This window comes from Camelus dromedarius, chromosome 17 (assembly GCF_036321535.1).
Source record: "Camelus dromedarius isolate mCamDro1 chromosome 17, mCamDro1.pat, whole genome shotgun sequence".
NCBI classification, from domain to species: domain Eukaryota; kingdom Metazoa; phylum Chordata; class Mammalia; order Artiodactyla; family Camelidae; genus Camelus; species Camelus dromedarius.
Window position 1 is genome coordinate 2,486,758 of NC_087452.1, and position 138,997 is coordinate 2,625,754.

The 138,997-nt window shown below is 58.4% G+C and overlaps 1 protein-coding gene and 1 long non-coding RNA gene across 5 annotated transcripts in view; both read left to right on the forward strand.

Annotated features, from left to right (window-relative positions):
- Positions 1–908: 908 nt before the first annotated feature.
- FBLN2 (fibulin 2) lies at positions 909–68,418 on the forward strand. Of its 3 annotated transcripts, none has more exons than XM_064496198.1 (18): positions 910–989; positions 24,050–25,369; positions 47,489–47,600; positions 49,044–49,173; positions 51,210–51,390; positions 52,037–52,246; positions 52,836–52,946; positions 53,487–53,588; positions 55,451–55,591; positions 59,597–59,731; positions 61,409–61,546; positions 62,015–62,158; positions 62,268–62,396; positions 62,791–62,916; positions 63,480–63,596; positions 64,329–64,457; positions 65,305–65,428; positions 67,595–68,418. In XM_064496198.1, exons 2-18 carry the CDS (start codon positions 24,085–24,087, stop codon positions 67,950–67,952), a joined length of 3,672 nt encoding a protein of 1,223 aa, XP_064352268.1. In that variant the 5' UTR covers positions 910–989; positions 24,050–24,084; the 3' UTR covers positions 67,953–68,418. The 3 variants fall into 3 exon arrangements, with proteins under 3 accessions (XP_064352270.1, XP_064352268.1, XP_064352269.1); XM_064496199.1 differs by lacking the exon at positions 910–989 and adding an exon at positions 22,857–22,932; XM_064496200.1 differs by lacking the exon at positions 55,451–55,591 and having other exon boundaries at positions 909–989.
- A 41,590-nt stretch (positions 68,419–110,008) lies between these two features.
- The window catches only part of LOC116158303 (uncharacterized), a 43,376-nt gene continuing 14,387 nt past the window's right edge, over positions 110,009–138,997 (forward strand). Inside the window, exon 1 of one of the 2 annotated variants that reach the window (XR_004142626.2) lies at positions 110,009–110,222. This is a non-coding gene — a long non-coding RNA (uncharacterized LOC116158303). Of the gene's footprint in view, positions 110,223–110,325; positions 110,406–138,997 lie in introns of those variants that run through there. The other variant, XR_010384752.1, reaches the window with a different exon arrangement.

The window sequence follows — 138,997 nt, forward strand, 5'->3', positions numbered from 1 at the left end:
GCTCTGGTGCTTGACACGTGCCCTACTCTGGCAGTACCAGATTTCGCTTGTGTGGGTTTTGAGCCCTAGGCCAGGAGGAAGGCCCTGGGAGGCCCTGGGAAGGCAGCCTGTGCCCCATAGGGCCTCTTACCAGGCACAGGCTCCAAGGCTGCCAACCCCGGGAGGGGACACCGGTGGATGCCCCATCCTGCCTCCGCGGTGGGGTCAGTCACAGTACTGACAACTTGTTGGGTTTGCTGTCTGTGGGGCCCTGTGCTGAGGACATAACACAGGGTTCTCCGTGGCACCCCACCCACGGCCCTGGGTTAACCTTCTCAAGAGATGAGGAGGCTGGGCTCAGAGAGGTCAAGGGCCTTGGCTGAGGTCACACAGTGGCTACAGGCAGCTCTGTGGGCGCAGGAAAAGGACCAATGTGGGCCAGGGGCTGGGGCCCTGATGCCACCTGGCCAGGTGGCCTGTGGGAGCCCCGGGAGCAGGCAGAAAGGGGATGAGAGGTGACCCGGGCTGGGCCTGCCTCTCGTCACTATTACTCGCAAGCCCCTGAGGCCCTCCCAGCTTCCCCAGGCCCATCTTCCCGGTGGGGACATTGAGGCCTAGGCGGGCTGAGGCGGCCGGGCCAAAGCCCCCAGCGGGCAGCAGGGCGGGCTCGAGGACTCGCGGTCAGACGGGCGGCGAGGGGGCGCGGGGCGCGGGGCGCACGCGCGCGGCGGCCACGTCCGGTCCGGCCCGGCCGCACGGCTGGGCGAGGAGCCGCGGCGCCGGCTCGGCCCCCTCCTCGGCCGCGGCCGAGACCCCGCCCCGGAGGCGGAGGGGGGCGGCGTGGGGTGGGGAGGCGGGCAGGGGGCCCGGCGCCGGCTCGGCCCGCCCCGCCGCCCGCCCCGCCCCGCCCCGCGCCGCCGCCGGGCTCCCGAGCTCTCGACGCGCCGACGACGGGCCGGGCAGGAGGACTGACGGACGGCTCGGCTGCCGGGCGAGCGCAGCGCAGCGCGGTGAGTGCACGCGGGCCCCCGCCCGCGCCGCGCGGTCCGCGCCCCGGGGCCGCTCGCGGGGACGGCGCCCCGGGGCCCGGGGGGCGCGGAGGGCCCCCACCCACCAGGGCTCCCCCCACCTCCCCGGGTCCCGCCGCCTCCCCCACGCCCACCCCAAGTCCGCGGGAGGGAGGCCTGGGCCGGGAGCTGCGCGCTCATCCCCCTCCCCCTCCCCCCCCCGGCCCCCACCGCCGCCGCAGAAGTTCCGCACGCTCCGCGGGGCGCACCTCCGTGCCCGCTCAGAGCCCCCTTCCTCTCACGCATGCCCGGCCCCTCACACTCAGCTCTCACTCGTCCCTTTTGCGCACGCATGCTTCCCACACACGTGCCTTGCACACGGGCGTCTCCCGGACACGCATGCCGCTATCAGACGGCTGTGCCTGTGAAGCCCTGTGTGGCTCTAACACGCACGCACACGTGTGTGTCACACACATCCCTCTCACATGTGTCACACACGTGCCTCTCACATATGGGGGGGTCACACACAAGCCCCAGTCACCGTGAATCTTGCACACAGAGTCACCTTAACACTGCACTCTGGCACTCCCCCGGGTGGGGACCGTCCCATGCTGTCCGGAGTCGGGTGGGGCCCAGAGTCCGACTGGGGAGCCTCTGGGCTGAGGCTCCCTTACAGGGGGGCCTGGGTGCCTGGGGGGAGCGCAGGGAAGGGGCTCTTCAGTCAGGGGTGGGCCTGACTCCCCACCGCTCATCTCCCCGCTTTGCCCTGCATTCTCTCCCCTGCCCGCTCTCCCTCCTGCTGTCGCAAGGTCTTGTCCCAGCTCAGTTTGTGACTGCCACTTGGGCTGCTCCAAAGCTGGTCTGAGCCAGCAGGTGTCGCCTGAGAGGCCAGAAAAAGAAAAAAATTGGGTGCTGGTCATCTCCCAGGGTCCCTCAAATAAGGGTGCCAGTCCAGGGCCCACGGAGAGCAAGCCTGGATGCCCAGGCCTCCCATGTGTTTGTGGCCGAATGACTGGGGCTCTGAGCCTCCCCTTCCCCACATGCAAATGTGGGTGAAGGTCCGCACCAGGAGGAAGGAGGGACCGGGAACCACTGCCCCTCGACTTCCCAGCCTCCCGTCCTGCATCCAGGGCTGTAATGGGGAGTAAGGCTGGGGACCACTGAAGTCAAAGGCTCTTACTCTGGAGGTGCAAACTTGCCAGCCCCTACTGAGGCTGGCCCTGCATGTTTTGTTTGGCTCTTATCATGCTATTATTATTTTTAAAATTTTAATTAGCTGCCAGCATTTACAAATCGGCAGATTTCACACAGAAGTCCGGATTTCCGTCTTCTGAAAAATTACAGGTTCTGGAGGCTCCAGACCACACCCCCGCGTGGTGCCATCGGCTAGTGCTGCTCGCCTGCTGCCCCGGGTGGGGCAGGAGGCTGCTTGGCCACAGTTCCCACCAAAACCGCCTCACGTTCTGGGCTCCTGCCGGGCCTGTGTAGACCTCTGCGTTGGCTGCACCTGCTGGGTAAACTGGGCCGTTTTTACTGCGTTGCCCGCACCACACCTAGGCTGGTCCCCCTCACCCGTGGCTGGGGAACCCTTGGGTGAGCCTTGTACTGCTCAGGTGTACCTTAGAGGTGTCAGTGAGAAGGGGTGTGCCAGGGGCCTGGACCATGGGGCGTCGTGTTGGTGGCAGGCACCGTCTGCTGGACTTTGGGGGTCAGGAGCCTGGGGGCCCTATTGGAGGAAGGCAGTGATCTCAGAGCCAGGCCCCATCCTTTCTTTCCTCCCCAGATCCTGTCCACAGTCCTACAAGGTCACAGTTTTACGCCTATTGGAAAGATGGGGAAACTGAGGCTTAGAAAGAGTGTCCCAGCAAGCAAAGGGCGGAGCTGGGATTTCAATGCAGGGTTTTCTGACCCTAAAGCCAAGTTCTTTGCCCACCTCTCAACGAGTCCATGAGAGGAGGGACTGGGTCTCGTTAATCCTGGGCAAATTCCCCAAACTAGGTTCACACCTGACATGCAGTAGGTGTTTAATACATGCTTGTAGACCAGCTCCTGAGTAAGTGAAGGGGCCTTCTCGGCGGGGGTCAAGGTGGAGCTCAGTTCAGGGCGCGGGGGGGGGGGGAGGATCTCACGTGACCGAGGGCTGCTGCCGTTCCTCTGGCGCCTGGCACACTTTCCAGCTCTGGTCCTGCCGTGGCTGGGACCCTTTGGTCTCCCGGGTGAAGGCCCCGTGTCCCTCGAGTCTGCGGGGCCTCAGGAGGGTCGTGCTGTGTCCTGTCGGGCATCAGAATTCCGTGTGTGCCTTGCATTAGGGGGCCGCGAGTGGGAGCATTGTTCCCTTAACCCCTGGCCGGCATTGGCGGATGAGACGCTCTCCCAGGAGGGACTCAGGCAGCGGGGACAGGCGGCCCCCACCTCCCAGGAGGCTCAGGCTCCCTGGCGGCCTCTCGGTGGGTGGCATGGGGTGGGGAGTTGCTTCATTACTTTAAGTCCTAGTGCCTGTGACCCTGCTCTCTCTCTCTGCCTCATGTATGCTGCTGAATTCGTGTAAGCTGGATGTCTCCGTGCCGTGTGGCCTTCTGGACGTTTGTTGACTGACTGAATGAGGACCAACCCTACCGGTGGTGCAGGGGACTTGGAGATGGTGGGCAGCCCCTGGCCTCTTCTTTATACCTCCTGTAGGTTTTCGTTCCTGCTGGGGAGGACAGTGCTGGGCCTGGCTGTTTGGGTGGTGCAGAGGGCCTGTCCCTCCCTTCTGTGAGCCTCAGTCTTCCCTTCTGGAAAGTGGGTGCTGTCTGATGGCTTTCCAGGGCTTGTGGACCTGAAGTGGGGCGTGAGGGATGGAATCTTGGGGTCTGCTACCAGGAGGTGATTGGGTGTATCCCCCTCTCTGGCTTCTTGAACCCCAGGGGGCTCCCCAGTTGAAGACCTTGCCCTGGGATGCAGTTCCAGCCTGGACAGGATTCTGGGCTCCATGCTTTACCCATCCCAAGACCTTCATTAGCACCTGCAGGGCTGATTCTGTAGCAGGAGCCTGGCTGTCCTGGGCAGAGTGTGGGAGTCACATCCTGAGCCAGGCACGATCTGGACAGGGATCCCATGGTGGGCACCCCAGACACAGCCTTTGCCCCCACGCAGCAAATATTCTAGTTGGAGGGTGAGGTGGGGTGAGTCAGGCAACAGAGAAATGAATTCAGTTGATTTCAGATACGTGTAGATTTATAAAGGCACTTTGGCCAACAGGGCAACCAAAACTGGGTGGGAGGACAGGGCCGTTGGGGGAGGGGATTTCTGAGCCGAGAAGGGAGTGTGCGGGGAGGGTGCAGGCAGTGGGCACAGCTGGTGCAAAGGGCCTGAGGTGGGGCCAGGCTTGGGGTGTGTGAGGGTCTGAAAGGGAGGAGGCTGGAGCAGGTGGCAGCAGGGCAGGGGAGGAGGAGAGGGACTGGGGCAGGGAGTTTGAAAGCTACTGGAAAGTTTCAGTCCAGGGAGCAGTGAGATCTGAGTTTTGTTTTAAGACACTCTCTGTAGCTCTTTTGTGCCTCCGCAGAGAGGCTGTTGACAGAAGGGTTGAGACCCTGTGTCAGGTCCTGTGCTGGAAGGCAGGTCTCACACTGGAGATGCTACAGGTAGGTAAGGGGGACAGACCTGTTGACAGACACATGAGATCCAGGGTGATGTGTGCTAGTCAAATAGATGTTGGTGCAGCCTCACAGTAGAATATTATGCAGCCTCGAAAAACAAGGAGGCGCTAATCTTCAAGATCTCTTGAGAGAGGAAAACAAGGTGCTGAATGATGCTGCCTTTTGTGTCAAAGAAGGGGTGTAAACCCATGTTTGCTTGTCTGCTCACAGGCAAACCCTGGGAGGCAGCGCTGTGGTGAGTTGCAGTGGTACTTGTGGTACCTGTGGTTCCCTGGAGGGGGCGTGCAGGTGGGGATAAGGGTGCATGGTGAGTGACACTCCGCTGTGTGCTTTCTTGTATTTTCTGGATTTTGACCATGCCCCTGTATTGCCTGTTCAGACATCAAATTAAATTCAGAAGCAGTTGGGCGGTTGGTGGGTGACTGTTCATTTGTGAGTTTCTAGTTCAGTGTTCAAGGATGGTTTCTAGGTTCCCTGCTTTACTGGCCCTGTTGTAGAACAGACTGACTTCTTCCTGCCGTGGTACACAAAGGTTTCCACTGCGATTAAAATCAGATGCTAACAAAGTCACTCTTTGTGAAGTTTGGCGGTTGGACAAAAGGCAAAAATGCCCCCTTCCTCTCTTCCCCGTCCCTGTGGGTGTTTCCTCCTGCTGCTCTGCCTGCTGGCTTTTTGTGGGGCGTGCACCACAGCACTCAGCCTTCCACTCCCAGCCTGTTGCCGCTGTCCCCCCTGCTGGCCGGACTGGAGCTGAGGGGACAGCGGGGCCCAGGGAAGTCCCCGCTTTGGTGCCCTGCAAGGCTCAGATCCCAGCTCTGCCGCTTCCAGGCCCTGCTCCCTTTGGGTCAGTGACTCCCTCTGAGCCTCAGTTTCCTCATCTGTCGAATGAGCATCATAACCCCTTTCCTAGGGTTGTTGGAAGGAGGACAGGAGATCACTGGCTCCTTCGCCTAGCACCTCCTGCGTACTGGTCACCGTTGCGGGGATAAGGCAGTTCCGAGATGACCTCCTCCGCCCCCGCAGAGCTGGCTCCCTGGAGGGGGGGCAGACGGATGCTTAGCCAGCATGCTGAGCTGGCTGGGGCTCGGATGGGGTTGGGGGCACTGCTTTAAGTCGGGCGTCGGAGGAGGCCAGGGGCGTGGACGCCCAGGTGGAGTTCGGACGCTCAGGCAGGAGGCACAGCAGGGGCAGATGCCCTGGGGCCGCTGGAGGATGGGACACTCCTGAGCAGGGAGGGCGGCCTGGCTGCGGGTACAGTGGGCTTTCAGTTTTGTGTGTGATGAGGATGTGATGAGGGTTCAGTCTGGGGAGGGGTGAGGTCTGACTGGGATTTTAAGCCACCGTCCCCATCTGCTGGGAGGGGAGCCGGCTGGAGCGTGGCAGCAGCCTGGGGCTCAGGGCTGGGCCTCGTGGGGCGGGGGGAGACGTGGAGTGACAGCCTCCCTCCGGGACGGTCGGGAGCCCTGGCCAGGCGTTGTGTGGGAGCAGCTAGGAGAGGCTGGCTGGACTTGGGTTCCTTTCTTGTCAGGGCCGTGTGCCCAGGGCCTCGGGTCCTCTCCTGGTACACAGCGCTCGCAGCAGCTTCCGGCGTGGGCCGGCCCCTGGTCCCTCTCGTGGCCATCCCGAGGGCCGCGGGGACCATGGAGGTAGGTCTGAAGTGCTTCTGTCAGGGCTGTCCTGGAAGAGAGCACAGAGGCGCTGGGAGCCTGGGCGTGGTAGGGAGGGCTTCCTGGAGGGAGTGATACCGACACCGACGTGAAGGTGAGGGGCAGACAGGAGAAAACCTGGCTTCACTCAGACAGGTGGGTTGGAGGGGGCTGGCCTCCTGCATGGGACCCTGACACGTAGGACCTCGAGTCCTGGTCTGAGGGTGGATGACGGGCAGCCTTGGGGCCCTTCTGAGCAAGGGAGGGGCAGGGCCAGTGCGTCGGAGGGGCCCTCTGGCAGCCCAGGTGTGGGGTGGGCCTGGAGGGCCAAGCTGGCAGGCGGGGGGCCTGAAAGGGTGACAGGGCAGGGATACAGCTCCGAGAGGCAGGCCTGGCTGTGGCCACACTGCAAGTGAGGTGGAGGGGCTGGGCGGGAGCCAGGTCTGTCCACCTCCGGGTCTGGCCCCGGAGTACTGGGTACCATGGCACGCACGCACCGCTAATTCCCCTCCTTCGGGCTGGTCCCTTCCTGGGGCCCCTCTGGGGTCAAGCCATGCGTCATTTTGCACCATTGTCCTCTGGTTGTTGGAATTTGGAAACGTTGCAAAAATGCCTCTGTCTTCTCATATATGGAGATTATTGCAAAGAAAGTGCGGGTCCAGGGAAAGGTTATTTCCTTCCTCGAGGGTGGGGAACCTGGCTTTTCTGTGGGGTGGGAGTGGTGCTGCTGTGATGTGGGTGGTCAGAGCGACCCCACCCGGGTCAGTGTCGGTGAGGAAGTGGACCTGCCTGCCCGTCTGCCCGGGGCTGGGGGTTGGGGGGCGTTTAGAGACCCGGTCTGGCCAAGAGTGTGGGAGCCAGATCACTCATGTGCCCAGAAGGCCTTTGCCTTTAAGCAGACCTTGCTGGCCTAGGCCATCTCCTCTCCTAGGGCCTTGGTTTCCCCATCTGTGGATTGGGGACAGTTCTCCTGACTCTGCTGTGGTTTGGTGCCCTGGAAGGGCCTGAAGGGTGGGAGGAGGGTTCTGAGGTGCTGGGTGATGGTGGGGAGAGGACCAGGGCAGGCCAGGGAAGCTGGGAGGGTGCCCATGCACCTGCCGGGGCCTGAGTCACGTGACCCTGGATAGTGAGGGCGGCCTCAGCTTCTCCATCTGTAAAATGGGCCTGTTGGTGGCATCTGCCCTAGGGGGTCGGTGTGAGGGCTGAGGGTGTGTGGAAAGCCCTGAGAGTGGCTTTTGGCCAGTGTGCCATGCTTAGTGGACACAAGTGAGCTGGGTTCTACTGAGTGTTGCGACCCCCTCTCCTCTGATCACTGAGATGCCATCGTCTGGGTCGGGGCTGGACACGGCCCTGGGCCCACCGTTTCCTGATAAACCGCCCCGAGTTCCTTCTGCCTCAGCCTGAGTCTCTCCTCCAGCCGTGTCTGTGGTCACTGAGTGAGCTTTTGGTGCTCCGGACAATTCTGTCCTTCTTAGAGTCTCCTCACGGTGAAAACGGTGGCCCTGACATGTGCACAACCACACGGTGCCTTCCCTGGCCCCCGACACACGCAGGCGCGTGTGAACACACACACACACACGTTTGTCCTCAAGACCACCACGCTTTGCTCAGGTTTTCACATCAGCTTTCCGAGCCCTCGGGGCTGAGAGATGAGCCCTTCCAGGGGGCTGGTGCCAGCCTGGCGGCTGGGTTCCTCTTCAGATCCCCTGCGTCTCCTTGGAGCAGACCGATTCGTACGCGGTCTGGCTGTGGGCACCGTGTGCGGGTCTGGTGCCCTGTCTTGGGGACAAAGCCAGCACACGTTTGCTTCCTGTCCTGATGAAGTGGCCGTTAGCATCCTGCCGTGCCGTCTTGTCTGCTGGGTTCCCCGGCCTCCTGTGCCTTTACTTCACATGTAACAGATTTTTAATACGTATACTTACTCTGAAAGGAGACCATTTATCACAAGATGGAAGTCAGGACCGCGTGCCCTGAGTCAGCAGGACCCCCGACGCTTAAGACAGCCCCAGAGCAGGACTGAAGCCCCGCCCTGCCCTTCCCGCCTTGGGCGGGTGTCGGGGAGATGTCTGCAGCACCCCAGTGCTCCGTGCCGGGAGAGACAGGTGCTTCTCGCCACCGGGCCTCTGGCGCTTCCTCTTTGTCCCTGAGATCTGGCCTCACCCTGAAAGGTCATCTCCAGCCCCACTGGCCATCGCTCACTTGGAACCTCCTGGGGACCCCTTCCCACTCTCTGGGCCCCCCTTGACATGTTTTCTGCTGGGCAGAGTCTTCTTCAAGACCAGGTCCCTGGTTTTCTGGTGGTAGCTGGTCTCTGTTCTCACATGGGAGCTGGGGGTGTCCCCTGCACCCCCAGTGGTGTGCACAGCCCTGCTGCCTGGGCAGGGCCCTGCGGCCTGGAGGCAGCCTGGCCTGGGGCGGCCTGGGGCTGGGGTCCGTGCTGTTGAGGCACAGGCCGGGACTCAGGCCAGGGCTGAGGGCGGGGCCGTGGAGCCTGGTGAGGGGCGGTGGGGGTGTAGGCCTGGCCAGAATGGGAAAGTAAGCTGTAAAGTGCCTTGTAAACTGTAAAGTGCGGCCGCCAGGTGAGCAGAGTCGTTAGTGTTGCTTCTGGTGGGTGTCACCCCTGACACCGCAGTCATGGCTGGTGAGGCCCTCATTAGCTACGTCCTCTTACCACCCTCCTCCAAATGTGTTTTCTCAAATCGAGTGCCCGACATTATGCTCCCATGCATGAGAGAGACTCGTTTAAGGGACGGCTGGGGATGGAAAGGATGTGGTGACATCAGCCGCCTGACCCCAAGGCAGGATGTGCCTGCCCCGCAGAATGGCTGGGGCTTCCCGTGCATGGCTGGGGGGAGTGACCTTCCTCCACCCGAGACCTCGGGATCCCGCGGGGATGATGGGGCCCACCCCGACCCGGCTCGCCCTTCACGCTGCTTCCCCTTGCTCCCACGTCAGGAGGGGCCTGCCCGTCACTGTGGGGAGAGGCTCCCTCATGGGGTCTTGTCGGTGTCGGAGGGGGTCCCTGCATTGTCAGTGAAGGGCTGGGGGCCCTGATGCCACTGAGACTGCCTCCCTGGGCCGATCAGTCGGCTGTGGCCCAGGGTGGGGTCCCCTAGTCCTGACAGTGACATGGCTCCAGCCTTAGTCCCTGTGGATGGGCACTGAGTGAAGCCAGCTGCTGCCCAAGGAGGTGTCCCCTGCGGGACACAGTCTAGTGACCCCAAGACCCAGATCTCCTGGGTGTCAAGTCAGCAGCAGATACAGCACAGTTGCCACTCTTGCTCCCTCATCATGACTGTCAGGATTGTTTTGGTTGCAGCAAAAATGTTGTGGAACTGAAATGTGCAGGGGCTGGCTTCAGGCTCGGCTGTATCCAGGGCCTCTGATGATGCTATGAGGGCTGTGTCTCCCTTCTCCATGGTTTTCTCAGCCAGGATCTGCCATGTGCACTCGGGTGGCCCACAGCTCCAGCTCCCTCCCTTCAGCCCAGGGGCGTCAGCGTGGGCCTACGAGACTGGGTTGTGTGACCATCCCTGACCAGTCACTCTCACTGGGGGAAGAGGCCTCTAATTGGCCCTCTTGGGTTCCACGTAGCCCAGGAGTGGGAAAATTGGGGTTCTTCCCCAGGTGGAGGGGGCAGAGAGCCCCACACTGTGGCCACCGCTCTCCCCACAGGTGGACCGCGTGTTTCTTCCCCAGGCCCCCTCTCGCACGGTGGACCCACCCCAAGGAAACGTGAGGATGTTCTAGGGGAAGTAAGCAGCTCTTCACCGTCCGGGGGCATTCTGGTGCAGATGGGGAAGTAGAGACTGGGCGTGGGGCCGTGGGGTCCTGACCTCCCATCCAGTCACTCCTACCCCAGGTGGTCAGGATGTGGGCACGTCTGTTACTCCCCAAGGCTTTGCTCTCGGCCTCTTGTTTTTACATCCTTCTCTTCTGTGAACTCTGAAGACTTAGGGACTCCACGTACAGAGTGCAGGGAGGTCAAAAAAGGCAGCCATAAACTCTGGGGAAAGGTTTCCTGGAAGAGGGGATACTGAGCTGGGTCTTTAGGGATGAATAGGAGTTTGCTAAGGGGCAGAAGGGTGTGCATGGCAGAGGGAACAAGGGAATGGGCTGTGACTTGAGTAGCTGTGAAGGATTTAGAGGAGCTGGGGTAGGTCATTTTTTGTCTGTAGGCTGTGTATTGAATGCCTGTTGTTTACCTGGTGCTGGGGTCACTACATCTCCTGAGTCCTCTCAGTGTAGCTGGGAGGCCACTGTGGTTGGGTCCATGAGCAGACGGGAGCCTGACCTCCAGTCCAACCACCCTGCCCCACGTCCTGTGTCTGCCCTGAGCTGGGGCTGTGCAGATTGATCAATCAGTCCACCCACCAAGTGCGGGGCCGGCTACACTGAGGCCGGGTGGGACACGTGGTGCCATTGGAGCTGTGAACGAGGTGGAGCAGGGGTGCGGCGGGAGCAGGAAGCAAGTCCTTAGGGTTCCAGGAGGCAGCATGGTCTGGGTAGAGGGGACGGTCAGGGGCTTCGGGGAGCAAGGACTCCCTGCCCCGTGCTGGTACCCACCAGGGAAGGGCGGCCCAGCACGCATGTTCGTGCACACACAGGCTCACTCGGGCACACGCAGCCACACACGTGCTCACGCGTGCTTAGACAGGCCTCATGCGCACACCCCACACACAGACTTCACAAGCACGGGGATGCACTCACAGCCCCCGCCCCCGCTCACTCATGCTCACACGTCCTCGCGGGCACTCGCATCTCTCATGGAGGGACCCTCCGTCTCTCAGCATCCCTTGAAAACACATCCTGTATCAAACAGGGAAGAGAAAGCAGGAGACTGTGTGCTTGAGCCCAGAGGTAGGGTGAGAAGGGGGCCCCTGGCCTGGCTCCGGGGGCTCCCCTCACCTCCCCGGAGCCGTCTCTCAGTGTGGGTGGACCCCACCCTGGACCCAGGTGCAGGGGTGGAGCAGGGGTGAGAAGGGGCGGAGCCACAGTTTAGGAGGCTCTGGACAAGGGGTGGACCCCAAATGGGGTTTATCTCCCACCTTTGTGTTCCTCTCAGGGGAGGAATTAAATCCCCCAAAGGGCAGTGTACCCTGCGGAGGGGCCTGCTGCGGGGAGCCCTCCCCTGGGGGCCTGGTCCATGACCCCCTTTGCCAGGAGAAGCCTCCTTTACGCAGAGCTCGTAATTGCAAAATGCTGAAGTTTATTGACGACTTTTTCCTAGGATCTCCCGAGACGATCACGTAGGGTTTTTTCTTCTAATGAATGGCATTGATTTTTCAGTATTGCACTAGCCTTGCATTCCTGAGGGAGTCTGGGCACAAAATATTGTTACCCCTGTAATGGGCTGCTGGGTTCAATTGTCTGATGTTTTGTTCAGGGCCTGGCAGCTGGACTCCTAGGTAGAACTGCCTGTCTGGCCCCCTTCTCGCTATAGCTGCGCCTGCTTTTGGTATCAGGACTTCCCTAGTCTCATGAAACGGGAGAGGATGCAGCTTTCTTCTAGGCCGTGGGACAGTTTTTTAATAGGGTGGGACTGTTGTCAGCTCTGGCTGTACCGTGTCTTGGGCTGGCCTCTGTGGGCACTTTTTAATTTCACCCTGGTTGAACACACAGGGAAAGGGAGGCGCCGAGAGCCAGAGCCCCGCGCCAGGGTCGGACGGCAGGAGGCAGCTCGGCCGGGCTGCGGACACAGGCCTGTCTGACCCGGGGTCGCGCTTTTAGGCTGTTCATCTCTGTTTACAGGAGAGCTGTTGGCCTTGTTCCGGGTTTTCAGGACGGGTAGGGAGAGCAGTGGCCGAGCGTCAGGAGAACGTTCCCCCCGCTCATCACCCCCGCCTCCACTTGTCCACTGACCCTTACCTGCCCAGTCGTCCAGCCGCCCTTCAGCTGTCTGTCCTCAAGCGGGTGCTCCCACCATCAACCCGTCTTCCCATCCTCACCTCCTCTGTCTCCGTGCCCATCTTTCCACCCACCCACCTGCCCGACCATCAGACATTTATCCACACGCTAGTTACTCGTCCATCCGCTGTCCGCCACCTGCCGTCACTCACTCACTTACTTATCCATGATCTGACCATCGTCTGTCACCCATCCATCTCTTTCCAACTGTCCATCCACAAACCAGTTCACGTACCCATCTGCTAGTCCACCTTCTCATCCATCCGTATTCCATCCGGTACCCGCCGACCCATCCGTCCACTCATCCATGCGTCCATCTGTGCATCTGCTCATCCACCACCCAGCCATCCATCTACTCATCGACCCATCATCCACCCGTCCATCCTTTCATCCATCCATCCATCGCATCGAGTCACCCATCCGTCCACCCACCCACCCACCCCTGGGGCTTGGCCTTAATGGAGGGGGCATGATTTGGGTGTGGAGAGATTCAGGAAGGAGGGCACCCTGGTTTGGGATAAGGATTCGAGTCAAGATGAGGACCTGGGAACCAGAGTCTTCCAGTTTAGCAGGAATTGGGTGTGTGGAGGGCAGCAGGGGGAGATGGGTTAGAAAAGACAGGTGGGAGCTAGATGGTGGAGGACTTTGAGTGCCATCCTTGGAGTCTTCACTTTGTCCTGGGGCCAGGGGCCTTCAACCCAGAGTCCATGAATGAGTTCCACAGGGCCTGTAAGACCCCTATCCCATGTATCTGTTGAGACTCTTGGTTGCAAGTGACAGAACACCTGGTCCAAGTTAGTTTAAGCAAAATGGCTTCAGCTTTTCAGGGAGCTTCAGGCATGGCTAGATCCAGGTGCTTAGCAACTATCATTGTGACTCTGTTTCTCTTTTTTTCTGTCTCTTGGTGTTTCCTTTTTTGTTTTTTGAGTTGGCTCCAGCCTCAGATGGTTTCCACTTGACAACAGGATGGCTACAGGGACTGTTGGGAGTTAAACCATCTCATGCCTACTACAGCAGGAAAGAGGGAGGCCTTTGCCCGATGAATCACCTGAATTGGCGTCCATCACTGAGTTAGGCATTGTTGCAGGAGGAGTGAGAAGCACTGACTGGGGTGACAGTGGAGTGGTGTGGACCCCAGAATGAAATTCAAGGGGCTGTTCGTGGAAGGAGAGTGAATATATGACGAGTGACCAGAAGCCACCTCAGGTCCAGGTCCTCGGTGGGCAGGACCGCGGGCAGGCCGGACACCTGTCTGTCTGTAGCCAGTGGAGGGCTCAGGGACACCTGATGGGAAGAGCAGTGAGCTCAGCCTTGGCCGTGGGGGCGCCGTTTCTCATCGCTCCGCCGGACGCGTGTTTCCTCTCTCCAGAGCTGTGCCTTGTGGGGAAGGAAAATCTCAGTTCCCTCCTGGTGCCAAAAGCAACATTTTCTTTTCTCAGAGGTTGATTGTAAGTCACAGACATTCATCTTTGTAATTTTTCACCTGCTTATGTCTCTAATGAGATTAGGGGTTATGTAGGCAGGGCCAGTGCTCACCCGTAGCTTAAGGAGCTTTTTATTCATTTGACTTTTTTTTTTTTTTTTCTTAATTAGCAAAGAGAGGGCAGGGAGGGGGGAAAAATCCTGGCTGTTGTGCTGGAAGGAGGATTTTCCCAGTGTTTTCATGAGCTCACCCGCTGGAGGTCCCCGGGGGCCACGAGCCTGTGAGGACGTGGGGCCCCCAGCACCCTCCACGGGTCCCACCCTGTGTCCCCTCCTCTTTGGGGGGTCTCAGGCCACCCCTGTGCCCACAGCCTTGCCTGCTCTCCTGTCTTGGGCTTTTACAAACAATGGCATCAATAATGAGATTTTTGCCCACGAGGAAATGAAGGAAAATGGGACTTTAAAGGTGGAATCCAAGCTTGATTGCTTTTCTTTTGGTAATTTGTGGCTGTTTCTCGTATTCCACCCCTCCTTTCCGTTGCTCCTGCCAGCGCGCACTCTGGCCTTGTTTCCTTTCTCTGGACCACTCTCATCCGCCCTTTTCTTTTAAAAGTCTCTTATTGTGAGAAAACATGCATAGAAAAAGTAGGTGAAAGTCAGAACACAATTGACTAACGGCTCATGTAACCACACCTCTGAACCCAAAGGACACCCCCCCCCAACTCCCTTGGTCCTTCCCTCCTCTCCCGCCTGACACACCAGGCACCGGCCACCAGACCCTCAGGGTGCCCACTGGGCGTGGCTTCCTAGCTCTGCCTCCAGCATCTGCATTCCCTCCGAGATGCTGTTAAGGTTTTACCGGCTTTGGGCTTCCTGGGACTGGATACTCCCTCTGCCTCCCTGACCCGGGGTGGCCCCACCACCCAGTTGGGACAGTGTTCACCAAGTGTACTGACCCTTTGCCACGTTCCTGGGGGTCCGGTCTCCTCTTCTTAACTTCCCTCCTTCCTTGACTCTCATGTCCCCCTGCCCCCCACCCCTTTTCTCCTCTGGCTGCTCTTTGCACCTCCTCCCGCTTCCTTCCGTGTCCCCTGCATGCCAGCCATAGTGAATCAAGCAGGTTCCTGCCTCAGGGCCATTGCACGTGCTGTTAGTGCTGCCTGCTGACATTACCCAGCTCTTTGCATAGCCACCACATTTGTGCCAGGCAAGTCCGAGCTGAGTGTCACCTCCTAAGTGAGGCCTGCTCTGACCACTCTTGGCAGGGGGGACACCAGGCCCTGTCCTTCACAACCCCCTTGGCCACTGGCGGGGCCCTCACCTTCGTACTTGTTTGCTATTTGTCTGTTCCCTTTGTTAGGGTGTTGGCCACATGAGGGTGGGGCCTCTGCGTCCTGCTCACGGCCTCATCCCGGTGCCTGACGAGGGGGCCGGCAGGCGCAGGTGTGCAGTGAGAATCTGCAAACTGAAGGGCTCCAGCTGGGCCCCCTGGCCGGGCCGACCCGGCTGCAAACCCCTGCACTGCCTTTTACTGCTGCTGTGGCCATGGGCAGTTCTTTCATCCTGTCTGGGCCTGAGTTCTTATCTGTAGAGCATAAATAATGTTAAATAAAATAAACATCCCCTCGGCCCCCAGCCCAGTGCTGGGTGTTGTGTCGGCTCTGAGGAAATGATAGTTAATATCATTTAGCTGATCAACAGCTAAAATCCCTCTGACGTTTTGTGCCAAGAACGAGTTTATTTTTCCCAGTGAATTAGATGACTTCCTCTTATCACAGGAGGAGCACCAGGTCATCCTCTAATTTCCCTTTTGGCCTTGGCTGCCAGGAAGCTTACTACTAAGGGGAGGTCTCGGGGGCAGCCCTTGTTTCCTGGTGGGTCTTCTTTGATTATTCACTTTTGGCTCCATAATGCACATGTTTTGTTATTTTTCACTGCAGTAAAATACATGTGAAACAGACCGTCTTAGCCATTTTTGAGTGTGAAGGTCAGTGGCATTAAGTACATTCACGTTATTGTGCAGCCATCGCCACCCTCCATCTCCAGAACCTTTCCTTCTTCCCAAATTGAAACCCTGTCCTCATCAACCACTAAGCCCGCTCTTCTCCGCCAGCCCCTCGTACCCACCCACGACCCTGCTTTCTGTCCCTGTGAATCTGACTCCTCTAGGGACCTCAGGTAGGTGGGGTCGCCCAGTACTTGTCCTTTTGTGTCTGGCTTATTTCACTGAGCACAGTGTCCTCAAGGTTCATTCATGTTGTCACATGTATCAGAACTTCCTTTAAAGAATTTTTTTTTCCTGAGGTAATTAGGTTTATTTATTTTTTATTTAATGGAGGTCCTGGGGATTGAACCCAGGACCTCGTGCCTGCTAATGAGCACACGCTCTACCTACCCCCAAGCCAGACCCTCCCCCCAGAACTTCCTTGTTAAGGCTGAATGCTGTTCCGTCGTGTGTGTAGACCACGCTTGGTTCATCCGTTCACCTGTTGATGGACGCCTGGGTTACTCCTGCCTCTTGGCTGCTGCGAATCGTGCCACGGTGAACATAGGGGCGCAAACACAGCTGTTGTACATTGCTTCCTTGCCTCGCTGGGCCTGGGGTCCTCCCAGCTGGAATTGGAAGCTAAAGGTAGGTCTGGGGGCAGTTTCTCGGACCAGACTGTCTGACCTGCTCTTGCACGGCTGTGTGTCTGTGTGTGAGTGTCCGTGTGTGAGTGTGTGCCAGAGCCCATGGGCACTGCTGGTGCCCCCTGCTTCCTCCCCTGGTGCCCTGTCCCCCAGCTGCTGCTGGCTCTCCCTGCACCCTTCTCCAGATGCTTGCCCTTCGCCGACAGCTGTTGCCTCCCCTCATTGGCCCGGGAGGTGAAGCTCCCCGCTTCATCCCATCCGCGGCCGATGACGCACCGGTGTCCCTGACTGGGATGAGCCCTGGGCTGCCAGTCTCGCTGCAGGGCTCCCAGTGGGTTCAGGCTGCTGTCAGACGCCAGCTGAGACCACATCTTTGCCGTCCCGTTTCCCGCTCCCTTCTCTCAAGAGTTCTCCCAGGAAACCACGTGCACAGCACCCCAGCTCAGGGCCTGCTTCCGGGAGGTCCCAGCTGAAGACAGCGTGCAACTCTGCATTCCCTCCCGTGGTTGGATGTCTTGCATGGCCGTGGGGATGCGTGGATTCTGATACAATTGTTCTGCCAGGCCACCTGGGTGGGAGCGGGCTCCTTGGAGGGGACAAATTCCCAGTGTCTGCCACTTGGAGGAGAGACAGCTCCTAACTCAGAGCACTGGGCTGTTCAGGCGGTGGCCCTGGCCCGCGGTCGGGGGAGCAGGGACTCCTGCCTCCCCCGGGCCTCTCCCATTCGTGTGTGGACTGGGGAGGTCCAGGAGGGCTCAGGAGGATAGAGAGGAGCGAGGGAGCCCAGTGATGGTGATGGAGAGTGCGCCTGGTCCCTCCGTGGACTACTGAGTTCAGCCCCGCCATGGACCCACCTTCTGATTTTCCTAGAAGGGATGGGAATCGAGCTTTGGTGTAAAATGTTCTGATTTTAATGTTAAATTCATGATAAATTAATAACATTGCCATGTTATAATATCAGCAGCTAGTTTCAAGAACACCATAGAATGTGGGTCCCCAGACATGGTCCATGGATAGATGGCTCGGTGGCTGGTTTGTGACCACCCTCTGGCTGGACTTGGGGACAGCGGGCAGCCATCTGGGCGGGCTTCTGGGAGAAGCTGGGGCCGCGCTGTCCCAGGAGGTGCTGGCCAGCGGCCCAGGTGGCCCTGATGACTTGCGTGCTTGTAGCCGGCCTGCCTGCAAGGGTCTGGAGTATTCACTTCCCCTCTGCCGTCCGCAGCTGCGTGGACCCTCAGCACTGTGCTGTGGTTGCCTCTTGGTTAGATGGGAGGTCCCTGCAAACACTTCCAAAGTTTCGTAGCCACACCACAGCAGCCTGAGACGTTCTTCTGACCTGAGGCTGCCTGGTAGAGATGTGGATGCCAGTTAACTTGGGACTTCAGATAAATGGTGGGGACGTGTCGCCCCGATATTGCACAGGACACTCTTTCTACTAAACAGTGATGCACTGCTGTGTGAAATTCCTCTATAACTGCTGCCTTGTGTCTTTATTTGCTCACTCTGGCAAGCCTGTTCTTGTCAGAATCAGGAGGCTCAGAGAACTGGAAAAAAAGGAGGAATTTCCTTACCTCATGGTTCAGTGTCACGTGAGGCCAGACTTCACTTTTGGTGGCGCTGGCGCTGGTGATGAAGCAATGCCCTGGGGCCGTGCGGGGGGCCCCGGGTGGCCTTGCCAGCTCAAGGAGTTTGCGTCTGGGGCCGTCTGTGGACGGATGCTGTGGCTCACTTTTCAGGGGTGGGTCATCTTACTTAGGGATGTGGTCTGTGTTTGGGAGTGGGTGGCAGTGAGGGGGGCAGAGACAGGAGGTCACAGCCAGGGCACATGAGGGCAGCTGAAGTATGGTCACTCTGATATGCTGGCCCCCCGTCCCCCTGCCCACCCCCAGCTACCCTGTGGTGGTGGTGGGGGAAGCATGGGACAGTGGGACCGTGTTCGTGTCTCCCACAGTGCCCTCAGCCACCTGCCTCCACAGACAGCCTGGGAAGAGACCCTCCTTGAGTGTGCCCCTGCCCGATCCAGTCCTACCCTGCCCGTGTTCCCATTGTGAGAGCGGCCCCCATCCCCAGCATTAGTCTGATCATCAAAGCTCCCCTACCTCCTCCTGCCTGAGCCACCTGCCCCCCACAGCTGGACACGCTCCCAGGCACTGGTGTTGGTGGCTCCGTCTTCCTTCCCATCTGAAGGTTGGGAAGAGTGAAGCCGGAGGGGGTGCTCAGACACCCATCGCCGGAGTTCTTCTCTGGGAACAGCTGGCCGCATGGCCTTTGTTTGAGCTGAAGTGTGTTACACACATCGTAGGCTTGGTGGTACTTAGAGGGTCAGCCATGCAGAAACGCCGGCGTCCGCAGCTGTCACAGCCCACAGGGTGACGGCCGTTCCTTCACGTCGCCTGGCCCTTGGTCCATCCCCCAGCCCCACCCCAAGCCTGGCGTGGCCTCTGCCGTCATTGTCTCCGGGTCCTGGTGGGATCCCGCCTGCGGCGGTTGTCACGTCTCAGGTCTGCGTGAACCCAGCATGGCATCTGCTGTGTCCTGAGTGCATGGGGCTTTTTGTCCTGTGGGAGGTCGCCCCTCTGGACTGTCTTCTGGGGGCTGGCTGGGTCCAGTGCTCTGGACCGAGGCGCTGGGTGACCTGGGCAGTGGTGGTTTTGCCCAGGAGTTCAGACAGGCGTGGCCGGCCCTTTCCTCAGCTCCGAGAGGCATTGGTTGGGGACGTCGGGTATTCTCCTGGCCTCCGGGCGTCTGGGATGGCCTCACCTGCATGCCCAGCGCTGTGACCGGGAGGAGTGGACAGCTGGGCTTATGGGGCCCCCCTGTCAGGGTAGTCCCACCTCTCCCCGGTGGCTTGGTGCCCTGAGACCAAGGTGGAAGCTGCCAGGCGTCCTACAGAGGTCAGCGTCCCTCTGGGCCCCCTGTGAGAGCAGTCACAGTTCTGAGTCTCCCAGGCCCACCCTCCACCCGCCGCAGCAAAGTGGGGGTGAGCGTGTGGGTTGGCCGGGTGTGTGCGTGCTCCCACCTGAACGCTGCCTGTGGCCGAGGTGGGTTCCTGCTTGCAGAGGGCCTGGACCGGACGCGGGCTCTGCGTTTTCAGCCAGACCTCGGGAGCCCAGAGTTGAGTCAGTTGTCCTCCTCAGCTGGTAACACGCTGCTGTCTTGTTCTCGGCAAGGGCCTGCTCTGATGTTATTGGTTGGTTTCCTCCCCTTGTCTTGGCTCCCTGGCTGTGGGCGCTGCCCAGTTCTGTTCCGGGGTAGCTGTTTGTTTGCAAACAGTATTTGACCTTGGGGGAGCGGGGGTGGGTGTGCGGTCTTGTTCTGTTTCTTGTCCACTCAGTGCTGTGTTTGTGGTGTCCATCCTCACTGCTCTCTGCATCCCGAGTCATTGGCTTTGAGTTCTGTGGGGTCCTTGAGGGGATGTGTCTGTCAGGGTCCCAGCAGGACACTCGCAGGGTTTACTGGAGGAGGGGCTGGTTAGTGGAGAGACCTAGAGCAGAGCTGCAGGTGGGGTGGAGTGAACCTGTGGGGTGGGGCAGCTCGCAGGATCCCGCAGGGTCACCTGGTGGGAGCTGTGGCCCTGGGGTAGGGGGGGCAGCCCCACCAGACCCTCTGATCTCCCATCGTAGGTGGTTGCCATTGGAGGATGTGGGAGCCGGGCTGTGGCTGGCGGAGGTCCACCTGCCTGTGCAGGGCTGGGTGGAGGAGGGCGGGGCGGGCAGGAGCCAGTGCAGTCGCTGCACCTGCTGTGTCCCCTGCGCCTCCAGAAGAATACCCGGGGGCCACGTGTTGCACATTTCTCTGGGAGGTGCCCTGGGCGTCAGAGCTTGGCACTCATCCCTCTCGCATGTGTGGCCCCAGTCACGTGTGTGCCACACTCCCGAGCGTCCGTCCCGGGTCACTCAGTCCAGCTGGCACTGTAACCATCAGAGTCTCGTTGTTACTGACGTGGCCTGTGGGATCTTGCTGTGCATCTCCCTGGTCCCCGACGCCCCTCCCTCCAAGTGTGTGCCCCCGTCCCAGCCACAGGCGCTGGGCAGCCTGGCTGCCAGGTCTTTGTCACCACAGTCTGGCTGCCCCGCCTCACCCCTGCGGGGAGGTCAGGCCCCCTTTCTCAGCCCCTCCCCTCGTGATTCCTCTTTTCAGATAGGAGGGGGGCCCGTCTGGGCAGAAGCCAGACGTGCAGGGGGCCACTTCCTGCGGGGCCCGTGGGAATACGCAGTAGGAGCCCCCGGGAGGGAAGCATTTCGGACCCGAGAAGCAGTGATGTAGCTGTCGTGTCCTGCCTCTCACTTGTATGAGGGTTCCCAGCCCTGGCTTGCTTATCCCCAGGGACGGGGAGCTCCCCGTCCCTGCAGCTGCCGGGCCTGTCTCTCACCTGAGACGGCTTTCCCCACGTGGAGCTGAGAGCTGTCGCCCCGCCCTGCAGACACACCTGCAGGGCCTTCATCTAGCCAGAGCAGCTGTGGAGGAGGGGTCCCCCCAGGGGGCCTGGCCCCCTCCCCACTGGATGCATCCCAGCCAGCCTCGGCCCCCTCCCAGTGGGCACACCATCTTCAGACAGCACTGGGCTCTGAGCCACACGCAGAGGCCTCAGACTTCCCTTCTCCCAGCTGGAGACCACAGTGAGCATGGGGTTCCCAGTTCAGAGGGGGGCCTGGGGGACCCCAAGTTCAAGTACTGCCAGCCACGTGAATGAGCAGAGAGGCCACGGTGTAGGCCTCATGGGGAACGGGGGACACACCCTTGTGACATCTTAGGATGGCCAGGGCTCATGAGTTTTCTAAGAGGAGTCAGAAACCTGAGTTTTCCTGTGAACATTTACAATTTGTAAGCGCAGGTAACTAATTTAGATCTAAAAACCCACTGTGACAAACAAAATATAGTCTGTGGGCTAGGTAGTGCCCACAGGCCCCCAGCTATGACCGAAGGTGTGGTGGAGTCTCTCCACTGGGTACAGATGCAGAGCCGAGGCTCAGAGAGGGCAAGGGCCTTGCTCAGGGTTGCACAGCAAATGAGAACACCAGGCGGGGACCTGACGTCCTTTCTCTTTCCTCTGGGCCTGGGGCGGGGGCAGTGGGTGGATCTACGATCTGGGTTCACCCGGGTGTGGGCAGAACTGGGCCGCAGTGGGGGCTGGGAGTGGGCTGCGGTGGGTCCGGCTGGGAACAGTTCCTGTGGGAGAAGCCTGCCCCCTGGGGCAGGGGTGCTGCCCCTGGGATGCCCGGTCCCTGTGAGGGTGTGACTGGGGGAGGCAGGTGGTGTGGGGGGAAGCTTCTGCCTGAAATGACACCGTGGAGAACGGACTCGAGGGAGGCCCTGGGACCCCCATCTCCATGTAGGGGGCATCTGTTTTGTCCTGAGGATCAGGGGCCCCCGTTCTACAGAGCCCCCATCCTCTTAAGATGGCCGCTCAGCCCGGGGGGACATGCGTGCCGGCCCTCGGAGTCCAGAGACTCCCCGGCCTCTGGGCTGCCATCCCCAGTGGCATCTGTACCACCCTCACTTGGGTGGCCTCTGGGCATCTCAAATTCGGCATGGCCCGAACTGGGCTGTGCCTTTCCCCTGCGGGTCTGTGGCCCCTCCCACAGCTTCCCTGCCTCGGGAAGCCCAGCCCTACCCTGCCAGGCGCTCAGGCCGAAATCTCCATGCATCCTGGACTCCTCTCCGCAGACCCCATCCAGCCCATCAGCAAATCTTGCTGGTTCTGCCTTCATAACAACTCCCCTCCCACCATCCTCTCCCACAGCATGCAGCTCCCTATTCTCAACACAGCGGCAGACCAGCCGCTTTACGTAGAGCGTTCCATCAGGTTGCCCCAGGCTCTCAGGAGAGCTGGAAGCCCAGCTCATGTGGCTGTTACAGCCTCACCGCTGCTCTTTCGGCTCCACTGTGGTGGCCCCTGCTGTGACCCACCTCCCTCCCGCTGCACCTGCCTCAGGCCCTTTGCACGGGCTGTTCCTGCCCCCTGACATGCTCCACTCCCCGATGCTCACATGGTGTGGCCGTTGATTGGCTCAGGTCTCAGCTCAAATGCTGCTTCCTTGGAGAAGCCTTGCTCAAGCACCTTGTATAAAACAGGCTCTCCCACAGCCCGGGCCACTTCCTGTTCCATTTCCTTGCTTTCATTCATTGGGGTCTCATTATGCTCTTGGCTGCCTGGCATTCAGTGATCTGCTGAGTGGCTGTGGGTCCCATACCTGCCTCCCTGCACGAGAGCACCAGGCTGGCGGGGTGGCCATGGGGCGGCCTTACTGGCTGATCCAGCCCAGTCCCGGAGGCGCTGGCAGGAGGGCCTGTTCAGTCGGTCCCGGGTGACCGGCTGCAGGGACAGACCTCCTTTCCGGCGGTGTGGGCGCTAAGTTGCGCTGTCACTGCTCTGCTGGACCAGGCCCTTGCCCTGCGGACGCACTCTCCCCGGCTCAGCCAGGAGGTGGGTGGCAGCGGGCTGTTTCCTTCCTCCTCTTTGTTAAAAACGTTTAAGACGTTTGCACTGTATTTTCCAGGTTTGAAAATGACAAGTTTAAAATACTAGGGGTGTGGCTTTGTCTTTTTTTTTTCTTTCTGAATCACACAACTTTAGCAGTGACTGCAGATGACACACAGCTTCGGGGCCGGAGTGGGTGGAGAGGCAGCCCTTGTCTGTGACCGGGGGGTGCCGCCCGGCCCCCAGTCCGGCCGCGTCCCGGCTGCGGACCAGTGACTTCTGTGAGGATGAGGGTGGGGAGGAGAGAGGAGCGGTCAGAAGGGGATATTTGAGGGCTTGTAGAGGACGAGGAGTGTCACGTGAGGGCCCCTGGAGGGAGGGCCTTTCAGGGTGTCTCCCCCTGGGAGTCTAGAATGTTCCTTGCTGGCCGAGAGGCTGGGAAGCCTGCTGTTGGATTACACTGGCTTTGCAGGGAAAGGCTGGAGAGGATTGGGGTGGGAGGGAGGGGCGGGCTTGTTCCCTGGCGGGTGGGAGGTGTGGCTGGAGCCGGGCAGGGCCGCTGCCGGGAGGGGAGCGGGCAGAGAGCACCGGGAGCTGTTCGCGCGGGGAGAGTAGACAGGACTTGGGGTGTGTGTGCACGCGGGACTTCAGTGTCCAGGATAGTTCTGGGAATGGTTTGCTGAGAAGGTTGGCACCAGCCACCCCTGTGGCTAAACTTGCAGCCCAAAGGGGTCCGCTGTAGGGTGTTCCTGAGCCCTGGGGTCTGAGAGCTGCAGCGGGGGGCCTGGCTGGTGTGCCAAGGCCTGGGAGGGCCTCGTTCCAGCCCAGCGTCCACCTGACCGTGTCCTTTGGCCGGCAGCCATGGGCCTCTGGGCGGATGACTAGGGAGCAGGCAGGGTTTTCAGGGGAGATAGTTGTTTGGGTGTCGGTGTGTGCATGTGTGTCGGACTGTGTGTGTCCTGGCACGTGGGTGAGGCTGTGGGTGAGACGGTGCAGGTCAGTGTGCGTGGAGGACTGTGGCCGGGCCACTGTGGTGCCCATTGTTGAAGGTGAGAGATCCCAGGTGCACCAGAGGTGCTGGACATGTGTCGGGTGAGTGCTGTGGGTGTGAGAGACTGGGCAGAGGGTCCCCCTGAGGGGCACATATCAGAAGGTGGGTGAGGGTGGGGGTCAGCTGACTTAGTGGGGCTGTGCTTGCGATGGCGTGTCCACAGCAGGGTGATGATGGTGCTGTCGGTGCACCCAGCAGACATGAGTGGGCGCGTGTGCACGTGCATGGGTGATGGTGGCTGAGGCTGTGCCCCCGTGTGCACGTGCTGGCGTGTGTGCCGGGCATGCACACGTGGCCATGTGCAGCCCCCGTGGGGCACTGACTGCTGTCCTCTCTGATTCCCCCAGGGCCTTGCACAAGAGGGACTGTTCATCTGGCGGGCATGGCGCTGCTCAGGGGGCCTGCAGGAGCCTGGCTGGCCCTGGTGCTGGCACTGGCCCTGGCCCTGAGCCCGGGCGCGGCGGCCCCGGGGCAGGACTGCACGGGCGTCGAGTGCCCGCCGCTAGAGAACTGCATCGAGGAGGCGCTGGAGCCAGGCGCCTGCTGCGCCACGTGCGTGCAGCGGGGCTGTGCCTGCGAGGGCTACCAGTACTACGACTGCCTGCAGGGCGGCTTCGTGCGCGGCCGCGTGCCCGCCGGCCAGTCCTACTTCGTGGACTTCGGCAGCACCGAGTGCTCCTGCCCGCCCGGCGGCGGCAAGATCAGCTGCCAGTTCATGCTGTGCCCAGAGCTGCCGCCCAACTGCATTGAGGCCATGGTGGTGGCTGACAGCTGCCCGCAGTGTGGCCAGGTGGGCTGCATCCACAATGGCCGCAAGTACGCCGCCGGCCACACCGTCCACCTGTCGCCCTGTCAGGCCTGCCACTGCCCCGACGCCGGCGGTGAGCTCATCTGCTACCAGCTTCCCGGTTGCGACGGAGACGCCGAGGCTGTACCGGCCGCCGCCGGAAACTTCTCGGATGCTGAGGACAGTGATCCTGAACGTCACTACGAGGACCCCTACAGCTATGACCAGGAGGTGGTGGAGGCAGAAGCTGCTGCAGCACTGCCGGACGAGCTCCAAGGAGGCACCAGGGCCCTGGCCGCTCTGGGAGGCGGGAACCAGCCACCTTCAGCCATCCAGGCCACCCGCTGGCCGGCCGCTCTCCCCAGGCCCACGGCAGCCACTGCCCTGGGTCCCCCGGCCCCCGTGCAGGCCAAGGCCAGGAGGGTGACAGAGGACAGGCAGGAGGAGAGGGAGGAATTGACTGTCCAGGAGCGGCCAGCAGCAGGTGGCCCCAGGGGCCTGGATGGGCTGCCCACGGCAGGTCCGGCCGGGCCTGGTCTCCCTGTCCAAGCAGAACGGGCGGAGGCCAGGGCAGGGCCCGAAGAGAACCTCATCCCGGATGCCCAGGCCACGCCCCGCAGCGCCGGGCAGGAGGGAGCCCGGCCTGTTCCAGCATCAAGCACAGCCAGTGTCCCCCAGTCACAAGCCACACCGAACTCTCCTCCTGCAGTCCCGACAGAGCCCAGCCCCCACATCACCCTGACCACCTCTCGCCACGAGACAGCCCGGGTCCCACCCACCCAGGAAGAGCTCAAGCAGCCACTGGTTCTGCCCCGTTCTCGGCCTGAAAAAGACACAGACCCCAACTCTGTCCATTCTGTCCCTAGAGGTGATGCTGAAGGTGAGACTCTTTCCTGGTTCCTCCAGGGGCGCTCAGCTGGTGGATGCCCTGGGTCTGGAGCAGGGGAAGCCAGGTCTGCGGGGCCAGGCCCAGGCCAGCCCCCAGAGCTCGGGGCGGGAGGCTCTGAGACAGGGCTTCCTCCCAGCTCAGCTCCTGGGGATGGCGTGGTGGGTGGGGTGGGGTCCCTGTCACGGGAGGTATTGGGCTGCCTGGTAGGGCTGTGGCTGAGGGCCTCTCGGGTGAACCTCGTTGGGGTGGGGGTCCTGGAGGAGTGGTCTAGCTCAGGCTCAGGTTGGGCCCAGCAGAGTCTGTGGGTCCCGGAAGTGGGAGCTCACAGATGCGATGTAGCTGCCTGCCTACACCCTCTCTGACAGTAGCCTCTGGGCATGGCTGCACTCTTGGTCCCCAAGGGGGCAGCAGAAGGGGTGCAACCTCTTGTGGGGGCTCCTGGTGAGAGCCCACTACCTGGTCTGCTGCCCCTTCCAGCCAGGGGTCCTATTAACACACACGTGGTCTTCGTCCCTTCTCTGTTCTGCATTCTGCTGTGGCTCCCACCTGCTCAGAGAAGACACTAAAGTCCTCTCCGGGGCCAGAGGCCCTGCACAGCCTGCCCCTGGGACCTCCTGGACCTTCCCTCATCACCTTGTCCGTTCTGGCTGCTGTAACGGGAATACATAGACAGGGTGGCGGAACAACAGATTATTTCCCGTAGCTCTGGAGGCTGGGAGGCCTAAGATGGAGGTGGTCTGGTGAGACCTTGCTTCCTGGTTTGCACACTGCCTGCTCGGCGTGTCCTCACCTGGTGGAGCAGGTGAGGCTGCATCTCATCTGAGATAGATCAGAGGAGGAGCTCGCACTGGCAGCTCTTTTTATATGGTCTCTAATCCCAGTGTGAGGCTTTCATTCTCGAGACCTGATTACCTCCCCAAGCTCCATCTCCAAGGCTCCTACCATCCTGTCAGGCATTAGGATTTTAATGTGTGAATTTGGAGGTAGGGGCATTAACACTTAGTTCCTAGGAACCCTTTCCCTCTCCCTGACTCTGCTTAGCCCCATTGGCCTCCTAGCCCCTTCTGGGCACCTCTCAGCCCCAGGGCCTTTGCACTTGCCACTGCCTCTCCCTGAAATGCTCTTCCAGGTGTCCATGTGGCTTGCTTCTTCCCTCCACTTGCTCTCTGTTCAAGGTCGCCTCCCTAGGGAGGCCTTCCCTGACCACCCAGCATAAAGACGGTGGTCCCACCCCACCTTCCTCATATACTGCTTTTGTTTCTCCTGGTAACACCTGACCTGAGCTTGTAGCACATAATTTCCTGTCGAATGCTGTCTCTCCTACTGGAATATTAGTGCCATGAGCAGAGGGACCTCATGTGTCATCTTCTTTGCTGTGCCCACGGGCCTCCAGCAGGGCCTGGCACACAGTTGGTGCTCTGTAAACGTTGGGTGATTAATGAGTGAACCAGGGGGCTTGCTGGTCACCCCTTTATCAGTCATCCTTCCTCATGCTAGTTCCCTGTGTCCCATGAGCATCCTACACTCTCACCTCCCCTCTGTTCCACCCATTTGCTCACACTCTTCCCTGCGAACTCAGGCAGCATCTCTTCCAGGATGCTAACCCTAACCCTAACCCTGAATCTCTGTGTGTTGTCTGACCCTTCCCTGAGCCCCCTCTGCTTTCCTGCCTCCCCTGCAGGAGCCCTGGGGAGTGTCTGGTTTTCTGGAGCTTTCTCTCCACAGCTGGGAGTCCGTTTCTCTTTCAATCCTGTATTGCTCACTCTGTAAACTTTCATTAGGCATCAGTTGTGAGCGGGCCCTAGTGGGCCCTGGGGAGGCAGGAGCTGGCCCATGCGGCCCTGGTCTCCAGGAGGGGGCTGTGAGTGAGGGATGCCTGGGTGTCTAGGAGGGTTTCCTGGGGGAGGGGCTCTGGGATTTCTGCAGACTTCCCACGCACCCACCCTGCCGCTGCCTGGCTGCCCCGCTTTTCTGCTCTGCCCAGAGCTATGGCCCTCGCTGGGCATTGCTGTGTGCAAAGGCTGAGTCTGTGGGCTCCCCCAGCCCTTAGGACCCCGGGCCCATAGGCCGCGGTGCGGCCTGCTCACGGTGGACCCCCCTCGCTGAGCACCTACTAGGTGCCAGGCTCTGGTTGTGACCTGATCCTCCCCGCAAGCTGGGAGGGTGACCAGGTCAAGGTTGGAGCGGTGTGGCTAGTGACGGCAGGCCACAGGGGGAGGTGGTAGACTGGGACCAGGGCAGTGGGTTTCTGGGGGCTCCTCCCCACCCCGCCCTGAGCCTGCAGGGGGCGGGGCACGTGCGTGGGTTGGGGCGGGGCTGTAATGAAGTGCACGTGTGCCCGGGTGGGCTCGCAGGCCTGGCTCCGGATCCCAGCCTCCAGGGTTTCCAAAATGGACGCAGCCCCCCGCCCCCTGCCTGCTGCGCTCGCTGCTGGAGGCCTCTCTGTGGTTGTGGGCCTTGGAATCCTGGAAAACTGCTTTGTTCTCAGGAGCCCCAGGTTGCTTCCCTCTGTCCTGGGCTTTCTCAAATGGATTTTGGGGTGTGGCCTTTGATGAAGGCTGCTTGTGGGTAGGGGCCGGATTGGGTGCCCCGATCCCCTCCGAGGGCGGCCCCGGCAGAGGCCCTGCACGTGCCGAGCCGGGAGCAGGGCGTGGACGGGCTGCGTTTCGGGGGCGCGGGGAAGGAAGGTGTGGGAAGTTGGGGGCGGGGGCGGGGAGGGGGTGGATGTCAGCGGGTCCCAGGAGTTGGCCCTGGCCGCATGAACCAGGGCTGCTGCCACCCGCCACCCCTTTCCACCTGCCTTCCGCTCACCCCGGGTCCCCATCACCCACCACCGTGTAACTCAGAAGAGGGGCTCCCCATGTTGGGGCCTCGTTTTCTCCATCTGTGAGCGGCAGAGAAGGCCCTGCTTCGCGGGGGTATTTTGAGGATTAAATGAGCTAATTCATTCAAGCTCAGCACGCGGCTTAGCACTGCTGAGTAATTAAAAATGTTTCCCATTACTGTTCACCATCTGCTCTTCAGTCCACCCCCTTAACTTCTTCAGCAGATCCGTGTGGCGCGCCCTCTCTGCACGCGGGGTTGTCCCGGTGAACCAGGCGGGCACGGCCTCTCCCCTTTGGGGTCTGCCGGGGGTGGGGGGATTTAGGGAATAAGCAGCCACAGATTTATTCGTGGTCACAGCCAAGTGCATGCAGCGTGGGAGGCCTGGTGGGTGGGTGCGCGGCCTGATGGCGCATCCTTGGGGGAGGGAGGGCCCGAGAGCCTCTGGCTGCCATTGTTGGGGGAGCCCTGGGGGGCCCCGAGGGATGGAGGAACCTCCGGGGGGAGAACTGGAGAGGTGGTAGCTGGTCCTGCTTGCCCGTGGGGCCCGCTGAGAGGCGGGCAGTGGGGCCGGAAGTGACCCCCGGCCACATTGCCATGGCAGCCCTGGGGCCTGGAGAAGGAGGTTTCCAGCCGCTGCCCCAGGCCCTGCTGAGGCGGGGGTCCTGTCTTTGAGCCGGAGCTTTGCCAGGGAGCCAGGCGGCCTCTGAGTGTGTCCAGATGCAACCTAATGGAAGCCACATGCCCGGCTCCCTGCCGGGGAGAGGGGGTCTGACATCTGTTGTCACCCGGGGCTTGTGTGAGGGCGCCTTCTACCGCGGAGCTGGCATGGCAGGGGGACCCGGGGACCACCCCCTCTGCCCTCCTGGGCCACAAGGGAGGGAGGCCAGGGGCTCCTGGAGCAGCTGGAGGCAGCCCCCATCCTGGAAAAAGACTCCAGCAGAACCTCTGCGGGCCACGGGTCCCTGAAGCAGGAGAGGGGCCCCTTCCTCGGGGTGTCCTGTCACCAGGTGCTGCAGGGCAGGGGTCTGAGAAAGGTTTGACATTCCGATTAGTGGAGAAACTTTAAAACTCAAGTAACTGTGTATTAATTGCAGACACCAGATCATGCTTGTGACTTCTGCCTGCACCGCCATAAGCACTGAGATAATTAGCACCTGTAATCTTCACAGCCGCCCCCGGTGCACAGCCGAGGGGTCAGGCCACCTGCCCACAGACACATGTGCAGGAAGCGGGAGATCCAGGTTCCCCTCGGGTTTCTTCACGTCGTCATCCCTGACAGTCATTTCTGTGTACCCGGAGCGTGCGTGGGCTGTGACAGATGCCAAACATACAGGGCTAAGCGAAACCCAGTGTCGCCATTGGCCTGGGGACCTTAGGGTTTAGTGGGGGAGGAAACCCCGTAGTCACAGGGGTGTGAAGTTCTGAGCTGTGACGAGGGCCACGGAATGGCGCAGGTGTGTTCTGTGAGTCCTTCTGGGAAATTTGCTCCTCTGGGGATCAGGGAGGGCATCCTAGAGGAAGTGATACTTGAGCACGAGGGGTTGTTGACCGGCAGGTGGGGAGCAGAGGGAAGAGAGTGTGTCAGGCAGAGGACACAGCACGTGCAAAGGCCCTGCAGCTGGAGGGAGTGAACTGGATTGAGAGAAGGCTGTGTGTCTGGTGTGAGAAGAGGCCAGGGCAGGGGCAGGGGCCAGGTCAATGGTGTTTATGTTCAGGATGAAGATTTGGGCCTTTTACCAAGGGCCGTGGGGAGCCACAGAGGGTGTCAGGCAGCAGCTTGTACGATCTTACTTGCGTCATGCAGCACTTCCTCTGGGTTCAGGGAGCAGACCGCAGGGGCAGGGCCAGCGCTGGACATTCAGTGTCTGTGGGCCTCTGAGGCCCCCAGAATCAGGTCATGGCTCCAGGGAGCAGGGAGACCTGCCTGTCCTCCCCCTGTTCCCCAGAGGATTCCTGCAGCCCCTCCCCTCCCGCCTCCAGGCTTGGCTTGTGGGAAATTAAACTGGCGTGGGTTCTGAGTTGTCCGTGAGCCAGGACCTGGGGACCTGAGGGAGCCAGACTGGGATTCTGGACACCGGAGCCCATATGCTGTGTGACAGAATCACTTCCTACGAGAGCTCCTGGCTTCCGCCGCAGGATGGGGAGGGGGCGCCCTGCCAGGAGAGGCACTTCCCCTCCTCACCCCCAGCCCACGGGCCTCGACCTGGGCTGTCTGACCCTGCCAGGGCTCATAGGGTCTGCAGAGAGCAGCAGGACTGGCAGGCCCAGGGCCTGGGCTCCCCCAGCCCCTGCGCATCTGTGGTGAGTCCTGGGCTGAAGCTCGCCCTCGCTCGCTGTGTCACCTGGGGCCTGGGATGCCACCCCTCCGAGCCCCAGTGTCCTCACTGACAAATGGCGGGGAGAGTGGGGCCTGCACGGAGGGAGGGCACAGCCGGGCGCAGCCCCACCTCCACCTGCTGTCCTGCTAACAGTGCACGCGCCTGTCACTTGTCACCCTCTTTCTGCAAAGCATCTTTGGAAGCACTAGAATTTTGCTGCAAACATTTAGAAATCGGAAGACTTCATATAAATCCCAGCTTTCCGGCTTCTGTTGACAGTTGGCAGTTGCAGGACCACTATGCCCACGTGTCCGGGCCAGCCACTGGGGGAGCTGAGAAGGGACGGCCTGCCCGTCAGACTGGGCAGGTGCCCTGCGCTTTGCGGGGCCAGTGCCCCTTGGTTTCCTCACTGGCCCGGCCCCGGCTGGCAGCTGGGATGGGTCTCTGGTGGGGGCACGTGTGGCAACCTTGAGAGAGTTATTGTGTTTTATGGAAGAGAAACTGGCATCCTGAGAGGGGAGGGGGCTTTTCTGGAGGTCACAGTAGAGCTGGGTGGGGCCCAGTCTCCCCATGGAGGGGGTGGGCTCATGGCTCCCATGGGGGCCCTGGGACAGGAGTGGGTCTCAGCGGCCTGGAGCTGGGCGCTCCCTGTGTTGGGCTGCCCCAGAGCTCACGGTGCTTGGAGGAAGCAGGTGCACTTCCCAGCACCTCCCGTAGTGAGGGTCTGGGGCCAAGGCTAGGCCCGGGATGGGTTTCTTTATTTTAGTCCATTATTAGTTTTAATGGAGGTGTGGGGACCTTGGGCGTGCTAAGCAGGTGCTCGTCCACCTCCCCCTACCCCGGTTTCTTTATGTTAATTTTGAAAAACTATGCTTGCTTGCTTGCTTCCAAAACAGCTTTACTGAGATGTTCTTGTACTGTAAGTCTCTCCCGTTTAAAGCGTACAGTTCAGCAGTTTTCGTCAGGGCTGTGAACATCGTCAGAACTTAATTTGAGAACGCGTCCATCGCCCTGAGAGAAAACCCGACACGCAGTGGCAGCCACTTCCCCTCCCCCGGCCCGGCCCCCAGTCTGCTCCCCGTCTCTGTGGACTTGCACATTCTGGACACAGAATTGTGCAGGGCGTGGTCTTCAAGGACTGTCTCCGGTTATGTGGCGTGGTGCTTTCAAGGCTTCTCTGCGTGGTCGCCGGAATCAGCGCGTCCGTCCTTCTGCGAACGTCCCAGAGCGTGGACGGACCACGCTGTTTATTCTTCATGCACCAGGTGACGGGCGCTGGGCTTCCACCTTGCAGCTGCGGCGAACGCTGCTGCTGCTACTGTTTATTACGTGGTTTGTGTGGACGGATGTCTGCGTTTCTCTTGGGGATGTACCCGGGAGTAGGATTGCTGGGGCGCAGGGCGCTCTGTGTGTGCCCATCGGGGGAACCGCCCGGCTGTTTTCCGCTGTGGCTGCACCATTTGACATTCCCCCCGTGGTGCACGAGGGTTCCGGGGTCTCCATGTCTTCGCCAGCCCTGGTTACTGTCTGTCTCTGAGTACAGCTGTCCTAGAGAGCCAGCTGTGCGGTTTTGATTTGCGTTTCCCCTGTGGCGAGTGAGGTTGAGCAGCTTTTTCTGAGCTTCCTTTAGAAAATTCTAGACAACAGGATGGACAAGTGCACACTCTGCTAGCTACCAGAGTGGTGCATTGTTACCGTGTCATAGTTTCTGGAAGACTCCACTGTGTTCTCACGGGAGAAAGAGCGTGAAGGAGACCAGTGCTGCAGTGTTGTTCTGCAAGCGACACTGACCCCGTGGGTCCTTGCCCAGGTCTCGGGGACCCTCCAGGGCCTGGGACCCACTTCGGAGCCACTGGTCCATACAGCGACAGGCGTGGAGGCGTGTGTGCTATTTTGCACAAATACAGCATTTTGTGCACACCTTGCTGTCCTGTGCTTTTCTCCACTCGCACCACACATTGGGGCTGCCCTGGCCAGCACGTGGGCAGTTGCCGTCCCCACCAGCGCCGCACTGTCTGCACGTCCCAGCTGCCAGTGATTGTCCTGCTGACGGGTGCTCTGTTGTTTCCATCGCTGATTAAAAGCAATGCCGCAGCGAACGTCTTTCTGCCGTGGACCCGCCGGGGCAGAACACACGTGCGTGTCTTCATTTTCTCTTTGTAAGATGTTTATTGAAGCATAACCAGGAGAACCTGGCAGAAGCGTACAGCTCAGTAACATGTTTCACAAATGAGCACGCTGTGTGACCAGCACTCAGAGCGGGAAACAGCCCGAGACAACCCAGGCCCCCTCCTCCGTGCCCGTCCCGGGGAACCGCTGCCCTGATGCCAGCAGCTCTCGGACCTTTGTAGATGGGGCCACGTGGTCTGCTTTCTTGTGCTCAGCACAGGGTTCCTAAGTCCCCAAGTTGTGGGCGCTGTGCTTGGTCCTTTTCGTGGCTGAGAGCTGCTCCGCGGTGCGGTCAGACCCCAGTTTGGTGGTTCACTCTCCTGCCGAGGGCTGTGGGGCTGCTCCCAAACACCAACCTGATGATGGTCATCCTAACGCTTTTCTCTGGGGGGCGCTGGCCCCTGGGGGCTCCGCGGCGGGGGACACAGGACTCGCATGTGTAACCCGGGAACTTGCCTGCTTGCCCTCCGCAGATGGGGGGCCAGATTTTGCTGACACCTGCCACGTAGGGGAATGCCTGATTCCCCAGTTTATTTATTCAACAAGTATTTAGCATGTGCCTACTGCACAGTTCTAGGGGCTGGGGTACAGCTGTGACCAAAACGGATGCAGCTCTCGCCCCTGGGGGGCTTCTGTTCCGCGGGACGGCAGGGGCTCACGAGTCGTTTTACTATGAGCGTGTGTAGTCTGCGTTAGATGGTGAACAGCACCCAGGAGAGAACCGCGCAGGGGCCGTGGCATGTCCCCAGCTTGGCCAGTGGGAGGAACCTTGCAGTGGTGTTAGTTTGTACGTGCGTTTTGTCCCCTGTCCCCGGCCTCGGCCCAGGGCTCCCCAGCGAGTCTGGCCACACCCCACCAGCAGCACGTGGGCTGCGGGGTGCTCTTTCCGTCACGCTCACCAAACCTGTGCCAGTCCTTCCTGCTGGGTTGTACCTTCGTCATGGCACGAATGGTCTGTTGCCACAGTAGTGTGAGTGGCAGGCAACCACGGAACCTCTGTGGCGCACAGTAGGCACTTCTTGTTGATCCCAAGTCCACCGGTCAGCGGGCTCCCTGCCCCAGGCCGGCGCGGCCACCGTCGGCCAGGCTCTCGCTTGTGAGTGTTGTGTCCGGCTGGCGGCTGCCCGGGGCTGGGCGGGGCTGGGATGGTCTCCGCCGGGCTGGCTGCCTCTGCTCCCCGTGCTCGGTCCTGTCCCGGAAACAGGCTCCGTGTGAAAGATGAGATGCGCACAGGACTCCAGGCCTGGGCTCAGAGCTGTGTTCTGCTGCCAGCCCGTGGCGAGGCCGGCCGGGGTTCAAGGGCTCCTCTCAGTGGGCAAAGGGCGGGTGAGAGGCAGGGAGGAGGATTAGGGGTGAGTGCAGTGAATCTACTCAGGCCTCGTGCCTCATCTCAGTCCCTGAAGGACCTGACGGTGGGTCCCTTCCCACGGGGGGAGCCTGGGCCCACGGCCCCGCGGCGAGTAAGTGGTGGGCCCTGCTCCAAACCCAGATTCTCCGATACTTCAGGCATCTCTGGCCTGGTACAAGGCTCCCCCAGGGGTGAGGCTGCTCTGCCCCTCGCTAGCTGTGTGACCTTAGGCAAACTGCTTCACTGCCCTGGGCCTCAGTTTTCTCATCTGTGAAGTGGGCTCACCCAGCATGTCCTCAGTTGGAAGAAAGCGAGTGTTGGGCACCAGGGGCTGGGGTCTGCCACGTGGTAGGCAGGGCTTCACTCACACTGGTGTTCTCGGTGCTGTGACTCCATCCCTGCTGGGAGGGTAATGGGCCCCTGCGCTCTCGGCTGCTTCCCATTCACACGTCCAGCCCGAGGCAGCCGCTGCAGCCGTCCTGAGGCTGAGCCAAGCGTCTTTGGCCTCCTGCGCACTGCGCCCCCCGGAGTCCTGGGTGCTGCTGGGGACTGGCGCTCAGAGGTCTGGGCTGTGGCTTGCTTGGACACGGTGTTGGCATCATCTGTTTGCCAGCGCCCGCTCCAAGCCGGGCCAGGGTTGCGTGGCCTGGGGGTCCTTTGTCCTGCACCGGGGGCTGCCAGGAGGAGGCTTCTCTCTGGCCGAGGTCAGCATCGCGTGGGCTGGGTCTGCTGGACCCTCCTTGTCTACTCCACGGTCCCCATACTGGGCAAGTGGGCTCGGGGCCGAGTCGTGCTGGGGATAAGTCCGTTGAGTCCTCAGGGACTGAATCCCTGGGCATGAACCCTGCCTCTGCTGCCCTTCTGTGTGGCCTCAGGCAGTGCGCTCACCCTCTCTGAGCGTCAGTGCTTCCGTCTGGGAGATGGGAGCGTAATCCCTCTGCTCCCAGGGTTGTTGAGAGGTGCAGGGAGAGGGTGTCGGCCAGCCCAGAGCGGCTGCTGTGACCGCAGGTCCTCCCCTGTCCTCGCCCGAGGGCTGCTGCTCCCTGGGCGGTGGGCTTTGGGTTTGTTTTTGCTTAAGCGAACAGATGTAGGTCTTTTCTGGTGGCCAGGAGTTGTCCCTCTGGGGAAGAGGCAAAGGGGCCGGGCTGTGGGTTGGGCGGGGGTGTTTAGCTGCTCACATCCTGCTCCCACCCCGCCTGTCACTGCAGCTGCCTCCAGATGTGCAGGGACCGCCCCATCTGGCTGTTCCCTCCCCGCCCTGCACTTTTGTTTCAGCGCCTGCCAGCTGAGTCAGCAAATGCCAGGTCCTGAGATCTCTCGTCAGGGGCACAGCCTGGCTTGGGGGCTGACGTCCCAGGGACTGGGAGGGTCTCCTCCTTCACCCTCACACGGGGGAGCATTTATTCAGTGGCAGACCCTGTGGTCGTCCCTGGACATGTATTGCTGCGTTAAAGCCTCGTGACACCCTGTGATTTGGGGGGGGGGGCTCTGGCGTTACGCCCATTTTAGAGACGAGGTAACTAAGGCACAAGGTGGTTAAGTGAATTGTCCAGGGTCACTGAGGCGGGGAAGCAGGTGTTGGCTGACTACTGACCCTCGGCCTCTGCCCCACCACCTCCTAGGGTTTGCCCGGTTGCCTGCCATGAGTAAGAATTTCCCCGTTGTCTACAGATCGAGGCTCCGGGACTGCCCCGTGTCCCTGGCCCATGAGGGGCAAAGCGGGGCCCAGGGCAGGCCCTAAGCCCTGCGCTCCTTCCCAGCCCTAGGCTCCCTCCCTGGCGCAGAGCCTGGGATTCTGGGGTTCTCTGGGGTCCATGTGGCGGAGGGCAGAGGAGGCTGAAAGAACAGAATCTGGCTGCAGGGGGCCTGCGGGGGCGGGGGGGAGGGTAGGACGGGGGGGCGCCATCTTGGCTCCCTTCCCGCCCCCCCCCCCGCCCCACTCACCCGCTTCGTGATAGTTCACAGGCCCCACGCTCTGGACCAGACTGTCAGGTGCTGGGGACCCGGTGGGATCCAGAAAGGTGGAGAGCCCCCCTTCCCGCCACAGGTGGACATCCCTGCTGTGACCTGTGGCCGCACACGACGGGAAGCAAAGCCAGGTGCCCGGGGTGGGGGGCCGCGGGCCGTGGGGCCGTAGGGACCAGGACACGGCTTCAGCGTCCCCCCGGCCCCACGTGTTGCCCTGGAGCAGGGGAGGCCCGCCGTGGCCCATAACTTTGGATTTTCCAAAAGAAGCCAGGATCTGGAATTTTATATAAAATCTTCCAATTTGTAAGTGTTGGCAACCAGTTCACACGTATTAAAGCCCCAGTAAAGCATGCAGCGGGCACCAGCTGGCTGCCACAGTTCAGACTCTCAGGGCACCAGCTCCCCCGAATGACCCCTCTGGGATGCAGAGGCCCAGAGGCAGCTGAGGGGCTGGCCAGAGACTCAGAGCGAGCTCAGAGGATGGGGTCCTCGAAGTTCTGACTCCCAGGCCAGTGTGCCCCACTCCAGACCCCCTGCCCGGTGGTTGAAACCCAGGAAACAGGTGGTGCACACTCACGGCCACAGCAGTGTCACAGAGAGGCCCCCGCGGGGTGAGTGAGGCGAGGGGCCAGCAGGCAAGGTGCAGCAGCAGTGGGGCTGTCACCCCCAGGCCTGCAGGGGAGCCTGGTGGGAGCCGAGGCTTTGGGAAGCGCTGTGGCCTTAGGTGGAGGTGGCCATGCCTGCACGGGGACTCGAGCTGCAGCCCCTCCGGGTCAGGCTCCGTCAGCAGTGGGCAGGGCGGAAGGTGGATCAGGGCCAGACGGGCACAGGCCACAGGTTTGGTGGCTGCAGAGGCATCAGGATGTCTGCAGGATGCCACCTCCCAGGCCTGGGTGTGGCGAGGTGCTTCCCAAGGAGGGCGACCCCAGGTCAGTGGGCCAGGGCCACTTGTGGGCCCATCCTGGAGGTGTCCAGGCTGGCTCTGACTCCCAGGGAGAGGGGCTGTGTGGACAGAGGGAGCCGGGGCTAAGGTCTGGGCTGGAGGCGGAAACCCCATCAGGGAAGAGGGCGGCTGGGCTCGTTTCTTCTCCACCAAGTTGGCCCCACGTGGCAGGTGGGCAGCCGGCAGGTGCTAGGTGAGTGCCCCGGAAGGTCTCCTGATTCCTTGACTGTCACTGCTTGGTGCTTAAAGCCCGGATGCAGGAACAGAGAGGCTGCGGGTCTTGCCTGAGGTCGCCCAGCCAGTGGGAGGCAGAGCAGGCTTCCGACGTTTAGCTCTGCTGCCACTACACCCAGTCCAGGGCCCTCCGTGTGGATGGATGTGGGTGTTGACCCATCTCTCCTGAGCCCCTCTGATGGGGCTTATTGCTTCTCTCTGAATATTCACCAGTCACTGCAGGCCGTGGCAGGAGCAGGACAGAGGATGGAGACATCTGGGTGGGGGGGAGAGGTCTGGTCAAGGTCTAAGTGGGGCCATGGCCTGAGTATATGGGTTAAGAGGAATGGAAACTCGTGGGGCTGGGTCACTGGGGATTTGGTTCTAGAAGATCCCCAGCCTGGCCCTGGGGCATCCTGCTTGGTAACACCGGGAGCCTGAGGTCACAGACTCGCAGCCCCAGAGACAGGGTACAGCCTCTCTGTCTTACCTGACAGCCGGTCCCAGGATGCTCACCGCCTCTTCTGGGCCAGAGTTCCATGTCAACCCCACCAGGCCAACAGCCACCCGGGGCTCTGCAGCAAGCTGTTCTGGAGCTTTGCATCCTGTTTGCCACCAAAAAACATGTCCAGTTATTTATGTGATATTTTAAACTTTTATGTTTTTTAAACCAACCACTTTTATTAAGAGGAAAAATAAAGCTATGTTTACATTTCTTTATAGTAAATACTGGCTTGGGAAAACCAAAATTGCCTTATAGTTAAATGTCTTCTCGTTAAACTGTGGGTATGAATGATGGACTGGCAGCTGAATTATCTGGAAAGAACAGTAAAATAAAATGAAATCATTTACAAGATTTGTCTCTAAAACAACACGCTATCCCAAGAACCTGGAATTCCATCAAACTCTGGTTTGAGCCAAAGTATAGTCTGGGGTCACAGCAGTTTCTTAAACTAAAAATGAAAGAGAGAAAATTCACAGCTCTTCTTGAGGAGGGACGGAAAGCGTCCCAAGTGTCCGGGTGAGGTCCTGGAAACCCGCACGCTGGGCTGGACTGAAGTCTGAGTTACATTGGAAGGCGGTGCTGGCAGCGGCGGGGGAATCCCTGCGGGGGTGTCTGCCGAGGCCTCCGGGAGCTCAGCGAGGGAGCGGGTGCCCCCCCGCATCTGGGGCCACCGGGAGCCTCAGCGGGTGGCGAGCGTGGCCAGGGCGAGCCTGAGTGGCTGGGTGGAGGGAGGGACAGCTCTCGTTAGATGACGGCCGGCCCCCTGGGCCTCCGGGCTTGGTCACTCACTCGGTTAGAAGGATGCTTGCAGTGATCTGATTCTAGAGTGATCTTCCAGTGACTGGTTCATTCTTAGGATGTGAGCTGTCCACTCCCGTGTCCAAGTGTTTGGATCTCTTTGTTCCGTCCTTGTTCTGGGAAAGTTATTTCCTCAGAAAATGAGGCTGGTCCCGTTCCGTTTTTCAGCGTCTGCCTGCAGGTTCCATGTGTCCAGTGACTCTCCGAGCACTGTCCTCTAAGCACGGCACCAGGGCCGCGCGCTTCTCCTGACAGCTGAGTTTGTCAGGTGTCTGCACTGTTCCTGATCGGGGAGCCTATTTTTTGTACGAGCAACTTTCCTCTTTTTGCACGGAGTTGGCTTTTCATTGATTATAAAAGTACCAACAGAAATAGCCCGTTGAAATGTCGGTGACAGACCCCCCACTCCTCCCTGGGGGCCCGTGGAGATAGTGTGGGGGTGCCGTGCGTGCGCGCGTGCGTGCGTGTGTGATGAAAACATTTCAGTCTCGACTGTGTATGTTGCAACTCTTAAGAAGTAGACATTCTCCCACATCGCTGCACACCGTGGCCCTGCACTTAACACACCTGCCAGCTCCCGAGAACCATCTGGTACTCAGACTGTGCTCAGAATTCTCCCCCTGCCCCCATGGTGTGGTGTATGCCCCGCCGTGTAAAGTAATTTCTCATCCGGATGATGAGCCATTTTTTGGTTCATGTTTGGTTGTTTTCTCTCGGGTTTCCTTCTTTCTAAAATTTTGTGTTAAAGCATTCTGCAGGTTACTGAGTGTCTTTTAGTCTAGATTGAGGTAACAGTACTCCCTTTGAAACTTCTTATTTTTATTTTTTATTATACATTTTTATGAAGTACGATGCAGATAGAGCACAGGGATCTTCACAGGACAGCTCAGTGGATTCCGGGCAGCTCCACCCAGGTCAAGGCAGAAAGCACTGCGAGCGCTCTAGAGCTTCCCCGCTGCCCCTTCTCAGCCAGCTCTACCCCCCCCCCCCGCCCCCGTGGAGGCCACGACGCTGCCTTTTTATCGCCGTCAGTGACTCCTGCCTGCTGGATCTGTTTTGTGTGATGGGAACCACATGGTATGGTTTTTGCTTGCATTTAACGTCTTCAGCTGAAGGTAACGTGTTGGAGGCTCGTCCATGCTGCTGCATGTAGCAGTAATTCACTTCAGAAGTTGCTTTTTATTATTCCATCGTAGGAATAAATCACAGTCTGTCTCTCCTGGTGTGGATGGAGGTTTGGGCTGTTTTCAGCTTGGGGCCGTGGTGAGTGCAGTGGCTGTGGACGTTCTGTGTGAGTGTCTGCAGGGTGTTTGCCCGGGAGAAGCCTTGCTGCGTCCGAGGGTTTGGTAGCTTCAGCCGACCCTGCCAACCAGTCTCCATCCCCGCCGGCAGCGGGTGTGAGTCCAGCTGTCCCCCCGCCTTTGCTGGCCCTGGGTGCGGCCTGTCTCTCGTCGGGGCCGACCTCGTGGCTGGGTCGTGGGGTCTCGTGATGGTTTACCTTGTGTCCCCTCGGAGCTTATGGTGTTGAGTGCATTTTCATATCACCGTTGGCCATTCTGCTGTCCTCTGCCCGTTTCTGCATCGGGCTTCTTTATTTTGCTGATTCTCAAGCGGCCTTGATGTGTTCTGATTCTGCGTCATGTGTTGGGTCACAGGTGTCTTGTCTGTTCTGGGGCTTTTCTTTCCACTCTCATAATGACAGTTGCTGATGAGTCTACTGCAAATGCCGTCGTCCGAGGAACCCAGATTCCTAATCTTATGAAATACAATGTGTTGATCTTCACTTTTATGTGAGTGTATTTAGTGCCCCTTGACAGAAATCTTTCTCTCCCCCAGAGTCACAGAGAGATTTTCGTTTGTTACATGCCAGACATTTTAACTTGTTTCACCTTTCACATCGGATCAGGCTTAGGTTTGTTGCGCTGGGTGGGGTGAGGAGGAGCCGGAGTTCATTCTGTTTTCCAGCTGCCCCCGCACCAGGTCTGGTCCAGGCCACCCTCCCCGGCCTGCGTTGCCACCTCCGTCAGGAACCAAGGGGCTGCTCACGAGTCAGTCTTTTCTGTTCCAGCATCAGGCTGTCTGCACGCTGCCTCGCTTGGCTGTGGTTCCGTAGTCGTTTTGCGGTCTCGTAGTGTGGCTGAGGCCGCCTCCGGGCTGCTGCCTGCTCACTGGTAAATGAGGGTGCGGACAGGACCCTCTTTCTCAGGCTGGAAGGAAAGGTGCAGGGGCTGCAGGCTGGGGCCTGGCAGGCAGCCTGCCCAGTGGGGAGATCCGGCTGGTCCCGGGCCAGGCTGGGGTGGCGAGCATGGGGTGCAGTCGACACCCACACAAGGAAGCTAAGCCGTGGGAGGTGCTGCAGAGGGCAGTGGGGGCTGGGGCCGTCCTCCCCTGGGCGGTCGAGGAAGGCATCTCCAAGGGGCTGGATTGGGTGGGCCCAGCCCCACAGGTCCTGCTGTTTCTCGGCCATTGTGTCTGTGATCCGGGGGCAAGAAGACTGCTCAGGAATCCTTCTTTGTCTATCTTCCAGTCATCATCAAAGGATTCCAGGCACCACCAGGGCCTGCAGGTGACCCCTCGGCCCCCCAGAGACATGGAGCAGAGCTGCAGTGCCCTCTGGGCTGTTCTCTCAGGCCTCGTAAACATCCTGTGCAAACAGGGCGCTGGTGGAGATGCCACGCCTTGCCCCGCCCCCACCGGCAGGTGTAGCATCTTCCTGCCGCATCTCCAAAGCACCATTCTTCAGGGCTTTGATGTCTGGGAGAGGGGACTGTCCCGAGGGGTCATGACCTCTGGCCTGGATTGTTCTGGGCACCCACGGTCTTGTGATCAAAGGAGGTTATTTAGCATCCTTGGACTCTCAGGATCTTCTCAGAACAGCGAGTTCCTTGAATGGGCAGTACCTGCCGAGGATGGGAAAAGCACATGAACGACACAGAAGAGGTCAGCAGGACGTGTCGCTTTGCCTCCTCACTCCCCGGGGTCAGGCCCTCCCTGCGGCAAGCGCTGGTGCCAGTTTCCGGGGTCCGTCTGCTTTCAGAAATCCTCCGTGTATGTCCACGTGTCCTCTTACAGGCTCAGCGCTGGCTTGTGACCCGAGCTTTCCCCCTTCATTCTCGGCAGTGTGTCCAGAAAAATTGTTCCCGCGAGTGTGTGCGGATGGAGCGCGTTCTTTCCAACACTTGGCTGCGATCGGGTGGATGTGACACCAGCTACGTAACCCCTGCCTTGTGGGTGTTTCTGGACCTCCGTCTGCTGTCACAAGTCCGGGCGTAGCTCGTGCCCCGGCCATGCGGTCTGCGCCTGGGATCCGTCTGCCAGCAGTTAGATTTCTGGAAGGGGAAGGGCTGGGTCACTTTTTTTTTCCTTTTTACACCGCAATGCGCCGTTTTCTTTTATTGAGGTAAAATGCGCGTCACATAGAATTGGCCTCCCTGACTGTTTTTAGGGTACAAATCAGCGGCATTGAGCACAACATCCACGTGGTCTGTAGCCACCCCCCATCCGCCTCCGGAAGCTTCTCATCCTCCCGAGCTGAAACGCCGCCCCGTCAGCCAGGACTCCCCCCTCCGTCCCCTCCGCCCTGCTCTGCCCTGCCTGCTGCCTCTGTGAACGGCCCGTTTCCGGGGACCTGATGTCGGTGGTGTCATGTAACACCTGTCCTTTCGTGTCTGGCTTCTGCCGCCGTTTTGGGCCGTATTTTTAAAAGACTCTTTCAGTCTTTTGTCTTAGAGCGTTCAAATCACACTGCCTCTCTCAGTCGCGTTTTCATAGTGGCGCCTCCTGCGGTGGCTGCTCCTTCACCCTGGGGCCCTGTCTGCTGACTCACCGCGTCGCGGTGGTCGCTGAGCATCGTGCACGTGCGTCCGCCTTCTGTCCGTGGGTGTGCGGGTGGCTTCCAGTCCGGGGCTGCTGTTTGCAGGCCCCCGGGTGTGGAGACCACGGGGCGCCCGTGTCTCCTGGGCGTGGACCGGGGCACGAAATCACTGTTTTTGGGTTTGGGTATCTCCGCCTGACTCGAGGATGGGCGGTCGTTTTCCAGGCTGGATTTATTCTCCCCCTGCTGCTCTGGGATGTAGAGGTGGGGTTCCTGCCAGCGTCAAGGTCAGGCTCTCCAAGCCGGCGGGGCCTGGCATCCTGATTCCGAGGGGCAGACCGAGGCAGAGTGTCCGGAAGCTGGGATGGCCCTGGCCTGTGTCGCTGCTCATCCTGGGAGGCCAGTGAGAGCCTGCAGGGCCAGGCTGCCGCTGTCACAGCAGGAGGTGGCCCTCATCTGTCTGCCCACCTGCTTGTGAATAGCTGGCAGGTGAGGAAGGCCGTGCCCCCTGCAGGGCGAGCTCGGGCGAAGCGGACAGAAACTGGGGAGTCTGTGAGAACCCAGAGGAGAGCAGGGGCGGGATTACTCTTCTGCTGAAGGGATTACTGTCTGGTCCATCCTTTCGTCGGTCTCTGCCTTCGTGTTTTAATTAATTAATTGGAGAGCAGTCACCAAACGCCTTCCACGAGCTGGGGTGCGGAGGTGCTAGTCACTGTCCTTGGCCAGATACTGCGCGTTCTCGCCTCCTGTCTTTGCGAAACGCAGGTGAGGAGAGGTTGCTTGCCCATTCTACAGGCACGGGGATGGAGACTCAGAGGACGAGTGACTTGGCCGCATCCCCCAGTCCGGGAGGGGTGGGCCTGGCTGGACCCCTGTGCTCACGGTGATGGTACAGAGGGAAGATACAAGGACATTGTTGGATTTCATGTTGTTGATGTAAACTTTGCCAGGGATGTTGTACACCAAGGGCCGGCTACCCCACCCAGCCCCGGGTTCTGTCAGGCGCCGGGTCTGTGCTGGGCACTGCGGACCCTGAAGTGACTCTGACCCATTCTTGGCCCCTGAGACCTTCTCTGTCTGGTGGCTAAGGCTGGCATGCCACTGACAGTGACGCCTTGGTGGAGATACGTCCCAGGCGCTATTGTGAATGAGGCTGGAGGAGGGGGTGCTGGTTCTGCCCGGGGTGGAGGTGGGCTGGCTGGAGCACAGCGGATGGAGAGGAAGGGAGTTGTGTGCAGACTGGCTCCTCAGGGATGGGTGGTTGGACGTTCGATAGTTGGACAAGGTGGAGGAAGGGCATTCCCAGCATGGAACAGCACGTGCGAAGGCATAGCAGAACAGAAAAGCCTGTGCGGCTGGGGGAGCAGGGTGCCAGCTGGGTCTGGGCTGTGCTGTGAAGCCCTGATTGTCACACCAGGGAGGGGTGCTTCATCCTGTAGGGCGGTGGCCTTGCAGTGGGGTCTCTGGACCACAGGGCTCCCCAAGATGATTCAGGGCTGGGGAAGGCCCAGGGCATTATGAAGAAAACAGGGTGATATGATGAGGGTTGGCGTGCAGGTTAGTTTCGATTCGGAAGTCAGGGAGATCCTCCCTGAGGAGGTGAGAGCCCCGGAGGAGGATAGCCCTGTAGAGAGAGCGTGGGGCAGAGCACAGGGAGAGGGCGGAGGATTCCAGGCAGCAAGTGCAGTGCGTGCAAAGGTCCTGGGGCAGGGAGAGCCTGAGGGGTTCACATGGAGAGAGTGAGTGAGAAAGGAGGTCAGAGAAGGGAGATGTGGTGGGGAGGTTGCAGGGCCATACTGTGTAAATCTTTGTAAAGAAACAGGATTCCAGGGGGCTGTAGGCAGAGGAGAGACGCAGTCTGATTTATACTTGTGAACATTCATTCTGGTACCATCTGGAAGATGAACTGGAGCAGGACCCAGGGGAGCAGGGAGCCTCTTGGAACAAGAGATGGTGGCAGAGTGAGGGGCGAGGTGGGTGACCTTTGGGGTGCCCCGTGGGTGATGGATTGGAGGAGGGAAGTGAGGGATAAGGGATGGGCCCAGGAGGGTCCTGAGATGGGCGCAGGGAGGACCTGTGGGGAGGTGGTTTGGGGGAAACCTGCTGCTGAACAGATTCTGGCTGTGGGTGCACCAGGGGAGTGCCTGGTAGTGGCTGCTTCTCCAGCTGCGTGTGTGCCGGAGTCTCGAGCCAGAGACGGCGTGCAAGAGGGGCGAGGTGGGGACGACCTGTGAAGCTCAGAGGCCGGATGAGATCAGCCGGGTCGGGGTGTGGATGGAACAGGAGGAGGCCCTGGGGCTGAAACTTCAAAGAGTGGGTGCCCAGGAGCGGAGAAATCGCCCGAGAGAGACAGAGGCGGTACCTCGGAGGGGGGGCCTGGGGAGCAGCCTCTGGACGAGAAGCTGGGCTCTGCCTGGCCCTGCCGCCCAGGGTTTGGATGGTACCTGGCTCCTGTGCTGATTCCCCCTCCTGCTCCAAGTGGGTGGCCCTCCCAGCGTAAGGGGCCATGCCCCTGAGTTCCTTTGCCTGGAAATGGGGGGAGCCAGGGTGGGAAGGCAGGAGAGGATGCTGGGAAGGCTCCAGGCACAGGCTGAAACCTTGGGAGGGGCCAGAAGGCAGCCCATGGGGAAGCGGACCCTCCGCTCAGGCTGGTGCTTTAGATGCTCAGGGAGGACCTTCAGGATCGGCTGCATCAGGTCGCTTGTGCACAGACATAGGGAAGCAGAGGCCAGAGATGGGGAGGGGGAGGCGAAGTTGAGGCTCGGGCTTGCAAGCCCACTTCACCTGTGGAGTGAGTCTGGTAGTCATGCTCACCCGTAATACCTGTGGGGCTGGAGGTGCTCGGACTCACGCCTGGCTGGTGGCCGGCACCCAGGGCGTCCCCGCTGTGACTGTTACCCTGATAGGGCTCCCATCTCGTGTCGCCTGGCTGAGACCCAGGGGTCTGTTGCAACTGCCTAATCTCTGTGAGGCTATCTTGGAGCAGGCTTAGGGAGAAAGAATGCAGTCCCGTCAGAGAACGGGCACTGTGAGCTGAGCTGTGCAGAAGGCACAGGCTGCCTGGGTGGGGTGAGCTCCCCACCACTGGAGGCATTCAAGCAGAGTGAGGTTCCCACGTGCCCAGAGTGTCATGAGAGAGGGTTAAGCATGGAATGGTGGCGCCACTCTCAGCGGCCACCAAGGCTCAAGTCCTGGCTCTGATATTGTCGGGAAAGAGACAGGCAGGTGGAAGAGTAGGTTCATAAATAAATACACACGAGGGCTTCGCACGGTGTGGACGCAGTGGGTGCTGGGAGTGAGGGGTGCGGTGAGACCGGGGCTGGCTTTCGCCGCACAGGTATTTTACACTTTATGCAGTTGGTTTTCCTTTTCACTTGTGGATTTTATCCTCACCCCTCCCAGCTTTTTTGAGATATAATTGACATATAATGTTGTGCAAGTTTCAGGCATACAATGTGATGCTTTGATACACAGATGTATAGTGAAAGGATTGTTACTGTAAGGTTAGTTAGCACATCCGTCACCTCACACAGTTACCGTGTTCTGTTCTTGTTTGTGGTGAGAACGTTTAACATCTACTCTGCCCGCACAGGAGCTTTATAGTATGTGATAGTGTGTTGTTAACTGTAGGCCCCGTGCCGTGCCTCAGGTCCCCTGGGCTTACTCATCTCATGATGGAAGTTTGTGCCCTTGGCCAACGTATCCAGCCCAGCCCACCCCCCTGCCCCTTCCTGGCAACCATTTGACTCTGTTTCTGAGTTTGGTTTTTTTTTAGATTCCTCATACAGGTGATATCACCGTATTTGTCTTTCTCTGTCTGACTTATTTCACTTAGCATAGTGCCCTCAGGGCCCATCCATGTTGTTGCAAATGACAAAGTTTCGTTCTTTTTCGTGGCTGAGTAATATTCTGCCATGTGTAAGGATGTATGTGTGTGTGTATATATTATGTATCACATTGTCTTTGTCCAGTCATCCACTGACAGACACTCGGGTTGTCTCCGCATCTTGCTGCTGTAAATAACGCTGCAGTGAATATGGGGGTGAAGATACCTTTTTGAGTTAGTATTTTCATTTTCTTCAGATAAATACCTGGAAGTGGGATTGCTGGATCACATGGTTGTGCTACTTATAATTTTTTGAGGAGCCTCCATACTCCTCTCCACAGGGGCTGCACCGATTTCCATCCCCACCCCCAGTGCACGAGGAGCCCCTTTTCTCCACAGCCTCGCCAGCACTTGCTGTCTCGTGCCTTTTTGGTAAAAGCCGTCCTGACAGCTGCGCGCTGATCTCTGGCTGTGCTCCGACTTGCCTGTCTCTGCCGATTCCTGCTGTTGAGCGGCTTTTCACAGACCTAGCCGCCGCTTCTGTGTCTTTGGGAAAATGTCTCTTTTGGTCTTTTGCCCGTTTTTTAGTATTTCTTTTTGCTGTTGAGTTGTGTGAGTCCCTTATATGCCTTGTGTGATAAACCCCTGACAGGTGCACGGCCTGCAGGCGCTTCCTCCCGCGCTGTGGGCTGCCTCTGCCTCATGGCGGCTCCTTTGCTGAGTGGAGCTGGCAGTTTGGCGTCGGCCCCACTTGTTGGTTTTTGCTTTGGTTGCTTGTGCTTTTGGTGTCACGACCAAAGCATCATCGCCAAGATCAGTGCCAGGGACCCTTCCCCCAGCGATTTCTTCAGGAGTTGTGGATTCTCCCCGTAGCCTTCTGTGATGAGTTCTGAATGCCCCTCTCTGCTGCCACTGCTGCTTTCTCAGTCTTGTCCGGTCTGGGTGATTTAGGTCTGGTCCCTCAGAAGCGGAGCTGAGTTGGGGGTTTTTGTGCACGAGGTGGTTCATGTTGGGAAACTGCCCAGGGAGAGGGCAGGGAAGGAGCTGGACGGTGCTCCTGTCCTGCGGGGCGCTCTGGGTGGTAGTGGCCCCACAGGGTGGTCCCCTTTGAAATGGGGCTGGACCTCCGTCACCCATTAGTGGACCATATTCCTCCCAGCCCCTCCCCCCTGGGGTAGACTTGACCTCCCCGGCAGTTCTGCAAAGGACGGTGCACTCGTGAGCCGCTAGCGGTCCGCCCGCACAGGCAGCTGGGGGCTGAGTCACCTGCCAGTGTTGGGATCTGGCTGGGTGCCAGCAGCATCTCCGTACCTGCTGACCCAGACACCTGGGAACCCTGCGGCTCCTCCAGGTGGTGACTCTGCCCATGTTGCCACCCACAGTGTCCACGAAGGACCTGATGGAGACGTGCTGTGCAGCTGGACAGCAGTGGGCCATCGACAATGACGAGTGCCTGGAGATCCCCGAGAGCGGCGCCGAGGGTGACGTGTGCAGGTAGGTGGGGACCCGCGCAGGCAGGGCTGCACATCCGCCGTGTCCGGCTCCCTGCGTGCCTGGCCCTGGGCTCCCTAGTGCATGGTGCGCGCCCGGATCACCTGCGTCCAGGTGCATGAGGGTGATGGGATGTGGCTGCTGTGGGCCAGCTGTGGGGAGCCCAGGACTGGCCCCAAGAGCAGTGATGAGCGACACCTGGGAGCAGGTGGTAAGGGGCCACTATCACCTGGGAACAGTTAGGTGCTTCTCTCACCAGCGTTCAGCCCTCTTTCTTTCCCTGTTTTGCTGCCCTGGGGTCTCCAGAAGGCTGGCCTCCCACCATCCGCTGCTGCCCGTGCCCATGGCTCTTCTGACCATGGTGCTCTCAGCAAAGGAGCATTTACACCCACGCCTCCCTGTGCCAGGCTCAGGAGACCTCCTGGGCAGCCACTCACCTTTTCTTTTTTTAGGAATGCCGTCTTTTCTGGCCTTCTCCTCCTCCCAGATAAGGAAGATAAGGTTCAGAGAGGTGATGTGATTCACCCAAAGCCACACAGCTCGTCAGGAGCTTGGCCTGGATTAGACTCCATGTTTCCTGATGTCCAGCCCATGATGCCTTCTTTAGAAACATTTGTTTATTTATTTATTTTTCAGCCTCCCTTTTTTTTTTAATTGAAGTAATGTTTATTCACAATGCTGTGTTTGGTTTCCGGTGTACAGCATAGTGATTCAGTTATACATTTATTTATATATATATATGTTCTTTTTCATATTTTTAGAAACATTTGAATTCTAGCCTGGTCCCTTCCCCTTCCCTGCGGGCGTCCCACCAGCTCGGGCTGCCTGGGCATTAGAGGTTGCACCTTCAGGAATTTTGAGCTTAGTGGTCTGGTGCTTGCATCCCTCTTGTGACGGGAGACTCACTACCTCACAGACAGCCAGTTCCATCACGAGGTGGCCCTTGCTGGGACATGCCCTTCCTCAAGTGGGGCTGAACCCCACCTCTTCACGCCCCCTGTTTCGTGTGCTGGCTCTGCCCTGGGGTGGCCCTACAGATGGTGGAGTCATGAGCAGGGACCCTGGAGACGACTCCCCTCCAGGCCGACCCACCCAGCCCTCCGTGAGATTGGGTCTCCCTTTCCTTCTCAGGCTGTGAGGGGCTGGGGGGACTCCCTCCCTCCCTTGCTGGTTGGGGATACTGAGCACAGAGTCCAGCGGGGCCCAGTGGGGCCCAGGCCTGAGTCTTCCTGGTTGCACTGAGAACAAAGCCTGGGTCACTTGGTGGGAATGTGCAGGCCTTGCTGATGCCCCTCCCACCAGCACTGGCCCTACCTGCAGTAGATCTTGATGGGGTGTCCCTTCTGGGAGCTGCAGCGTCCTGCTGTGGGGCTTGTGGTCCCTCCTGGAGGGGGTCTCTGGGAGGAGGGGGGCACCTGGTAGGGCTGAGGTGTGCCTCTGTTGCAGGACGGCCCAGAAGCACTGCTGCGTGTCCTACTTGAAGGAGAAGAGCTGCATGGCCGGCGTCATGGGGGCCAAGGAGGGCGAGGCCTGCGGGGACGAGGACAGTGACACCTGTGGCGTTTCCCTGTACAAGGCAAGCTGGGCCCTGGTTTGGGCATTAAGAACGCAGAAGTGGGTAACACAGGAAAATCCCCACCTTCATGCTGCCTTCACATTCTTTTCTGTCACTTAGAATACTGTCCCCAAGGTTCATCCATGTTGCAGTATAGGTCAGACCCTCCTTCCTTTTCAGGGCTGAGTAATATTCCACTGTGTGGAAGGACCACATATCATTTATCCTTCATCCATTGATGGATACTTACGTTGCTTCTGCCTCTTGACTACAGTGAATAATGCTGCCGTGACCATGGGTGTAAGAAAGCCCCTGTCTTGAGGGAAGACAGTACTCACACTTACATCACATTGGCTGGAACTTAGTCTGGTGGCCACCTAGCTGCAAGGAAGGCTGGGAATGTAGTCTGTATTCCTAGAGATCATGTGCCCACTGCACATTGCAAAGGAGGGAAGACAGACACGGGGGGCCAGCAGCTGGCTGGCTGTGCAGCAGAGAACGAGGGCAGACTAGGCAGCGGAGTGGTTTCAGAGAATATCACAGAAGGAGGTATTTGGGGGAAGAAAGAGGCAGGAGTTGAAGAAACCACAGTGTCGGGAGCATGCCTGTCACAGGGACCTCAGGAGGAGGGCACCATTCGGCAGACGATTTTGATTTTGGTTTTTGTCACGTTGGGGTCAGTTTTTCTCCAAAATAGCTGATGTTAGGGAAAGGATCTTGGTGATGGGCAAGTTTAGAATTCCATTTGTGTTTATGTGTTTGATCCTGGACCAGTCCTCTTTCCTTAGCCTCAGCTTCTCCATCTACAAAATGGAGATAAAAATCCCTGTCTTGGGGTGGTCGTGAGGGCCAAGAGGTCCTGCAGACGAAGTGTTTGTTAAGTACACAGATGTGTTCACCACCGGGAGATGCAGTCTGGAGTGTCACTGAGCTGTTGCTGTGTAACAAACCATCCCCAGAGTAGTGGCTCATGCCCAGCTCAGCTCATGAGTCAGGGTGGTTTTGCTGTCCTGGGCCGTGTCCAGCTGACCTTGGCTGGGCTCGCTCACGTCTGCCCCAGCGAGTGGCTCTGTGGCACTAGAAGGTCTAGGACGGCCGCAGCTGGGACACCGTTTCTTTGCTCCACGCGGTCTCAGCCTCCAGCGGGCTGGCCTGGGCTTGTTCAGGTGGGGGCTGTGCAGGGTTCCAGCACAGGGAGTAGGTGCGGGTGAGGCCTTTTGAGGCCTAGGCTCAGATCGGGCACCCTCACTTCTGCCTCATCCTGCCGCCCAGAGCAGATTGTGAGGCACAGTCAAGAGGCTGGAAAATGCGGCCTCTCTTTTGAGGGGAGGAACTGCAGTGTCAGACTGCAAAGACAGTGACAGTGAAGAGTGAACAACTGGGGCTGCTGTTGCAATCACTCTACCACAGTTGCTTAAACAAATTAGACTTTATTTTTGGAGGTAGGCAGTCTGGGACAGGAGTGGATCTACACAGTATCTTCCGGCTCCCAGGCTTCTGTTTTTCTGCTCAGTCATCTGTAGCTCGTAGTTTCCATCTTCAAGGTCACCTCATGACCCAAGATAGCTGCTAGAGCTCCAGCCATCATACCTGTTCCAAAAAGAAGGAAGGAGGAGAGAAAAAAGATATACTTTCAAGCTGGGTCAACCTGGGTTTAAAGCTCTCCTGAGAGCTTCACCCAGTGGCTCCTGTCTCTAACCTCAAGGGACCCTGAAAATGCTATCTTTTAGGTAGCCTGGCTAGACTTGTGGCCTGTTAGTAAACATGAGGGTGGTTAGTGGGTGTGGCTGGGGGTTAACTTGTTCTTTTCATGAGAGGCCGTTTATGAATTATTGCAAAAAACTTGCACTAGCTGAGCCCGATGTGGGAAATGGGGACAGATGACACCTCTGTCCTGGAGAGCACATCCCGGGCAGAAGACTCAGACAGGGGTGAATTTGCTCCCACTTATCAGCCCCTCCCCTGAGCCAGGGGCCCCGAGTGAGTCCCAGGGGCTTGCAGGCCATGGGGAGGGCCCTGAGGGGCCGGCTGGGCAGTGACAGCGGGTCTCTCTCCAGCAATGCTGTGACTGCTGTGGCCTGGGGCTCCGCGTGCGGGCTGAGGGCCAGTCGTGCGAGTCCAACCCCAACCTGGGATACCCCTGCAACCACGTGATGCTCTCATGCTGTGAGGGCGAAGAGCCCCTCATTGTACCTGAGGTGCGCCGACCTCCGGAGCCTGAGGCTGCGCCACGGAGAGGTGGGTGCTGTTCCCCAGGCCGGGCACATGGGCCAGCTGGGTGACTGGGGAGAGCTGCTGGCTGCCAGGCAAGGCTGGGTGCCCTCTGGCCTTCTGCGGGGACCCTGGTCCACCTTCATCTATGGCTTGAGGCACAAGGTCTGCTCTGGACTGAGTTCTGTGACCTCTGATGATGAACTCTGCCCTGTTATTTCTGACATGGTGACCTCACTCAGTTTTCTACTCACCGTCCCCTCCCCCAGCCACCCACCACCCATCTCCCTCCACTCTCCACCCACCCACCATCCTATTTCTTTGTTCACCTACGCATCCATAGTCTTCCTCCCCATCTGCTCGTCCACCCATCCATTTCACTCATCTCCATCCCATCCTCTGGTCCATCCTCCACCACCCGTCACCCCATCCACCCATCCATCCATCATCCATCATCTATCTGTCATCCATCCATCCATCATCCATCTGTCCTTCATCCATCCCCCATCCATCCTCCATCCATCCATGCATCCACCCTTCATCCACCATGCTGTCTCAGCTGAGTACACAGAAGGTTCTCGTGGGGACCTGATCTGATTTCCCGAGGGCCTGTGGTCTCAGCCACTTGCTGGGCCCCACCCGACTCCTGTGATGAGTGTGGACCCCGCCCCAGTTTCAGAGGCGGAGTTGGCGAGCCGGGAGGCCCTGTCGCTGGGCACAGAGACTGAGCTGCCCAACAGTCTGCCTGGCGACGACCAGGATGAGTGCCTGCTTCTCCCCGGGGAGCTGTGCCAGCACCTCTGCATCAACACCGTGGGCTCCTACCGTTGTGCCTGCTTTCCCGGCTTCTCGCTGCAGGATGACGGCCGTACCTGCCGCCCAGGTGAGGCCCAGATGGTCGGGGCAGGAGCTGGCGCAGGGGCGGGCCTTGGCAGCAGAAGGTGGTGCTCTTGGCATGGGAACTGCGGGATACTTCTCCTCCCACCACCCCAAATATTGGAACCCACAGGTGTCAGGGGTCCCCAGCGTTGGGTTTGTGAGGCCAGGCAGACCGTCTCCTTCCTGGAGCTCCGGCTGAGTGGCAGCCCCGGCACCCCGCCCTGGACTCAAGTGCAGGGCCAGGGCCTGGGCCGCAGAGGCCCCACCAGCCCAAGCTGTGTTCCCAGCGCTCCCTGGCAGGCAGCCCGGAGCCTGCCCCACCGCCTGGTCCATTTGAGTCTAGACAGATTCGTTTGAATCTAGAAACTCTTCCTTCTCCCTGCCTCCCCCCACCCCGCCTCCGCCCTGAATTGCTGTGAGATGGATTCTGTCTGAGCTACGTTCCTCCCTGAGCCTCAGTTTCCTCCCCTGTGAGGTGGGGGTGGGGGATGAAACGAGGCTCCCTCTGCCAAGTGCCCGGAGTGGCACCTGTTGGGGCCTGAGGCCTGGCTGAAGACGTGCAACCCGCCTCCTGTCTGCTCTCCCTGTGACAGATGATGGCCCACAGCCGGAGGCTGCAGAGGAGTCTGCACCGAGGCCCAAGCTGCCCCAGGCGGCTCCCAACACCATCGCGCTGCCGGTGCCACAGCCCAACACCTGCAGAGGTAGGCGGGCCGCGGGCAGGTGGTGAGCCCTGCGGGGCTGGGCGTGTGCAGGGCTGCCCGGCCCAGGGCTGCCTCTGCTCTGGCGATCGCCTGGCCCTGCCGTGTGGGGTCGGGCGAGGAGCTGAGAGAGACAGAAATCGGAGCACAGCCTGGGGAAAGCGTGTGTGACCCCACGATGGCCGTCAGCTACTTCTGATCTCAGTTCCTGTCAAGCTGAGAGAATAAAAGTCTAGCCTGCCCACGCGCCAGGGAGCCTGCGTTCCGTGATGTGTGGAAAGTTCTCTTTGTTCTTCCTCCCCCTGCCCCCTCTCCTGTGCTTCAGTTCTGTGTCTCATCACTGTGACTTGAAGGAGGGGTTTGGTGGGGGTGGAGGCAGACCCAGAACATGGTCTCAGGCGCCAGCCGTGGGACAGATTTAAGGGGTGACCTTGTAAGGAGGGTATGGAATGGGGATCCTTGGCTCCCAGCCCCTCCACCTGGAGGCTGGAGCCTGGGGTGCTGGGCCTGGTGGTCTCTCATTTCTGTGTGCTTTCCTCACAGACAACGGGCCCTGCAAGCAGGTATGCAGTGTCGTCGGGGACACAGCCATGTGCTCCTGCTTCCCCGGCTACGCCATCATGGCGGACGGCGTGTCCTGTGAAGGTGAGCGCACACCCGCGCACACCCGCGCACACCTGAGCTGGCCAGGGCGGGCCCAGAGCGGTGGAGGTGGGCCGGGTCTAAGACCGCTGCATCACTGAGGGAGCAGGTTTGGCTGCTGTAATGACAAGCTATGAACTAAGCCCCTGAAACAAGGGCTTGTCACGTCACCTGCACAGGTGCTCGTGCAGCCCAGGGCGGGCCCACGGGCGGGCCGCGGCCCCGCCGCTCCCATCTTGTTGCCCTGCCACTCCCTGGAGCAGACCTTCTCAAACTGGGGTGCAGGGACTGCGGGATCCTGAGAATTCCACGTGGCCCCAGAGATCTGACCCTATAGGTCTGGGGAGGGGCTCCAGGCTCCCTAGCCGACACTCTGACTAGCTCTGTCCTCGGGGGCGCCCCCGTCTGAGTGGCCTGAGTTGGTCTGTGACCATCCTGTCCTGTTCCAGCCGCGGGTGGAGCCAGGACAGGGCAGAGCCTGCTCGGTTGTCTCAGGAAGGATGTCCCTCCCGCTGGCCCCTATGGGGAGGGGTCGCCCCCAGCCGGTGGTGCGCTCTCAGTTCTGTTCTGTAACCAAGGAGTGGATGTTGGTGACTTTACCTTCACAGAAGCGCCGAAGAGGGTCTAAAAGCATGTCCTTTTCTCACCTGCGACCCCGCTCAGTCTGGGGCCTCTGTGGGCTGGGAACTCCCCCGTGAAAGGGGGCCATCGACGTGACTCCTGTGGGGGTGGTTCCCACTGTGAGTGACACCTTGAGACTGCATCTCCTTGTGTCTGGAGGCAGGGCAGGCAGGAGCCTGCAGATGGTCTAGGAAATGCTTTAGTTCAGGTTCAAGTTCGGAAGACGGGACCCTGGAGAGGGGTCTAGGGGTAATAGGGTTAAGTCTGTCTGGCAAAAGACTCACATCTCTGCCAGCAGCTGAAACCCACCTCCAGCTCTTTGGCTGAGACTGTTCTGGTGTAGATGGAAACCATGCTCATGCCCAGAGAGGGCGGGAGACTTGCCTAGGGCACACAGCATAGTGGTGACTGGCAGGCCTTTCTCTCAGATGCTAGGCGCAGATCTGGCTTTGCTCCCCATCTCCCAGGGCCCTGCAGACATGAGGCATGCATCTCTCCTGGGTCCAGACTCCTTCGGGCCTCGTCAGGCCGTGGCTGGCTTCCGTGTCCCTCCCTTCCTCTCTTCAGGGCCCCCGGCAGTAAAGGTGGCGGGGTTCAGGCCAGAGGGTGCAGATGGCGTCGGAGGTGCAGCTTGCCCTGCAGGGACGTCCCGCTGAGCTCTACCCTGTTTAAAATAATCAAACAAGTTACCAACAACGGGAGCTCAAGAATTTCTAAAAAATGTCCAGAGTTCAGGGTTCTCTTGAAACTTTGTAGCATGTGTCCACAAGGAACCCCCAGCCCAGGTCTCTGTTTGGACATAGCATAGGCCCCACGGTGGAGTAGAACCCCCTTTGCCCCTTATCCTGTTTATGTCCCTGTCTTGTCCCCCAAGCATTTGTTTGCAACCCCAGCCATCGTGTGGCTCCCTTGGGCGCCCATGGAGGTGGAGTGTCTCCAGAGCATGGGTGGGAGACGGCCTCTGGTCCCGTCGGCTGTGTGACCCCCGGCAGGCTGTCGACCCTCTCTGAGCCTCACCCTGCTACCTGTCCTTGCTAGGGCTCCTGCTCCGACATCTTTTGACTGGACAAACTCAGACTTGGGCCCAAAGCCCGGAGGTACCACTGATGGACTGGGAGGCCCTCGGCAGGTCGCTGCCTCTGTCTGGGTCCCAGTTGCCCCATCTGTCACTGGGTCTATCTGTGTCACTGGAGGCCACGCCCCTCTAACGGCCCTTCTGTTTTTCCTCCTGCGGCTGTCACTAGACCAAGACGAGTGCCTGCTGGGTGCTCACGATTGTAGCCGGCGACAGTTCTGTGTGAACACACTGGGATCCTTCTACTGTGTCAACCACACAGTGCTCTGTGCTGAGGGCTTTATCCTCAACGTGCACAGGAAGTGCGTGGGTAAGCCAGGGCCCCGCCTGCACCACCGTCCCGGCTCTCCGCTCTGCTCCACACCCAGCCCGCCACACTGCGGCCACATGCTAAAGGGCCTGCCCTTTGCATCTGAGCTCTCAGCACGGCCCCCACGCTCCGTGTCTTGCCCTTCGTGTCCTGGTGTCCTGTCCTGCTTCTCCACCGACACTGCTGGGAAGCTGCTTTCCCCAGGGGTGGGCCTGAGTCAGAAATGCACTGAGGAGTGACCTGGCTGGTCACTGAGATGAGGTCATTGAGACATGTGGGCGGCAGGATGGGGTGAGTGGGTTCAGAGGCAGGGAGGCCTGGCTTATAAGCAGGACCCCCTAGTGTGTCTGTGACCTTGAACTTCCTCCCAAGCCTCAGTTTCCCCAGCTGTGAAAAAGGAGCACTGAGGACATTGCCCCCCATTTGGAGATTATGTGACTGAGTATGGTTTAGCCAGAGCCCGGGGCACAGTGAACACGGGATGTCAGCTGCTAAGATGGTCTTAGACGCGTCCAGTCCCTTCAGAGGCCAAATGGATGGGGCTGGTGTCCGGCCGCCCCAGCTTTGCTCTCCAGAGAGGCGTTCATTTGCAGCGTGACCCTGAGCAGTAGAGCCCCCCTCTCTGAGCCTGTTTCCTCACTGCTAACCTTGGGGCTTGGCAGACTGGCAATGGCTGGTACCCAGCTCCCGGCCGGCGCGCAGATGGGCCAGTGCCCGGTGCTGCGCCTGCCCCCCTGCCGCCCATGCCCGTGTGCGCCAGGGCCGGGCTCTGGATGTGCTCTGTGCGCGGCAAGGACCTGCTGCTCCCCCGCAGCTGGGGTCTGGTGTTTTCGTGGAGGAAACATTGTGGACCCGAACAGAGATAGACCCAAAGTAGTGGGGGATCGGGGCCGACTGGGAACTGCTGGGGCAGAGAGACAGGCCAAAGGAGAGGTCGTTCCAGCCGGCTGCATCTGGACACACTTCCTGAAGAAGTGTGCACCGGTGTCCCTGGATGGCTGGGACTTGGGAAGGGTGTGCAGGGAGGAAGGAGCAGCTGGAACAGAGGTGTGGAGACAGGAACAGTGCTGTGTGTTCAGGGCACGTGCCTAGACCCCCGTCTGTTGTCTGCCCTTGAGGACGATGCCCAGCCTGGACATGTCCTCTTCCTCACCCGCCGCCGCTGGGCAGATGGGCCCGTGGTGCCGGGCTGAGCGGCCAGCGCAGACATGTTTGCCCCTGGCCTCTAGCCGTCGGCACAACATGCCTCCTCCGGAGTCTGCTTGTCAGTGGTGGGGTGGCAGCTCCTGTCTGGGTTGTGTCTGTGTGTGCGTCTGGGAAGGCGGTCCCCCGGGGCCGGTGAGCGTCCCCCACCAGGATGCGGGTGTGCAGGCTTCCCTGATGGCCCGGAGAGAAGGCTTCGTCCTTAAAGGGGTCCCTGGGCAGCTGGGAAACAGGCTCTGGGATTACAGAGCAAAGGTACATTCCACTCAGCAAAGTTTATGGTCTTTCTGTCCTTATTCATCCTGCACAGACCTCGAGTCTCTCCTCTTAGCCCTTCTGTTCCACCTGCGTGTTCATTTCATCACGTGAGCACTCACTGTCCATCCCTTCCTCATCCACAGACGTGTCTCCTGCGGTGCGTTTGTGAGCTGTAGGCATGATTCGTTATCCCCGGCTGGTGAGGTGGGAGACAGGTGCCTGGATGAAGGCTGTGGCCTCTGCAGCCAGAATGCCTGGGTGCAAACCCACTCTGCCGCTTGCTTTTGTAAAACCTGAGATGCGTCATTTACCCCCTCCGAGCCTCAGTTTCCTTACCTGCGGGACGACACAGTAATAGCACCCACCTCCAAGGGTCACTGTGGTGATTAAACGAGTCTGCGTAAAGAGCTTGCCAGTGTTTGACGTCATGGTTATGATCCGGCCAATGTGTTATGCAGAGGAGGCCTGCAGAGGTAGTGAGCTCCCCATCATTGGAGGCGTGTAAGCTGAAGTGGGGCAGTATTGGGCGGTGCCAAGTCCAGGGGTCGTGTAGCAGACATGCGGGAATCCCCTGTGCTTTGCTGTTCGCTTTTTATGCCCTGTCCTTCGAGGACTGTCTTGGGCCCTGGGCAGAGTGTTCTGGGTGGGCTCTGAGAAGATGGGAGCCCTGGAATCTGGGGCCCAGTCTGCAGCCATGGGGAGAGAGCTGGGCACTGTGGGTTCTGTTCCTGCTGTTGCCACGTGCAGGCTGGGAGACTTCAGTCCAGTCACATCCCCCGAGACTTACTTCCTTGTCTGTGAAACAGCATCTCAGGGCGATGGAAGTGCAGTTCCTGTAAGCCGCCTGATCCCTTGTGAGCCTCAGTGAGTGGTGTCTGCTGCTGTCTGTCAGCACAATTCCTCCCAGGCTGTGGGCACACTGGCCTATGACGTTCTGGGGTCCTGGGACCGTGTCACCTACTGTCAACCCGGCCTGAACCTCAGAAATCTGTATCTTGCCCAGCCAAGCATTTTTGGAGACCTGCAGGCCCAGAACTCTCCCTTTCGCTCCCCCTCATCCCCACCCAAACCAGGGTTAGCCGGGTCTGTACCCCAGTTGGTCACCTGTGAATTTGGGAGGGTCTCCTGCCCCGTGGCCCTGTCTCCTGTCCACCTGGTCCCTGCCACCCTGGTAGGCTCAGCTCAGACATCACTGCCCTGTGAGAGCGACTCTGACAGCCTGGGACCCAGAGCGGGTGGCGCTCTGGCTGCGGCCGGGCCGGGCCAACTTCTCTACACAGCATCTCCATCCCTCCTGTCCTCTCTCCCCTGCCATCTGGCAGTTCCATGGGGGCAGAGGCTGAGGCCGACAGATGTCGTGGCCACTGGGGCTTGGCACAAAATAGTTCAGGTGTGTCCAGGGAATGAATGGATCGGCAATGACTGCAGCACGTCCCTGCCAGGGTGCACAGGCACGAGGGTGTCATCGGGCACCTGTGGTGGCTGGCCTGCGGGGACGTGTGAGGTGGCCGTCTCTCTGGTTCTCCCCCACCCTCCCTGGTGTTTCTTCTCTCTCTCTCCCTTGCTGGCTTCTCCCCACCTGCTCATGCCAGGAGGCAGTCCTCAGCCTCTTTTCTGTGTCCTGTCTCCCAGGTGACCTCGGCAGTGACCACTCCAAGGTAGCATCTCCATGAAGACCCCTTCCTCTGCTTGCCTCTTGACCCTCAAACTTGGTGTGACCACAAGGGCTCCTGGCCTTCCCCTGCGAGCCTGTGCCTCCCAGCTGGCCCCATCCCAGGTGCTCTCACCTGTCCAGCTGCTTGGCCAAAAAGCTGTGCAGCCTCTTGTCTCCTTCACCTCACCCATCACAGATCCTGTCGGGTTGACCTTTGCAGTATTTCCAGACCCGACTGCTACTTGCCTCCATGGATGGCAGCCTGAGCCCCCCATGACCTAGTCTAACAGCCCCTCACCTCTGAGTATTCCACTGAGCCAGTTACTCAGCCCACTTCCCTCCTCTGCTGGAGCCCTCGATGGCTCCCACCTCCCCCGCATCTCCTAACACTCCTCTCTCCCCGGCAGCCACGCCCCTCCTGGCCAGCCCCCACCTGCCTGGCAGGCTGTCCCTTCTGCCTGGACATGTGCTCGTCTCACTGTCACCTCGTCGGATGTTTGCTCAAGTGCCCTCTGCTCTGAGGATCCTTCCTCGACTTCCTACTTAAGGTGGCACCCACCCCCGCTGCACCTCAGCACCCTGGTCTCCATCACCCACTCTCTTCCACAAGACTCGCGACCACCTCCTTCTCACGTTTGCTCGTCTGGTGTCCCTCCGCACCATCACAGGGTTTCTGTCTGTCTTGTTCACCATGTGCTCCTCGGGCCTGGCACAGTGCTGTCGGCACATGCAAGGTGCTCCCCATGAAGCTTTGTTGAGTGAGTGGTTGCATAGGCAGGGCTCAGCGACTGTGCTGCAGGCTGGGAGGTGAGCACCTTGAGGGCGGGGCCAGCTGGCTCTGCGCCTTCCGGGAAGCAGCCTGCAGCCTCTGACACTCGCCCTCCCCGCAGACATCAACGAGTGTGTGACGGACCTTCACATGTGCAGCCGGGACGAGCACTGCGTGAACACGGTGGGCTCCTTCCGCTGCTACAAGTCTCTCACCTGCGAGCCCGGATACGCGCTCCAGAATGGAGAGTGCACAGGTGAGGCGTGCCCGCTGGAGGCCCCGCCCACCTCCCGCCTCCTGGCCCGCCCCAGCCCCGCCCCATCCCACCTCCTGCCCAAAGCCTTGCCCCTTCCGGCAAGCTCCCAGCACTTGGGTTTCTTGCCGGTGGGAAGACCCCACAGATGATGGATGGTGTTTGGGGCGGGGCGGGCGTCTGAGACTGGTGGGAGGGTCAAGGTAGACGTGTCTGGGTGTCAGTTATTCCCCTCCCCACGCCTCGCTCCTCTGTGGGTGTGCTGAGGTGGAATGGCACAGAAGGATCACTTCTAACCAGAAAATTCTAGGCTCCTAAGAAGAGAGAGAATTCCCACTGAACCGTTTCAGCAGATGCTTCCCCAGCTTGGTCTGTGTGCCTGGGTTCTCGGTGTCAGGGCTACTGGTGGGCACCTGCTCTTGTTTCTGACCTCCTGATGAAGCAGGCAGGGGCACACAGGCAGACCAGGATGGCGGGTGGCCGCTGGCTGGGGGTTCCTTTAGCTGGGGATCCAGAGAGGCTAGCCCCCTGTGGAGGTGATGTCCAGGTGGAGACCTGCAGGGTGAGATGCCCCTGGGGAAGGTGTTCCAGGCAGAGGCAGCAGCAAGTGAGAGGCATTTCTGAGGAGACAGGGGTCTTGGCACAAGGAGCAGAAAGGAAGTCTCAGGCGGGAGCCTGTGCCAGCGGGAGGGGGCGCAGCGTCGGCAGCCCTGGTTAGGCGAGGAGTTGGAAGTCTTTCACACGTGACGGAAGGCATTTTATTTCTAACTGAAAACGTCCAGAAGAATGAGATGAGACCCAGGAGGGGGAGACCCACAGAAGTGCCTCATTATTGCAAGCCTGGAGGCTGCCTGTGAGAAGAGGCCCTGAGGCCGGGCGAGAGCTCAGGGAGGTGGATGAACACACTCACACTCCGGGTCCGCCCTAAGCTGGGCGTGGAGCCGGGGTGGGGTGAGCTGGGAGATGAGCCCAGCCCCCTCGGCACACCCATGCGCACAACCTGCGTGCACGTGCACGAGGGCACACGCAGACCCCGGGCAAGCCCTCTTCGGAGAACCCTGACACCTTGTGGCGGGGGTTGGCGCCATGCCACTCGCCCTCTGTGTTGCTTTTCTGCTCCGTGCCTCAGTTTCCTCGTCTATGAAAACAGCCTGATGTACCTCTGAGCACAGGGCTGGCACTTTGTAAGCCGTGGGGCGCTGCCCAGCAGTGAGGGCCCCTGTGCCCTGCTGTGACCACACTGCAGGTGGGGACAGGGTACCATCCATCCGTCCTCAGGAGCTCCAAGACTGGTTGCTGCCAGTGCCAGCCCCCGACAAGCCTGGAGGAGCGACTTTAGGGATCTGAGCACACACCCCCGTTTCCGTCCCAGGGGGCGGGGCAGAGGTTAGGCTCGCAGGCCTGGGAGCAGCGCCCCAGCTGTGGAACCTTGTCTGTGCCTCAGCTTCCCCTGTGTGAGGAGGGGCTCATCACAGCCCCTGATTCTGGGTTAACCTGAGCACTAAATAGCACATCTTGGGGGCTGGGACAGCGCCGGGGGCCACGGTGGAAGGGTGATGTCGTGGTTACGCCGGCACGTGCCACGCCGCTCCCGCAATGCAGGAGACTGTTGCAACGGTCAGGGTCACAGTGGGGAGGTGTGGCCGGGGCCCCTGACGCTGGCCCTGGTCTGTATGGCAGATGTGGACGAGTGTGAGCTGGGCACGCACGGCTGCCAGGCGGGCTCCGTGTGCCAGAACACCGAGGGCTCCTTCCGCTGCCAGGCCCGGCAGCGCTGCATGGAGGGCTTCCTGCAGGACCCTGAGAGCAACTGCGTGGGTGAGAGGGGCCTGGGAGGGGCGCTGCCCACCCTGGGCATCCCGGCGGGGGTCGTCGTGGGCGCGGGGCTCCGAGGGCTTTAGGATGGGGGGGCCCGGCCCGCTGGCCTCCCCTCCCCCAGCGTCAGGGTCCCCACCCGGGAATGACATGTCAGTGCCTGGGCCCTAGGAAGCAGGTGCAGGATGGAAGCTCTTGTTATCCTGAGCTGATGATGATCTCATCTGGGCTGAGCTGCGTCTCTCGTGGCCTCAGTTTACCCACGTGTGGGATAGGACTGGTGTATCTCAATTTTTTTAACCTAGCCAACAGTGCTCGGGTTCTGGGAGGGGGCGCCCCTGGGTCCTGGGACAGTCTGAGCTCACAGCCCTGACCTGGCTGGTTTGGGGCCTAGGGCAGCCCTAGAGTCAGATGCTGGGGCCTGGGGAGGGGCTGCACCGGGCTCCCCATCACCTGCACCCACCCCCACAGACATCAATGAGTGCACGTCCCTCTCTGAGCCCTGTCGGCCTGGCTTCAGCTGCATCAACACGGTGGGCTCCTACACGTGTCAGAGGAACCCCATCATCTGTGGGCGCGGCTACCACGCTAGCCAGGACGGGACCAAGTGCATGGGTAAGGCCCGCCTCCCCGCCAGCCTGGCCTCCTGGTCCCCTGGGCGGCGGGAGGCCCGAGCCGGGGGAGAGCCCGGGCCTCAGGGTGCCCTGCGTGCCTCTCCCCGCAGACGTGAATGAGTGTGAGGCAGGCACGCACCAGTGCGGCGAGGGCCAGGTGTGCCGCAACCTCCCCGGCTCCTACCGCTGTGACTGCAAGGCCGGCTTCCAGTGGGACGCTTTTGGCCGGGCCTGCGTCGGTAGGTGGGGACCGGTGGCTGGGACCCCCTCTGCCTACCCTGAGAGATGCCCACCTGCCCCGGGGCCCCCCGGGCCAGCCTGCTGGCGGCCTCCTTCCTGCCCCTCCCCCCACCCTCTTGCTCTGCCCAGGCCTCTGGGCTTGACCGCCTTCCTACTGTCCTGTTGAGGCTTTGCTCTCGGTCCCTGTCACCTTCTTTTCTGGCCCTGTTGTGTCTCTGTTCCCTCCATCTCCCTCCAGCGTCCTCACCGCTTCCTCTCCTAGTCCCTCCCTGTCTTTCCTCCTGGATTCTGGGGTCCCTCTCCCCATGCAGCTGCCCTTCTACCCGGGGTGGAGGGAACTGGCTTCCGGGCCACCTCTGCCCCCGACTGAGGCCAGCCCCGCCCCTGCCACAGACGTGAACGAGTGCTGGGCCTCGCCGAGCCGCCTGTGCCAGCACACCTGCGAGAACACGCCCGGGTCCTACCGCTGCTCCTGCGCCTCTGGCTTCCGGCTGGCTGCCGACGGCAAGCGCTGTGAAGGTACCACTGCCCTGGGCCCCGAGCCCCAGCCTCCGCCGTCACCCCCACCACCCCTGCTTCGGGCCACTTCTCCACCCCTCCAATGTGGCTGGACATCAGAGGCTCAGAGATGAAGCCAGCATGGCCCCCCAGAGCTCAGGGCCTGGTAGAGCAGATCAGCCAAGGGGGTGCTCCGTCTCCCCATCCTTCACTCACATCGCTTATCCCCCGGGGGTCAAGGGCAGGTCCTCGTCAGCACCTCGGTGACGCCTCCCAGAGCCATCTGTACCAAGTCCCGTGGACCCTCAGTGGGGCACCGTTTAGCTCTCCACCAGGGGGATCCGAGCCCGACCTGTGGCTGCCTCTTCCAGGCAGCAGGCCAAGACTCCACCAGCAAGCCCATTCCTGCCCCTGCCTCAGCTGCGTGTCCCAGGCAGGTTCCTTGCCCTTTTCCGGGCCTCCATCAGCACCAAGTGGAGGCTGGAACTAATGGTCTCTCCAGATCAGGCTCCAGGTGAGCTGGGACCTGGCCGTTATCTCGGGGCTGGGGGGCTCCACCCTGACCACTGGCGGCTTCTCTGCAGATGTGAACGAGTGTGAGGCCCAGCGCTGCAGCCAGGAGTGCGCCAACATCTACGGCTCCTACCAGTGCTACTGCCGCCAGGGCTACCAGCTGGCCGAGGACGGGCACTCCTGCACTGGTACCTCTCCTCTGCCTGGGGCCCCTTCCCGAGAAGCATCGCGCCTCGCGTGCGGGCTCCTGGAGAGTCCCCGCCTGGCAGGCGACACACGGGCCACACAGAGCCTTAGCCTGAGGTCGGGGTTCGAGTCCCAGCTCTGCAATTTCCTGGCTGTGCCGCCCGGGGCACGTGCTTCCCAAGGCCGACTTCAGGCTCCCACTGCCACCCTTCCCCGGCCACAAAGTGGAGATGATGGTCCTGACCTCAGCCGGATGAAGGATGAAATTAAATACAGTTGATCCTTGAACGATGTGGGAGTTAGGGCCTCCCCTCCCTTGCAATCGAAAATGCATGTATAACTTTCCAGTCGTCCCTTTGTATCCGTGGTTCCACGTCTGTGATTCAGCCAAGGGCGGGTGGTGTAGATCTATAGAATTTTGGGGGAAAAAATCAGCCTGGACGCAGACTGTGCAGCTCAAACCTGTGGTGTTCAAGGGTCAGCTGTACTATGTCCAGCTCCTGTCTGGTACCCGAGGGGCCCTCAGCAGAGAGTAGCAGTTAAGGAACAGTCTGAGGGAGGAGGCCCTGGAATGGGGTCCTGTGTGCTATGTGGCCACAGGCCCCTCTCCCTCCTCAGCTCTGTTGTCCTCATCTGTAAGACGGGCCCCCAGGCCGTGGCGGGGACAGGATGACCGTCAGTGGTGGGGCCCTGTGGTCCGGGGCTTCACGAAGGGCTGCTCTTCTCTCTGGCAGACATCGATGAGTGCGCTCAGGGTGCCGGCATCCTCTGCACCTTCCGCTGTATCAATGTGCCCGGGAGCTACCAGTGCGCATGTCCAGAGCACGGCTACACCATGACGGCCAACGGGAGGTCCTGCAAGGGTGAGGGAGGGCCCACCCTCGCAAATAAGCACAGAAGGCCTCACACAGCTCGCTGTGCACTTGGAGCTCTGACCCCAAGTGCATAAACAGAGTGGTCAACGCCACCAGTGGCCACATTAACCAAGGTCTATGCCTAGGACGAGGGAGGTGGCAGTCTTCCTGCTGCCTGACCCAGCTCAGTCTTCGAGGCTCAGCCTCCGCTCTGGGCCCTGCCCTGGGAGCAGGATGGAGATCTTGTGGGGTGGTTCTGAGAGGCAGGAGACCTATCCAGGGAGAAGCCTGGAGAAGAGAAGCCTCAGGGGTCCCAGGAGCTGGCTTCCTGGCGCAGAGCTGCCTGCTTTTTAATTTAAAAAATAATTGGTATGGGTTCCGTAAAAGACAAGGGTGTTACCTGCTGTAAATAGCAGTTTCGACTTTATGTTCCTAGAGAGTGATCTCATTTTTGGGACCAAGGCTCTGTTTCACCTGGTGGTGGCAAAACACGGTGCGGGCACTTATTGTAAAGCTCAGACATGTCAGTGACTTTCACTCTTGAAGGTGCTTCAGGCTGAACACCTGTTTGTGTTCAGGACGTCTCTCCCTGGCCCCTCCTCCCTGGCCAGGCTAGCGCAGGGCCTGGGGGATGGCCGGATGTCACATGGGTCCGTCCTGGCACCACAAGGGCGCCAGGCTTGGCTCCTGGGTGTGGAGTGGATGGACGGGGTAGGGTGCGTGTGCGGGCAGGTGAGCTGTGTGCTCACAGGACGGGCGGCTCTGAGGCCCAGGCCTCCAGGGCGGGATGGGTGGCTCAGAAGAGGGTCTCCAGCCCTGGGGGATCCCTCCCATCATGTTCCTCTGCTCCCCCCAGACCTGGACGAGTGTGCGCTGGGCACCCACAACTGCTCTGAGGCTGAGACCTGTCACAACATCCAGGGTGGCTTCCGCTGCCTGCGCTTCGAGTGTCCCCCCAACTACGTCCGAGTCTCCGAAACGTGAGTGCCCCACCCCAGGCGCAGGCCTGGGGACCCTGCACGATCCCGTGCTGCCCAGGGAGAGGCCAAGTGACCGGTGGCCCCTGCCTTCACCACCTCCTGCTCCTCACGGGCCCCACTGTCAGGTCTGTGGCCTGAGTGACCATCAGTGGTGCAGAAAGACACCTTGCAGAAAGTCTGGGGACTAGAGATGAAAGGAGGAAGGCTCACAGGAACCCTCAGTCCCTCCCTCCCCCTCTCTCCTCCTCGTTCTCTCACACACACGCGCGCGCAACGTGTCAGTTACCTCCTGCTGTGTAACGCGTTATCCCCAGACTTACCCCTGCATATGACAAGCAGTTATTACCTCACAGTTTTGGGGGGGGGGCACGAGTAAGGGGCAACTGAGCTGGGGGGTCTGCTCAGGGTCTGTTGGGGCCGTGTCATCTGAGGACTCGCCTGGGCCTGCAGGACCCGCAGCCCACTCGTGGCTCCGGGTGAGAGGCCTCAGCGCCTCGCCACGCAGGCCTGTCTGTGGGGCTGGAGCTGCCCCAGCACGGATCGTCGAGAGGACAAGCGGCAGTCCTTCGTAAACTGACTTAATCTTAACAGCGACGTGTTATCGCTGCTGCCCCTGGCCACACAGTCCCGCACTGCGGAGGGGTGTCCCCTGGGAGGGGACACAAGGTGTGACTGCCGGAGGCAGGACACCGGGGGCCATCTCCCAGGCTGGCGACCACGCTCCCTGCTGACGCCTCTCGGCACTCTACCGTGTTCCCGTCCTTTCCTCACTAAACCTGCACGTCCATCAAGTACTCTTGTTTCTCCTGTTGCCCGACTTGTTTCCCGCTGTGTTTTCCTTTGCTGGTTATTTTCCAGGTTTTTAGTGACACATGCTTACAAAAATGTTCAAAAATAAAAGCACAAAGCGAACGCTCTTGCTGCTCCGCCAAAACTAGTTGCATGACTGTGGACGGCGGGGTCAGAGGGTCCATCTTCCCCGGCGGTGCTGTCCCGCGGATGTGCTAGTTTGTCCGAAGCTTGCTTTCTCTGCCTTGCCTCCTCTTTCACGTCTGTGTATGCAGCGCCCCCGGGCGGCCTTTCCCAGCATGTGCGCGCCCGTGATAGCCCCCCTCCCCCCCCCCGCCTGCCCCGCTGCCGTGTGCCGTGTTCAGTAGGATACACACTGCCAGGGAGTGTCCAAGTGCAGGTGTGTTGGGACATTTAGGTGTGTCTGGGCGCCTCTGGGCAGGGGACCCCCCTTCTCTGGGTTTTAGTTGCCCCGTCTGCAGCATGGGGTGCATGGTAGCGCCACCCCCAGGGTCGGTGCGAAGACTGGATGAGTGAAAGCACGTCGTGAGTTTACGCAGTGTGTGGCATAGCCTGGCACTGCACGGTGTTACTCCAGCCCCGCATGGCTGTGCGCTGCCGTCCACCAGCTGGGGAACTCCGCTCAGACCGTCCTCTGGAGCTGCAGAGCCCGGGAGCCCCAGCCGCGCCCCATGTTGGAGGCACTGAGGTTTCAGACAGGGATTTGGTGATGGAGGTGACAGTGCCTTGTGGTGCCGAGAAGAGAGCAAATTGTTGCTGGGCTTAGAAGTCGCGGCTGTGGGCGCTGTGGTGTCTGGTGGAGGCCCTGTCATCACTGTCACCTGGCGTGGCCGAGGCTCCAGGCTGTCTCCTCAGTGGGTGTGACTCGGAGCTCTCTGGTGCTCAGAGAGGGAAAAAGGCAGACCATCCCAAGTTAGAAGAGGAGATGGCTCAGGAGAGCCGATTATGGAAGAAAAGGGAATTTGAAAAATGACTAGAACAGTTAAAACACCGTGGCCAGGGAATCCATGCACAGGGGCAGTGCGCAAGGGAGAAATAGATGCAGGAAGGTAAGCATGAAGGAAGGCAGGAAGGAGCTCGGGGACCAGTACGAGCTGCTGGCAAACCCTGCCGGGCACTGTGCTGAGCCCTGCATGTTTATAAACTCACCACATCCCGCCAGTGAAATCGCAAGGCTATTAACCCATCTTCCAGATGAGAAAGCTGAGGTCCAGAGAGGTTAGGGGACCTGTCAGAGCGGGGCTGCTAGAGCTGGTGGTGGAGGCCGGCGCCGAGTCCGGGCTGGGTGGACGTGGGGTGGAGGCGCGGGCGCGAGGTCGCCCGCTGACGCCCACCGCCCGTGCGTCCGTCCTGCAGGAAGTGCGAGCGCGCCCTGTGCCACGACTTCATGGAGTGCCAGAACGCGCCGGCGCGCATCACGCACTACCGGCTCAACTTCCAGACCGGGCTCCTGGTGCCGGCGCACATCTTCCGCATCAGCCCGGTGCCCGCCTTCGCAGGGGACACCATCGCCTTGACCATCACCAAAGGCAATGAAGAGGGCTACTTCGGCACGCGCCGCCTCAATGCCTACACCGGCGTCGTCTTCCTGCAGCGGTCCGTGCGCGAGCCGCGGGACTTCGCCCTGGACGTGGAGATGAAGCTCTGGCGGCAGGGCTCCGTCACCACCTTCCTGGCCAAGATGCACATCTTCTTCACCACCTTCGCTCTGTGAGGCACCGCCGCCCCAAGGGCGCGTGGAGCTCCGGGTCCCCCGCTGGTCCTGCGCCCGGCCCTGCACCTCCCTGCGGGGCTGACCGCTGAGTGGAGCCTGGGGGCCGGGCGGGCACCTGGCCGGTTTACTCTGTAAATTAACTTAATTTTGCTGACTCAGGCCTCTCCTGTGCTCCACCCCGGGGGGAGCTTTGAGGGCAGTTCCAGGCTGCAGGTGCCTTAGGGGTGGGGTTGGCTGGCTGTGACGAAGACTGGAAACCGCGACCATGTTGGAGCTTCTGGACTCAACTGGGTGACCTGTCCCCAAAGATGATACTCTGTTTCATGTGCCACTGTGATTAGCTCTTTACCTTTTTTTTTAGTCATTTTATTTTTTGTTTAATTATAAACGTAGTATGCATACATTGCAAATATATATATATATATATTCAAATAGTACAAAAGGGTTATAAAATTAAAAAGTGGAAAAAGAAAACGCACTTCCTTTGCTGAAGTGTCTGCGGGGACAGTGGTGTCTGAGTGCCTCGGGCCCCAGGCCGGACGTCACGTTGGGTTGTTGAACGGGTCGCAGCGGAAACGTGCTGGCTTCTGACCCTTTCTGCTCATCCTGTTTCTCCCCCTCGCTCCCTACCCGTCCCCTCTTCCCTCCTCTCCTTCTCCGGGCGCGGACCTCAGCTGGCCTGTCACTTTGGGTGCCGTCCAGGAACCCGACGTCTGCGTTTAGCTTCGCTTGCTCCGCCTCCTGGCCTCGCGCGGTTTGTGCCCTGTGACGGGCCTGTGTGGCGCCGCGCAGCGTGGGCACGAGCTGACGCTCAGCTCGCCCAGCGCTTCCTCAGGCCGGCCGGCCTCCGTTGGTGTTACCTCCTCGGAGGCTGTGCCTCGGTGTTCCGGCGTCGTTGGCCATCACTGTCGGTGCTGTGACCTCCCTCACAGTGCCGGGGCTCTGTATGCCATATCGTAGTGGGAGGGAGTAACATGCAGAATGAGACGGAGCCCCCCCCCCCGGTCATGAGTCATCTGTCGTGTGACCGCGTCCCCTAGGACAGGGCCACGCGGGCTCACAGCTTCCACGCCACCTTGTCAGGTCCCAGAGGCAGATGTGAGCTCAGCTGCCCCCTTTCAGGCTTCTGGCATCACGGAGCTAAGAGACGACGCCCTCTTTCTCCAAGCCCCATCGCACTGGACAAGCGCCAGGCTGCATTTCCCTTGCTGCGTGGCCCGTGCATCCTCCGCTGCGATGCCCTTTCTCTCCATTTGTTCCCCGGCTCTTCTGCCTTTGGAAGGGATGTTAGGTTTGGCCATCATGCTGGTCTGGACACTAGTCCAGCGAGTGTGTCCCCCGCGGTCCACGGCGTTCGTGTAGGTGGAGTTACGGACGCATAACCAGAGGGCCGTCTGCACCAGCAGGCAGCAGAGCTGCATTCGCTGTCAACCCTGGTTTTGCTAGACGGGGTGAAGGTGTCGTCCTCCCCGTGTGGCCCTTGGGAACTCTGACACCAAGAGTGAGTCAGTCACAGTCTAGGTGCAGTTCCTGGCTTAGGAGGCACCCCTGCTTCCTGCGCCCACGAATGCAGCCTTGAGCCGAGGACAGCTGCATCAGATACTCAGAAAGAAAGCTGAGATAATGTGAGGTGGGGGAGGAAGAAGTGTCATACCAGCGTCGTCCTCTGTGGGGAGAACTGTGCAGCCACAGCGGCGTGCCCCCTCCCCCAGACCACCTGGAAGAGCGGAGGGGTCTGTCTGGTGGGGACCCTTGGCCCCCGGTGTTGAGTGTGAATATAGACGCAGGAAGGCATGAAGGAAGCCCTTCCTGCCTGTGTCCCCCACACCCCCCCCCTGCCAGGCTAGACACCCGGGGCTTCTAAACGCCCTTCTGATCCTTCACCTGAGCGTTGCTCCAAGGAGGACGTCTCTCTGCCCAGCTCTGGACACTGGGCTGTCACGTGTGCCCCCTGGTCTGAAGAAATGTGACTCGGTGGTCTGGATTGGCACCCTGCGTCCCGTGCCCACGCCCTTAGGGCGCCCCGAGCATTTGTGTCTGGCACTGGGCTGGGCGTGCAGAGCGCCTTCCGGAGTAGATGTCTCTTCTTGGCAGGACCCACGTGTCGCCTCCTGGGGCTTCCGTAGGCAGTGCGTCTGGCCAGCCGTGGGCAGGCCGTCTTCCCCGGGGGTTCCACCTCACGGCCATCTGTGCCTCAGCGGGAGCGAGGGGAGCCTGTCTGCATTCAGCCCATCCCAGCGTTGCTGCCGCCTGTGACGGTCCGCTCATGTCGTGGACCCGGCACCCCACAGGAACACATCAGGACGCCTGCCTGCAGTGCCAGTCACCTGAGCCGGGAGGGGCATTCTTCTGAAGGACAGTGGCATGTCCTGCTTTTAGGCAACCCTGCAGTCCACGTAGTGAGTTCTCTAGGGTGTGTCCCCATGGGCATCCCTTCAATAGCCAGGTTTTCATTACCCTCTGCCTGAATACATGGTCAGGCCATGGCCACCACCTGGGAATCAGTGAAGAACCAAACACGGGGGCCAACAGCCCGCAGCTCCGCCCACTGATTTGTTTTTGTCTTGTTCCATTAGCCGGGCAGCCTTGCACATGGGATGTCGTCCACACACCTTGAAACAGCTGTCCATAAGCCAGGCCGTTCTTTGTTGGCCAATCAAGAGCGTTCATAGGGCACCACCCAGGTGGCCACAGGGTCTGGTCGCCCCTCAGGTGAGTCCACAGCCGGCGGGGCGAGCTCTGCCTGCTGGCGACCGTCCTGAGGCCCTCACTGCATGCCTCCTGAAGCGCCTTCCTGCACAAACCAGCTCTCTTCTGTGGAGGAGCTCCGGTGGCCGCTGCCCTCCCCACTGATGCTCCTCCCGCAGCACCAGGACGTCGTGGGTATTTCAGGTCGCAAGACAATTGTACGGCCTTCGGTCAGAAGGGCGCCCTCAGCCGAAGCCCCCAGCCAGTAACTGCCAAGTGGAAAACTCCTGCTCCCAAATCCCAGCTCGAGCGGTGCTCACGGGCTTTCGCCGCGGGCCCCGGGCTGCATAGGCTCTCCAGGGCTGCTCGGACCAGTTTTACAGAGGAGCTAGCGTGTTCCCACGTGTGGAGTACGTGTCCTCCAGGATCTGGAGAAACTGGCCAGGTGCCGGTCTTGGCACATGTTTTGTCCGCCAGATATTTCTCACGTGCGATCCATGTGGCCTGAGGGGCAGATTTCAGAGCTCCTGTTTTGTGGTCAGCTAGGGGACGTGCTCCCTGCTTGGACACAAGATCCACCCTCATAACAAGCGCAGGTCAAGGAGATGCATTCACGTCACGCAGTGTCTGTTCAGACACTCCAGTTTCCTCTAAGTGCCCATCTTAGTCTCATCAACCACTGCATCTCTCTTCCCTCCCAGTCTGACTCCACTGGGACTACACCAACACAGGGCTCCAGGGCATTCTGCTCCCGTGAAAGGAGCCCCAGAAAAGTCTCTTTACCCCCTGGCCATTGTATCCACACATGTGCTCGTGGCTTTGAGTTTCCAGCCCTGGGTCAGCCTTCATTATGTATCTAGACCATCACCACAGGCAACATGAGGTCAGATTTCTCGTGGTCATCTTAGCCATTTTCAGTTCTTCCAAACTAGAGTGAATAAAGCAGATTTTTCACACGGGCCTTCCATGCTGGGGGACCAGTGGGGGCTCCCATCAGTCCACCCAGATTCCAAGACTGCTGCGTGAAGACCTTTGTTTTGGCCCCCTTGAGGTCCAGTTCACTCCTCCCATTTCTTAATAACCATTTAAAGATTTGCATCCTGCTGGATGGGCCCCTTCAGTCTCTCCTCCATCTTCCCATCTTTATTCATTCTCTTACGTGGCATTCTCATCTCTCCCGTCTCTTATCTTAGCATAACTTTTCCTTAAAGGGGAGGCTCTGAGGCCAGTAGCTCAGGCCAAGCAGAACCCAGCCCAGCCCAGCGCCAGCCGCTGCCCAAGCACACGCCTTTCGTAGGGGCCCTGAGGCTCTTGGTCCAGCACCGGGATTTCTGCGACACTCTCCCTTCCCTTCATTTCAGCCCTTACAGATCACAGCGACCAAGGGGCTGTAGATTTTGCCTTTTCTCTTGTTACTTTGCATTCCTTATACATCTAGTGAGCCAGCTCCTCAGGAGTTGGAGTCGTCACTTCTAAATTCCACTGGTAACTCTTACCTCCGGTAACTGCTTGCAGAACATCGGCCATTTCGTATCGTGTGTGCCCCATGGCCACCCAGGAGACAGGTTCCTCATCCCCCACCCTTTCATTCTTTCTGTTCCTAAACCACATGTTTTAGTGAGTTGGCGTCAGTGAGTGAATCCCACTTCCGACACCAAGTGTGGCACGTCGCACGGTTGCAGGAAGTAATCCCCTCCTAGCTGCCCTGTGTGGCAGTCAGGGTTCTCGCGAGAAACAGAACCAGTAGCGTACGTACGTGTGTCTGTACGTATAAAACAAGGAATTGCCTTGCACCTTTAAGGGAGCTGGGACGTCCCACGATCCACTGTTGGCAAGCCGGAGACGCAGGAAGGCTGCTGGTGCAGGTCAGCGTGAGTCTTAAGGCGGAGAACCAGGAGCACCAGGGTCAGGAGGTCAGGGTCCCAGCTCAGCAGTCAGGCAGGAGGGCTGAATCCTTCCTCCTTCTGCCATTTCGTTCTCTTCAGGCCCTCAGCAGGTTGAACGGTGTCCCCCAAGCCACATGGAGGAGGGCCGGCCACTTGACTGAATCCACCAACTCAGATGCTAATTCCTGCCAGAAGCACCCTTCCCGATACACTCGGAAGTAATATTTAGCCAAATATCTGGGCACCCCATGACCCAGTCAAGTTGGCACATGAAGTTAACTGTCACATCTTACTTCACACACCAGCTACAATTTGGGGGTTCCCAGGGCCCCCACTTCAGCTCAGCTGCCTGCTCATTCCATGACCACCCACAGGTTCCATACTTCACTCGAATGACTCACAGAACTCAAAAAGGTGCTGCGCTTGTTTTTACGGTTTATTAGAGCAAAAGTATACAAAGCAAAGTCGGCCGAGGAGGGAGACACGCAGGGCAGGGTCCAGGAGGAGTCCAGACACAGAGGTGCGGATTATTCCCTGCCCTGAGTCCCGGGCGACATTACCTCCTCCCAGCCTTGGTGTGTGATAATCCACGCAGAGCACTGCCCGCTGGGGAAGCGCACCGGAGACTTGGGGGTCCAGAGATTTTATTGGTTGGTACTTGGGGCACACAGAATCTGGCACAAGAGGGCAGCGCAGTTGCTAAAGATTTTGCTAGTGGTGACCTGGGAGCGTGACCTGGTGGACTGATGCAGTGATGCAGGCATTGGGAAAAAGTGAGGGAACACCCTTTACAAAGTCAGCAGAATCAGCTGGTGGCCATGCAGTTGTACTGACCTGCAGAGGGATAATGAGAGAGTTGAAGCTGTCGACAGGGGCCAGCTGAGGGGAAGAGGCAGTGGACCTCGGTGGCAGCCCACAAAGAGGCCCCTGTCTCCTGTGCTCTCGGGGCCAGTCCCCTGCCAGGCAGCAGGTGCCCCCGCGGGAGCTGCCCTCCCCTGCCCTCCCCTCCTGGCTGCCAGGCTGGATAGGGAGGGGGGAGGCTGAACGCCCAGAGCACAGCAGGAGCCCTGCCCGACGCCCACGAGCGCCAGGAGGACCCAGGGGTGGGTTTCCCTTGCCTGATGCCCACAAGCGCCGGGAGGACCCCCAGGGTTGGGTTTTGAGGGCCCCTGATCAGCAGAGCCAGCACTAAAGGCAGGAGGAACACGGCTTCATTGACTTCGGGGCAGTTTCTGGGGACGCAGGATTTAACACCCCAGCAAGGGGCCCAGGGGAGGTGGCAAACTCACTGCCAGGGTGGCTCTCTGTGGCCTGGACAAAAGAGATGGCCACCTCTGAGGGTGTTACAGAGGGCTGCCCGCCTTGAGTGGGGATGGAGCAGGGAAGGACTCTGCGGCAGGCCCCGGAGGAGATGCACAGGGCCACTGGGGCCAGAGCTGGAGGCGTGGGGTGTCGGTGCGGAGGGCTGCGGCCGGAGCGTGTGGCGGCCCTGTGGGGGACTCCCGGTGCAGGCCCCTGGGGTCCGAGAGTGATACTGTGCCATCCACCCTTTCAGAACCAGTGCGTGGTATGTTATGTGCTCTTGACCGTGGGGACCAAGTGGCCATGCACCTGAAACTGTCCACTAGGAGCTGGGTCTGTCAGGACATTGGATAGGCCCATGGCGGTCCATGGTCAGATGGAACTCTCCTGTCCAGGTCAGGCCCGAGCAGGACCTGAGGTGTAAGGCCTCCACGAGCAGGTAGCACAGACCTCTGTGTGCCCACGGCGGTGGCATCAGGCCTGTCCCCTCCGCCACGTGCCGGTTTCTCTACAAGCAGCCGAAAGAGGAAGAAAATCCCCAAGTTCGGTTAACGAAGGGCCAGCTCTGTGCAAGTGGGAGATGAATGGGGCCTGCATGACAGCCGCGTCTAGATGTGCCCTTGGGAGGCAGCAGGGCGGGGCCATCCTCCCGGCGGGGGGCGCGGTATGGGAACACGTTCAGGTTCCTGGGTTGTGGATGTTGACGTGCAGTCTGGTCTGAGGCCCAAAGAGAAAAGGGCGGGGTGACTGGGGATAAGGATTCTGGGTGGGGGCCCATGCATGGGGGGGAGTGGGCCCATGTGGGAAGATGGTTGTCTCGCATCTCAAGGCCCATGAGTGAGCATCCACCAGGGAAGGACGCTGACCGCCTGGGGGGACAGAATGGCCGAGTGGGTGACACTAGCTGGTCTTCCTCACCGGCCACCCCAGATGATGTGACTGGAGGCCATGGTGACAGAGGCAGGGCAACAGCGGGCCCAAGGTGTGGACTGTCTCTCACCAAAGTGGATCTGGCTACTGCTGCCTCTGAGTGCCACGGGGATGGACGCCGAGCCCCAGCGTGTCCCTAAGCCCCGAGGCTGACTGGCCGCTCTGTAGCAGGTGACAGTGTTGGCCCTTCCATCCTGGTAGAGACGCCTGTCCAGCAAGCAGCACTGCCTGGGGACTTAGGGGTGTCTGACCCTCCGGGCAGCATAGGCTCTGACCGGGGTCCTGCTCCCTCCCCAGGGCAGAGCCCAGCGGCCGTGAGCAGGGAGCCCCTGTGCGTGCACAGCACACGTGGCCCGGGCAGCCGGCCTGGTGCAGCTGGCACCACCTCCTCGGTGGGGGAGCGTGCCCCCTTAGGGCGCAGCGTTAGACCCCGTGGCACGCTTTGTCCCAAAGGAGAGGGAAGCCGTCCGGGCGCCAAGAAATGGAAGCAGGAGGGGCCCCACTTACCATCGCCCCCGTGGCCACTGGCTTTGTCCTTCCTGCTGCTGTGAGTGTGCGCTTCCCAGGGTCAGAGGGCCTGGAGGGAGGCTGTTCCCGCTGCTGCCCAAGCTCTGGTCTCCTCGTGCCGGGACCAGGAGCGTGGAGTGGGGACCCCGTGGAGGGGGGCTGACCCTGGTCGGCGCAGGGGCAGGGCCGCTCACACCCGACGGGGCAGGGCGCCGTGCGGGGGGGGGACTCGGGGGAGCTCGGGTGCTCTGCCCATCCTGCCTGTAAACAGACAGACAGGCCTGGTTGTCGGGGCGTCAGATACCAAGATATCCAGGATCCCCAGGTTTGGGCAGACCCAGCAGGTGAGCCCCCAAGCCCTGGAAAGGTGATTAGCTGAGGGCGAGGGGGCTTTTTGACGCAGAGGATGGAGAGGGTGAGGGCCCCTGCTGGCTTCTAGGTTGACGGATGGACGGCCCACCTGACACTGCGTGGGGAATGGGGGGCGGGGGGCGTGAGACTGCACCTGGCAGCCCTCCAAGTCTGGCGAGTAACTGCCCAGGGACCCTGGCTGCCAAGCTTCGAAAGCCTTTGCCGTTCTGTGCGAGGCCGCACTTCCCACCAGGCTCTCCTACCCGGGGACCGAGCGCAACGGGGACACCGAGGCAGGTCCCGCCAGGCAGACGCGGGCTCCTCGGCTCCTCTGAGGGCCGGCTGTCAGGGGAGGGCTCCCGGCGGTCCCACGGCACTTTCCTCGGATGATCGGCAGCAGGGACGTTTGCACCCTGCCCTCCTTCCCTCGGGGTCACACTGCTCCCCGTTTTGTCTCGTGAGCACTTCCCCTGACAAGGTCCTGGCATCTTTTTTGGGCAGAAGCTGAACTAACACCCACGCAAGTGGATAAACACGAAGAGGTAATATGTAGCTGTGACTTCGTCTCTGTCACCAGCTGATCTAAGCCCAAGGCTTAAGCCCCCGGGAGGGAGATGAGGTCTGCTCTGGGGATGGACTGCGCGGGCCCCTGAGCCCCCCGCATGGGTCTGCCTCAGGCGGGTTTCCCCTCAACTTGCCACTCGCCAGCCTCTGAGGAAGTCGGTACCAGAGTCGGGGCGTCGGAAACGGCAGCCCCTACGTGGGGCCTGCTTGAGTCGTGGAGAGAAGCGAGGGCCGAGAGCGTCGTGCTTCCTGTCGCGTGGGGTGAGGGCCTTGGCCAGGCTGCCCGCGGCCCGCCCAGGGTCCCGGGAGAGGGAAGCAAGGTGATGGGTTACGCTGGCTGCTGTATCTACGACCCTACAAAGAAAGGGACAAGTCTAGCTTGAGACTGGTCTCACCTGAACACATCCGAGGATGAGGACAGGGGTACTGTGACCCCCGCTGCCCTCTCTCTGCCGTGCACCCGAGTGTGGGTGGTTCGCCCAAGAGGAGCTGTGTCCAGATTGCACGTCCACCCGAGAGCCAGGCTTGGCTTGGGTGAGGCAGTGCTTTGCGTGCTTTTGAGGGACCTGAGTGCACTTCTACGAGCTCTCAGGTAGGGGGAAGGGGCGGATGGATGTTGAGGGATCTGGGGGCGGGCTGTGGACACGTGTGTTTGCCAGCTCAGCGTCCTTTCTGGGCGCGGCCCTTTGCTGCCAGCTCGGGAACTCGCCCTCCCGCACGATGGAGCCCGTCTGTGCTGGGTCGAAGCTGGGTTTCCCGACGCTGTGACTGGCTCCGGGGTGGGCCTCTGGTGGAGCCCAGGCAGGGGGTGCTGTGAGGCCTTGGCTGGCAGTGCTGAGACGGGGTGCTGCCCTTGTCCCCTCACCTTGAACCTGAGGGGCCAGCAGGCCTGGAGCTGCTGCCCGCTTTGTTTTCTTTTCTGTGGAAAAGTTTGGTTGTTTTCTGTTAAACTGAACAGGCAGAGTCCAGCAGAATGCAGTAACAAGTGGGGAAGGGTGTGCCGGGCAAAGGGAACAGCATGTGCGAAGCTTCTGAGCTGACATGCTGGACACTTGGTGAGGAGTGAGGGGCAAGGTTGGAGGGTGGGGCGTGGCCAGCCTTGGAGGGGGACCCCGATCTAATCCTCGGGGCAGTGGGGAGCTGCTGAAATGTTGGTGGGTGGTGACAGGACCAGCTCTGCAAGGCTGCTGTCTGGAGGGGGATGGTAGGTATGAGGGCAGACCAGGTAGGCGCTGACTCCTCTAGGGATGTCAGCGCCTGGTGCTTAGGGCCCCCAAAACGGTTCTCATCACTGCAGCTCTATCTCACATCCAGACCCCGTCTTCTTTATCTTGGGGGCAAGCCAAGGACTCGCTCAGCAGACTGGACAAGTCCACTGGGCCCCTATCAACCAGAACTGTGACATTCACACTAAAGTCAAATGCTCTCTGTCCCTCTGTCTGCCCTCTGTTCTGCAGGCTCTGGGAGGGCAGCAGAGCCCCCCACCCCATCACACAGAAACACAGGGTTAGTCCCAGAGCCTCCAGCCCACCCCCACCTCCCCTGCTGAGTCTTCCTGGTGCCTGTGAGGCTGGCCGCAGTCAGCCTGCCCGCCCTCTCCGGGCAGAGCCAGCCTGGGACCAGCTGGAGACGGGCAGCCCCTCAGTGGGAGGCTCTGGGCCTCACTGTCACTCCTGGGACCCACGGCGGGTGGCCCGAGAACCCACCTACAGAAGGCTGTGCGGGGAGTGCCCAGCTGCTGGCCCACTGTCTGGTGGCTTTCAGGCCTTGGGGCAGAACGCTGGCCTCACCCAGGACTGTCCCTGGGGTCTGGGGCACCTCCCCGTCCTGCGCCCCCGGGCCGCACCCTCCCGTCTGTGGGCTGGGAGGAGCATTAGAAAATGAGGACTGCGGCCTGGCGTGTGTGCGTTTAAAAAATAAACCTTTGTCTTAGGCGAGATTTACAGGAGACATGCGGACGGGGCGGTGGCCCCCCTCAGCCCCGTTTCCTTCCTGTTAGCATCCTTCGTGATTAGCTACGCCTGTCAGAATCAATGAGCCGATACTGACACGTTGTTATTAACTAGAGCCCCGGGTTCCTTTACATTGCTCAGTTTTTCCATGTAAGGTCCCTTTTCTGTCCCAGGACGACATCCAGGACGCCACGTGACCGGTGTCACGACTCCCCTTGGCTGTGACCGTTTCTCAGACGTGCCTTGTTTCGGGTGACCTTGACAGTCTGGGGGACTGGTCAGGCAGGTGCTAAGATAACCTCTGTTGGATTTGTCTGTGTTTTTCTGGTGACTAGAAGGGGGATGGTGGATCTGGGGGGAGGAAGACCAGACCCAGGACGCCCGCTGTTAACACGACACGTCCCTGGGGGTTGACCTCCGTCTCCGGGCCGAGTGCGTTGGTCGGCTTTCTCTGCCATGAAGTTCCTCTTCCTCCTCCCACACTGCGCCCCTTCTGCATGTGTTTTGAATTCTTTGACGGTCTCATTATGGGGTCACTGGGTCTCGTAATCGCTTTGCACTCAGCACCACGTTAAACTCGTGCCATGCATGCTGCAGCGCCCTCCGCGGGGCGCCCCCTACCAGACACCCCGCTGCCAGTGTCCTCGTGCCCTCGGGGCCCGAGTCAGGCCTTCTCTGGACACAGCCCGGGAGTGGCCTGCACCACGTGGTGGTCACGTTTTCCAGGCAGCCCCTGTAAGCTGTGTCCTCAGCGATGGTCTCCCTTCTGACACGTGCCAAGCGGAGGGGCCGGCCGTGCCCTTGGCCCGTGTGCGGGACGGGGTGTCGGAGCACTGCACGTGGGTGCCCGAGGCTGGCCTCACCCACGTCTCCGAGCCCCCCCAACACACACACCAGGGCCCCTCCAGTGAGCCCAGGGCCCAGCTGCCCCATTGCTTGGTTGGCACAGTATTTAGAAAAGTTTTGAGCCAGCGTTTAAATATGGAGAAAGGTCACTTAAACTTGTAGGTTCTGAGCTTTCCTGGAAACCCCCATCTCCCCTCTCCTCGTGGTTTCCTGAGGTGAACCTGTTCTCTTAGACTGTTTCGACTTGGTAGCCCCTGGGCCCCTTCGAACCTCGTGGCTCCTGCAGAACAGACCCCGACAAAGCTCATTTCCCCCAGGAGGAGCTGCCCTGCGATGCCCGTGCAGTGCCTCATCACAGGAGGTGTGCAAGCTGGACTGGAAGGTCTGGCTAGACATGGGAGGGGACCATTAAGGTTCAGTCTTACCCAGATGCCATGATTTTGTGAGGCTGCTCTGTAAGCCAGTGGGATGGAGGTGGTTCCTTCCGACAAGCTAGAAGTTCCGGCATCTGCCAGGCAATGGTGCCCTCTTGTGGCTACAGCCCAGCCCAGCCGCTCTGCCTGTAGCCAATGGTGAGGGATGGACTTGGACAGGGGAAGGTGTTTCTGGTGGCAGGGAGGGCTGTGGTACCTCATGGGGTGCACTAGAGACCCTGACCGTGGCCCGGTGTGGCTGGAGGGAAGGGTGGGGCTGGAGCAGAGGCTGGGGGTGTGAGGGAGGCCAGATGGGGAGAGCACTGGATGCCGAGTGAGGAGTGGTCCGCGAGGGGATGTGGGCCTGGGTGGCGCCCTGACTTTGGCAGCGTGGCCACCCTCCCTTGAACAGCATGTGTCCCTGGCCCCAACACTGAGGTCTCCCGGGGTCTGCTCCTCTGCCCCATCTGTGGGACCAAGAATTCCCACCCACGAGAATCTTCCTGCCAAACGGATTTACTGACCTGCCTGGATTTACATCCCTGCCATGGACGGGACCACCATTGCCGGCTAGGTGCTTTAATGGTGGAACTGCGGGCAAAGTGCACCAGCCAGAGAACCGACGTGCCTGGGCTCCTGGCGGCACTGCAGGGGTTCAGCCGCTGTGTCTGGGGGCTCTGCATCCCTAAGGTTTCCTTTCATCCCACTGCAACTGTGAGGGGGGCTTCTGTTCCCATTCCACTGAAGTGGAAACGAGGCTCAGAGAGAGCACGTGACTTGCCCAAGGTCATACTGAGATTCAGACCCCGGTGCACCTGACTGCAAAAGCTCATGGCTCAAGAGGATGAGAAAACAAGGGACAGAGCGCTTGCAGAAGCTACAGCTGATAAAGGACCAGTTACCTAGAAAATATAAAAGGCCCTGAAAATTCAACAGTAAGAGCGTGAATAGTGAATAATCTAATTTAAAAATGGGCCAAAGATCTGCACACACACGTCACCAGAGAAGATCTGCAGACGGCAAACAAGCGTGTACAGAGATGCTCCATGTCATCTGTCATTACAAATTATGGCTTAAAATAAGGAAATCTGACCATACTCCTGTTAGAATGGCCAAAATCTCAATGCTGATAAAACCCAGATCTGGGGACAATGTGCACCTGCAGGTCCGCTCATTCACTGCTGGTGAGAACACAAAACTGTGCAGCCAGTCTAGAAGAGTTTCTGCAAAGTTTCTTTCAAAATTCAAAATACTCTTTAACATGCAATTCAGTAATCTTCGTCCCTGGTGTTTGCCCAGACAAGCTGAACTTACGTGCACACGGAAGCCCAAACCTGGATGTTTACAGTAGCTTTATTCATGAATCGCCAAAGCTTGGAAGCAACTAAGCTGTCCTGGTGAATGGATAAATAAACTGTGGTCCCTCCAGACAGTGCAATAGTATTCAGCGCTGAAAAGAAATGAGCTACCATGAAAAGACATGGAGGAACCTTAAATGCATATTACGAAGTGACAGAAGGCCGTCTGAAAAGGCTACAAACTGTATGATGCCAACTCTGTGACATTCTGGAACAGGGAGAACTATGGAGACAGCAAAAAGATTAGTGGTTGCCTGGAGTTGGGGGGGAGGGAGGGATGAATACACGGAGACCGGAGGATGTTCAGGCAGTGAAACTATTCTTTATGATACTATAATGGTGGACACGTGTCATTAGACATTTTTCTAAGCCCCTAGAATGAGTGAACCCTCATGTAAACTATGGACTTTGTTACTAATAACGCAGCAATATTGACTCATTAGTTGTAACAAATGCACCACTCTAGGGGGGTGCTGATGGTCAGGGAGACTGTATGCGTGTGTGGGTAGGGGGCATATGTGAACTCTGCACCTCCCACACAATGTTACTGTGAACCCAAACTGCTCTGAAAATTAAAAAAAAAAATCACAGCATTGCCCTACACAGTCTCTGGAAGTTCACAATCTGGTGGGATTTGGACGCAGAAACAGGTGTGACCATTTGGACAGTCATCGCAATGATGAGGAAGCCATGGGGGCTGTAGACATTCAGAAGGGCGATTACATGGGCATCAGGGAAGGCTTCCTGGAGGAGGTGTTGCCTCCTTTGGGTTTTCACCACCCAGCAAGAGTCACCTAGGTGGATAGCAGGGCAGGCACTACAGGCAGAGGAACCAGCAGGCACAAAGGCACGGAGGTGTGAGGTGTTGGGGTAACAGCAGAAGTTCTGAGGTGCAGAATCGGGGTGCGAGTAGAGATGAATTGCGGGAGACTGGCCAGGCTAGAAGTGAGGTCTGGATTTGCGGAGGTGGGTGGACGCGGCGACACCTGGCGGTGGATCGCGGGACTGCGGGCAGCTGGCTGCGCAGGCGCAGACGCAGACGGGGAGATTCTGCGCTGGCCCGTGCGGGCGCGGTGGGGCAGGGCGCTGGGCCGGGCCCGATAGCAGAAAGCAGGGGGTCCGTGAATACAGATGCACAGAGTGACATCTTTTGCTTGTCACTGACCTCTAGTGGAAATGTAGCGTTTCCTTTCGTTGTGACCGCAGACACCAAACCACGGGGCCATTAGCTGTGTCCTCGTTACATCTCACATGTCTCAGAATAGCGCTTGGGCGCGGCAGGACTTTGGAATGACCGCCTGCCGCCTGACCAGTGTCACTCCTCGTGTGCAGAAGCAGGCCCGCAGTGCAGACTTCTTTTTAGTGTTTTGATAACTATAATTTCAATCTAATTGGCATTTAAAACCTACAGGCTCCTCTAGGCTGCCAAAGGCACACGGCGAACAGACGAAGGCGCCCATGGGCACGGCACACGTGCGCACACGCCGTGCTCGAGACCCCTCTCGGGAGGAAGGGCGACACGGGCCAGTGCCCAGCGTGGGGTGCTGACCCTATAATTTATCGTCTAGATATGCACACTTGAGTGACAAAGGGGCAGGGGGTGTGAACCTGGGTGCCGTGGGAGTGGGGGGTGTCTGATCTCTGGTGGCCGGGTTCTGGCAGCTGCCTGACCTACAGCTCTGTGTTCAGCCCAGTCATTCTGGCCCCCAGAGATCCTCCCAAGCGTTTCCAGGAGTGGCATGTGGTCATGGGGGTACAGGGGTCTGCCCTGCCTTCTCTGGGGGAGACAGGTGGGCTCCATGTGTCCCTTTCTTGTGTCACCAAACTCATCCTCCCTCCCATGATCATCCCATTTTAAGATGCAGTAACTGAGGCTCAGAGGGGTTGAGTATTTGGCTCAGGCCACACAAGGAGCCTGGCTGTGGATGATGAGGGGTGGGACACTGGGTTTTCTGAGCCTCAGCGTCCTTGCCTGCCGTTTCAGGAGAGGCAGTGTCTGAGCTGAGCCCGAAGGGGGCGCTCAGCACTGGTCCCCCTCCCAGAGATGCTTAGCGCTGATCCCTCTCTAGTGCCGATCTGGTCAAGACCCCTCATGCCCCCCCACCCCAGGCTTCACGTCCACGTTCCACAGCCGGGCGTCACTGCCAGTCTGTCCGCAGCACTGCAGCAGGGAAGGCGCTAGCCAGTCCCTGCTCCCTCGGGTGCCCCCGCAGCAGCTCTCTGCCTCTTCCCGTTCTGTGCCCTGTGCTGGGAGCGCCTGGCCGACTCGGGCTCACCCTGCAGCGCTCCGCTCTGCCCGCCCCACGCAGAGCTGGTGCGTCCTGCTCTGTTCCCTGCCACCTTCCCACAGCCCCACAGGGCAGCCCTGCTCAGGATTTACGCAGATGAACATTACCTCTGTTTCCCCAGCACTGAGCATCGTAAAGCACAGCATACAGTGGGCTGATAAACTAGTAAACGTCTGCTGAACGAATAAACAGACGTGCATCTGCTCCAGGTCCCCCTCTGCATGCTCTGCAAGGGGAGGTTGTTGCGTCCACATGGGTCCCCGGAGGGCTCAGCTGTCTGTGACTCTGACTCTGGGCCCTCAAAGGTCAGTGCTGGACCACGCCTCCTCCTCTTCTCGGTCCAGTTATCAGCTTGGAAGCTCAAGGCTGGTCCAGCCCAGCTGGGGCCAAGGTCTATGTGCCTGTCCTCCCCATCCCAGCCACTCTGACCCTGCGGAACACGCCAGGAAGGGCGGGGACAGGAAGGGGACGGTGAGTCTCTGTGCCTGCCCCGGGGTGCTGTCAACTGTGGCAGGATTTATGCCTTGATGCCCCCACCCCAAGAGCTGGTCCCCAAGGTGATATCCTGGGTGGACACTGGGGCATCCGTGCAGGGGGCCTGGCAGGGCCTGAGGACCAGAGGCTGGCCTGGAGGTGGGCAGGAGGAGCAGAGGCATTCTGAGACTCCAGCCCCCCTGTACAGGTCACCCTGTCACTGCTGTGGGACCGGAAGTCCCCGGGGAAGCCCACCCACCACCCCTGGGGAGGGGGAGTATCTGACTGATGGGGTCTGAGGCGAGCCCAGCCTGGTCCAGCTGAGACACATTGGCTAAAACATCCCACCTCCCTGGGCCTCAGTTTCATCTGGTGTTAACCTCAGTAGACCCCCTCGGGCCCTCGGACAGTGTGTGTCCACTGGATACCCGTTAATGTGAGTGGGCGAAGCTAAGTAGTATCGGGGAGGGGGTGGGGTGCACAGGAGGTGGCGCCAGAGGTCACCCAGTTGCTCAGAAATCTGGAGCAGCTGGACTCCTCTCAGGACCAGCATCCAGACCATCCGTGAGTCCTGCCTACTGGACCCACAGAACATTCCAGAACCCGACTTCTTCCCTGGCCTCTCCTCCTCCCTAACCCCCCACATCCAGCCCTCAGTACACTCCCGGCTCCAGCCAGCAGCAGCTCTCACCCGGATCTGTGCAGGGCCTCCCGGTGGGCTCTCAGCCCCTCCCTGATCCATACCCCTCCTGTCTGCATGGCCCTTTCTCTTCACAGCTGCCCAAGCAGTTTCATTAAACAGCTTGCCTGTTCTCTCCTGCCTCCCCCACCCCTTGGTTTGCCATCACACCCAGGATAAATTTCAATTCCCAACTGTGGGCGGTAAGACCCTCTGAGTCCTGGCCCCAACCTTATCCTTACTCGCTTCCACATCCACTGACAGCTCCTTGCTGTTCCTGAGCTGGCCTGGTATGCCCCAGGGCCTTTGCACTGCTGTTTCCTCTGCCTGGAACACTGGCTTCCCAGGGAGTCGTAAGACTCCTGCCCGCCCTTCATGCAGGTCTTTTCTCAACCGCCACCTCCCACAGAGGTCTTCTGTGACTCCACATCTACAAAAAAGCCCACTGCCTAGCACTCCCTGTCTTCTTAACCTTCTACATTTTCCTTCAAAGCACGTTCACTGATACTATCCTACATATTTAGTTATGTGATTACTGTCTGAGGTCCCTGGTGCACAGCCCCGGGGTTCTGTGGGGGACTTGGAACATGGCACTGCCCCTCTCTAGGCCTCAGTTTCCCTGTCTGTGCCCTGAGGCCTGGGCCCTCCCTCTGGCGCCGCCTGCCAACGTGATGTGGGTAATTGTGAGCCTTCGCTTTGTCCTGGAGGAGAGGTTGCCATGGAAACAGAGGCTGAGGCTCCAGCCGAGGGAGCATCCACCTCCCTTTGTTCCATCCAGGGAAAGCTGCCTTCTGGGGGCCCCGCTGCCTGGTTTCGGGGAAGAACACTGCCTGAGGTCTGTGCTTGTGGAGGGGCCTGGCTGGCCACCCTCCTCACCCTCCAGCCTGCCCTTGGCTCCACTAGTTTGTGAGGCATGTGATGAAAGGGCAGAGGTCACAAATTGGGGTGGATGGGGGGCATTGGGACCCAAGGCATCTGGACCTGGGGCATGTCCCCAGCCCTTCCCTGTGCCCCCCGCCCTGGCGTTTCGGTCTGCACAGAGCTCTGCTCTGAGAAGACCGATGCTGGGCCCTCTCCCAGCTCCCAGGCCCACGGGGCAGAATGCGGCTCCGCTGGGTGGGCGTCCCTGGCTTTGGCAGCGTGTTTCCACTGAAGATGCCCCCTCCGCTCCTGTGGCCCCCCCCCCCCCTCCAGCGTCCGGCGCTGCAGGAAGCCCTGCCCTGCCTCCCGGCAGCCGGAAGGTCCCTGACCCCGGGCTCGGGTGTGGCCGCTCTCTTCCCGTCCCCGCTGCTGCCCGGACCTGGGGCGGAGCAGGAAGCCCGGGTCCCCTGGAAGGGCCACCCCTGCTGCTCCCGCCGCCCGCGCCCCGCGCCCCGCGCCGCTCTCCCCGCTCCCCGCCGCCGCCCGCCGCCAGGGGGCGCCGCGGCGCCGCGGATCTCCGGCCGCTCGCGGGCCTGGGTCCCCTCGGCCGCCCACCTCACCCGCCGGCCTGGGCGCTCACCGCTGCCCCGGGGAGGGGAGGCCGACGCCCGGCGTCGCCATCACCACGGCTCCCGCAGGAGTGCCCGGGAGCCCCCGACGGACGCGTGGCCCCGAGGAAGCGCCGGGCCACCTCTCTGAAGGGCACGGGCGCCCAGAGAGCTCTGCGCGGAGATCCGAAGGAGGCGGTCTCCAGAACGTTCCACGAGGGAGCGCACACGCTCCAGGGCGTCTGTCGTATGGCAGCTTTCAAATCCCAGCACCGGAATTCCGGCAGGCGCCCCGAGTTTTAGCACGGAGTAGGGTGGTCGGGAGCACAGAGCCTGTCCTGGGTTCAGACCCCGGCTCTGCCACTTACCAGCTTGTGACGGTGCCTCGGTTTCCTCGCCTGTGAGATGGGCCCACGCCAGCATCTCTGTGGAGCAGAGATTATTGTCACTTCTCACAGCGGGTTTGACTCTTCGGCTTAGAAACCCAGAGACTCACAATCGCAGGTGCAGAGAATCAGGGGGTCGAGAAACGTCGACGTGTGACTCCCTGATGGCTGGAGGCGTCCATGAGACATTTGGCTCAAACTTTTCTCTTTCTGGGAAGAAGAGGACAGTGCGAGTGCCCAGCAGGTGAGCTGTTGAAGGTGCAGTCTGTGTGGCCAAGACCATGGTCTGGGAAACCCTGACCAGCTGGGCAGCGTGGGCATGTTGTTGAGTGCGCGTCTGTGTCTGTCAAGTCACGTTACCAAAGGTCTACACTTATAATGAGGGAGGAGGTGTCCAGTCCCGCTTTGCTCTTCTCTGAGCTCCCTGGTTCCTGTGCTCAGCTCCAGATCCTTCAGTGGACTCTGAGATGGACAGCAACTCCTGGAGACTTCTTCCAATGAGCAGAGGGAGTGGCTCAGCCAGGAGACACGCAGACTCAGGGGTTCCAACGGCAGGGTTGTCCTGGGGCAGGAGGGCCTGCTAGGCCTGTGCGTTGGCACCTTCGGGCTGGGACCCTTGGGAAGACAAAGCCCAAGTTTGTGAGGAAGTGCCCCCATTTTAGGCATAGCTGCCCCGTTGTTGGGGGTTAGCAAGTTGGAATGGCCATTTGATGGAAATGGTCATGCAGCCATTTGTTCAAACGTCATTCTTGAGCATCTACTGTGTTCCAGACACTGGAGGTGACATTGTTTTGCTGGAGAAATGGACAGTGAACGAATAAATTTAGAATGTGATGTCAGGTGAAAAGGTACAGCCGAGCAGAGTCCGGGGCGGAGAGGACAGCAGGGGCCTGGGTTAGAGAGAGGAGGTGTCGTAGGACCAGACACCTGGACGATGAGAAGGTGGACGCCTCGGGAAAGGCAAGCATCCCAGGCCGAGCAACCTGTAAGGGCAGAGGCCAGGAAGTACGAAGGCGCTGGTGGAGCTGGAGAGAATTTGGTGAGACTAGAGACAGGGACTGTGCCCTATACCCCAGGCCCCCTTGCCTACTGCCCAGTCCAGTCACTCCTTCCTCACTCAAGGTGGTTCCAGGACCCCAAAGCTGTCTCCCAGAGGCTGCACTGACTCATTTCACCACACGGGGGCAGCAGAGAACACCACTGGGAAAGACTGGGGCAGTTGAGGGCTGAATCTGAGTGCTGTGCAGGCTCTCAGGACCCCCTCAGGAAACAGGGCTGGATACCGGACCCCTCCCTCTCCGCTTCTCTGCACCCACCCTGCTGGTCTCTTCTCAAGCTTCTCCCTTCTGACCGGCAGGGACACATGCTAAAATCCTGGCTCCGCCACTCAGGTAAAGTGGATCTCCCGGGAGACTGGATGTCCACATCTGTGATCTGGGAACAGGTTTCCACCACTAAGGGCCGCCGCAGGTCTCAGTAACGCTGTCTGTTCACAGTCATGTGTGCCTCCACCAGTTAGCTGTGTGGTCTCGGGCAGCTTGCTTACACTCTCTGAGCCTTGGTTTGCCCATCTGTAAAACGGGGGTGATGGCAGGACCATGACGTCGAAATCTTGCAAACTGGCCAAATGCATAATGCGTTTCAGGTACTCAGCACAGAGCCTGGAGCTTGGTAAATGCTCGGTGGTAGTAATTAGTAAGGACAATAACATTAATGATTTGGGGCGTAGAGCCGAGAGAGGCCTGCTGTTCAGATGAGAGCACCGATGCTCATGAGACCCCCAGGAACCAGGCCAAGAGGCTCCTCTGAGATTGCCTATTTGTTTGTCAGATGCGGACCCCGCCAGGGTCGCTGGTCTGGCCCAGGCCGTCCTGCGGCTGACACGGGACTAGGATACAGGACGCCGGCTTTGTGGCCACAGCCTGTCCTGCCCTGTCAGTGGGCCTCCCCCTTCCAGGCCCCTGTCCTCTGCATCTCACCCAGCTCTGGACCCTCTTTCCCACAGTGACCGTACGGGCCCAGCTTGTGCACCCCGGGGAGGTCCCCTTCCTCCCTGAGCAGCCGGCTCCGGCACAGGGGGAGGTGAGCTGAGCTGGTGCAGCCATCCAGGAAGGAGCTTGTGGGGGTAGGGGCTCAGGCTGTGGCCCTGACGTTCCTTTTTCTCCCTGGCTTCCCCGGGGCCAGACCCTGCGAGCCCAGAGACCTGAAAATCTTGGAATGCTGCATTCTTGGAAACCCTGTCCTTTCCAGCCTTTGAATTCTTAGAGCTTCCTCCGGGAGCGGGGGCCCCTCATTTCCGATGGAGCCTGTGGGGGCGCCCCTTGATTTTGAGATTTTGATGTTCTTTGGGGGTGAATGAGGTGTTTCCGGAGGGTGGGCGGTCTGGGGGAGGCAGCTGGAGGTGACGGTGGGGGTGGGAGTTGGGGCCAGGGGTGGAGGGGTTTGGGGGAGCAGCAAGTGAGCCCTGTCGGGGTTCACCCTTCTCCCAGGGGTGCCCAGCTCCCCGTGGCGTCGGGGGGAAGCCGTCCTCGTGAGACACCACAGCCCTCCGAGTCATTCCCCCGAAACCTCGAATACCTCCAGCGTCTCCCAGGGTATTTTTTCTTGTGGTTAAGGTGGTATTTACAGTGAAAACAGCTATTGAAACGAATCGTGAAAATAATGTCAGTGTTTCCACTTTTGACAAAAATGGGAAGGCAGGTGGTTTCTTGTCCGCGATAAGCGCATCTGCTCCTGCAGTAATTACTATTTGAGATAATTATAAAAAAGAATTTAAATACTTAAGGCATGCACAGGGGCCAGGACAACTTTCTTTCGCCTTATTCATAATTTCTCCTGCAAGTCGGAGTCTTGTCCTGACGCGGGCTGAGGGAGGGGCCCCGGGAGGCCGAGGGCCCGCGCGCAGACCCCAGCACTGGGGCGCTCCAGGTGCGAGGGGCACAGCTGGGTCAGAGTGAGCGCGGGTTGAACCTGGATTTGTCAGGGGAGTAACTGTGGACAACTTTCTCTGAGCCTCAGTTTCCTTGTCTGTGGAATGGGGTTAACAGTTGGGTATGCCTTAGAGGGTTGCTATGGACATTAAATAAGCATTCTGTATGGTGCACAGCCAGGGCTCAGCAGGGACTGGGTCCCACCCCGTGCCGTGCAAGGCCTGGGCCGGCTTCTGCAGCGCCCTTACCCACGGAGATAAAAACCCAGCCCTTGGGAACCCCAGTGAGTCTGCGTTCCCTCCCTCCTCTCTCCTGCAGAACTTCTTCCTGGGATGCAGACTTCAGAAGCAGCTAGGCATCAGAAGCCCGTGAGCTTGGAGAGGACCATCCTCAGGGAGTCCCTGTCCCCAGGGGAGCTCAGAGGGCAGGGCCAATTCCAGCTCCACCACGGATGCCAGGGAAAGGAAGGGGCTGGGGCAGGTGGACCCCTGAGGACCTCTGGTCTTAAGATTTAAGGGCAAATCAGAACCCAGGAATCCTGGGGCCTGGGCGGGGCCTGGGAAAGGGGACGTGGAGGGTAGCCGCCAGGGCTGACAAGCACACATGCAGACCATAGATGGGGAGGGCTCTGCCTAGGCTCACGCAGATGCCCTGAAAGAGCCCAGACGGCCTGATGCCTCCACCAGGGCTGCCTGTGGGGGCCTTGGGATCATCGTGGGTGAGAATAAGGCAGTGGGCTGGCCCGGGTGACCTTGGGAGAAAAAGATCCTGAAAAGCATTAGAGGAGAGATCAGAGGAGCCAGCCCAGGGCTCACAAGAAGACAAGGCAAGTGCCTCACTCCACTCTGGCCCTGCCCTGACTCATCATCTGGCCTTGCACAGGTCCATGCCCGAATCAGGTCCACGTGCCCCATCTATGCAGTAAGTGGGTTGGACTGTAAATGAAAACCATGAAGAGCTATGGCTGAAACAAGAGAGAAATGTCTGTCTCTTTCATATCCAAGCGTAGGGGTATGTGGTCCAGGTCTCGTGGGGACCAGTCTCCTTCCAGCTCCTGGCCCCACGAAACCAAGGAGGAGATCTGGTCCTTGTGGTGCAAGATGGCTGCCAGAGTTCCAGCTATCACGTCTGAATTCTAACTAGGAAGGAAGAAGGAGGGAAAAAGAAAAGGGGGCAAGGTGTGGGTATCACATGTCTGTTGACAAGGGCTCCTGAAGCTGACACTGGACGCTCTTACATCCCACTGCTCAGTGCTTAGACCACGCCTAGATGTGCAGAGGCTGGGAATGAGGGCTTCATTCTGGGAGCCCAGCTGAAAGTCGTTGAAGGAAGGGGGAGGGTGGTACTCGGGGCCACCAGCTGACTCTTCCATAGGATGATCTCGAGGGGCAATTATGCTTTGACTCTCGAGGGGTCTGAGGGTCTGGAAATGTACAATTTGTCACGTCCCAGACCTTCAAGAACAGAATGTGGGCTAAATTGAAATAAGTTTTCAAAATTGTAAGAGTCCAGCATTTCCAAATGGAGTGCGTGCGCGTGCGTGTGGGTGCCTAGGTGCTGAGGAGCCGCGTTCGGGTAGCAAGTTCGGACGCTCTAAGGACAGGAGCTGGCGGTGCCCCATGGTGGGCAGCCTCTCTGGGCTCGGCAGGCTGCTCGCTCGGCTCCTGGAATCCACTCGTGCTGGCCTGTCTGCACACGTGCCTGCGCGCGCCGGAGGCCGGGCCGGGGCGGCGGGAGGGGGCCGCCCAGGAATGCTTGCTCTTTTTAAGGCCGAGCTGTCAGTGCAGACTCCAGAGGCGTGGCTCCGCGGCCGGCTCCGCCAGTGGGGGGCGCCCGAGAGCGGGCTCCGGGCGCTGGGTCGGGTGGGGGCGGGGTCAGAGCCGGAGCTTCCACCTGGAGGCCTCCCGACTGTAATTCAGGTGTGTTTTGCGGCTACTGTGTGTAAGTTGCTTTTCTAGACGCTGGGTGCACAGCGGAGAAGCTCCCTGCCCTCGGGGAGCTGCAGTCAGTTCACAAAAAATATGAGTGAATAGATGGGAGCAAAACCAAGCAGGAAGTGGGGTGGGGGTGACGGCAGGGGCTGCAGTTTTAGTCGCTGGGGGCCAAGGAAGGACTTGACAGGGGGGCGACACTGGGGCAGAGACTTGAGGCAGAGGAGGGAGGGAGCCAAGTAAGCGCCTGAGGGAAGGCGTGCGGGGCAGCGGGCCGGCCCGGCAGAGGCCCCGAGGCGGCATGCGTCTGGCGGGTTTGTGTTATATCGCGGGGCCTGGGGCGGAACAGGCTGGGCGAAGGGGAAGGGGGCAGGAAGCGAGGTCAGGGAGGTCACGGAACCGGGCTGCGGGGGCCTTGTAACCAGCATAAGGGCTTCGGCTCTTACTGGGCGTGCGGTGGGGGCCACAGGGGTCCGAACAGTGGAGGGTCACGATCTGACCTAGAGCTTCAGGGGTGCCCTCGCTGCTGTGGGGGGACTGTACATGGGATGCTGGTGGCTGGTTTCCCTCTGGCTCCCCTCTCTCCCACCGCAGCACGGAGCCCCAGCTCCCCGTCCTGTCTCCTCAGTCTTCCTCGTCTGGGCCCCTCCGCCTTCTCTGCAGACACTGTTCCAGCGCAGGCCCCAGCTTCTCTCAGTGTGATTCTCTTACTTCTGCCACCTCTGTTTTTTAACCCCCTCAGCGTGGCAGAGTGGCTGCAGAGGTTTCAGCCCTCACTTGCAGGGTTTCCAGCAGAGCCGGCAGAGGTGCTGGCTTTTGCAGGGATTGGGCCATTCCTGTGCCGACTCCTGGGGCGAGAGGATGCCATGCTCTGGTTGTCCTGGGTTCTCTGGACCGATGGTTGGGGCTGGGGTTGGGGATGGAGGGGGATGGGGCGGCCCAGCTTGGCTGAGTCACGAGAGCCCTGGAGCGAGGGTTGGGGTCCATTCCTCTTGGCCAGCGTGCATGTTAACCAGATGCCATGGGTGGGGCAGGGTAGCGCAGTGTCCACAGCTGCCCCGAGATGGGTGTGTGGCCTTCCTGAGGGATGGAGTGCTGTCCTGTGGATGGCCTGCCCAGGGTCCCAGATGCAGGGCTGTAAGCGCCAGGATCTCCATCACCCCAGCCCCACTGCTCTGATGACTCACCCTCTTTCTGTCGTTAATGCCTCTGTATTATTTGCAGTTGTCGCTGTAACAAATGACCACAAATTTAGTGGTTTAAAACATGTTTATTCTCTTTAACATCTGGAGGGCAGAAAATGGGTCTTATGGGGATAAAATCAAGGTGTTCTCAGGGCTGTGATCCTTCTGGAAGCTCTGGGGGAGAATCTTTTCCTTGCCTTTTCCAGCTTGTAGGGAGTGCCCACATTCCTGGGCTCACAGCCCCTTCCTCCACCTTCAGAACCAGCCGGGGGGGGGGGCGGGGAGGGGCAGCTTTAAGTCCCTGTGACTCTGACCTGCCTCTTTCTCCCCCCTTTGAAGGACCCTTGTGATGGCGTTGGGTCTGCCTGGATAACCTGAGTAGTGTCCCCATGTCAACACCCTTCATTTCCCCCACATCTGGGAAGTGTCCCTTGCCGTGGGTGGTAACGCAGTCAGAGGCTCCAGGATGCGCCGCGGACGTCTCGGGGTGGGGCGGGGTGGGGGGTGATCTGCCTGCTGCAGCGGCCACTCGCTCTCAAGGCCAGTACGCGGCCCTGCCCGCCGCCGGGCGTGGCCAGGGGGGAGTCTGGGCTGGTGTGAGTGAGGTGCGTCATGTGGGGTGCGCCCTGAACAAAATGCCCAGGATGCGAGGTGGGAAGGTGTGCTCTCACTGGCACCCCCTCTCCACAGCAGAGCATCCGAGCCCCAGTCTGCCCTCGTCTTTGACTCGCTCTGTGGCCTCTGGCAGTCCCCTGACCCCATTGGGCCTTGGTTGGCTCTCCCCGCTGTGACCGGGGAGCAGGCTGGGTGACAGGTGCTCTCAGGGGCCTTCCCGCCCGGACACTGAAATGCAACCTCGAGCTGCATTTTGAAGTCAGAAAGTGCTGGATTCCAAAGCTGTTCCAGGGCGATCCTCCCCGAGCCTCCACTTCTCCATCTGTGAAGTGCAGTCCTTGCACATGGCTGTGGAGAGCAGCAATGGCCCTGGACATGCTTTATTAAGCTCCAGACTTTAGGGAGCATTTATGGAGTGCCTGCTGTTTGCCAGGTTATGTTCCGCCCCATCAGGCAGCGTGGGAAGTATCTGGATTTGAACAGAGGCTGCTTCTTGTCACCCACAGAGAGCCCAGGCGGGGGGACCAGTCTGAGCCCCTTGAAGGTCTTGGGGCTCACTTCCCTCTGCGGAGAGCGGGGGCGGCTCTGTCTTAACTGCCCACCTGGGAGCGGGAGGCAGGCGGTGGGGGGGTGCCAATGTGCGGCGGGGCAGGGCCACCCGGGGGGGGTGGCGGCAGGAAGATACAGAGGCCTCAGGCCCTGCCAAGAGGTATTGATTCCAGGCCCCGGGCACTGCACTGGGGCCCAGCCAAGAGATGAGGTCATGAAGGATGGGGACGGTGTCTCCAGGGGCCGGCGTCCCGGCCGGTGACGTGATCGCCAGACGTGAGGAATCTCTCTGCCTGGAAGACACGGCTCTCCTTCCTTCTCCTTGATGAGCCCCCTTCCTCCCGCCTGTGGAGCCTGCGGGGGGAGGCCCTCGGGCCGCGCCAGGCTGTTGTGCTGTATGACCTTGGGCCAGTCACTGCCCCTCTCTGGGCGTCCTCCTGGGACCCCGTGGCTCTGAGAGCACCTCCAGTGGATACTTGGATCAGTTCCCACCCGAGACCCTCAGTCTCTGGAGGGCCAGGCAGAGAGGCTGGGGTGCCTGCAGAGGGGACCACAGGCAGCTCCCAGCAACCACCTGCAACTGCCTCGGTTTCCCCATTAAGTCCTTAGGGACAGCGGGTGGCTGTCTTCTCAGCTCCCTCTGGAATCCCCCATTGTGGAAGCTGGGTGTGCAGTGGGGGTTGGAGCCCCAGGCTTTGTCACCTGCAGGCTGTGTGGCCTCTGGTAAGTTGCTTGACCTCTCTGTGCCTAGTCTCCCATCACAAGGCTGTGGCAGGAGCTGAGAGAGGTTGAGTGGACAGGTGGACACCTGGCTCTAAGTTGACCCTCTCATCCAATCACGTGTCCTCTGGAGTCCTCACAGCCTGACTTTGGGTTCTGGGGACAACAGTATCCCCCAGAGTAGGTTGCTGGGGACAGGAAGGAAGGCTGTGTGGGGCAGCTTTGACAAAGGGCTGGGCACCCGAGAGCACCGCTCCGTGGATGCTGACCACTGATTTCCCAGCCCTGCCCCCACACCTCCCCTCCCCTCATGTTAGCCCAGGGCCAAGTAGTCTCCCTCCAGACCCCCCAGGAGTGTCCTGTCTGAGAACTCAGCTGGGGATCAGCGCATCACGAGTCAGGGCTGCAGACGGCAGACTGACCCATGGAGGCAACGCCACATCTGTTGCATTTCCCAGAGCCCGGCACCCGCCAGCCCTGGACCCCGTCTTGGCTATAGAACCACAAAGCCATGCATGTCTTTAAAGGCCCATTTTAGCTCACGGGAATTGAAGTAACTTCAAGGGGAAAAACCCCAGGTAAAAGGAAGGCAAGATGCCTTGCCTGCAGTTTCCTCCCCTGGAGATGGCTGTTAGCACTTCCAGTCTTCTCTGCTGGGCCTGCGTGTACATATTTATATTTCAATAAAAGGACCACGCCGTTTTTCCTTTGACAGAATATAGTACTTGTCTCCCCGTGTTGGTAACCATTTCTCGGCAGCATCATTGCGCACGGCCTTGACACGGTGTAATGGTACTTGCAGCCAAATCCTCCACTGAGAGGAAGTGTTTACTAGGTTCTTCCCACTGTGATTAAATGCCTCTGATCACTCTTGCAGCTAAAATTGCCTGGTCAAAGGATCTGCATTTTTAATGCATGACTCTCATATTCCCAGCAGCTGGTGTGTTAGTTTTTATGCAAAATGTCCTGGGATCAAGAGGGATCCGTGCTAGGTTTGTTTCATCCTTCAAACACCATCTCCTCTGCTCTGGAAGAACTGACACCACCCTGAGGCAGTCTTCATTTCTCTTCTAGTCCATTCTAGGCAGCCTGGCCCCCTCGCTGTTCCTCAACATGCCAAACACACCCCTGCCTCAGGGCCTTTGCACCTGCTGTTTCCTCTTTCCAGAAGCTCCTCAGATAGCCATGACCCATCTTTTCCTCAATAACTCAAACTGTGTTTCCTGAGAGGTCTTCCTGGGCCATCTCAGCTAATAAATACCTTCCCCCTCTCTTTGTTATCCTGTTTGTCCCCATCATAGGATTTTCACGTGGAGAATTTATCTTTTTTATGTGCTTGTTTACTTGCATAAGGTCCGGCAATCCCAGCGGTATGGGGGCTCCAAGGGAAGGTAGCCGTGGACTGGCTGAGGGTCACCCTGGTCTCTTCAAGACAAAGCAGGATCTCCCCTGTGTCCTTCCCCACACTCTCCCGAGAGCCTGGAAATGAGAATGAGGACCATGAGCTGGGAAGCAGAGTGGCAGTGACCCAAGAGTGGACACTCTGGCCTCTTGTTCAACAGAACACATGGCCAGCAGTTGGAGGGGCGGCGAGTGCAGCAGACTTGGCCTCCACTCCGAGTCTCCGTGTCCTCAGCCGTAAGGTGCGAGTAATGCTTTCTAACTGGCACGTGCGTGATCAGGAAGAAGGGTGACAATCCGTGCCAGGTGTCCGGCGCCATGTCCGGTGCACAGTAGTTTAAACGTGCAGAGTCCTTGGCCACTTCTGTGCCGGGGCACTGTTCTTTGCACCTGAGGTGGAGTCTCATTTAGTCCTGTAACCCCCGGGTGGTACGGGTAAGTCCTATGATATCCCCGCTTTACAGCTGGGCAGACTGAGCCCAGAGAGGCCATTGGCCAGGGTCATGGAGGATGGAGCAGGGATTCTGCCCGGAGACCAGCCCCTGGTCTGGGGGCGGTGGAGCCTGCCAGTCTGCCTCGGACGCCCTGGGAGACCTCGGGCACGGAGCACCTTCTCCCCAGGCTTCAGCTTCCCCGTCTGTAAAGCATTTTTGTCCCACGTTTGTGAGTAGTTCTTGAGGGGAAATTAGTGTTGAGTCTCTGTAAGCTTCTGGCAGCCCCAAGTGCGGGGTGAGGGACCATCAGAGGAGGGAAAGAAAACACTTGGTGGGAATCGAGGGTCAGGGTCTGAGTCAGGCACTGACCGCAAGGACCCTGCCCTGCCCTCCCCTCTCCCTCTCCCTCTCCCTCTTGGCATGGCCTCTCCAGGGAGAATGCCACTGTGTCCTACCCGTGGCTGTCTGGAGGACATGGTGATTGTTGCCCAGGGTGGACATGGCCCAGAGCCATGGACAGGCCACAGACGGACTCAGGAATCAGAATGGTCTTGTCAAGACCATTCTGGCAAGAATGATGTGAAGTGAATTTAACTAGAAATAAATGTCAGTGCCAGCACATGTGGGTCCCCAAAGCAAGTGGCATGTGTCCAGACCAGAGGATGTGGCTTAGCACTGTCCTTGGTGGTCAGGAGCTGGTTCCTGTGTGGTACAGAAAAGCAGACGCCCCACGCCATGTTACTTAAGGCATACAGCCTGGAAGGAGGAAGGTGATTGCTGCCTTCACCCTTGTACTCCTCAGAACCCCTTGGGTGCTGCAGCTGAGATCCTTGGCTGCAGTGTGTCCCGAGGGGCTGCCAGGCAGGAGGGACTTGGCTTCATGGGGAGCAGTCGGAGGAGCTGGGCCATTTAGGGAGGCAGCCCCAGGGGTCCTGGTCACTGTCTGCCCAGTATCTGCAGAGCTTTCCTGAAATGAAGCGGGTAGATACTGGGGTACAGGCAAGTCTGTGGGTCAGAGGGCAGGGCCAGGGCCCTGTGTGTATGTGTGACGCTGAGGGAGGATGGCAGCTCTGAGAAATGCTTTTTCCCAGTCCCGGTTTCTGGGAAAGAGACAGGTTATCTTCAGAGATGTGTTTTCCACTCATACATCTGTTCATCCATCCATCCATTCATCTGTCTGTCCTTCTGTCTATCTGGCCAACCGTCTGTTCACCCACCACTCACTCATTCATCCATCATCCATCCATCCATCATCCATCTATCCATCCACCCGTCCATCCATTCATTCTTCTGTCTATCTGACCATGTGTCTGTCCACCCATTACCCATCCATCCATCATCCATCCATCCATTTATTCATTCACCCATTTATCCATCCATTTATCCGTCCGTCCATCCATCCAATATTTACTGACCTTGCATTAAGCTGGGGGCACAGCAGTGAAAACAGGCTCCCTCGCTGCCCTTGCAAAGCCCACGGTCTGGAGTGAAGACTAAACAGACAGTGGCACCTCGGGAGCGAGTGTCAGGAGGGTGGGTGCTCTGACTGGGGCAGGAAGAGGATGGGGAGATGGTATGCTGAGAGGGGTTTGGCTGTCAGATGGGAGGTAGAGCAAGACGAAGTGGGGGTCTGTCAGCAGGAAGGGGCAGGTTGGTGAGCTGCCCCTGTCCGTACGCTGTTGTTGGTGGTACAGACCGTGAGTTCCAGCCCTCAGAAGCCATTGAAGCGTCTCTTCTAGGCAGCTGGATGGGTCCTTGAACATCCCAGCTGGGGTCCACAGAGGAAGGAAGGGCAGTGTGTGAACGGGTCCTGGGTCACCTGACTCCCTCCGCCAAAGCAGCCTGAGCTGTCCTGTGCACCAGGTGCTGGGGGCTGACGTGAGCCGTAGTCTGAGGTCAGGGTGTTGTGCCTGAGCAAGCTGGAGACCCCACTTCTCTCTGGTGGTCCTCTGTGGGCTCGCTCTCCCCAGCATCCACTTTGCCTTCTCGGGGAAGATTTAGTATCTTGAGGGATAACGTGGGTTGATGGGGGAGTGGACCATCACTCCGGGCTTCAGACTACAGCCTGTGACTCAAGCCTGGCCAGTCAGAGAGGAGCGTGTCCTGACGGCGCCGGACGGGGATCAGGGTGCTCCCGTGGCAGGCAGTCAGGGCCAGCGCTGAGGCTCTGCTCGGCACCCCCAGGGCCGTGCCTCCTAGGGACATGGGGCTGCTGGTCGGCATCTTGCCACCGTGGGGGAGACCCTGCCTGAGGACGAGCCACACAGATCAAAATGTCCTGAAAGAAGGAAAGCCAGTCCTGAGGCCGTCTTCCGGAAGCTGCCCCGCCTTGCCTGAGCCCGACTCCATCACTGAGATTTTCATGTATGTGTGCCAGTATTTCCCGTTTTTTATTTTTCATTTCGTCCCCCCAGCTTTACCGAGGTGTAACTGGCCAGTGAAACCACGCACATCGTGATGCTTCGCTACAGGCGTGCGCTGTGCCTCCCGTCTCTTCATCAACACGTGGCCGCCGTGCGCATGCGCCTCTGGTGTGTGTGTGGTGGGGACGTTTACGCTCCGCCGTCTTGGCCGATGGCAGCTGCACAGCGCGGCGGCGGCACCACGTGCTGCGTTGCAGCCCGAGGCGGGGCCCTCTCCCCAGCCTCTCCCGTTCCCTCCCCTGCCCCTGGCAGCTCTTCTCTGCTCCAGTTTCTGTGAGTTTGGCTTTTTTCTTAGATTCCGTGGACGAGTGAACCGTGTGGTGTTTGTCTTTCTCTGCCTGGCTGATTTCCCTTAAGTAATGCCTTCAGGGTCCATCTGTGCTGTCGCAAATGGCAGGATCTCCTCCTTTCTCACGGCTGAATAATGTTCCCTTGCTTATGTACCACATCTTCTCCATCCACTCGTCCACCGATGGACGCTCAGGTCGCTTCCATGTCTTGGCTGTTGTGAATAATGCTGTGATGAACGTGGAGTGAAGACATCTCTTTGAGACCCCGCTTTCTTGTCCTTTGGACAAATACCTGAAAGTGGGGTTGTGGGATCACATAGTAGTTCTGTTTTTAATTTTCCGAGAAACCTGCTTACTGTTTGGCATCGTGCCCTCACCTGCTTACTTTCCCCCTGTGCACAAAGGTTCCTACATCTCCATTTTTCAAACCCATCTGAGTCGGCTGCCCTTTGCGCCTAAAATAATCCTGGCCACTCTGCCCTCTGGCGTGGTGCCTGAAGAGACACGAGAAAAGGAGCCCTGGAGAGGGAGACCTGCCCAAGGTCACCCAGTGAGCTGGTAGCCGGCATAAGACCTAACCCAAGGCCCTGCCTGCCTCTGGCCAGGGTTCTGCCACCCACAGCTTCCCACACTTAGCCCTGCTTAGAATGGCCTCTGGGAGGGTGAGCTGGTGGGGGGCTGGGAGCCCCCAGAATCAGGCAAGGTAGGTGGGTTCTTTGGCCTCCTGGCAGGAGCCCATCTCTGCAGTGGGGGCCCTGGGGCAGTGGTCCGGCTGGAGCTCGGGGAGGGGTCCCCTGCTATTGCTGAGGGCTAGCACAGCGGGAGTTCAGTGCAGGGGCAGAGGAGTAGCTCCCCACAAGCAGAGAACCTGAATTCCATGCTGGCTGTGGCTCCGTGCTCCCCTCCTGCCTCCGTGCTCCCCTCCTGCCTCTGTGCTCCTGCCTGAGTTCAAGCAAGCTTCTGTGGAGCACAGAGCTCCTGTGGTCCCTGGGCATGTGCTGGATGGACCAGGAGCAAGATGGCTGCATTTTTCTTTCTTTGTTTTTTATGTTTTGGGGATCCCTTGAATGGTTCTGTTTGAAAAACAAATGGAAATTCAACCACTGAAAATGTTTGAAATACACTGGGCTCTTGTCTGCAGCCATTTTACAGATGGAAAAACAGGCTCCAGGCAGAATCGGAGCTTTGCCAAGGGCCTTCAGGAGGATGGCACTGGCCCCAGGGCTCTCTGGTTTCCTGCCACCTCCCATGGCCTTGGGACACAGGCTTGCTGTGTGGCCACAGCCAGGCCCATGCCCTCTCTGAGCCTCTGTGGGATGAGGTGGTCCTTTAGGAGCTCTCCAGCCTCGTGCTTTGCATCCCGGCCGCCTCCTGGGTTCTTCCATCCTCCTGCCGGGTTCTCCTGTCCTCACGGCCACCTTCAATGAAACCCGAAGTCATTTCTGTCTTTGTAGAAAGGACGGATGAATCAGAGGTTGATCAGTGAGGGAATTAATGCAATTCCCCAGCCAGCTTCGTCACTCCTGTGTGCCTGGAATGAAATTCGTCTCCTGTACGTGCCTTTCAGAAAAAAATAAAAACACAATAAAAGAACATAGGGTAAAGAATTCAGAGAGATGAATTGACCCTGATAATAATATCAAAGAGTTAATTTCTGAGCTCATTCCTGAGCTGCCAGGGGTCTGGAAGACTTTCTGTAAGCCATAAATAACGCGTTTTAATAACGGGGACTTTAATTCCTCTCTGGGGGCTGAAACTGTATTGTGATTCGGGTGGCAGCTTGTTAGGGCGCCAGCACGGGGTTTCTCGGCCACTTATTAAGGGATTACATATTTTGGGCATGTTCAGGTCTTCATGGTCTACTGGAAACCCATCCTGCTGAAATGTTTTTGACCTAAGGAAATGGACATTTTTTTTCCAACTCTCAAGTTCATTGTTTACCAGTTTCACCCTGAATTTGATCGGAAGTTATTATTAATTGTTTTTGCCGTTCCCCTGACCTTACAGCATCTGCAAGACTCAGAGGTGACTGTAACCTCCCACCTCACTGGAACCCACATCTAAGGCTGATGTGGATACGAAACTTCAGTCTCTTGAAGAATGAGAACCCCTGCCTCAGACAGCCTTCAGGGCTGAGACCTGTCCAGATGAGGTTCAACCTGAAATGTGTCTTCCAAGATCTGGACTCTAGGCTTAGCCGTGGATTTGCTGTGTGGTGTTGGGCAAGTCACCAGTGTCTCTGGGCCACGTCTCCTCCTCTGTGGTATAATGGCCTTAGGCCCAGTGACTCAGTGGTTTGATGTTCTTTGAGTTTTGTTTCCTCTCCTGTAAAGGGGGATAATGACACCTCCATGCCAGTGGCCCTCGGTCCCTTTTCAAGGAGCCAGAGACAAAGCTGCAAAGGGAACAGACACAGAGAATGTAGCTACCCTGAACCCGCAGGGCCTTCATGCCCCATTCCATTTGTGTACTTTTTAATTCTATAAAGGATGAAAGAGAAAAATATAGATGACCATGGTGGGTTTCGCCGTCTACCTAACCAATATCTATACTCCTCTTTTCTTAATAGTAGGACTCGGATTTGTTCAGAGTTGCACTGCCCCCAGGTGAAGGGCTACGTTTCTCAGCCTCCCTTGCAGCTAGGAGTGGTCGTGGGAATAGTCCTAGCCACCCTGGCAGAGTTCACCCTGTAACTCACAGCCAGCCATGCCCTGAGACACTCCAGAGCCCCCCCCCCAACCTTTGACCTTCGTGCAGGCGGAGGGCAAACTCCCGCACGTGGCCCTGTGTGCAGACCCCTCCCCCAGGAGGCAGCACCCCTCCCACACCTCTGCACCCTCGCACACCCTGTTCTCTCTGCTCAGGATGTACTTGTGCGTCTTGCTGGCCTGGAACACTCTGACTCACTCTTGAATGAGAATCACTCAGGGTGATTCTGGCTGCAAGAAGGCGATCCATCAAGGACATTTATTATCACCATACAGAGAGTCTGGAGGTGAGGGAGGCCATGTGTATTCAGGGGCTCAACACAGACACCAGGGACCCAGTTTTCCCCATCCACCCTCTGAATGTTCCATTTCCCTTCAGTGTTGTGCCTCATGGTCCCAAAATGGCTGCCAAAGCACCAGGCATGATAGAGTTGAAGCGAGAAGTGAGAGAGCAGGGCACAAAGGGACTTTCTCTTCATGTGCTTGTCTATCATCAGGGAGGCAACATTTTCCCAGAAGCCCCCAGCCGACTTCTCCTGATGTCATGTGGTCATCTCTTGACCAATTGCAGGCAAATGGTGATGAGAATGTCATGATTAGGAGGGAGCCATCATCCTTAGCTCTCTGGGGCGATGCATTTTAGCCCCAGTGAAAAGTGAGGGTCTTGTTAATAAACAGGAGGATTGACTCTTGTGTGGACATCAGGCCAAATCTGCCATGTGATGTCTGCTCAAACAGTCCCTCCCCCTGCTCCTGGAACTGGGGAGAGCCTAAATGCTGGAGCATTTTCCAGTGACTGCTGGCCCTGGATTCAGCATTTCCTAGCCCTTATCTCATGTACTTATTCCTCTAAGGCTAGCCCTATCATCCCCATTTTACAGAAGAGAAAACTGAGGCTCAGTTGGAAAGGACAGGTAGACACTGAGGGTCAGAGGGGAGGAGGGGCTGGACTGAGATCTCCCACTGAATTTCTACTGGAGATAGGCTGGCCAGTGGAACTTTCTGCAGTGACGGAGATGTTACGTGTCCAGTATGGTAGCCAGTAGCCACATGGCTGCTGAGAGCTTGAAATATGACCAGTGTGACAGAGGACCGAATTTTTAGTTGAAACAGCTACATGTGGCTATCGACTACTCTATGGGATGATGCAGTGCTCGAGCCAGGATGGGCACTTCAGGGCCACTGCAGACGGGAGGTGGACGGGCAGCAGACAGATGGCCTCGGAATGTGTGAGCTGGAGTTCGCTATATCCTGGCTCTCGCTGGGGACTTCAGCTGAAAATTGGTCACTAGAAATGCAATTATAGTCTTTTAAAGAGCTTGGCAGGGCGAGGAAATCATTCACCCACCCCAATCAGCTCTGGAAATCTCCCCAGGGAGAATGCAAAAAAAGGCCCTACATTTTTTTCTTTTCAGAAGCACTTGCCTGTGGAGTCCAGTCTGTCCCACGAGTGGCAGGCATGGGCTCCAGCCTTCCACTGGAGACGCAGACTGGTTCATCAGGACCTGAGCTCTGGGAGCTGGGGTGGGCGGAGGTCTAGAGACGCCATCCAGGCAGCCCCTTGTACCATTGCAAGGGAAACTGAGGCCCAGGCAGGGGGATGCTGTGATGGAGGAGGTAGCGCCTTACTCAGCATGTGTTACAGGGTTGGGCGCTTGCTGGGGTCCTCACTGTGGCCTCAGCAGCCACACCCCCTCCTCACTGAGCAGTGGTCACTAGGTGTCAGAGGTCCCTGTCTCCTCCCTAGGCCTACCACAGACACTCCAAGCCAGTAGGCACTATCCCATCGCTGTATCATAGTGATGGACCAGTGAGTGCCTGAGCCAACCAGTGCATGGGGACAAGTCACCCTGAGGGCAAAGCCAACACCCAAAGGACTGTGAAGAAGAGAGAGTCACAGAGAAACAAAGCTGGAGCGTTGATCAAACCATGCCTGAAGTCATCTGTTTTTGGAATTTTCTGTTACATGATCTAGGAGATCCTCCTTACAGATTAGACTAGTTAAAATCAGGCTTCCTGTTACTTGCCACCAAAAGCATCCTTCCCTGAGGCAACATCTGAAATCCATTCTGTCTAACCACAAATTCTCCTGAAGATGCTTATGGGGGGGGGGGGGCTGCCCTGGGCAGGAGAGGCAGAAGCTGGTGCTGAGAGGTGGGTACCCCCTTCTGCCAAGAGAGCCCCCAGAATGGGGAAGGGGAGGCACTGAAAGACACTGGGGACATTAAAAGGGAGCCTGGAGGCTGCCAGCCCCAGTCACAGCCCTGCCCTTCCCCAGCCCAGATCCCCTGCACCTGTGGCCCCCTCCTCCCTCAGGGCGCAGTCTGAGGTCTCCTTCCCAAAGCCTTCTCTTGCCGTCTGACTCAGTACTTCCCTCTTCGGGACTTTTCTAGGGCTCTTTGTCCTCTCTTTCTCTCTTAGGGTCCCAGGAACTTTCATTTGTTCTGCGTGTGTCAGATCTACTGTAACCAGGATCTGGGAGGATGGAGGGGCTGAGAGATGATCCGGAAAGAAAGGACAGATTGAAGGAGGGAAGTGGGGAGGGAGGAGGATGGGAAGGAGGGTTGCAGGGCTGAATCTCCCTGGGCCGGGTGTGTTCCCTGCGGCCTCCCAGCCTGGAGGATGCCTGATTCATTTTGCTGATTGGTTGGCTGTGAAATTGCTTAGGGGAGATGCTGATGATGACGGTCCCTCGACCTTTCTCCAGGTCGACACTGACGGTCCCTTGCCTTGGTGTCTTCTGACACTCACCACCTAGGGGATGTGTGTGAGGATGGGCGCCGCCCGGTAAGGGGGCTCTGGGCTTGGTACCACCGGCACCCACGACTTCAGCAACCTGGCGGCACCCCGCTTGCGGGCCCTGGGCTGGGCGGCGGGTGGAGGGCTGCCTTGGCCTCTGCCGTGGCACTGGGCGTCGCCGGGCCGCGGCGTTTTCTGAGTCCCCGGTGTGTGGGGCCTTGCTCCTGAAGTCAGCCCAGGAGCAGATCTTACAAACCGGGACTGTCACACACTGCTGTGGATTTCTGGCCTCTCTTGAAATCAGGAAGATCCAGCACCTTGGCTCCATCCTTCTGCAGGGCTGTAGGTCAGCTGGTGCCAGGACGGGGCCCCTGCATCCGGGGCACGGGTTCCCCAGCACCCCCCCCAACAGCTCCCAAGGCCCATTTCCCTCATCTGTGGCCGCTGCTGGGCCCCCGTGGGCCTCTGAGTCTTGCACTCATGGCCTCAGTGACCCCACTGACCTCTGAGCTCGGACATTCTGTGTCTCTGTTTTCAGTGACTTTCTCCTTGCTGACTACCTGCTGTGTCTGGCACTGCACTCAGCTACTTTATGTCTAGAGGTGACAGGTGACTCTCAGCCTCTTACTAGACAAAGGCTTTCCCCCTGATGGGAACGGGCACAGTGACGGGGCCCCCAGATTTGGGTGGCCACATCAAAGAGCGGTCTCTAGACTCCCCCACACCCTGCCTGCTGCCCAGAGCGCTCTTCTGAGCTCCCGACCCCCGTGGCCTGAGGCTTCGTCTCATCCCCACCAGGGCGTGCCATCACTCCCGAGAACCAGTGCACTGAGACAGAGCCCACCTCACCCCCGTGGGACAGGGGGAGGGCGGGGCAGGTGAGGCCTCCAGCCTGCACGGCCCCTCGGGTGGTCCTGGGATGCTGGCCCCTCCTAGGCTGCAGGGGCTGGCCTCGGCATAGTCCTCGGCCCCTAACCCCTACCCTGGCCTGGGGCTTGGTGGGGAGGGACACAGAACCTCACTTGAGCAGGCCAGCATGGAGCAGGTGTATGTTTGTGTCCCTTCAAGGGCCTCGTGGGCAGGGGCGTGCCTGTGTCTGTGGGGGTGTGTGTCAGTGGGGAAGGACGGGGCAGGAGGCCAAGAAGCGGGCTGCTGTGTGGTCCGGCTGGGAGGCGATGGTGGCTTGAACTCCAGTGGTTGCCACAGCAACTGAGAGCTGGGGACGGATCCCAGAGATCACCCAGGAGGGCTTGGTGGTGGTTGGATGTGAGACCAGAGAAGGTAGGCAGGTAAGGATGGCTTCCGGGCGCTGGCCAGGGTCTCAGCTGCCTCAGAGCTGAGCAGGTGAGGATCCCAGAGGAAGCTGGGCCTCACCCCGCTGCCCCCGTGGCTGGCTGGCGGGAGGGGAGTGCCCACCGCCCGGACCAGAGCAGCAAGGCCACGGACCCTCACTGTCCCTTGGAGGGGGTGTGGACACCTCCTTTCTGGGGCTGTCCAGGGCCGTGCGGCTGGGCTGACGTGAGCCATGACTGCCCGCCCTGTGCTGTCACCCCGGCCCAGGAGCCCTGGGATCCCGGGGCTGCCAGGGCCAGGCCCCCCCTCCGCCCCACCCTCCAGGTGCTGCTGGTCCCTGGGCTGAGGACTTTTGCTGCGGAGGCCGTTCCTCCCGCAGCCCGGACTTCATCCTCAGCACCTTCCCGGCTGCGTCCAGGAGATGAGCTCAAGGGCTGTTCCTGCCCAGTGGTGTCGCCAGGCCCGGCCGGCCCGGGGGCTGGAGGCCGCAGCCCCGTGCTCCCTCAGACGCCCCCACCCTCTCTCTCACACACTCACACATGCCCTCGCACTCACATTCTCACACGTACTCCAGAGGCTCACAGCCTCCACACCTGTGCCTTCTCCCCTGATACACCCCGTCCTCACCCTCCTGCCCTGCTGCCCGGCCTGCACGCACGCACCCCGCTGACCCACACTCACACGCATGCACACGCACTGCTGTGCCTGCTCCCTCAGGCCCGTGTTCTCACGTCCCCACAGCCACCCTGAGGTCCCACCCCCACACCTCCCATCCCTGACCCACTCATCTGCCCACGAATCCACCGCCCTGCAAATCACCATGTGCACCCTCGTCCCCGAGTTCACCCCTGCAAGCCCGTGGGTCCCCTGTGACCACCCTCAGTAGCTCTGAGACAGTGAGAGCCACCCAGGGGGGCCATGTGGTCTCCTGTCTCTGCAGGGCTGTCTTGGGGTCAGGGAGGAGGAGGCTTCTGACCCAGAGCATGGGGCCAGCCCACAGGAGCAAAGATGGGTAAGCCACTGGGAAGCCAACCGTGAACTCGTGGAAGGGAGAGCTTGGTCTGCATCAAAGCTGGCTGAGTGGGAGTGAGCTCCCCATCACAAGAGGTGTGCAAGCATGGGCTAAACTACTCCTTGATGGAGACGGGGTAAAGGGTCCCCAGCCCAAGACCCTGGGAGGCAGAGGGGAAGGAGGATCCGGCTGGGTGACAGGCTTCTGGGGTGATGAAGGGGCCGACCCGGGCAGGAAAGGGGCAGGAGGGGGCTGGCAGGGCAGGTAAGGGTGGGGCCGGCCGGCCCAGAGGGTGGGGGCTGTCTCACTGTGGCTGCCGTAACTCAGCTGGGGTGGACAGTTTCCTTTCTCCTGCCTGATTTACTGCCAGGTTCGGAGGGGTGAGGCCCATTCTTTGAACTTCAAAGTGAGCAGTGAGGGAAGCCGGGGCAGTGGTGACAGCCTGCTGAGCCCAGGGGGCCTGTCCCCTGTCGGCCAGGAGGCTCCCAGTCCTGGGTCTGCCGGCCTAGCCCAGCTTCTCAGGCGGCCAGCTCTGCTCAGGACCGGGAAGGGACCTGTCGCTCCTTATGTTTTTAACCCATTGCGCCTTTGTCATCTTTACAGAGACAGAAGCGAGAGAAGGCATTTTTATTTTCTTCTTTCCCCATTTTGCAGGTGGCTAAATCAAGGCCCAGTCAGGTCTGCCTCCCGGCCACACAGAGAGGCCTCTGGCCCCAGTCCCTGCTCTCTCCCTCAGCTGCCCCGTGGCTTGTGCTCCTGGGCTCAGAGCCGGGCAGCGTCTGCTTGTTGAGTTTTCCGTCCCCCTTGCAGAAGGTCTGGCGGGCCCTGGCTCTGCCCAGCGACTGTGTAGCCACCGGCTGCTGTTTCCAAACTGCCCCTCAGCTCCCTCCAGAGAATCCCAGACCCCGCAGCAGGGGCCTCAGTGCTGGCGTCAGACCGGCAGGTGCGTTTTCTTGGTTGTGCCCTGTTTTGAGTAAACCATTCAGAGCAGGTGTGGGTCAGCGTTCACAATGAGAGGTTTCCCATGAAAACCTTGGTTTCCACCTTCTCTTAAAGAATCAGAAACTTTGGTCACATTGGTGTCCCTACCTGCTGACCTCCGGCCAGAGCTGGGCCTATTCCCCATTAGAGGAGGACACGTTCCCCAGCCCTGGCGCCCCCGTCGAGACAGCTCCCTCATCGTTGTGCTCTGCTGGCCCCGGAGGCACCTGAGTCTGAGACCCCTCACTTGCCCGAACTGACCTGCTTTGGAATGCCTGCCCCATTTCTCATCTGCTGTGTGACCTTGGGCAGATCACTCAGCCTCTCTGATCCTCAGAATGGACTAAAGCATGTGGCACCTGGAGAGAGCTCAGCACAGGCCTTCTCGGCATTTCGTCTGCTTTGGGGGCGTTGGGGCTGACTTCAGCTGAGCTTGGTGGGGACAGGAGGAGAGCCTGGGGCTCCCCCTCAAAGTGCACACAGGAGATGAGCTGAAATGCAGGAAATGTCAGAGGGAGGCAGTGGGCCTGGGGGGGCAGCTTGGCTGGGGAGCCAGAGGGGCCTGGTGTGAGTCCTGCATCTGGCCCTTTCCAGCTGTGTGACCTTGGGAAAGTTACTTAACCCCTCTGGCCCCCGTTTCTGTGGGCTGCTCCTCCCTGGAGGCCTCACATCAGGGTGGTTGTGGGAAGGTGGGGGGCTGGTGTGGGAAGTGCCTGGTGCTCAGTGAGCCCAGGGAAGTTTGGGCCCGACTGAGGGAGGGCCTCCTGAGGGACCAGGTTGTTGAGGGGGGTCGGGACAGGAGGGTCTGAAGATGAGGGGGAGGGAGCAGGGAGGGGGGAATGAGAGGGGTACCTGGACAGACTGCAGCTAGTCTGGGAGGGGCTGCAGGGGTGGCTGGGGGCTGGCAGGGGGCCGAGGAAGCAGCCTGAGGTGCCCAGACCAAACCGTGGCACCGGGGTCCATGGGGGTTCTTGAGCGAGGGACACCTGTCTCCCTCTGAGGCCAGTTGTGATGTGAAAGGATTCACTTACCCTAACGCCCTTCCTGCTGGGTGGCTACAGATACTGTTCTCAGAGGGGCTCCCCCAGGGCCCGTGGAGAGGGCCCTGCCGCTGCCACATGGGGCTGGGTCCTTGGCCTCAATTCCCCACCGGCCACCCTGGACATCAGATGCTTCCTGAAGACCTGCTAGAGTGAGATGGGCCCGGCTCTGGGTCCCAGGGATTGGGAGCGGACCCAGCCCCGCCCATGTGGCCCTGGCAGGGTTCCTTGCATGTCCTGAGCCTGGGCTCCCTCATCTGGACAACTCAGGGTCGAAGTTTCTAAAAGTTTAGAAGTCCCCTTTCAGGGTAGTGTGATCTGGTTTTCCTGTTCGAGGGTGAAAGCATTTTTTGTTGAGGAGGGGGAGGGGGCAGGTGCCTCCACCCCCGCCCCGGGAGCCTGTGGCTGGAACTGCGATCCCACTGGTGGGATCAGGAGAAGGGGACCCCCACCCTGTCCTTTGGTGCTGCCACTGGGCAGACACACAGAGAAGACGTTTGTCGAGTGTTTACCATGTGCAGGGGCCTTGCGGGGGCCCCAGCGAGCAGACACTTCAGGCAGGATGTGTGACCTGCGCCCCGAACGAACGTGGCCGCATGGAGAGGGGAGCTGGTTGAACCAGAGGAAACCCGCAGTCGGGAATGTGCACTGTCTTTTAGGAATGATTTGGGGGCCATAAATTTTCGGCAGCACAGCAATCCGCAGGGTTTTCATAACGCTGAAGAGTTTGGACTTGTCTTGGGGGGTGACAGTTTCACCCGAGTCATACACCAGCTCCAGCTATTTGTTCTTGCAAAGGTGGATTTTTTCCCCTTAAGGTGGAATCCTCCTCAGATTTCATGCTCTGCTTTAACTTGTTTTATTTCACCTGGAATATGAATAAGAATAGCCCATGAGATGTATGGATGGAGGATTTGGGAAGGAGGGCAGAAGGTGTGTTGAGTGGTTACTCTGTGTCGGACTGGACCTGGCTCTGGGCCCACAGAGCACACATCTTGGGCCAGGCCCTTGGCCTTGGCAGCCCGTCCTGCGCTGGGGGCGGGGCGGACCCCCCTCCGGCTCCGTGGTCCTCACACCAGCGCCCCCTGACGCAGCCATTTCACAGACCAGCCACCTGCCCAAAGTCTCACAAGTGGGCATTTGGGAATGAGATTCAAACTCAGGGCTGTGTGACTTGAGAGTGTGTTTTGGGGGAGCAGAAGTCTATTTGGGGGCAAATCTCCTGAATCCCTGCTTATCTCCAGTGGCCAGGAGAGCCCTCTCTCCAGCTGGAGCGCCGACCTCAAGTGTGGATGAGATTGCAGGGAGGAGATGTTTTACATAGTGGATTCCGGGGTGATGTGACGGCTCCTGGAGGACCCTAGAAGCCCTGTTTCCATGCCGACCGTTGCTGTGCCACTCATGGGTACTTTTATCCACTCACTAAAGCAGGCCGGAAAGGATGCCAAAGAGAACACTTTCTGCTTAGAAGCTGGTCATTTGCATTCCATTTGCATATTCAGTGATTGGGAGGGTGTTCTCCCCAAACTGGGGCCAGCTGACACAGTGAGTGTGTTGTCTCCCGAGCCTGGCTTGACTGGATAAAAGGGGTCAAAATTGTGCTGTATATGGATGGAGAGGCTGAGGCTGAGCCAGAGAAGGGGCTCAGGGGCCCCATCATGGAGCCCAGGTCCCTGCAGGCTGTTCCCTTCTCGGGGCTGGGTACAGTGGGGAAGGGGAGCCCCGAGAAGGCAGGGTCCCGCTCAGAGCCAGCCGGAAGGTTCTCTGAGCAGAGCTGTTGAGATAGAGTCCTTTGTTTCTGAAAACACTCCGCCTTTATTAGAACCACTGGGTGATTTGCATGCGTTGCCTCCAGTTCTCCAGTGAGTCAGGAGGGTTTATGCTGGTTCCCAGGTGCAGAAAGGGAAATCCACTTGCTCCACACCGGGTAAGGGGACCAGGTAGAGAGCGGGGTGTGTGAGCGCTGGGAGGAGGCAGGATCTGGTGAGCTCAGGAGGCAAGCGGAGGGTGGGGCAAAGCTGGGGAGGTGGGTGTATTGGTCAGCTCAGGCTGCGTGACAAACACCACAGCTTCAACAGCAGACTTTTTCTCACAGTCTCGGATACCTGAGGTAAGATGTCTGCGGGGTTGATTCCCTCTGAGGCCTCTCTCTGTGGCGTGCAGATGGCCGTCTTCTCCCCGTGTCCTCACGTGGTCCTCCCTCTGTGCTGTCAGTGTCTTAATCTCTTTTAATTAGTACACTAGGCAGATAGGAGTAGGGCCCACCCAGATAACCCCACTTTAACTTAATTACCTGTTCCAAGAGCCCCATCTCCAAATACAGCCACATTCTGAGGTCCTGGGGGTTAGCACTTCAACATATGAATTTGCGGGGGGGGGGGGCACAGCTCACCCCCAGCAGTGGAGTTGTTATGTGAGAGTCTGTGGTGATGCTGAGGAGGGAACAAAGAAGTCAAAGAGTGAATGGGTGAGAGCGTGCTTTTGGGAGCTTTGAATGACATGACGGGCTGAGGGTCTGGTCCTCCTGCTGTGTGACGGACACCTGCCGCAGTCCCCAAAGCAGGGAACTTTGGGATGCAGACAACTTTTGGAGCCAAATAGGCTGGTGTGGGCTGGGCTGGTGGGTTGGGGGAGCTCAGGGGAGTGACCATCCTTCCAGCACGCGACTCAAGTGGGAGTCCTTCCCGTGCAGACAGCTTTCTGGGGGCTGATGGGCCTCCCAGTGTGGAGAAGCCCCTTGGTCTCTCAGTCTGGGTTTCCCTTCAAAAGCAGAGCCTGAGGCAAGGGTTTAGGCCCTGGTGATTTATTTTGGGGTGAGCTCCTGAGGACCAGGAGTGGAAGACTGGGGTAAGTGAGGACGGGAAGGGAAAGGCAGTCCAAAGGGGTGAACTGAGCCAACTGCTCCTCTGTGTACAGGGGACCCATCCTGCTGGGGACCCTTGAGGAGCATTTGAGATCCTCTGGGGTTGTGCCCTGAGGGATGAAGAGGGGCTCCCATCATTCCTGGTCAAGTCTGCCGTGGAGTGGCCGGCCCTCCCTGCACTGCCAGGTTTGCCCACGTGCCAGCATGGCTCTGGCTCTGCTCTGTCCCACGTGGTAGCTTCTGGAAAGCCCACGGGAGTGAAGCCGGGACAGCACATGAGGGGTTCCAGTTACACGCACATGGAGCTGCTGGTCACACCGCAGGCAGAGTGAAGACGTGGCCGGAGCCTGCCAGGTGTTGGGTGGGGGTGTCCCAGGCATCTTCCTGGCTGGCATGAAGGCTAACCAGTGGGACCGCCTGCTTCAGGGAGCCCAGGTCCCCGCCGGTGTTCATATCTTTGACTGACGCTGACGAGCGCGTCTCTGGGGCCAGGCTCTGGGAAGCGCCGTGCTGGGCGCGTGGAGATGGTGGCAGCTGCGGGAAATGGCTGGGAGCCGCTGCCACCCTCAGGGAAGAGGGTCAGGAGGAGGCTTATGCAGACTGCAGGGCAGGCACTTGCCAATTACGCCCTGGAGGTGGGGGGAGGTGTCACATAAGTGGGATCCCTGGAGGGTGCCTATGTCCCGGCAGAATCCGGGCTTCTGGGCGGAGCGCAGGCCGGCTCGCAGCTGGGGACTGGGTTCCGGCCGTGGGGCCGTGGGCAGCAGGGATGCACGCTGCTTCCAGGTCTGGCCCAGAAAAGGCGTCCTGCCCGACACGGCTGTCTCCGCTCACCGGCCGGACAACGCCGGGGTGGCCTCCAGGCCACACAGGTGCCCCTGCACGGGGCGGTCCCCAAGTGAGCGCGCGAGGCTGCACTCCTTGGCCAGTCCGCCTTGAGCTGTGAGAGAGGGGAGGAAAGGCCTCGGTCGTGACGCGCCCTTGAGGCTTCGGGCTCTTTGTTACGGCTGTCCTTCCCGACACTTTGGAAGTGCAGCGTCCCCGTAAGACCTCAGGTGGGCGACGCTGGCTCGGCTGTGGAGTGGCGGACCCGGCGGGAACTCGGACCAGAGTCTTGAAATCTGGCGTCCGTGTGACGAAGGGGTCGGCCCTCTGGGAGACCCGCTGCTGGGGATAACTTGGGAGGCCGAGCACGTGGGCGCTGAGCCTATAGTTCTGGGAGAAGTGGTTGAAAAGAATTAACAGATTAGTGTGTCTTGGCCACTATTGGCTGCTTTTGGCAAGATATTACAGGAAAGAGCAACAGCTGGTTTGAAGCAGGAACAAAAGGGAAGAGAGACAGGGGTTTTCAGTACTGGAAAAGCCAGCCGCTTCTGCATCTGAAACAGCAGTAAGAATGACTAAGAAAACCCTCGGGCTGCTTGAAGATTGGATGAAGGATGTGATATTTCCACCCACTTGCCTGGCTCAGGATTGTTGGGGTTAAGTGGGGAGGGCGAGGCAGGGAGGCAGAGAAGCGGGGGAGGAACAAACAGGGCTAGACTTGGGCTCACGGAACTGACCAGAAGCAAATAGATCAGAAAACTAGGCTTGGAGGGGATTGCATTGCTAACAACATGTTGATCCTGGGCCACAAGAAGAGTCTTTGACTGAAGCTTAGAGTAACCCATGTGCCCCCAGCTCTCTGGAAACTCTACAGCGGCCAGCAGGGACGTACTACCCTTCTCCTACCTCAGAAACTCCTAAAGGGTGGAGCCAGGGGACATGGAGAAAAATGGACAAGGAGCTCTCCAGGGGAGCAGGGCCAGAGCCTAGTCACGGGCCGTCCTGCGTGGTCGCTGTCCCCCGAGGTTAACTCGAGGCGGTGGTCCATCCTTCCCTCTGCCGAATCAGAGATTTCACTGTTACCTTACCCCGACTCCACCACCGTGCACTGTGCGTGTATGTGGCTTCCTTTCCAGCTCAGAGGCCTCCAGGCCGTGCAGTGACCGGATGGCACGCTGGGTGCCTCCCTGGGAAGACGGTGAGTTTCTTCTACGTTTAGGAGGGAGGACACTCACAGATGTGTGTTGGCTGGAGGGGGGGACTATGGCAAAGACTACCACTTGTACAGAGACGTCAGTGTCGCTTCCTGTCCCCCTGGGTGCTCCACGCGGCCGTACTCCCTTGCATTTAGCTGGGGTTGTGTGACTGAGTTACGGCCAAAGGAATGTTGGCGGAGGGGCACTCACCACCTGCAGGCCCCCAGGCCCTGCACCATCCTCCACATCCAGGCCCAAGCTGGATGAGGCTGAGGTGAACTTGGCTGCCATGTGTTGAAGGTGGAGGAGGGCAGAATGGAAGGAGATGGGGCCCCAGGGTGACTTGAGGGAGCTGAGCCCTGCGCCCCCTGCCCGAGTCCATGTGATTGAGAAGAAAACTGTAGTTGCTTGAATGCACTGTGACTTGGGGACTCTTTGTTACAAGGTTGATTTGTCCTGACTAATGCACACACCTGTCTTGCCCCACTTTGAGCTTGGCTGGGCTCTTCTTCTGCGGGAAAGCGGGTGGTCCCACTGCTGACAGGGCTCTGACACCCTGTCACCACAGCCCCAGGGTCTCTCCTGTCTCTCTGACCCTCTGTCCCCTCTCACTGGCCCCTGCTCTCTCTTCTCAGATCATGCTTCCTCTTCTTCAAATATCCTAGGCTGTCTCCTCCCTCAGGACCTACATCCTGTGCCTTCTGCCTCCTGCGTGCCTTTGCCGAGTTCACCCCGGTACCCTTCAGACCTCAGCCTGGATGTCACCCTTGGGGAGGGATTCCTGGCACTCAGACTGGATGAAGTCCCCCCCATATGGCTGCAGATCTGAGCTACGATGGCCCCAAAGCTGCCCTGGCCTGGGCGGAAGAGAAGTGTTCTGGAAGGTGTGCTAGCTGGTTGCTGCTACTTCCCTCCCCCACGTCTTTCCCTTCCTCCCTCCTTGCGACTGAACCCCAATTTGGCTCAGAGGGACCGTGGACCCCTGCCACTCCTTTCCCAGACTCCCTGCCCCTGGGACCAGTTCTGCCTGATGGGATGTAAGTGGGAGTCTGCTTAGTGGGTTCTTAAAAGGCTGTTGTTTTCCTAAAATTGCCAGCCAGGCCTGCCCCTTCACCTTCCCATCTTCCTCCTGCCATCCTCGAAGGATGGTGGTCCTGGAGCCGGCAGGAGCTTGTGCCCTTGGCCACTTCCTCCAGCGGCTGCCCCAGCCCTGGCCTGTCCCCTTCCAGAGGAAAACCCTGTCTGGTCCAGCATGGAAATGGGACTTTATTCCACGCAGCTGAAGGTGTCCTAACTGCTGCAGAAGGCTTTTAGGGGCTCAGCGGAATGTACAGGGAGGCTGGAGAACCATGCTCGGGGTACTTGGAACCAAGGCCACTGAGGCCAGAGAACACAGCCCTGTCAGGGCCTCAGGGACCATGTGGGGACACTGCTCCTGAGGTTCCGGAATGAGTCCAAAGCCCCTTGCCCCTCAAGACACGTTTCAGATCCAGAGCCCTGGGTGGGGCAGTCCAGTCCCACCTCTGTCCGGGCAGCAGGAGGGGACATCTGGGTCCCTTCCTCCGGAGGGAGGCCAGGGCCGGACGACCACCTGCGATGTACTCTGCGAGCTCCCTGTGCTGTCATTATGGGCATTCTCAGCCAAAGGCCCAGAACCGTGAGCCTGGGGGATGCGCACAGAGCCCGGGGGAGGGGCGGCAAGGGGCTGAGCTGGGGAAGGCTCCCAGGAGGAGCGAGGTCCCAGTGGACACACTTGTTCTTTTGAGATGTAACTGACACACAATGTAACGCTATTTTGGTTTCGTTAGTACAACATAACGATTCAATGCGTGTGTAAATCGCCAAAGGATCACCACGGTGAGTCTGGGTAACCTCCTTCACCGTGAAGTGACAAGTTTTCTTTTCTTGCGGTGAGGACTTTTAAGATCCCCTCTCTCAGCAACAAATACGCAATGCAGTCTTATTAACCACAGTTACGTGGCATCCCCAGGACTTGCGTCTCTTAGAACTGAAAGTTTGTCCCTTCTGACCCCCTTCACCCGTTTCCCCACCCTCCACCCCTGCCCCTGGCGACCACCGGTCTGTTCTCTGGTTCTATGAGTTCAGTTTTGGGGCTTTTTTTTGGATCCCATGTGTAAGAAAGATCATATGGTCATTGTCTGTCTCTCTCTGACTTACTTCACTTAGCACGGTGCCCTCAGAATCCGTCCATGTGGTCACAGATGGCAAGGTTTCGTTCTCGTTCATGGCTGAGTAATGAACAGTGTGTGTGTGTGAGCGCATGCCACAGCTTCTTACCCGTCCCCCGGTGATGGACACTGAGGTGGTTTCCATGTCCTGACTGCTGTGAACAGGGGGTGCAAGTACCTTTTTGAGTTAGTATTTCTGTTTCCTTAAGGGAAGTCCCCAGGAGTGGGGCTGCCGGACCCCACGGCAGTTCTGTGTTTAGTCTTCTGAGGAGCCTCCGTTGTAGCCGCACCAGTCTGCCTTCCCACCAGCAGCGCACAGGGCTCCCTTTCCTCACGTCCTCGCCAGCACTTGTTGTTTCTCGTCCGTTTGATGACAGCCACTCTCAACAGGTGTGAGACGACGCTTCATTTTTGGTTTCATTTTGCATTTCCCTGGTGATTTATGACGTTGAGCATCTTTTCATGTGCCTGTTGTCCGTTTGTGCGTCTTCTTTGTGAAAATGTCTGTTCAGATCCTCTGTCCATTTTCCAATCAAGTTGTTCAGTTTTTTTCCTGGTTTGTTGTTAGAGTTCCTATGTATTTTGGTTACCCAAAATCAGATAGATTTGTAAATAGCTTCTCCCATTAGGTGCGTTGCCTTTTTAGCATCACTGGTGGTTCCCTCGCTGTCCAGAAGCTTTTGAGTTTGATCTGGGGGGCAGCTCTGGTCCGCTGTGCTCCACAACAGAACTCTCGTCCTGGGTCCCCCACCCCACGTGCCTGGGGTGGTTCACCCGCCAGGCTCAGTGCCACGTGGGAGCAGCCCTCCCGGAGCCGACAGTCTCCGAGGGGAGCAGACGTCACAGACACAGACAGACACACAGACCACCCGGGGGGGACGTGGGGAGGGCTACGGAGACAGTCAGGTGTGCGGTGAGAACGGTGTGCTCCAGCTCACAGGTGGGAGGGGTCAGATGGGCAAAGAGTGGAGACCAGGGTGGTCCTGGGATGGAGCCAGGCTGGGCTGAGACCCTGAGTCTGGGGGAGCGAGCCGCACTGCGTGTGAGGACCTGAACGGGGCTGGCGCGGGAGAAGTACGTCCAGCCAGGAGACAGCGGTCAGGGGCCACATGGCCAGACCAGGTGGGCTTGCCGAGCCCCGCAGTCCGGGTGGTGGGGGGAGCCTCCCACGTGGCACCCCCAAGATTACGTGTAGCAGAGCATCCTGTGGTGTCGAGGGTCCCCTGGGAACCACCGTCAGGGGTGCGTTTCGCTCGCTGGCCTCTCTGACTCAGTCCAGGCAACCTGATGATGGCCCTTGTTGGAGATGCTACAGTGCATGTTTCCGGGGCAGAGTCCCCACGTCCCCTTGGCCGCGGCCCCCGGGGAGCCCCCCCACCCTGACTCGCCCACCTCCCCTGCTGGGAAGCTCACTCGCCCTTCCTCTGGACTCCCTGACTAGGAGAAGGCGTCCTCATGAGGGGCACTGACTTCCCCCTCACCCAGTCTCCCCCCTTTCCAGCCTTCAGTCCCAGCTCTGCCCCCTGCTGTCCCCTGGCCCCAAAACCACCCCGCAGAAATTGCGATGAACCACGGAGGCCCTCTCAGGCTGCTCCTCCATCCGTGAGAGAAATGCATGGTTGTGTGAGGCTCCTGGGGCGTTCGAGGCCTCGTGGCCAAGGCCTCCCCCAGACGCCCCTGTGCTGTGGTGGTGGGGAAGGAGGCCTGGAGGGCGGGGCCGTGTCGAGCTCTGTGGCTGTCTTCTCAGTGGGCCTTGGTTTCTCTGTCTGTAAAAGGGACACACTGCAGCCCAAGAGCTGGGCCTGATCTGAAAAGGGGAATTGTGTCGGTGTGTGTGCACGTGTCTCACACGCATGTGTGCCTTTGTCTGGGTCTGTGTTCAAAGGCTGGGCCTGATCCCCAGCTCTGGCATTTACCAGCTCTGGACCGGAGGCCAGGTGTGCTGCCTGCGGGGCCTCAGTTCCCCACCTTGACGGTGGAGGTGAGGGCGGGGGGCGGGACCTCACAGGGCTGTCGGGAGGTTTGCAGAAGCTCCTGACTGTGGAGGACCTGGTGTGGGGCTGGGCGCGGGGGAGACTCTGAGCGATGCAGATCTGATACTGACCGGGAGCTTCCCTCCCCCAGGTGGTCTGCGCTTCCCCTGGGCCCTCCCTGTCTTCTGCCCGCAATTCAGTGAGCCAGCGTCTTCCTGGCTTTGGGGGTTTCGAAAGCGTAGACCCACTAGGAATGGAAGTTCTCGTGGGCGCGTACTCTGTGCTGGGTGCTGTTCTGGTCGCTCCACACGTGTTACCTCCTGGAACCCTGTCCCGTGTCACGGACGAGGGGACCGATGAGCACAGCGAGGCCATGCGTGCTGCACAGCTGGTGGTGCTGAGGCAGCACGACTTCCGGGGACCCGGATTCTTCCCGCGGCACCTTCTGCTGCGTTCGCAGCGAGAGCCTGGAGTCTCCAGCAGCTCTCCCGACCCGCAGTGAGGCTTCCCGCTCCGGGCGGGCACCAGGCCCCCAGGCCTAGGCCGCAGGTGGGCTGCGGGGCCCTGATAGCAGCCGGGCTTGGCCTGCGCGCCGCGGGAGCAGTGCCTGGTGGGGTCTCCCCGTCCGGGCGGGAGAAGGCACGCCGGGCCGGAGGGTCCTCCCAAAGACAGGAGCGGGCTGAGGGGTGCACATCTCCGGGGAAAGGTGGGTGTCCCCAAGTGGACTGAGATCCAACTTCCGTCACAGTCGGACCCAAGAAATGAATTTGAGATAAAAAAAAAACACTCTTTTAAAAAAAGTCTTGAACACGGAGGGTGTGGGCTGTGCGCCGTCCAGGCTCTGCTCAGCTGGGCCGTGACCGTTGTCTTGCTGTTACTGTTCAGCCGTGGAGGGGGCAGAAGGGGACTGTTTGTGGGCGGTGTCCCATGTGCTTTTGTGTGTGTCTGTGATTCTGTTTGCTTTTGTGTGTCTCTGCAGGTGTACGTGTCTGCGCGCTTGTGTGTGTGTGTGTGTGTGTGTGTGTGTGTGTGTATTTGTGTACGCCGTCCCGTGTGCGCACCCAGCCTGGCTGCGCTCAGCCGCCCTCCCTCCGTCCCGGCCCCGGGCCCCCAGAATGCGGTTTTGTTTCTCACCCTTTCATATTCAAATGGAAGCCGGGCTCTCAGCATCCACGGGGATTTATGGGCTGATTGTGTATTGTTGAGCGGGGCGGCTGGGTGAGCTCACCACTGCCTTGTGATGGTAATTCCTGCCTGGGCTGGACGGGAGACCCCGTCTGCTTCAGAGGGACCTGCCCCGGTCCTGCTCCCCCTGCCCCCGCCCCTCATTGCCTGGTGCCCCAGCCGCTCGTTCAGCCCAGAAGCGGGGAATGACACCGGTGACAGCAGCAACATTCATTTTGGGGGCTGACTGCCCGACACGGCTCTTAACCCTTTCAAGTTTTACTCGTTTTAGCTCCGTTTGGAAGGATGAGGGAACTGCGTCAGGGGACGATGCCTGAGGGCAGACAGCTGCCCCCACACTGGCTGCTGTGGGCCCTGGGGTGGTCTGGCTAGCGGTGGGGGCGGAGGGTGAGGCAGAGGAGCCTCTGGGCAGCTGGGTGCCCTCCTCCGCACTCCCCGCCATGCCATCCCATGTTCTGCCCAGGCTCTCTGTGCCTCATCCCTGCTATCTTTCTTTTATCATGTGGGTTGCCTCAGTTCTGGCCTCCTCTCCTGTGTCCTGAACCTTGGCCCAGCCTCCCTGCCTCCTCGAGGCTCCCCTACCCTCAGCTCGGCCGCTGGGATGTCCTTCCTAAAGCTCCCACCACTCCTGGGCTTACGCCTTTGGTGCCTCCGACCGTGCTTCAGCTGGCGCTCACACTTCTCCTGGCATTTAGAGCCCACTGGCATCTGCTCCTGTCCCCCCACCCCCACCCCGCCTGGGCAGGGCTGCTCTGGGGCGGGTGGGGCAGGCAGAGGGCAGAGCTGGGGTCAGTACTGAGCTCCCCAAAGGGAGCGGCATGAAAGCGGGGCTGCTGGGTCCTTTGACTGGACTTGGACCTGGCCCGGGTTTCCGCGGTGGGAGGTGGCCATTCAGGCGGGAGCAGTTGGGAACGGGGGCTCCCACCCTCAGCTGCCGAAGGGCCCAGCTGGATGCTGCTCAGGCACGGCCCCCCACATCCTGAGCCTTGCTGCCCTCAGATGCTCCTGCAGGGAAGAGGAGGAGAGGGGCCCTCCCTCGGTCCAGGCTGTGGGCTACACAGAGCAAGCCGGAGACTCATGGACGCAGGGGGCTGGGTGGCGCCTTACGATGGAACGATGGGACGTGGGTGGGGTGGAACTTTGCAGTCAAGTTCTCCTGGGTCCTTCTCCTTTCTCTGCCAACTGCCGGGTCAGCAAACCTCTTGGCTTCTCAGTTTCTGCATCTGAGAAATGGGACACCACCACTGAAACACGGAGTTGCTGCTGACACCAAGGGTTCCGTTGGAGAAGGGCCTGCCTTGAAGGGCTATTTAAAACTAAAAATGAAAATGGCATTTCTACAACAGGCAGCTTGATCTCCTGTGCATTTGGGACCCCTGTCTTCTCAGTGGAGCCCTGGGGCGCCATCTTGTTTGGCCTGTGTGATCTCTCTGAGCCTCAGTTTCTCCATCCATGAAAAAGACATAAGGATGGCTTCGGGGGCCCCACCAGCCAGCCTGCCCGCCTTCACCTGCTGAATCCTGAGACAGGAGTGTCCGGGGCTGGGAAGAGGAGTTCAGGATCCAGTTACTGTCGGGCGGGCCCAGCCCCCAGCCCCCAGCCAGTGGGAATCACATTAACCTCGGCCAGAGGGATCACCATCTGTCCAAACAGTGCGGACTAGGTGGCCCGCCGCCCGGGCATCTCCAGCGCCAGGCGACACCGCACGCTCCCTCCCAGATACTCAACCCCACAGACTTGCCTGCAGTCCACCCTCCGGGCCTCAGTCCTCCCGGCTGTACAAGGCCTCAGCTGGTCTGTGCTGGGTGGCAGCCCCAAACACTTCCTCCCAGCCTCTGCGGGGTCCTGTCCTCTGAGAGGGGCAGTCCCACCCCAGGAGAGACGCAGGGACCGGATGGAGACTGGGTCCTGTGCAGAAGAGCAGCACAGGGGGACAAGGATTTGGGAGGCCACGGTCTCTTGTGTGTTTACGATTTATTTATTTAGCGTTTTGATACAGGGTGTATGTAGCTTTTCCTCCAGATGAGGACTGTTTGAGCACAAATGGGGCACTATTCATCACTGCCCGGGATGAAGGCTGTAAATCAGGACGTGCGGTCACGTAGCGTGGACGTCCCCTCCCACGTGCTTCACAGCTGTTAACCCATGTAATCCTCCTGACAAACCTCGGTGGGGGGTGCGATTACCCCCATTTTCCAGATGAGGAAGCTGAGGCCCAGAGAAGAGAAATTCACCTCCATTAGCACCCACTATGTGTTAGGCACTGAGCGAGGCCATTTCACGTAAATCTGTCTAACCCTGACCACTGGGCCACCAAGGACGTTTTGGGAACCCTGTTTACAGTTGAGGAAACTGAGGCTCTGAGACCCCACTCAAGTTCAAGGGAGCCCCAGTCTCGGCCCCTCTCTCTGCCTGACTGGGTCTCCTGCTACATACATTCCAACCCCAATCTCCTGGCTGCTTTTTTCTTTTCTTTTCAATTTCCCCTGGGTGGGTTGCGGCGGGGAGAAGGGTGTGTCACCAACAGAAAAATGCGTGTGTTCTTCTAGGTGAGACGGGAACAATGAGGAGGGGGCCTGGCTGCGGGGGTGGGGGCTCCGGGTGCAGTGAGGAGTGGACACTTGGCAGCAGAGCTGCCCTATTGGGAATCTAGGCTCAGGCGTACGCGCATGGGCACACACACACACACACACACACACTTGTGCGTGCACGCTCTCTCTGAGGAAACAGGTGCACGAGGACGCCCCTGTGGACGGGGCAGTCTTTTTTGAGGGATTCCATCACCCAGGGCTGAGGTCTGGCCTCCTGCCTGTCCTACCCGTCACTGACTTGCTGTGTGACTTTGGGCAGGGCCCTTCCCTCTCTGGGCTTCGAGGTCCCACTTGGAACTCCACAGTCTGAGACCCAAGGCCCTCACACAGCCCTGGGCTGTCCAGCTGGCTGTGTAAGCAGCTAGGGACTCTGGATTCAGGGCTCAGTGGCTTGGGTTCAGATCCAGGCTCTGCCTTTCCCCTGGGTGTCCTCGGGCAAGTAACCGGACCTGTGTCTGTGTGAGTGCCTGGAAAGTGGGACGATGTTGGTGATGCTGGTGAGGAGGAGTAGGAGGATGGAGATGGTGTCCCACTGGGCTGCGCTGCAGGCTGAATGAGGGAATGTATAGAGACGCTTGCGCAGGGCCTGATACAGGGGAGGAGCTGGGCTGTTTCTTGTCATTACCTTCTCAGGTGAACATGAGAACAGAGGCTCCCTGGGGGAGGCAGGCTGGGGTTGGCAGGGACGTGGGGGCCTGAGAGTCCGAGGGTAAGCACGGGAGGGAGTGCCTGGCCAGCGGCCTGCCCGGGCACCAGACAGACAGGGCATTGTGCAGGGACAGGATCCCCACTGACTGAGGGAGCCTCGCCCAGGCTCCTCCCGGGACCCAGTGGAGGTGGGGTGTAGGCCTCGTGCCCGGGAATCTGACCCCACTGCCGTGGCCAGAGCCGGCGGGGACCGCAGCCCCTGGCCAGCCCAGCCGCTCTCTAACCTCGCCCATTTGGGCGCCACCTTGGAGATGTTCCGCCCTGGGAGGGAGCATTCCTGTCATTTACTTCACGCTTGTCTTAATTTTAAATTTATCTTTTCATTGAATTTTGGGGGGATCTGAGTTCTGCTCACATGGTTCAAAAATCAAAAAGTTTAATGAACACTTTCGGGTGAGTCTGCCTCTGGCCCCGTCTCCCACCACCTGGCCCCTCCCCGTGGGCCACAACTATTAGTCTGTGTCGCTAAGTACAATACAGACTGTGAGTTTGATATATTTTCCCTGTTCTAAAGACAATCTGATGTGCGCAATGCACATTTTCCTACAGCATGATTTTTTTCCCTCTAAATGTTAGTTTTCAAATTAACTTTTCTACTTAAGTGAATTTAAATGAAAAATACACTCCAGCACTTCCTGTAAGCAGAAGGTAGCCATGACACGTGCAAACAGACCAGGCCAAGAAGTCCCGGCGGGTCCTGTTGTCGGGGAGGCCCCTGCACTCGAAGTCCGCCTGCTCTCTGTTCCAGGGGGACCAGCAGATGTTAGAGGGAAGCTGACGCTTGCAGCACCAAGCTGGCAGTTTTTCTGTGAGCTAATTACAAGGACTAAAACAATGTGGATGGGTACCATCTTTCCCACCTTGGAACTCAGTGTATTTAATGCAGATTGTCACGCCCACACTTTGGGGAAATTTCATCCAGTCCAACAACATGGTCATCTTAGGGGTAAACAGGCCCAGAAAGCGGGGAGGGCGTCAAAGGGCTCAGCTGGCTGGTGGCAGAGCCTGGAAGAGACCCTAGATCTCCAGGACCCTCTCTGCACAACCTGGGGCAGGAGGAATGGGGTTTGCTTGGAAACACCACGCCCACTCCCGGCCCCAAGCCCCTCCCCTGTGTCCCAGCTTTATATAACCAGCCTCTGCTGCTTACTCTAGGCCATCGAATTTGCTGGTGTACAGCTGTTCGCAGTGTTCCGTTTTACTTCCGTGAGCTTGGTAGTAATGTCCCCTCTTTCGCTGCTGACCCTGGTAATTCAAGTCTCCTCTGTTTTCTCCTGGTTCACCAGTCTAGCAGTTCGTCAGTTTTGTTGATTTTTTTTCCGAGAACCGGCTTTTGGTTTCTTGGATTTTCTCTGTGGCTTTTCTGTTCTCTGTTTCATTAATTTTCTTCTCAGTCATTATTATCTCCTCCCTTCTGCTTACTTTAGAAGAACTGACTCTTCTTGTCCCAGAGGCTTAAGGTGGATGGTTCGGTTCTTGGTTCGAGATCGTCCCCCTTCTTAAGTCTAGGCACTGACAGCTACAGATTTCCCTCTCAGCACAGCGTCGGCTGCAGCCCAGGGTTTAGGAATCTTGTGTCTTTGTTTTCATCCGTTTGAAGTATTTTTCATTTCCTTCGCGTGTTTTCTAATTTCCCCTGTGACCTCTTCTTTGCTGCGTTGGTTGTGAAGGAGTGTGTTGGTTAATTCCCACATGTTTGTGGGGTTCCCAAATTTCTTTCTGTTACTGATGTCTGATTTAAATCCATTGTGGTTGGAGAACATAGTTAGTGTTATTTCTATCCCTTTAAATGTGTTGAGGTTTGTTTTGTAGCCTGACTTACAGAACGTTCCACGGGTACCTGTACCTTTGAGAAGAGCCCGTGTCCTGCCGTCGCTGGGTGCAGTGCTCCACAGGTGTCTATTAGGTCTAGTTGGTTTATGGTGTTCAAATAATTTCCTTTTTGCTCTTCTGCCTAAGTGTACTATTCATTTTGAATGCAACGATTTTTATTGAAATTTCCAGTTTTTATTGATGTAGCTATGTTTTCCCTTCAATTGTGTCACTTTTTCCTTCGTGTACTTTGGGGCTCTGTTGTTAGGTGCACGTATGTTTATAGTTATTATGTCTTCCTGATGGATCAGCTCTTCCTTTAACCTCTGTTTGTCTCCAGTAATGGTTTGCTTTAAAGTCTGTTTTTCTCTGATGTTAGGATAGCCGTCCCAGTTCTCTTGTGGTTGCTGTGTTTGCGTGATGCATCTCTCCCCTTCCTTTCACTGTGAGTCTCTTTGTGTCTTCAAGCCTAAGGTGTTTTTCTTGTACATAACAGAGAGTTGGGGCTCACTGCTAAAGTCCAGCCTGACAACCTCTGCCTTTGGTTGGGTCATCTCATACACTCACATTTAGTGCCGTTACTGGTATAATTGGACTTGCATCTGCCACCTGACTTTTTGTTTTCTACATGTCTTAAGTCTTCCCTGTTCCTCCATTCCTCTTTTACTGGTTTCTTTTGTGTTAAGTGAAACTGTTCACCTGTCTCAGTCATTCAAGCCATTTTTCCTGAGCAATGGAATCTGACTACATCCCTTACGCCGGCAGCTTTGGGCACCTTTTGGAGATCCTGGTCTCGGATGTGGTACCCGGGCTGGGACTTGCCGCTATTACTGTCTCCCTGAGGGCTGGTGGAGGAGCCCAAAGGCGACTCGCCCTTCTGACTCCCAACGCGAAAATCTTCTTCATCATAGGGCCCACGGGCTTCAGACACACCTCACCTGCCCCTCGGCTTTTCTCCAGCTCCTTGCTTTTTTAACAGCACGAAGTGCCCCACTCTGTACCTCTACTAATACGTTTTGCTTTAGTGTCCAGTTTGCTTAGTAATAACATAACCGCACCTGCTGACTTTTGGTCTTGCTGTTGGCCTGCTTATGCTCCATCCTGAGCTCTCAGTCTGTCAATTACCTTTTATTTCTTATGTGTCTTTTTTTTGACATCTTTATTGTGGTTGGTTCCTGTACCGTAAGCTACACACATCTCAGGTGTACAATCTGATGAACTTTGATAGCTGTGCACACCCATGAAACCACCACCACCATCAAGATAGCTAACATTTCCATCACTTCCCAAGAGGTGCAATTTTCAGATTCCCAATTTATCCCTTCCCACCCCCGTCCCCCCGCTAAGCAGAAGTTTGTTCTCTATGTCTGAGTCTGTTTCTGTTTTGTAGGTGAGTTCATTTGTTCATTTGAAAACAGCATATAGTGATAGTTTTAAGAATCCAATCTGGCAATCTTTTTCTTATAATTGGAGGTTTTGAGTCAATTTGCATTTTCTGTAATGGTCGCTACATTTAGGTGTAAATTTAGCATCTTACCAAGCACTCTTTCATTGTCCAACCTGTGCCATTTCCTTAGTCTCGACTTTGGTGACACTTACATATCTATTTAAGAATTTTTTTATTATTCTGTTTTCCTCTGTTAGTTTGGAAAGTATACACTGTTTTATTATTCTTTCAGAAGTTACCCTAGAGATCACAATACGCATCCTTCATTTATCCAAGTCTCATATTAACTGGCGCTTCACCGTTTCCTGGACAGTGCAAGCTCTTCGGCATATCTGAATTCAAATTAGCTCCTTGACTCTTATGTTGTTGCTGTCATTTATTTTAATTCCACATATATTTTAACACCTCAGTATTAATTATAGCAGTATTAGTATTATCAGTACTCATTTATACTTCTCTGCATATTTTAAAAGTTTTTGTTTTGAGAGATCTTTAGACTTACATAGTAGTTGCCGAAACAGTTCAGAGGGCTCCCCTGGCCCCCTCCCCCAGCCACTCTAACATCTTCATAACCACAATACAACGCCCCCGACCAGGTAATTAACAGTGACGCAGTGCACGAAACTGAACTATAGGCCTTATCCAAATGCACCAGTTTTTACATGCACGCGTTTTGCGGGGGGCTGGGAGTTGGGGGAGGAGCGTGCTCACAGTTCTGTGGAATTTGCCGCATGCGCACATTCATGTCACCATCGTCACGGTCAGAATACAGGAATATTCCATTATCCCTGAGAAACTCTAACCTGCCCCGCTGCAGTCACACCCTCCCCTCCACCCTAAGCCCTGGCAACCACGCATCTTTTTTCCATGATTATAATTTCGTCACTTTGGGAATGTCACGTATGTACGGAACCGTACAGTCTGCTACCTGGGACTGGCTCGTCCCCTACTCAGTGTAATGCCTTTGACTTCCATCCAAGTTGTTGCACGTGGCTGTAGCTCATTTCTTTTTATTTCTGAGTCGTGTTCCCTGATGTGAATGTGTCAGTATTTGTTTAATCATTCACCTGTTGAGGAACATTCTGGTTGAGTCCATGTTTTGCCTGTGACACAGAAGACGGCTGTGAACATCTGTGTACAGGCTTTGGTGCGGACATAGACTTTCCCTTCTCTAAGGGAAATGCCCAGACGTGTGGTTGTGGGGTTGGATTGTAGTTTCAAAAGAAAGCGCCAAACTATTTCCAGGGAAACTGCAGCATTTTTTGTGCTAACGGGCAGCGTGCGAAAGAGCCAGGTTCTCTCCATCTTCACTGGCATTTCCCACCATCCTCCATGTGAGCTGTGATAACAGGTGTGCAGAGACAGTCCACCCTGCCCTTAGCTTGCTGTTCCCCTGTCACTGATGGCGTCGAACATCCTTTCATATATAGACTCTTTGGGAAAATGTCTCTTTGTGTCTTTTGCCCATTTTTAAATTTGACTGCTTACTTTTCTCTCTCTCGCTCTCCTTTTTTGTTGTTGTCGTGGAGATTTGAGAATTACATCATGTAGATATGAGTCCTTGGCATGATGCATGGTCACAAATGCTTTCTCCTGGTCTGTTCATTTTCTTTCATCCTCTTAACGAAGTTTTGCCGAGCGTAAGTTTTAAATTTTGAAGAATTCAGTAAACTGACTTTTTTCCTTCTGTGGGTCATGCTTTGGCATCATATTTCAGGGCTGTTCACGAAGCCCAGGTTGTCTTTCCCCTAGGGTTTCTCCCGGACGCTTTTTAGTGTCGTGGTTTGCGTGTGAGCCTATGGTCCAGTTTTGAGGAGGGGTGAGGCTTACGTCTAGGTCCGTTTCTTTACCTGTGGATACCCAGCTGCCACAGCACCATTTGTGGAGGAGACCAGCCTTCTTCTGCTGAATGGTTTTTTGGGTATTTGTCAAAAACCTTGTGTGGGTCCATTTCTGAGTCCTTTGTTTTACTCCATTGACTCACGGGTCCATCTCTTCACCAAATACCACACAGTCCTGGTCACTGTAGCTCCGTGGTGTTACTTCCGCTGATGTTAAACAGCCATTCCTGCTTTCTTTGGACGAGTGTTTGCATAATGCAACTTTCCCATCCTTTCAGCCTACCTATGTCTTTAAGTGAGTTTCTTGCAGAAAAGTCTACAGTTGCCAGTCTGCCTTTTAATTTACATTTGATTTAATTCCATTTACATGAAATATAATTAACTATTGAACATTTAAAGACTTAAGCCTGCCATCCTATTTCCTATTTGTTTCCTGTTTTTCATTCCTGCATTTCCGGTTCCTCCTTCCTGGGGGTTACCTGGACCATTGTCAGAATCCCGTTTTGATTTACCTGCCGTGTGCTTGTGTCTGTCTTTCTGTATAAATTTTTAGTGGCTGCTACAGAGATCACATGATACACACAGGATTTATCATAACCTCCTGGTGATGGCTTTTTACTAGTGTGGATGAAGTGTCAGCAGCCTTCTCTCTTTACATTCGTCTGTCCTCCCTTGCTTATAATACAGTGGTCTCACACATTTCCTCGACCTGCACTGAGGACTACATCACACAGTGCTGCAGGCTTTGCTGCGAGCAGCTAGCGGAATCTAAACCCTCAGGAGAAGAAAGACCCACTTTTTCCTCTTCCTGCTCTTCCTTCCTGATGTTCCGAAATCCCTTTTATCATTTGTGTTTCCTTAAAGACCTCCCTTTGGCCACTTTTAAGTAATTTCTCTGGGTTTCCTCTCATCGGAGAACGTCTTGATTTTGCCTTCGTTTCTGCGGGATGCGTTTGCTGGGTGCAGGACTCTAGGTTAGGGCTTCCCTCCTTTCAGCGCTTTGAAAACCGTGCTGCTCCCTCTGACCTCCGGGGTCTCCAGTGCGAAATCCGTTCCCACTTGAATGGTTTTTCTCTTATAGGGAAGGTGTTGTGTTTCTCTACCTGTTTTGGAGATTGTTTTCCTTATCTTTATTTTTCAGAAGTTTCATCGTGGCGTGTCTTTGTGTGAATATCTTTGAGATAATCTTATCTGGGATTTGTTCGACTTCTTAAGTCTGTAAGTTTGTGTCTTTGCGAAACACAGAGATTTTCTGACTGTTATTTGAATCCTTTTTCAGTCCCACTGTCTTTCTCCTCTCTTGCTGGGACTTTGATGGCATAAATGTAAGAGCTTTTTTCACCGTCTCATGGGCCTTTTTTTCGCCCAGTTTATCTTCTTTCTGTTGTTCAGATACAGCAGTGTCTGCTGCTCTGTCTTCAGGTTCACCAGCGTTTCCTCTGTCCTCTTCATTCTGCCGTGGAGCCCACGCACAGAGCTTGTAAAATTTCAGTTATGTATTTTTCAGCTATGAAGTCCCCATTTAAAAAAATATGTCTTCCATCTCTTCGCCGAGCCTTCCTATCTCTCCGCTGAGGCTTTCTGCTTCATCCCGCTTGTCCCCGGCGTGTTCGCAGCTGCTTGTTGAAGCCGCTTTGGCGTGCTCGCCGGGTCGCTCTGACCCCTGTGTCCTCTACGGGTGGGCGTCTCTTGTGTCTTGTCTTCTTCAGGCTGAGATTTTTCTGGCTGAGGATTCCAGGGGTATCTGGGACATGCTGTGCGTCACGCTGAGTGTCGGCACCTCACTTACACACCTGGCGTTAGCAGGGCCCCCCCAACCCTGCGCTGTCGGGGAAGCAGAGTGGTCCCTCTGTTGCCGGGGGCATGGGCTTCCCTGGTACCTTCAGGGCCAGCGCCTTGGTGCTGCCGGGCGCTGAAGTCTCCCGCTAGGCGCCTGCTGACATGAGACGGACGGGGCGGGGGGTCTGTGTTGCTGCCCCCACAGGGTCTCCACCGACGCCGAGCGGAGGCGTCTCACCACCACTAGGCAGGGGTGGAAGCCCTGCCTTCCTCTTGTCCGCCTCTGACACCAGCCCGGGGCGGCGGGGGAGGGGGGGGGTGGGGGGGCAGTTCTGGCCGCCCTCTCGCGCTCTGCTGGTAGGAGTGGGGCGTTTTTCCATGTCGGAGGAGGGTGGTTTGGCTGGAGTAAGGCGGTGATTGCCTAAAAGTGTTCTGCCTGGCTAGATTTGGTCCTTCTTGGTTCTCTGGCTGCAGAAATCAGGCTTTCTGAAGGGCTTTAAAATTCCTGCACCCCTTGGTGTTTCCGCTGGCTTTTCCACGCCCGGTGTGAGACCTACAAGACAAGAAGGAACCTCGATGCTTCTGGCGGGTCGGTCCTGAGTCTCGAGCTCTCTAGCTGGTCTGCTTTCTTCTCTCCCGCTCTCAGAGTCTTGCCTGGACCCTGCACACAGAGCCGCAGGCGGAAGTGCGGCTACTCCGTCTTGTCCCGTGGGAAGGTTTTAATCGTTATTTATTTACTTGCTACACTTCTTTCAGATTTATATTTTTCTTTAATTAACTTTTGGTGATTTGTTGACCCTAGATTGTCTAGGTTGTTGGCGTAAAGTTGCCTGTAGCGCTCCCTTACAACCCTCTTAGTTCTCACAGGGCCGGGGGGAGCGCCCCTTCTGTCGTGCCTGGTTTGGTCACTCTGTGTCCCCCATCTTTTCTCCTTGGTCGGTCTGTCTAGCTGCAGCTCTATCACTTGTGGCTTTTTTCTCCTGCCCTCTCAGCCTTTGGATGTTCTCATTAATGTATTATAATGACTCTAGATTCTGACTTTTCCACTCTGACAGTTGTTAATATTCTGTTTCTTTGTTTGGTAACTTGCCTGGCGCAAACTGAAATCTGCACACACGCGCGCACGCACACACACACCCGCCCACAGTGTGCCTGCTACCGCCTTGGTTAATTTTTTTATTCTCTTACTTTTAATCCTAACTCCCTAAGGGTGGCCAGGAGTGTGTGAATAGCTTGGACCGTCTCCATTCTTTGCTTCACACGTGCAGCCTCAGTCAGGGACGTCTTTACCCCAATAGCGACCACAACTCGGGATGTTAGAGCCGTTGGTCCTCCCTGCTTTCCCGGTGCTGAGGTCGTCACTTCCGTGGCCAGTGCCCCTTGGCACGGGCACCACCCACGGCTCCAGACACCCCTCACTCCAGCTTCACCGAGGCCCAGCCTGGAGGCGCTGCTGTGCCAGCTAGCTGGGCAGGCTGGAGGCAGCCCGCGCACAAGGCTGAGCCTCAGTGGTGTCTCAGGCACAGACTTCTCTTGGATGTGGGGCACTGAGCGGGGGTGGGGGAGGCAGGGGAGCAGGCGCCCCTGAAGCCCTGTGTGATTCCGCCCTCCTGGCAGAAGGAATCCCGGGTGGCTTGGCTGGAAGGCCCCACAGGCCACCCCTCAGACCGCAGGTGCCGTGGCTGTGCAAACCGAGGCCTCAGGTGGAGAGAGGGTTCTGAGTGGTGGGCACGGAACTGGGGTCCTGGCTGCTCCCCCAGGCCAGCAGCCACCTCAGCGGCCATGTCTGGGACCCTGAAGCCTGATCTGCGAGGAGAGCAGATGCCCTCCCACCTGGCGTCCTGGCACCCTCACCTCCGCTGCAGGGTGGGCGAAGCCATGCCCTCCCCGAGCTCCTCTGCAGCCACACAGCTCTCTCTCTGGCCCCTGCACGTGTCGGGCTTGCCCAGCCTCAGGGCCTTTGCACCTGCTCTTCTCAGCCTGCAATGGTCTCGCCCAATTCTCCAGGGGCCTCACCTCCAATGTCGTCTGCTCAAGACGCTCTCCTGACCACCCAGCATAAAGTGTGTCTCTCTCATTCTCCATCACAAATTTGGTTTTCCTTCCTTTTAAGTCTCTACTCTCCTTCTGTGGTCGTTTAAAAAGTTTTTGTCTCTGGTTTGCTTCTCTGTTTATGAAAGGAAGGCCCCCAAGCTTAGGGACCTGCACTCTGCTCACACCTGAGTCCCCAGGACTGAGGCTGGTGAGCAGACAACGGTCACACCAGTGAAGGTGGGGGGAAGGCTCCTGGAGGGGGGTGAGTGGTGAACCCCGTGATCCCTGGGCACGTTCATGCGGAGCTCCTCTGGGAGGGCTCACCCCGACGTGGCGGGAGGACAGTGGTTCGACACCTGGGTCTCTGCTCTGCTGAGAGCAGGGAGCTGTCTCTGTGTCTGTGTAAATCCGGGCTTTGTTTAATTACCCAGCAAAGCTCTACTTGGGTCCTATAGTGTGCCAGGAGTGAACAGAACCGATGACATTTCCTGCCACTCTGTACACACACGACAAATAAATCCTTTACGTGACATCATGTCGTGTCTGATATGATAGCAGCTGTTAGAAGTAAACCAGGGAGAGGGAGGAAGTGTTGGGCACCAGCTGTGATGTCAGGCCACGTACATACCTTGGAGTCCTCTGCAGCCGAGGGAGAGAAGGAATCCCTGCCACCTGTGACAGCAGGGATGGCCCTTGAGGGCGTTAAGCTGAGTGAGATAAGCCAGACAGAGAAAGACAAATACTGCATGATCTCAAAGCCATAAAAACAGAGAGCAGGAGGTAGTTCCTAGGGGCTGGGGGAGGGGCGACGGAGGTGTTGTTTAAGCTACAGACTTGCAACCAGTAGATACATAAGACAGCAGGGCGACGATTTTAGTCAATGACACTGTATTATAAACATCAGAGTTGCCAAGAGGCTAGATTTGAATTGTCCTCAGTACAGAAAAGAAATGGTAATTATGTAACGTGATACAGGTGTTAGTGGAGACTGCCGCTTCCATGATCATGCTGCAAAGTGTCAATGCACCCAGTCAGCACCGTCACTGTGCCCCTCAAGCTCCCACAGCGTTTGTGTCATTGTATCCCAGTTAAAAAACCACAACTTAATACACCTATCTCCCCAAGGTTATTACGTGCAAATAGAGTCACATGTAACACCTGGCACATCGTACTCACTCGGCCTAAGGTTGTATAATACGTATCGCACCGTATTTACATGTTACAACATATCTAACGCGTTGCATGATACCAAGTAGGTAAGCATAACATACAGCTGTGCCATGCAGTAAGTTACGTGGCGGTTACACACATGTGATTACGGTATTGGGCACTCTGTTACGTGCATTTACATGAGGGTCTGACCGCCTGCAGGTGGGTTCAGGGCCCACCTCCGTGGAAACGTGGGAAGTGTCTTTGGGGCGCCCCAGGACTAAGACACCACGTAGTCCTGGCCTCGGGCCCTGCGCTGCCACTTCCAGGCGACTGCACGTCTCTGAGGCACCTCACCTGCACCAAGGAGGCAAAACTACGGGCAGCGACAGAGCCATCAGAATGAGAGATCTGACACAGTCCCTGCACAGCAGCGCACCCTCCGCGCCCCACCCAGAGTCAGCCCCCGTCACGCTCCGCCTTATTTTACCCGCAAGTCCGTGTCTCTGTGTAGGGGGTGGGGGTGGAGTGGCCTGGAATAATTTCTAGGAAATCCCAGACTTTAGATACAGATTTTTAAAAAGTAACCACAAAACCATTGTCATGTCTGAAAGAATGGACAATAATTCCCTAACATTTTCTAACTCAGAATGTATTCAGTTGTTCCTATTCATGCTAAGAGTGGGGTTTCTTCCCCTATAACTGATTTCGTCAAACCAGGATCCAAATAAGATTGACATATTCCATTTGGTTTATGAGTCTCTTATGTGTCTTTTAATCTGTAACATTCCCCCTTTTTATTTTCATGCCATTTATTTCTTAAACAAGCCAGGTCATTTGTCCTGTAGACGGATGCACGCGTGGGAGCGGGTGAGGAGGTGGCGAAGGCGGGCGTTCACGCACATCGTCCCAGCGTGCCTGCAGGAAGCACGGGAGAGCACTGAACGCGGCCTCAGGCTGGCGGGGGGGGCCGCCCCGGGGGCTTGACTTTACTTATTGGTGGCTTTTTCCGGAAATGCCTATTTCCCGAAGCTGGTCTAAGCACCTGGCCTCCGGCAGGAAGTGTGGACGGGCAGCCCTCGCCCGGCACCTGCGGCTCCGGGTCCTGAGCGGGAGCCCTCGGACAGGCCGGGCATTATTTATGGAGACGGCCGAGTGACAGGGCAACTTCTGGCCAGGAACTGCCGCTGGTGTCACATCCTTAACCCGGCTGACATTGGAACGCCCTGGAGGGCGCATTTCTCCAGGAGAGGATGGCGGCTCAGGGGTCCCCTGGCGTCTTTTCAAAGCGACAATAAAGATATCAGAAGGGCGATCTGTCAGGCGCAGACGGGGTGGGGAGGGCCGCGGCCGGGCAGCTGGCGCGGGGCAGAGGGCCGGGGCTCGGAACCAGATGTTACGTTTCCTGAAAATAGACATATCAGGTCTTTGGGGCTGTCAGATGCCCCCTCATTAGCCCATCAGCCTAAACGAGGCCACGGAGGGCTGACATCTCACTTAGCTGTGGCACCTGGGGGACCGGGGTCTGGCCTGGGACCTGGACCTGGGGTTGGAAGAGGCTGGGAAGGGAGGGCTCCGAGGCCAGTCCTTTCCCCTTGGGGGAACTGAGGTGAGACGTTGGCAGAAGGCACTGCAGTGGAAGCGGCCATTCCGCTGGGCCAGGGTCAGCCTGAGGGACCAGGAGTGACCATTCCCTATGTGTTTGGGGACCCACGTGGGAGGGTTTCTGGTGTCCAGTTGTTCAAGGCTCTCCCGACGGGTCCTGGGGCTGCAGGGCCCCTACCCAGTTTTGCCATATTATGGAGTTCTTGTCCTTGGGCTGACCTTCCTTTAAGCACATTCACTTTTTCTTTTTTTTACCTAAACAAGTGGAAACTTGATAAACTATCTTAAAAACTCACACAAACCACTCCAGCATCGCATACTAACAATGAAAGGTAGTGGCAGAAATAAACTCAGCGACGTCTAAGCAACGGTGGCGTGTGAGTGAGCAGGTTGGTCTCAGGATGCCCAGCCTGAGGTTCGTGGTGGCGGAAGGAGGCGTGGAAGGCACCAGCGACAGGCGGGCACCAGGCTCTCCGTGGAGCCGTTGGGGGAAGGAAGGGTCAGGCGGACAATCTGCTCGTCGTGCAGGACGCCAGCCTCACTGACTGGCCAGGTCTCACCCCATGTCGCCATACGGATGGGAAGCCCTAAGGTCAGCGACAAGACCGAGACCCAGCGAGGCAGAGAAACATGCTCAAGGCCGCGTGGCCTCGCGCTGCTGCTGGAAGCCTCGTTTCCAGGAAAGTCACTCTGCTTCCCCGTGACCCGCTGCGATATGCACCTGCCACTGTGTGGCCGTGACCCTGGGAGAACTGCCCACCCTCTCTAGGCCTCGGTTTTCTCTTCTGTCCAACAGGAACAATGACCTCCCTTTTCCAGTTTGGTTATGAGATGTCGTTGAGAGGAAACCATTCGTTCCACACAGTCTAACTCAACATCGTTTGCCCGGCATCTCATAGACGCTCAGCACGCAGACCCGCCTTCACGTCTGAAAGGTGACTTTGGCGTCGTAAGCACCAAAGATCAGCACCTGCTCCGCGCCAGAGCCTGCCTTGGGGCGTCACCCACGCTGCACACGGCAGGTATGACAACCATTTAGCCGACAAGGACGTGGGGGCTCTGAGACATGAAGCTGTTTGCTCGGATGGTGAGAGGTGCCCTGGACGGAGCGCCCCACCCGGACAGGGCAGCGCTGGGCCTGGGACTGGGAAGCAGGCCCAGGGAGTCCAGGCTCCCTGTGGTCTTGATTCAGATGTCCAAGCTCCCTGCTGGCAACTTCAGATGCAGGTCCCTGAATTTTCAGCCCCAGGAGAAGAGCAGAGCCCATCTCCCAGCCTCTCGGGGAAGATGTGTAATTATTTCGGGCAGATTGAGTGCTTCTGACAGAAAGGAGGAGGGAGGAGGGGAACGATTAGCCCCGCTTTGCAGGTCGCCGGCATTTCTCTTCAGCGAGCATCGCCGCCCGAGACGCTGTAATTAGGCCGCGGTAATAACAGGCTGGGTTTCTCCTGCACCCTGTCAGGGAGAAGAATCCATCTTAGGGGTAATTGCAGGGTTGGCGGCTTCTGAACGTCTCTTTCCGCTAGCCTGGGCCTTTCCTGGGGGAAGCTGGCAGGGCTTTCGGAGCGAATGCTGCCTGGGCTGGGGTGCAGGGAGGGTGGGGGGACTGAGTCCGGAGGAACCTCCCTCAGAGCTGGGCCCTGGGGCCTGGGCCGCTCCTGCATCCTGGCCCGGCCTCCCGTCGGGGCTCCCTGTCCCCCACCTCCCACACCCATTCTCCTCCGTAAGCAGCCAGAAGGCATGGGGCTAAGCCAGAAGTCACACTGCATCCCCCCTCTGCCCCACACCCGCCATGGCTCCCATCTTCCTCTCAGGCAGCAAGCAAGCCCTCTGAGGGCCTGCAGCCTGCATCAACTGGCCTGCCCCTCTGCATCCCCCCCCCCCTTCCCCTAGCTCCCTCTGGCCTGCTTCCTGGACACGTGCCCACGCATTCCTGCCTTGGGGCCTTTGCACTTGGCTGTTCCCGCCTCCTGGAACACTTTGCCTTCAGTGGCTGGCTCCCTCACCTCCTTCAGGTCCTGACTCAGATGCTCCTGTCGCAGGAACGTCCATTCCAGGGCCTCCAGCATCTCCTACTTTATTTTTCTTCTTATCTTTCTCCTTCTAACTTGCGCTCTAGTTTCCTCATTACTCCTTGTGTCCCCCACAAGGCTGTCAGCTCCAGGAGGCCGGAGGGGCTGTCTGTCTGGCCCACTGCTGTGCCCCGAAAGGCTGAGATGGTGCCTGTCACACAGTAGGCGCAAATAAGTGACTCACAGCTGGCTTGGCTCTCTGTTTCACACGAGTTCCGGTATCACTGGGGCTGCACCCACAGGCCCCTCCTCTAGGAAGGCTCCCTGGCATCTCCCACGGGCCACACCCTCACCATCCTGGCTTCTCAAAGACGCTTAGCCTCCCTGCACTCAGTTGCCGTCTGTTCCTGAATCGGTCACTGTGGACTCCCCAGGGCTGGGGCCAAGGCTGAGTGTCCTCTGGGTCCCTAGGGACTGACCTTGGCCCTGGATCCTAGCAGGCACTGAATAGATGTCTCTGAAGAAAGGTGGGCATGACATGGGCAGGGGAGGGGGCGAGTGGCTGGGGAGGTGGGTGAGCAAGGGAGAGGAAACAGTAACCACCACTGGAATTAATCGAGCGTGTCCCACCGCCAGGCCCTGTGCTGTGAGCCCTGCCCATACCTGCTCACTCGCCTCGGAATAACCCTGTGAGGCAGCTGTGGTTAGCATCGGGCCCCTTCTACCAAAAACAGAGGTGGTTTTAACAAGTGGGGTTCAAACTGTTTTGGTAGCACACCCGTACTGGTAAAAAGAAAATTGAGTATAGATCTCTATTTTTAGTGTCTATTCATTTATTAATTATATATATTAATACTTATACATACACGTGCACAAAAAAAGTATTACAGAGATGGACGTTTCTATGCGTGTTCCCTTCCACGATGGAGCGTGCACAACCTCTGGGGCTGCGCATCCTGTTTTGAACCCAGAGGCACGGGAGCGGGACTGAGTGAATGTTCGTGAGCCGTGGTGTCCAGGAGCCGAGGCTCTGGGATCAGGTTGGTTGTCTTCACTCATTAGCTGTGTGCCCTTGGGCAAGTTGCTTAACCTCTCTGAGCCATAGGTTTCTTATCTATAAAGCGGAGATGGATGCAATCTTGACTTCGTGGGGCTGTGGTGAGGAGTGAGCCCATCTGTATAAAGTGCTTAGAATGGAGCCTGGTGCCTTGTTAGCTTTATTATTGGGAAAACAGTTCTTCCTGGAAATGAGGCTGCAAAAGTGGCCAGAGTCAGAAAGGCAAAGACTGAGGATGCTGGAGAGAGCTTGTCATCAGGTCCCCTCTGCCCTGTGTCAATGCTGATGCGCCAACGTGGGCTGGAGCTGAAACCCTCTTTACAGTCAGCCTGAGCAGAGAGTGGTGGGGGAGTGGGGGGGACCTGCCTCTAACTTGTGTGTGGCCAGCTCGGGCCCCCATCTGCACAAGGGGCAGCAGTGAGCAGCGGCTGGATGACTTGTGGGGCGAATGTGCCTTGCCAGGCGGGGGAGGGTACACAGGGCTTCGGGAGCACCTTTGACTGAAGATGTTGCTTGTCAGGGTCATAACTCCTTCATCTTCTGCCCAAATTGGCAGCCTCCATTCCTGGCTTCCAAGGATGATGTTTCCTCCACCCAGTCTGTGGACAGATGACATCAGAATCACCTGGAAAGCTACACGTGTACAAACCAGAATCCCTGCTCCTACCCCAGCCTGGCCCCACTGGCATCGAAGTGGGTGGGACTCAGAACCCTGTGTCTGTAACAGGCTCCCCCAGGACCCCTGCACAGCCGACTTGGGAATGGCTGCATTGCATAATCTGCGCTGCCTGCTTTATCGTTTTTAAGAGACTCGGAATTTCTCTCTGTGAGGTGTTATGGACTGGTGGTCGGGATCAGACAGGGCTGGGGATCAAAGTACTAGCAGTGTGACTCTTTTTTTTTAAACACACATGTAAGTGTTTTTATTCTTCTTTCTCATATTCTTTAATTTTTTTAATTTTAATTTTATTTATTTATTGCTTTTACGAGGTATTTTTTTAGGGGGAAGTAATTAGGTTTATTTATTTATTGTTATTTTTTTAAATGGAGGTACTGGGGACTGAACCCGGAACCCCACGCATGCTAAGCACACACTCTACCACCAAACCATACCTGCCACCTCATATTCGTTTTCAGTGCAGGTCACTACAAGCCGCTGACTGTGGTTTCCTGAGCTGTGCAGTAGGACCTTGCTGTTTATTTTATACTGTCATCATACAGGCTCAGACACGTTCTTAAAGAAAGCGAATCTGCATTTTCTTGCTCCCCTCCCCAACAGCTCCGATCTTGACGTCCTCTTTCACATCTTCATGTTTATTCTTTTGCTGTGTATTGTCGTTGCCACCACATTTCCAACTGCAATATTCTTTTTTCTATAGATTCTTGCTTCTTTTCTATTTATCTCTAAATGTTTTTTTCTGTTTATCTCTAAATACCTTTCAATATTCCTTTTAGGATAGTTTCCGTATAAGTGAATTCTTTTAGTTTTTGCTTGTCTGAGAAATTCTTCATCTCTCCTTCTATTCTAAAGGATAGTCTTGCCGGGGACAGGATCCTGGGTTGCAGGTTTTTCTCTTTCAGGACTTTGAATGTATCTTGCCACTCCCTTCTGGCCTGCAGTGTCTCTGTGGAAAAATCAGCTGATCGCCTTATGGGGATTCCCTTGTAACTGACTCTTTGTTTTTCTCTTGATGCCTTTAAAATCTTCTCTTTAACTTTTACCACTTTAATTATAATATGTTTTGGTGTAGGTCTGTAGGGTTCATCTTGTTTGAGACCCTCTGTGCTTCCTGTCCCTGAATACTTGTTTCCTTCTTTAGATTTGGGAAGTTTTCAGCCATCAGGTGCTTCAAAGCAAACACCTTTGAAATTTTTTCACATTAAAATCGTTTTCTTCAATTTCTTTGAGATAAAAGACAGCAATGCTCTACAGTTCACATAGTATTAAAACATAGTTGAAAACCCCTCTGACAAGGATTCAATGAAAATAAATTTGCTGAAAGGTAGAATTGATGCCTTTTGCATTCACGGTAATATTTGGAGGGCAGGTGGAGAAAAGATCAGACAAGAATGTGGACATTTAAAACTGTGTTTTATCTGGCCTTTATCTCTTTACTAAATCTTGTGCATATTAGGTGATATATTCGAGATGGTTGTAAAGATACTCAGCTTGAGTCATACTCAAATGCCATATGGACTTTGGCATCGTTTAGCATTGGCAAAGTTGTCCACCTACACATGTGGGAACTCCTAGTTTTTAGGTTTTTAATTGCCTTGAGTCTCAGCTGAGAAGTCTGGCCTTGGAAGACTTGTTTTTGGTGCTTACTGGTGTGTTATAAATAATTTTTAATTAAATAAAAGGGCATCTTGTTGTAGGTTCCATGATGGCAGCTGTCAATGATAAAATAAGAAAAATTGGAACATATGACTTTGGAT

Bases quoted from the DNA above. Each gene is read 5' to 3' on its own strand.
- FBLN2 (XM_064496198.1), top strand. From the start codon at position 24,085: ATGGCGCTGCTCAGGGGGCCTGCAGGAGCCTGGCTGGCCCTGGTGCTG. The intron at 25,370-47,488 runs GTGAGACTCTTT...TGCCACCCACAG, and splicing joins CCCTAGAGGTGATGCTGAAG to TGTCCACGAAGGACCTGATG. The intron at 52,947-53,486 runs GTAGGCGGGCCG...CTTTCCTCACAG, and splicing joins ACAGCCCAACACCTGCAGAG to ACAACGGGCCCTGCAAGCAG.